Source organism: Salmo trutta, chromosome 26 (genome assembly GCF_901001165.1).
Source record: "Salmo trutta chromosome 26, fSalTru1.1, whole genome shotgun sequence".
NCBI lineage: Eukaryota > Metazoa > Chordata > Actinopteri > Salmoniformes > Salmonidae > Salmo > Salmo trutta.
Genome location: NC_042982.1, coordinates 15,921,348 through 16,043,243, shown reverse-complemented (window position 1 = coordinate 16,043,243; position 121,896 = coordinate 15,921,348). Strand labels below are relative to the sequence as shown.

Below are 121,896 nucleotides of genomic sequence, written 5' to 3'. Positions count from 1 at the left end.
GGTCAGGGGCAGGCAGAGTGGTCAGGCAGGCGAGCTCGGAGTCAGGACAGGCAAGGGTCAAATCCAGGAGGGCGAGAAAAGAGAGACTGGAAAAAGCAGGAGCTGAGAAACAAAATGCTGGTTGACTTCAACAAACAAGACAAACTGGCAACAGACAGAGAACACAGGTATAAATACACAGGGGATAATGGGGAAGATGGGCGATGCCTGGAGGGGGTGGAGACAATCACAAAGACAGGTGAAACAGATCAGGGAGTAACAATAAAAACATTTTAAAAACTTGAATCAATGAGCCCAATCAGTCCTCCATGACAACAGAGTAGGGCTGGCTAATAAGTCCTTAGTTTTGGGGTTATGCTCAGGTAAAACCATTTGGCTAATCTATACTTAAAAGTCCTATTCTTGAAGATCAAGGGGTATAACATTTAATGGAATGACTGGAATTCAGACTTTGGTTTTGAAATGTGAAGATATAATTTAATCGTATTATTATATGTAGTAGAAAGTGATGGTTTGGAAGAAGCCTACATAACCAACCTATAAAGCAAAATGTAACATCCATATATGTCCAGCTATGTAAACTTTATCATTGATTTACCCTGCAAAATATGTCATTCAATTGGTAACATACCTTTTGTCTTCTTCTAATGCCTTGTAAGGGGAAAGTAATCTAAAAGTACCTGAATGTAATCAGATTACGTTACTGAGTTTGGGTAATCCAAATTTGGACAGGTAACTAGTAACTGTAACAGATTACATTTAGAAAGTAACCTACCCAAGCCTGCACATCTGTGTAAATTGCAGTAAATCTCAGCTTTGTTAAAAATACACTCAAGAAAAACTATCATAGTGATTCAGGAATAAGATTGTAACAGAATAATATACCCCACCAACATTAGACAACTATACAGAAAACCCTCCTTTACTGAGTAAAAAAATGCATTATAGGTAAGGGAATGCTAAAGACTTTGTGGTGATACAGAAAGATCAGCGCACCTCACATCGAGGTTGTGTTTTCAATTGCCAGAATGGGTAATATTTTAGTTGAACAGCGTACCACTTACTTTAAAACAACCATAACATTATTTTAATTATAATGGTTTGTGACCATCAGGGACATCAAGTGACGTCCTGACAACTGGTAAAATAAATGTCTTGAGAACATCTTACAAAAATCCTAACATAGTCCTCACCCTTATGGAAAAAACACGACTGCGTGGCCAAACACGACTCCAGCACCATCATTAAGTTTGCTGATGACACAACAGTGGTAGGCCTGATCACCAACAACGATGAGACAGCCTATAGGGAGGAGGTCAGAGCCCTGGCAATGTGGTGCCAGGACAACAACCTCTCCCTCAATGTGAGCAAGACAAAGGAGCTGATTGTGGACAACATCAACGGGGCTGTAGTGGAGCGGGTTTCAAGTTTCAAGTTCTTTGGTGTCCACATCACTAACAAACTATCATGGTCCAAACACACCAAGACAGTCGTGAAGAGGGCACGACAACACCTTTTCCCCCTCAGGAGACTGAAAATATTTGGCATGGGTCCCCAGATCCTCAAAAAGTTCTACAGCCAACACCATCGAGAGCATCCTGACCGGTTGCATCACCGCCTGGTATGGCAGCTGCTCGGCATCTGACCGTAAGGCGCTATAGAGGGTAGTGTGTACGGCCCAGTACATCACTGGGGCCAAGCTACCATCCAGGACTTATATAATAATAGCCCAAAAAACTTGTCAGACTCCAGTCACCCAAGTCATCGACTGTTTTCTCTGCAACTGCATGGCAAGCGGTACCGGAGCGCTAAGTCTAGGACCAAAAGGCTCCTTAACAGACTGCTGAACAATTAATCAAACGGCCACAGGACTATTTACATTGACACACCCCTTCCATTTGTTTTGTACGCTGCTGCTACTCGCTGTTTATTATCTATGCATTATCACTTCACCCCTACCTACATGTACAAATTACCTCGACTAACCTGTACCCCTGCACATTGACTCGTTACTGGTACCCCCTGTATATAGCCTCGTTATTGTTATTTTATTGTGTTACTTCTTATAATTTTTTACTTTAGTTAATTTGGTAAATATTTTCTTAATTCTTCTTAAACTGCGCCGTTGGTTAAGGGCTTTTAAGTAAGCATTTAACTGTAAGGTCTACACTTGTTGTATTCGGGACTTGTGCAAATAAAGTTTGATTTTATTTTTCATTTGTATTCAATGTAAGATGTACTGCTGGGGCTTATTGTTGCCTAGTTTTGTCAATGCTATCTGTATGTGGTAGTATGAATTTCTACTGAAAAGGGCATGCCCATTCCCATAGTATTTTGCTCTTAAAAAAAACCCCATAAAAACTAAACTCAAAGACCTGCTCCTGATTCCGACTCCAGCCATGCCTGCCCCTGCCTCCCACCTATTTCATAACTTATCATTTCACTGGCATGCCTGTGAGAAGTTTACAGTAAGTGTCATGATTCTGTAATACATTAAAATGTTGCTGGTTGAAACCAGCCAATGTTGGATTAGTGTTGTTGTATCATTGCATTATTAAAGTTAATGATTTATTGTGGCCTTACAGTAGTTCACTTTAGTTGGCCTATGAGCTGTTCTTCTCCCCACTTTCATTGTGTTTTCTTTAATAGCTGTAGGACACATAACACAATCTTTAAAAAAAATGGTACTATCTAGAACCTAAAATGGATCTTCGGCTATCCCCATAGGAGGAACCTTTTGGTTCCAGGTAGAACACCTTTGGGTTCCATGAAAAAACCTTTCCACAGAGGGTTCTACGTGGAACCCAAAAGGGTTCTACAGTACCTAAAACCAAAAATGGTTCTACCTGGAACCAAAAAGGGTCAGCCCATGGGGCCAGCCAAAGAACCCTTTTAGAACCCTTTTACCTAAGAGTGTAGTAACGAGAGAGAAAGTCTTCAGATCTCATGTCGCCAAGAAAATGTACCTTTTAGGCAGTTCTCTGATGTCATTGTCGTATTGTGACAAAGGCACCCTAAATAGGCTACTTTGCTTCAGATGTTTATTGGGAGAAAAAAGACAGTTGTGAGTGGTCCATTGACTGACTGCGCACCTGGCTGCATGGCTGGCTGCTTGGTCGTACAGTATGTGCTCTTCAGTGGAAAGCTGTTGTTTAACCAAGATATACTGAGAAAGTCCCTCACAGGGCACCATTTATCATTGTTCAGCCACTGAATGAGGAAGTGAGGAACTGAAGGGTGTCAATCCAACTTGAGCAATAGTTCATTTAGGAAAATTAATTCAGAGCGTGTATGCAACGTTTGTCCATTTGACAGTATGCCAAAATAGCTCAAGTTTAGCAGGTGATGTCTTGTCTTGTTCACAACATAGAAACATATCCATCATAAATGGTACATTGTCCTCCTCACAGAGTTGATATAGAGATAGCTAGAATCATGTAGGGATTTACAAATCTGTGGCAAGGAGGTAAAGCGCGTGCCTAAGTGTTGTCCATGTGCGTTTGAGAACCATGGCTGACGTCTATGAGTGAGAAGATGACAGACAGGATTCTCAGGGAGAGTATATAGTATACTCTGCCATGGGTATTATGGTACTTGGAAACAGGGGAGCGCTTCTTGGTGAAAGCTAGCATAATTCAGTGTTTTTTTAGCTAGCTTTGGGTATTGTCTTCCATTATTTGCTTCAGTGGCAGAGTCCAACGGCAGATACTGCTCAGTTGCATTACAAATAATAGTTTGCTCTGTGAAGGAAATGATCCCCACAGGCATCACACACTTACTCTACATGTATGAAATCCTCCGTGTCATGCAGTACTCTATTTTAGCCTACATTAGCATGTCACTCATACAGTAACTGATTTGCCATAACTTGTTTTTTAAGTAATTTGTCATCCGAGAAGGAGTTCATCTTTCTTGGGGAGGAAGAGGGGATTTCCCAGCTCTAGTTCCTTCTAAACTATCAGTATGAACATCCTCCTCAGTGTCCTCTCGTTGGGCATCATGACCATATCAAACATTACAGAACACCTACTGATTAACTGTTGATCAAAAAGAATGCAGGTCTCAGAGAGCCGCACAGAGATTCAAACTGGTTTATCGAGCAATTAAACAAACCATAAACTCTATGTCTAAAAACAGCTCTCACTTTTAAGTAAGCAAGGCAAAAAGGTAGTGCATTACAGTGAATAACAAAACGTAGTGGGAAACTAGAATTTTTTTGCAGTTAATGTATTTGGCATAATGTGGAGCAATTTATGTAATTCATGTCATTTGGTTAAAGTCCACTGTTACCTGTCTTGTATAGCTACTTGTAGGAATAGTTTTACAGCTGTGTTTCTGTATTATCAGTACAATTTGGTTATCAGGATATGTACTGTATATTGATTGATATCAGCTTACTTCCTGCAGAACCGGTTCCTTTGAACCTTTTTTTCGGTATTTGCAAAGTATTTACTCACTCAGACCGAGTGTATAGCCTTCCCACACAGGGAAGAACCAGGGCAGTTGAAGACCAAAACTCTACAGATCTATTAACATATTGCACCCCAAATCTCCTGTTGCTGACCATTATATGAAGACTAACAGCTGTGCAAGCCTTTTTATCATTCAAAATCTCCAAAGTAACCCAAGTTTTACTCCTGGAGATGGGGCTATATAGTGTCTTATATCCTTACCCGTGTTAGACCCTAGACTTGTTGATCTCGTGGCAGTGGGATTGAGTGGGGAGTAGAAGTGCAAGGGAAGTGCACAGCCACTGGAGCAGGCAGCTCATGTTTGTTTTAGCAGGTCCTGGCCTGCTGCTGTTCTCTGGAAAGGTGGCATGTACACACAGGCCGTAGGAACTAGCACAGCCCTCACTTGGCCTGGCACACACACACACACACACACACACACACACACACACACACACACACACACACACACACACACACACACACACACACACACACACACACACACACACACACACTGCTCCGGGTAATCTCATGATACTGCCCTCACACCTCACAAACATGTGCACAAACACACTCACTCACACTTACACACACACACACACTCCTTCCCATCTAGAACATCTGTTAATATTATCACATTCATTACCTCCTGTCTAGACAGAGGTACTATCTTGATCGGATATGTTCATCGATGTCTGAGGAGAACTTGACTGAATCCTGATGTACACATTGAATCCTGATGCCACTGAATTTGGGAATGTTTCCTCATACAGTATTTAGATACAGTATGATAAGGTAGAGACAGTCAATCATTTTTGTTTCAACGACTGCTTGTCCATTTTGATATTAGCTTTTTGATCTAAGTGAGAGCGTCTGCTGGCTTCTCATGGTGCTTTGGTTGCCTCCTTGTGGTCGTACGGAGAAAATAGATCATACCGATGTTGCTTGACAAATTTAGATTGGCTCAACCACCTGATATTGTATGTTTAAAGCCCCTTATACAATTTACACTTCCACTAATGGCGTTGACTACAACCTTTGGGCTGAAACAGATACATTAGCTTTACCTTGTGGCAGTGGCGGTTCTAGACCATTTCAACTGGGGGGGCCAAGCTGGGGCCAGTTGTACTGTTAGAGGGGACAGTTACATAAGACGTTATTGTTGTCATAACGTTTTCTTCACTGCATTGCAGGCATCAGCAGGCAGAAGATCATGTTCATAATCATTAGTGTTCCGCGTTGCCAGTGTCTAATAACGGATGTAAAAAAAGAACCATAGCAAAAATGTGTTATATAAAAATTATTTCATACTCCACATTTAGGGGGCCCAAAATTGTTGTCACAGGGGCACTGCCCCCCCCAGAACCGCCTCTCCAGCAAGTGTGTGCATGTGACATGGAGACAGGGGCTGAAAGCGGGATTAAGATGGTGGATGAGAGAGAGAGAGAGAGAGAGAGAGAGAGAGAGAGAGAGAGAGAGTGCACACGCACCGACCCGTTCATGTCTGTGTAATTGACATAGTAAATTACGATGTTAAGAGTTACATTTTTCTCACGGTTCGTACTTTTCCCATGTCATCCTCATTTCTGATACCATCACAAAAGAAATCTGTGCTGTCCAAATTTCATTTATATTTCTCTCTCAGAAATTATGTTAATCTGTTGTTCATATATTGAACCATCCGTTCCAGTAAACTCCTCTGCTTTGTTGAGGGTGTAAGGATTTCTAAATAGAGATTTTACATGTGAGAGAGAAATAAAGCACATTGTCCTAGACCTACAGAGTGATTCTAATGAGGTGTCATGTTAAATGGACTTGACATTGACTAGTAGAGATACAGGAAGATAAGTATCACATTCTTTGTTTTTTCCAGAGTCATCAGTATCCCTACACAGGAGCAGTGCCTTCAGAAAGTATTAATCATCCTTAACCTATTCTACATGTTACAGCCTGAATTCAAAATGGATTAAATAGATTTTGTTTTCAACCATCTACACACTATACCCCATAATGACAAAGTGAAAACATGTTTTTATACATTTTAGCAAATTTATTGAAAATGAAATCAATAAATATGTCATTTATATAGGTATTCACATGCCTGAGTCAATTCTTTGTAAAAGCACCGATGACAGCGATTACAGCTGTGAGTCTTTCTGGGTAAGACTCTAAGAGCTTTCCACTCCTGGATTGTGCAATATTTGCCCATTATTATATTTTTTTTTTTATCAAGCTCTGTTAAATTGGTTGTTGATCATTGCCATAGATTTTCAAGCAGATTTAAGTCAAAACTTTAATTCAGCCACTCGGGAACGTTCACTGTCTTCTTGGTAAGCAAGTCCAGTGTAGATTTGGCCTTGTGTTTTAGGTTATTGTCCTGCTGAAAGGTGAATTCATTTACCAGTGTCAGATGGAAAGCAGACTGAACCAGGTTTTCCTCTAGGATTTGCTGTGCTTAGTTCCATTCTATTTATTTTTTATCCTGAAAAACTCCCCAGTCCTTAACTGTTACAAGCATACCCATAACATGACGCAGCCACCACTATGCTTGAAAATATGGAGAGTGGTCCTCAGTAATGTGTTGTATTGGATTTGCCCCAAACATAAAATGTTGTATTCAGGACAAAAAGTGAATTGCTTGCCACATTTAGTTTTTTATTATTTTAGTGCCTTGTTGCAAATAGGATGCATGTTTTCAAATATATTTGTTCTGTACAGGCGTCCTTCTTTTCACTCTGTCAGTTTCTTTATAGTTACTGGGTTCATTGATACACCACCCAAAGTGTAATTAATTTCTTCACCCTGCTCAAAGGGGTATTCCATTTGTTAAATTTTTTTTACCCATCTAGCAATAGGAGCCCTTCTTTGCAAGGTATTGGAAAACCTCCCTTTGTGGTTGAATCTGTGTTTAAAATGCACTGCTCGATGCAGGGACCTTACCACACACTCTGTTCCACACACATACACTCTTTGTGGACAACAGTATCCCACCAATATCACCTGCTGAATGCTTTTCCTTTTTAAAACATAATTCTTGCTTGGGCCTTATTCGTAAAGCTGTGTTCTTAAACGTGTGTGTGCCTGTACATAGTTTTTACCTTATGTGTGTGGAACAGAGATAAGGTAGTCATTAAAAAATGTTATGTTAAACACTATTATTGCACACAGAATGAGTCCATGCAACTTATGTGATTTGTTAAGCACATTTTTACTCCTGAACTTATTTAGGCTTGCCATAACAAAGGGGTTGCATACTTACTGACTCAAGACATTTAAACTTTTTATTTTTATTAATTTGTAAACATTTTGAAAATGTGTGTGTGCATGCGTGTGTGTGTGTGCATGTGTGTGCATCTGTGTGTGCGTGTCTGGGTATGATTGTCCATGTGTCAGTCTAAGAGGCCAATGAGCATCTTCCTTAGTGAAAACAGAAAGCTACTTCTGAGAGACACAACCTCAGTGTTACAATACAGTTATACTCATAATACATAATGGTGAATATAAATGTTCATTGTAATCAAAGCGCCTCATTTTGCTTAAAGCCACAGATCACCTCTGTGATCATTTGAAATCCCCTCTACAATCTAAATGAAGCCATACTTTGCATCAGTCAGTGCACTCATTCAAAAGCCATGGGAAGAAAAGAAAATGAACAGTGATAACTTTTAGACAAGGGCGTAGTAGTAGCTGGAACTACATAATTATCCCACCATGACAATGTAAGTTAAAACGTATTCATTATGTTCTAGTTCTGGTAAAAAATAATAGCTATAGGTAACATATCAGGAAGATTACAATGGATATCTCAAAGCCTGGAAATGTTGATTATATGTGTCTTTTAGACACTATTGCATGTGTAGCCTATTGATCTGTCTGCCTTTGCAGGCAGTAAGGCAAAGTGTTAGTCATAACTTTCTACTACAAATTACAGATAATTGAAAATGTGTTTACTCTGTTGTTTTCATCAGTCTAGCTAGCGATGGAATTTAATTGTATTTAAATAGAAAAAATAAGAACTCCCAGATTAAGGTAATGCTGATGGATGCAGACATTATACGATTGATCATCACATTTTTAAGAGAACAAAGTGCTAAGAAAAGGAACATGAGGTCTCGTACTGCATTAGTGGTCAGTCAACCTCTAAGTATATGTAGGTGTTTCCTATGCATTTCCTGATATATCTAGTAGGCTTGCTTAGTTCGGTTTCAGGGTTGGTTATGAAAGGCCTAATTTAGGAATCAGATTTGTTCAGATTTGCTTTATGCTATTTTGGTGTGATGGCTGCAAAGAAGAAATCTTTACTTGTCAGTGTTCCAAACGGGAAATTATTTGGCTTTTTACCTAAACCTGCAAACACCATCAGATAGAATTCATAACAAGCAGCGCACTGGGTTAGTCAGATTTTATGAAATAGAACAGATTAACTTGAATGACATTCACTCTCATGGGATGGGTTGCCAAAAATAACTAACTGAATGCCACACTCTAATAAGCCACGAGTATGACAAAATGTGTAGAATTGCAGGAAATTAGCTTTTAAACAGCAACAGTTTCTCTCAGCCTCATGACAAAATGTGTAGAATAGCATGAGATTAGCTGTAAAACTGCACATTTTTATCTTTGCCCCATGCATTAACATTTCTACAGGCTTTACGAGGGGAAGAACTGTTTCATGTTCAATATTGTGCAGCAATACTTACTCTGTTGTAATCTTGTTTGAATATAAAGAATGTAAAAAAAAACAGTAACTATTAATAGATACTATTTGAATTGTGTGGATAATAAAACATTTATCGCAAATTCTCATAGTCCTTATGTAGGTACCATTCAAGTAAAATACATCTCATCTAGTGGATCTTGGTGAACACTGACATGTTTAGAGTGTAAAAGAGTGTAGTAATCAAGCTCTCAGTCAATGTCAGTGGAGCGTTGGTGACACTGGGACCACTCAGGGAAACCTGTGGATGGAAGAGATGTGACATCACTTGAGGTTTTGTTGCGGCTGTTATAAAGCAAGTCACTGAAGCCCATCACTCACTATGGTCCTGTTTCAAACTCAGATCCTATTAAGAAAAGTCAAGCAATTCAGCAAATGACTCAGAGCTTGAGATATCTGACAGCCGTAGAGCATGCACAATCTAATTTCCATTTGTACAGTTTCTGGTTGCTCCAGTTACATTGAGAGTTTATATTCACCAATAGGTAGTGCAAGATAATAATGCATTATTGAAAAAAATAATGAAGGTCCTCCAAACGTATCAAATGCAACCTTTTACAGTGCATTCGGAAAGTATTCAGACCCCTTGACTTTTTCCACATTTTGTTTCGTTACAGCCTTATTCTAAAACGGATTAATTAGTTTTTTCCCTCATTAATCTACACACAGTCCAACAATACTGACAAAGCAAAAACAGTTTTTTAGATGTTTTTACAAATGTATATAAAAAAAAAGCAATTGGCAGGGATTACATTCTCGAGTCTTCATGGGTATGACACTACAAGTTTGGCACACCTGTATTTGGGGAGTTTCTCCCATTCTTCTCTGCAGATTCTCTCAAGCTCTGTCAGGTTTGATGGGGAGCGTTCCTGCACAGCTATTTTCAGTTTCTCTCCAGAGATATTCAATCAGGTTCAAGTCCGGGCTCTGGCCGGGCCACTCAAGGACATTCAAAGACTTGTCCCGAAGCCACTCCTCTGGAGCAGGTTTTCATCAAGGGTCTCTCTGTACTTTGCTCCATTCATCTTTCCCTCGATCCTGACTAGTCTCCTAGTCCCTGCCACCACCATGCTTCACCATAGAGATGGTGCTAGGTTTCCTCCAGACGTGGCACTTGGCATTCAGGCCAAAGAGTTCAATCTTGTTTCATCAGACCAGAGAATCGTGTTTCTCATGGACTGAGAGTCCTTTAGGTCCCTTTTGGCTAACTCCAAACGGGCTGTCATGTGCCTTTTACTGCGGAGTTGCTACAGTAAAGGCCTGATTGGTGGAGTGCTGCAGAGATGGTTGTCCTTCTGGAAGGTTTTCCCATCTCCACAGAGGAACTCGGGTTCTTGGTCACCTCCCCGACCCTTCTCCCCTGATTGCTCAGTTTGGCCAGGCGGCCAGCTCTAGGTGGTTCCAAACTTCTTCTATTTAATAATGATGGAGGCCACTGTGTTCTCGGGGACCTTCAATGATTCAGAATTTTTTTTTGTACCCTTCCCTAGATCTGTGCTTCGACACAATCCTGTCTCTGAGTTCTACGGACAATTCCTTCGACCTCATGGCTTGGTTTTTGATCTGACGTGCAATGTCAACTGTGGGACCTTATATAGACAGGTGTGTACCTTTCCAAATCAAGTCCAATCAATTGAATTTACCACAGGTGGACTCCAATCAAGATGTAGAAACAATTCAAGGATGATCAATGGAAACAGGATGCACCTGAGCTCAATTTAGTCTCATAGCAAAGGGTCTGAATACTTATGAAAATAAGGTATTTCTGTTTTCTTTTTTTTAATACAATATACCTGTTTTCGCATTGTCATTATGGGGTATTGTGTGTAGATTGATGAGTGAAAAACATAATTGTATCAATTTTAGAATAATTTTACGAATGCACTGTATTCCGTTTCACAGCTTTAATGCTTAACCTTCTGTTGGTTGGTTCTAACGGTTTGACCACTGAGTAATGCTGCATGCCGTAGCTTCCTTTCCCACTGACAAGCATGCTATACATGTGGTTACTGCTTGTCAGAGCCCACAGCTTTCTCGGGGGCTGCATGAGGGCTGTTTGACTACAGTACAGACACACTTAGTGTAATTGAAGTGATAGTTCACTTTTTAAGTTTATGCTTATCATTTGACTTGCCTAAGGTTTTACTGTAAGTTAATTAGCTGGTTATTTAGTATAGTTTCACTGTTTGGATGAAACAATAACTCCATACTGTAGTTAATGTGGAAAATAATCAACAATTCAGTAATATTAAGTTACTCATTGATCCTACTCCAGGTGAAACAACACATTCAGAATTATCTACTACAATGGGATGTGTTACAGTCTTTTGCACCACAGTAAGTTAAGTGTAAAAAATATAGAATTTAACTAGGCAAGTCAGTTAAGAACAAATTCTTATTTACAATGACAGCCTCCCGGGGAACAATGGTTTAAATGCCCGACAGATTTTTCCCTTGTCAGCTCAGGAATTCGATCCAGCAACCTTTTGATTACTGGGCCAACGCTCTAACCACACTGCTACCTGCCGCCCATTGGTAGATGTAGGAGGACAGTTAGTGCAGGGTTGATGGGCTCATTGAGTGATATGTAGGAATGCGGTAGGGGTAGGGGGGGTGGGGGGGTAGTAATTAGTATTACAGTATTGTCTGCTAGTAATTGGGCCTTATAGAGTTGAATGATAATGTGAATGTAATTTAAAATTGTTATTTGGTTAAAAAGTTAAATCAGCTGACTGCTCCTGGAGTCAGTGTAATTTACTGTGCTGGGGGGTAAATCAATCATGTTTTGATTTAGATTTGGAGAGGAAAGTGGCAGGACTCGATCCAGCTAACAACACGCCAAGTGCTTACAGTATACAGCCAGATCTGAAACCATAGGGCCTTCCTCTCTGCATTATAGATCATCATCAGTCTCTAGACACTTGAAAACAGGAAAAGGGTTCCCACGGTTTCACACACCTTGGTCACACACGTGCACAGACAAACAGTGTCTTATTGTATGTGACAGTGATTTTTAAAGGCACAGTGTAAAAAATATATTCAAACCTGGGGAAATGTATAAGTCAAAGGCAAGGTATGATATTCCTTTCCGGTGTCAACCAAATTTGTATTAAATAAGTTACATTTTTATGGACCAATTTCCTGAGCCTAAAGACCATGATTTTTCATCTGCAGATGCCTTGCCTTAGTTGAGTGATGTCTAACTTTTGAACCTTTGATTAATTATGTCACTGAGAAAGATCAGGGAGTGTGTCTGATAGTGAGTCAAAGTTATCATAAATGTGAATTAAATATCTACTGGTTCATATCATTAAGAGAAGAGTATTCATTAAAAACAAATTCATTAAGTGGGAGTTGATGAAGGGAATAGATGTGAACTGGTAACATTTAAACTTCCAAAATATCCTTTTCAACAATGACAACAGAGCTGCTCACAATTTATGACTCATAAGTATTTTTCATTCACGCTTAGTCCATCAATCAAATTCTGAATAGGTTGTCATTAATGACATGCCTATGGGAAAATGCCTCCCTCTATTTACATTGTCTCAACATTAAATTCTCTATAGAGTAAATTGTTTGTAAAAAGATTACAGTTTATATAGCAAGTGAGTATGTGCTGTTCTCATGTTGTTGAAAATATTTGTTTCACAATAGAAGTGCGTTTCAAATTCCAACTTGGCCTACTTAAAGAGGCCACCACACTCATTTCAAGCTAATACATGTAGAATGTCTGAGGTAGCATGCGTTTCGGTCTGTCTTAGTGCCAACAGACATACGGTTTTCTGGGTGTAGCACACTTGAGCTTCAACTTTTGTTTCTATTATGTTCCTTTCTGTTCACTTACCCAATCAGAACCACTATCAGTGGAGCAAATCACATCTATGACACCTCTTATTAAAGAGTTTTTACATAACGTTTGTTTCTAGGGGTGCTCTCGAGTCAAAAGCTGTCTCCTAAATGGACAAAAATACTGTCTTGAAATTACCTCAGGACAGAAAGGGACACACCTCCCCACCACACCCATGAAGCAAGCAATAAAATATTGAACCTAAATATTGCATTTTTAAAGAGCAATCAAGGAATAATATTTTATTTTTTATTTATAGGGGACAATGCACATTAATCAACATCAATATTACAGTAACGCAACATCCATGTAAATGTGCCGGTGTTAGCTAAAAGCTAATTTACACCCGTAGTACCAGGGCAGCTAACTACAGGTCTGTAGTTGCAGACTCAACCCTTTGCTGCCCTGATGACACACCTGATATAAGCTAACTGCCAGTTTCTCCTTTCTGTGATCGGCTCTATAGCTCCGTCCTCAGGGCTGCCTGATGAAAAAGCCATACCAAGGGGTGCGAGTCTGAGACCCAGTCAAAGAGTTTCTGACGAGGAAACGAGGACTTCATCTCCACAATGCCAAGACAGTGCCCCCTAGAGCGGAGAGGGAAACATAACATAACATGGACTCTGACAGCATATCCCCAGCTAGCCATGTTTCCATGAAACAGAGTATGTTACAATCCCGGATGTCTCTTTGGAAAGCAAAATCAGTTCAAATGCCCTGGGAGGTGCAAGCAAAGGATCCGCTTTGGGAATGTCGTATTCCTGGTCGTAGCGCTGGTTGTGCTGGTAAGTTGACGTCTCTCTGATATCCAATACTTCTTCCCGGTTGTATGTAATAACACTTAAGGTGTTCTGGGCTAACAATGTAATAAATAATACATAAAAAAAACAAAATACTGCACAGTTTCCTAAGGACTAGAAGCGAAGCTGCCATCTCTATCGGCGCCATCTTGTCCAGGTACGACCAAACTAGGGCCTGCAGGACCTGCCTTGTTGATAGTGCTGTTAAGAAGGCAGAGCAATGCTTTATTATGGACAGACTTCTCCCCATCTTAGCTACTATTGTATCAATGTTTTGACCATGACAATTTACAATCTAGGTTTATTCCAAGCTGTTTAGTCACCTCAACTTGCTCAATTTCCACATTATTCATCACAAGATTTAGTTGAGGTTTAGGGTTTAGTGAAGGATTTGTCCCCAATACAATGCTTTAAGTTTTTTTTATATTTAGGACTAATTTATTCCTTGCCACCTGTTTTGAAACTAACTGCAGCTCTTTGTTAAGTGTTGCTGTCATTTCACTAGCTGTAGTAGCTGATGTGTATACTGTTGAGTCATCTGCATACAAAGACACACTGGCTTTACTGAGTGGCATGTCGTTAGTAAAGTTTAAAAAAGTAAGGGTCCTAGACAGCTTCCCTGGGGAATTCCTGATTCTACCTGGAATACGTTGGAGAGGCTTCCATTAAAGAACACCCTCTGTGTTTTGTTGGACAGGTAACTCTTTATCCACAATATAGCTGGGTGTGTAAAACCATAACACATACGTTTTTCCAGCAGCAGACTATGATCGATTATGTCAAAAACCGCACTGAAGTCTAACAAGACAGCCCCCACAATCTTTTTTTCATCAGTTACTCTCAGCTAATCATCGGTCATTTGTGTAAGTGCTGTGCTTGTTAAATTTCCTTCCCTATAAGCGTGCTGAAAGTCTGTTGTCAATTTGTTTACTGTAAAGTAGCGTTGTATCTAGCCAAACATCGTTTTTTCCAAAGGTTTACTAAGGGTTTGTAACAGGATGATTGGTCGGCTATTTGAGCCAGTAAAGTGTTTTTTTTTACTATTCTTAGGTAGCGGAATGATTTTTGCTTCCCTCCATGCCTGAGGGCACACACTTTCTAGTAGGCTTAAATTGAAGATATGGCAAATAGGAGTGGCAATATCATCCGCTATTAACCTAAGTCATTTTCCATCCAAGTTGTCAGACCCCGGTGGCTTGTCATTGTTGATAGATAGTAATAATTGTTTCACGTTTTCCACACTCACTTTACGGATTTCAAAATTACAACGCTTTTGAGCCTGTCATTCTATAATAGAGGCTTGAACAAGACAGAGCAGGAGACAAAAGAGAACAGAGGCCGAGCCACAGGAATGCAATTGGAAACATTTTAGATAAGTGTCAACCTGTCAACCTGAAGCGTCAACCAGAATCTTCAGCATTTCTTCTTATCTTTACAACATGCCCTAAAAACCGGGAGAGATGGCCTTTCGTTTGGCTGGACATGCACAACGTCAACTGAAAGGAGCCTGGAGAAGATCAGATCAGATTCCAGCAGGGTAGAAAAGGGGGATTTTCTCCTTATATAATGCAGGTGTTTTTCCATGACAGTTACTACCTGGCTGCAAGGCTGGGCACAGGGCCTATGCAAATCAGCTCAGCTCAGCCATGCCAACGAGCCCTCTTACCAACCTCTCAACCTATTACAGTTTTTTTCCAACTGCTTACACACAAAATCATTTCATGTCACACGATTTTTGAAACCTCTCACTCAAAGTGCAAAACTTCACACCAAATATCCAAAACCATAAGCTATTTCTCAGCCTTTGACTCAGTTGTCAATTGCATCAAACACTTTTTCAAAACACTACACACAATTCTCTACCTAAAACTCAAAAATCGAACAGGAAGTGACTTGCTTTCCTTTTCCAAACACAACCAATCAAAATGCTACACTTATTCACCAGGTCACACACACACTCCTCACATGTGCAAACACTAATTGCTTAACTGATCACTAACCAATCACTGCTTTACTGTAGTATAGGCATATAAATAGGTCAAAGGTCAGATTACCTGTTTTGAACAATGGATGCCAACAATGGACAGAGAGCAAGAGGAATAGGAGGGAGAGGCAGGGGACAATGACAAGGACAAATTCAAATATGAAGAGTTGGAAGAGGAAGGGTAGGAGGAAGAGGAAGAAGAGGACGAGGGCAAAGAAGAGAAGGAAGGAGAGCCATCTCTGATGAGATTAGGGCAACACTTGTTGATCATGTGATCAACCACGGTTTGACCATGAGAGAGGCTGGACTGAGAGTCAACCTCACCCAAACCAGGCACCGCGGAAGAAATGTAATAGGACAGAGGGCAATTACCAATGTTCCTGGACAGCGTGGGGGTAATATAACTATGTGTGCTGCCATCACTCAAAACGGGGTCCTCCATCACAATGCCACACGTACAACACCGGCCATATGCTCACTTTTCTGGATGCAATTTACACAATGCTTGTCCCTGATCCAGATCAGGAGCCTGCTAGATTTGTGGTTTTATGGGACAATGTTAGTTTTCACCGGGCTGGTCTGGTCCAAAACTGGTTTGCCACCCATCCACAATTTGTAGTTTTGTACTTACCCCCATATTCACCTTTTCTAAATCCCATAGAAGAATTCTTCTCAGCCCGGCGCTGGGAAGTGTATGATCGCCAACCCTATGCCCGCATGCCACTGCTCCAGGCAATGGAGGACGCATGTGGGGACATAGAGGCTGCCTCTGTCCAAGGTTGGATACGCCATGCTAGGAGATACTTCCCTCGATGTTTGGCAAGAAAAAACGTATCTTGTGATGTGGACGAAGTATTGTGGCCAGACCCAGCCCGGAGAAGAGATGAAGCGTAGCTTAGCACTGGTGACTGCCCCCCCACCCACCAATTCCTGGACTGCCCCCCCAGGACCACACACACACAATTGTGTTCTTTACTGTATTCTAAAGAATATACTTTTGGTTTACATATGTTTATGGTTTTGTTGTATGCTACTGTATTCAACAGTAATGTTTGGCCTAATAAATATTTTATGTTCCTACATTGCATTGGTGTTTACAGTGTACTTGTTACCCCTCTCAGCAGATTACTTTCACTGTAGAACATTGTATTGAAATGTAGATATAAGCCTATGAAAGACCAAAGAGCTTTAGAACAGTGTTTACATGGTATATCCAAAAATGTACTATTATGAAAGCAGTGTTTGCTATTTGATGCAAATGCTTCATTCTGACATGTGTTTATGGCATTTTGAATGCAGTGTTACATTTTGAAGGAGATGAGGCATTTTGCATTTTGTGTGTGCAGTTTTGGGAGTTGTGTGTAGAGTTTTGAAAAAAGGAGACAGATTTGAAAGCGTGTGTAAGCAGTTGGAAAAAACTGTAATACATTGTTCTACACACAGTGAACATGCCTATATAAGCCAGTGGATTTGTAGCTACTGTTGAAATTATGTTGGCATTTAAAAGGATTAAAATCACTCACCACCTGGGGTTCACCGTTGATAATGCACATACAGGAGTTTACATTTGAATGTAAACTCCTGAGCTTTAAAGCTCAAATACCATTGTAACTCAGCTTAAATAATAAATACTTTGAGTGAATTTAGATTCCATTCACGTAGATTTCTGAGTACATATTTTTCCACAGGTTGGGATCACAAACAACAACTTGCCTTCATATGCACATCTTGGTAAGTGAATTGGAGTATATATATTCCCATCATTTATTTGGATAAGTTAAAACTTTACATTACTATTGTAACTAGTGCTAACCCAGTATGGTATATCCATAGGGACTTCCAGGTTTGAAGTGGCTAGTAGCCTATCCGATGACTCCTCCACAGTCAATGACGTCGGCCTCTGTGTAGGTTGGATAGCCCAGACTGCAGCTACTGCTCTCCAGCCCATGAACCATTGGTCCACCACCACCCTGCCCCTCACCACTGACATGTACATGGTGGGCCCATCCTTCATGCTCACCTACATTTTACCAACTTTGGGGTCAGTGAAAGAGCAACAAATATTGATGCCAACTGAATTAGTGTCTTAACGACCGTTCCACAGGTGCATTTTTTTTATCTAACCTTTATTTAACCAGGTAGGCAAGTTGAGAACAAGTTCTCATTTACAATTGCGACCTGGCCAAGATAAAGCAAAGCAGTTCGACAACATACAACCACAGAGTTACACATGGAGTAAAACAAATATACAGTCAATAATACAGTAGAAAATAAGTCTATGTACAATGTGAGCAAATGAGGTGAGATAAGGGAGGTAAAGGCAAAAAAAAGTCCATGGTGGCAAAGTAAATACAATATAGCAAGTAAAACACTGAAATGGTAGATTTGTAGTAGAAGAAAGTGCAAAGGAGAAAAATACAATAAATAACAAAATAAATAAAATAAATAAATACAGTAGGGGAAGAGGTAGTTGTTTGGGCTACATTATAGATGGGCTATGTACAGGTGCAGTGATCTGCTCTGACAGCTGGTGCTTAAAGCTAGTGAGGGAGATAAGTGTTTCCAGTTTCAGAGATTTTTGTAGTTCGTTCCAGTCATTGGCAGTAGAGAACTGGAAAGAGAGACGGCCAAAGGAGGAATTGGCTTTGGAGGTGACCAGAGAGATATACCTGCTGGAGCGCGTGCTACAGGTGGGTGCTGCTATGGTGACCAGTGAGCGGAGATAAGGGGGGACTTTACCTAGCAGGGTCTTGTAGATGACCTGGAGCCAGTGGGTTTGGCGACGATTATGAAGCGAAGGCCAGCCAATGAGAGCGTACAGGTCGCAGTGGTGGGTAGTATATGGGGCTTTGGTGACAAAATGGATGGCACTGTGATAGACTGCATCCAGTTTATTGAGCAGGGTATTGGAGGCTATTTTGTAAATGACATCGCCAAAGTCGAGGATCGGTAGGATGGTCAGTTTTACGAGGGTATGTTTGGCAGCATGAGTGAAGGATGCTTTGTTGCGAAATAGGAAGCCAATTCTTGATTTAACTTTGGATTGGAGATGTTTGATGTGAGTCCGGAAGGAGAGTTTACAGTCTATCCAGACACCTAGGTATTTGTAGTTGTCCACATATTCTAAGTCAGAACCGTCCAGAGTAGTGATGCAGGACAGGCAGGCAGGTAGCGATCGGTTGAAGAGCATGCATTTAGTTTTACTTGTATTTAGGAGCAGTTGGAGGCCACGGAAGGAGAGTTGTATGGCATTGAAGCTCGTCTGGAGGGTTGTTAACAGTGTCCAAAGAAGGGCCAGAAGTATACAGAATGGTGTCATCTGCATAGAGGTGGATCAGAGACATGTTCATTAATTGTTTATGGTTCATTGAACAAGCATGGGAAACAGTGTTTAAACCCTTTACAATGAAGATCTGTGAAGTTACTTGGATTTTACGAATTATATTTGAAAGACAGGGTCCTGAAAAAGGGACTTTTCTTTTTTTGCTGAGTTTAGATGTGTGGAAGTTAGTGTAGAAGCTAATGATCCATCATGTATGACATTCCTGAGAGTGTGTAAACTTACTGTAACCACTGTCGGGAGCGAGAGTAGACCAAGGCGCAGCGGAGTTAGTGTTCATCATAGTTATTTAATTAACGTAAGAACACGATACAAGAAAACCGACAGCCAAACCAGTCCTGTCAGGTGCAATACGTAACAAAAACAATCCCCCACAAAACCCAAAGGAAAAACAGGCTCCTTATGTGTGACTCCCAATCAGCAATAACGAATTACAGCTGTGCCTGATTGGGAGCCACACACGGCCCAAAACAAAGAAATACAAAAACATAGAAAAATGAACATAGAACGCCCACCCAATGTAACACCCTGGCCTAACCAAAATAAAGAACAAAAACCCCTCTCTATGGCCAGGGCATTACACTTACATGTTAAATAAAAATGTATAAATTGACCAATTAGGCACATTTGGGCAACCTGTTGGCAGACTTGATACAAAATATTGTGCAGTAATGTAATTCTTCACTTGATCAGTCTGAAACGTTGCACACACACGGCTGGAATCTGTTTACACAATCTTCAAAGTGTTTCCTTTCAAATGGTATCAAGAATATGCATATCCTTGCTTCAGGTCCTGAGCTACAGGCAGTTCGATTTGGGTATGTCATTTCAGGGGAAATTTTAAAAAAAAAGGGTACGATCTTTGAGAGGTTTAAAGCGTAAACTCTGTAAACATTTCATCACATCCACAGAGCATAATAATATACACCTTCACCTGTACAAAATAGTTGTAACACAGCTGGGTTTTGACTACAAACACATCCACTGTTGTCAGTGCAGACCCTAGCATCTATGTCCACAGTCCTACCACAAGTGGACCTCCAGGACTCAGTGCTGACTTATATCCCGTGGACCCAACTGCTAACCACCATCCTTACATCGGGCGTGCAGTTTGCCTCTCACCCTGCCACTCTGGCTGGGTCTTAGCTGCTTCCCATGTCCATGACAGTGACCCCCACCAGCCCCAGCAGGACCCCCAGCCCCTGGAGCAGAGCCCTGCTGGGGCTGAAGAACCCAACCCTCTGGAGAAGCTTCTGGAGGACCAGGATCAGGATGACATATACACATACGTGAACAGTTCCGCAATCTTCATCCCCAGTGTCTAAGATATATCGGTGTTGCAGCCAGTCATAAGCATTATTGAAATGTTTACAGAATGCTTATGAATGTTTTATCTATGGGTTATAAATGAATATATTATGTCGGTAACCCCTGTATTTCTATTGCTCAGAATTCAGGTTAATATACATAGTGTTTGTAGTTATTCTTTCCTTTATGTTGTAATGTACATTGAAGTACTGTGAATTGCTTTTTTTATTACGTAAAAGTAACAGTTTTGTAGTTTGACTAGTTCTGTTATTTACTAAACAAGTGTTTTGCTGAAAGGTAACTGCTGTCATGTATTATAGATGCTGTAACTGAAAGACAGGCCTTGAATGATTTGTCCCGAATCATGCTAGAAGTTTAAATGTATTTTTATTTAAATTTCTTGTAAGAGGTTTATTTGTTATGAAAGAAATACCTCCTTTCTGACAGCCATAATCGAATACAGTTGTTTTAAAAGTAGTTACTCTGAGACGTCATTCAATTGTTAAATGAACCCATATTGATATTTATCCAGGGTCTGCTTTGAAGAGTATTTGATATAGAACATGAAAACCTCATCTGATGCCTTGCATTCTCATCTGTAGCCTTGCATTCTCTTGTCGTTATCTTTTGAAATCAGAAGTGGGAAGTTATGGCTGTCAGTTAACTATGGTCCAGGAGTGGGAAAGGCCATGGTTTGCTGTTTATCTGGCTGTCCCATCTGTGGCTCCCCTGTAGGGTTTTTATGTCAACCCCCCCCCCCCCCCAGGGAAACCATCAGAGAAGGGGCTCTGAAGCACACCTGCCACACCCACCTGAATAAAACCAACTACTACAGGTCTGAAGTCCAGCAAGACTGTGCTCTTGTGTTCTTTCAGTTTATTGGTTTGCGCTTGAAGAAATGTTACGTTACAGTATGTTACATTACAGTATTTAGAGATCCTGAAGACTGTGTGAGGCTTCAAAATGTATTATGTCAAACATATTATGTCAATAATTGTCAAACCTCTACTCTTTCTGTACGTTTTTAATGAAAGTTAACTTATAAATTCATTTTAATGCCATTACTCAATTTAAGACTTTAATAGGATTATAATAAGTCTCAGACTGGACAGAACAGACAGTTCTAAGGCCTCATACGATATGTGCTAAACACAACTATTACAGAAAATGATTTTCAGTTGAGGATAAAACAGAAAATGCTATCTTTATCTTATCAAAATGAAGTATGAAATGAAACACAGCTAACAGTGTGGCATAATAAAAGTGTTTTAAACTCCAAATAAATCATCAAGGGAACCACAATCAGTCTTATCTCTCAAAGAAAACAATTATTTTGCACATCTTGAAAATCTATCACCAATGACAACGTCCTCCAACAGGCCCTCAACCTTTTATTCCTGTTATAACATGTATTAACGCCCTTAGGATGAAGGTCCTGACCTACCTTGTAGCCTCTTTCTGTTTGTGTTTGCATTGCTTGATAGTACTTAAGAAGAAAGATGACAGCTATGTTGAGATGATACAGTGCATTCGGAAAGTATTCAGACCTCTTGATATTTTCCACATTTAGTTACGTTACAGTCTTATTCTAAAATTGATTAAATAGTTTTTTTCCCTCATCAATCTACACACAATAACACCGATTTTTTTTACCGTTTTGCAAAAAATAATTCACATTTACATAAGTGTTCAGAACCTTTACTCAATACTTTGTTGAAGCACCTTTGACAGGGATTACAGCCTCGAATCTTCTTGGATATGATGCTACAAGCTTGAAACACATGTATTTGGGGAGTTTCTCTCATTCTTCTCTGCAGATCCTCGTAATCCTTCTAACCCCCCCCCCCTTAAAAGATTTAGATGCACTATTGTAAAGTGGTTGTTCTACTGGATATTATAGGTGAATGCACCAATTTGTAAGTCGCTCTGGATAAGAGCATCTGCTAAATGACTTAAATGTAAATGTAAATGTCTTAAGCCCTGTCAAGTTGTCGCTGCACAGATATTTTCAGGTCTCTCTAGAGATGTTAGATTGGGAGCAAGTTTCCGTCAAGGATTTCTCTGTACTTTGCTCCATTCATCTTTCCCTCAATCATGACTACTCTCCCAGTCCCTGTCGCTGTTTCTAATATTCTGAGTCCTTTAGGGGCCTTTTGGCAAACTCCAAACGGGCTGTATATGTATTTGTGTTTATTATGGATCCCCATTGGCTACTGCCAAGGCAGCAGCTACTCTTCCAGGGGCCTGGAAAAATCAAGGCAGTTACACAATTTTAAAAACATTACAATACATTCATCACAGAATTCACAACACACTACAGTGAGGTGGAAAAGTATTTGATCCCCTGCTGATTTTGTACATTTGCCCACTTACAAAGAAATGATCAGTCTATCATTTTAATGGTAGGTTTATTTGAACAGTGAGAGACAGAATAACAATGAAAAAATCCAGAAAAACGCATGTCAAAAATGTTATAAAACGATTTGCATTTTAATGAGGGAAATAAGTATTTGACCCCTCTGCAAAACATGACTTAGTACTTGGTGGCAAAACCCTTGTTGGCAATCACAGAAGTCAGACGTTTCTTGTAGTTGGCCACCAGGTTTGCACACATCTCAGGAGGGATTTTGTCCCACTCCTCTTTGCAGATCTTCTCCAAGTCATTAAGGTTTCGAGGCTGACGTTTGGCAACTAAAACCTTCAGCTCCCTCCACAGATTTTCTATGGGATTAAGGTCTGGAGACTGGCTAGGCCACTCCAGGACCTTAATGTGCTTCTTCTTGAGCCACTCCTTTGTTGCCTTGGCCGTGTGTTTTGGGTCATTGTCATGCTGGAATACCCATCCACGACCCATTTTCAATGCCCTGGCTGAGGGAAGGAGGTTCTCACCCAAGATTTGACGGTACATGGCCCCGTCCCTCGTCCCTTTGATGTGGTGAAGTTGTCCTGTCCCCTTAGCAGAAAAACACCCCCAAAGCATGATGTTTCCACCTCCATGTTTGACGGTGGGGATGGTGTTCTTGGGGTCATAGGCAGCATTCCTCCTCCTCCTAACATGGCGAGTTGAGTTGATGCCAAAGAGCTCCATTTTGGTCTCATCTGACCACAACACTTTCACCCAGTTGTCCTCTGAATCATTCAGATGTTCATTGGCAAACTTCCGACGGGCATGTATATGTGCTTTCTTGAGCAGGGGGACCTTGCGGAAGCTGCAGGATTTCAGTCCTTCACGGCGTAGTGTGTTACCAATTGTTTTCTTGGTGACTATGGTCCCAGCTGCCTTGAGATCATTGACAAGATCCTCCCGTGTAGTTCTGGGCTGATTCCTCACCGTTCTCATGATCATTGCAACTCCACGAGGTGAGATCCTGCATGGAGCCCCAGGCCGAGGGAGATTGACAGTTCTTTTGTGTTTCTTCCATTTTCGAATAATCGCACCAACTGTTGTCACCGTCTCACCAAGCTGTTTGGCGATGGTCTTGTAGCCCATTCCAGCCTTGTGTAGGTTTACAATCTTGTCCCTGACATCCTTGGAGAGCTATTTGGTCTTGGCCATGGTGGCGAGTTTGGAATCTGATTGATTGATTGCTTTTGTGGACGGGTGTCTTTTATACAGGTAACAAGCTGAGATTAGGAGCACTCCCTTTAAGAGTGTGCTCCTAATCTCAGCTCGCTACCTGTATAAAAGACACCTGGGAGCCAGAAATCTTTCTGATTGAGAGGAGGTCAAATACTTATTTCCCTCATTAAAATGCAAATCATTTTTTTACATTTTTGACATGTGCTTTTCTGGATTTTTTTGTTGTTATTCTGTCTCTCACTGTTCAAATAAACCTACCATTAAAATGATAGACTGATCATTTCTTTGTCAGTGGGCAAACGTACAAAATCAGCAGGGGATCAAATACTTTTTTCCCTCACTGTAAGTGTGTGCCCTCAGGCCCATACTCCACTACCACATATCTACAACACATAATCCATGTGCACGTGTGTGTCTAGTACATATGTTATCATGTGTGTATGCATGTGTCTGAGCCTATGTTTGTGCTGCTTCACAGTCCCTGCTGTTTTTATCTATTGTTTAAATATAATTCTACTGCTTGCATCAGTTACCTGACGTGGAATATAGTTGCATGAATGGAGTTGCATGGCTCTATTTAGTACTGTGTGCCTCCCATAGTCTGTTCTGGACTTGGGGACTGTGAAGAGACCTCGGGTGGCATGTCTTGTGGAGTATACAAGGGTGACTGAGCTGTGTGCTAGTCATTTAATTAAACAGACCGCTCTGTGCTTTCAACATGTCAATACATCTCACAAATACAAGTAGTGATGAATTCAATCTCTCCTCTACTTTGAGCCAGGAGAGACTGACATACATATTATTAAGTCCCTTTTTGTTGCACCTGACCACACGACTGAACAATGGTCGAGGTGCGACAAAACTAGAGCCTGCAGGACCTGCCTTGTTGATAGTGTTGTTAAGGAGGTAGAGTAGCACTTTATTATGGACAGACTTATCCCCATCTTAGTTACTGTTGCATCAATATGTTTTGACCATGACAGTTTTCAATCCAGGGTTACTCCAAGCAGTTTAGTCACCTCAACTTGCTCAATTTCCACATGATTTGTTTCAATATTTAGTGAATATATAGTGAATGATTTGTCCCAAATACAATGCCTTCAGTTTTTAAAATATTTAGGACTAACTTATTCCTTGCCACCCATTCTGAAACTAACTGCAACTCTTTGTTAACCTGTTAGGGCTAGGGGGCAGTATTTACACGGCCGGATAAAAAACGTACCCGATTTAATCTGGTTACTACTCCTACCCAGTAACTAGAATATGCATATAATTATTGGCTTTGGATAGAAAACACCCTAAAGTTTCTAAAACTGTTTGAATGGTGTCTGTGAGTATAACAGAACTCATATGGCAGGCAAAAACCTGAGAAGATTCCTTACAGGAAGTGCCCTCTCTGACAAGATCTTATTCTTCTTGTCTCTGTTTATTGAAGACTGAGGATCTTTGCTGTAACGTGACACTTCCTACGGCTCCCATAGGCTCTCAGAGCCCGGAAAAAAGCTGAATGATATCGAGGCAGCCCCAGGCTGAAACACATTTGCGCTTTTGGCAAGTGGCCAATCAGAGGACAATGGGCTTAGGCGCGTGCACGAGTCGACCCCGTGCTTTATTTTCTTTCGTCTTTTTACCTAAACGCAGATTCCCGGTCGGAATATTATCGCTTTTTACGAGAACAATTGCATAAAAATTGATTTTAAATAGCGGTTGAAATGCTTCGAAATACGGTAATGGAATATTTGGACATTTTTTGTCACGAAATGTGCCGTGCTCGTAACCCTTATTTACCCTTTCGGATAGTGTCTTGAACGCACAAACAAAATGCCGCTCTTTGGATATAACTATGGATTATTTGGGACCAAACCAACATTTGTTATTGAAGTAGAAGTCCTGGGAGTGCATTCTGACGAAGAACACCAAAGGTAATCAAACTTTTCTAATAGTAAATCGGAGTTTGATGAAGGCTAAACTTGCTGGGTGTCTAAATAGCTAGCCCTGTGATGCCGGGCTATCTGCTTAGAATATTGCAAAATGTGCTTTCACCAAAAAGCTGTTTTAAAATCGGACATATCGAGTGCATAGAGGAGTTCTGTATCTATAATTCTTAAAATAATTGTTATGCTTTTTGTGAACGTTTATCGTGAGTAATTTAGTAAATTGTTAGTAAATTCACCGGAAGTTTGCGGGGGGCATGCTAGTCCTGAACGTCACATGCTAATGTAAAAAGCTGGTTTTTGATATAAATATGAACTTGATTGAACAAAACATGCATGTATTGTATAACATAATGTCCTAGGTGTGTCATCTGATGAAGATCATCAAAGGTTAGTGCTGCATTTAGCTGTCTTCTGGGTTTTTGTGACATTATATGCTAGCTTGAAAAATGGGTATCTGATTATTTCTGGCTGGGTACTCTGCTGACATAATCTAATGTTTTTCTTTCGTGGTAAAGCCTTTTCGGACAGTGTGGTTAGATTAACGAGAGTCTTGTCTTTAAAATGCTGTAAAATAGTCATATGTTTGAGAAATTGAAGTAATAGCATTTCTAAGGTATTTGAATAACGCGCCACAGGATTCCACTGGCTGTTACGTAGGTGGGACGATTTTGTCCCGCCGACCCTAGAGAGGTTAAGTGTTGCAGTCATTCCAGAAGCTGTAGTAGCTGACGTGTATAGTGTTGAGTCATCCGCATACAAAGACACACTTGCTTTACTCAAAGCCATTGGCATGTTGTTAATAAAGATTGAAAAAAGTAAGGGGCCTAGACAGCTGCCCTGGGGAATTCCTGATTCTACCTGGATTATGTTGGAGAGGCTTCCATTAAAGAACACCCTCTGTGATCTCTCAGCCAATCATCAGTCATTTGTATAAGTGCTGTGCTTGTTGAATGTCCTTCCCTATAAACATGCTGAAAGTCTGTTGTCAATTTGTTTACAGTAAAATAGCATTGTATCTGGTCAAACACAATTCTTTCCCAATCTTTGTAACAGGCTGATTGGTTGGCTATTTGAGCCAGTAAAGGGGCCTTTACTATTCTTAGGTAGATTAATACATTTTGACGTGAGGGCACACACTTTCTGGTATGCTTAAATTGAAGATATGGCAAATAGGAGTGGAAATATCACCGGCTATTATCCTCAGTAATTTTGCCATAAGCCTTTTACTGAGGAGGGGCTTCTGTCTGGCCACTCTACCATAAAGGCCTGATTGGTGGAGTGCTGCAGAGATGGTTGTCCTTCTTGAAGGTTGTCCCATCTCCACAGAGTGAAATCTGGAGCTCTGTCAGAGTGACCATCAGGTTCTCGGTCACCTCCCTGACCAAGGCCCTTCTCCCCCGATTTCTCAGTTTGGTCGGGTGGCCAGCTCTGGGAAGAGTCTTGGTGGTTTCAAACTTCATCCATTTAAGAATGATGGAGGCCACTGTGTTCTTGGGGACCTTCAATGCTGAAGAAATGTTTTGGTACCGTTCCCCAGATCTGTGCCTCGACACAATCCTGTCTCGGAGCTCTACAGACAATTCCTTAAACCTCACGGCTTGGTTTTTGCTCTGACATGCATTTACATTTAAGTAATTTAGCAGACGCTCTTATCCTGAGCGACTTACAAATTGGTGCATTCACCTTATGATATCCAGTGGAACAACCACTTTACAATAGTGCATCTAAATCTTTTAAGGGGGGGGGTTAGAAGGATTACTTTATCCTATCCTAGGTATTCCTTAAAGAGGTGGGGTTTCAGGTGTCTCCGGAAGGTGGTGATTGACTCCACTGTCCTGGCGTCGTGAGGAAGTTTGTTCCACCATTGGGGTGCCAGAGCAGCGAACAGTTTTGACTGGGCTGAGCGGGAACTGTACTTCCTCAGAGGTAGGGAGGCGAGCAGGCCAGAGGTGGATGAACGCAGTGCCCTTGTTTGGGTGTAGGGCCTGATCAGAGCCTGAAGGTACGGAGGTGCCGTTCCCCTCACAGCTCCGTAGGCAAGCACCATGTCAACTGTGGGACATTATATAGACAGATGTGTACCTTTCCAAATCATGTCCAGTCAATTGAATTTACCAAAGGTGGACTCCAATCAAGTTGTAAAAACATCTCAAGGATGATAAATGGAAACAGGATGCAATTGATTTCAATTTTGAGTCTAATACCAAAGGTAATGAATAATTTTGAAGTCGGAAGTTTACATACACCTTAGCCAAATACATTTAAATTCAGTTTTTCACAATTCCTGACACTTAATCCGAGTAACAATGTTAGGTCTTAGGTCAGTTAGGATCACCACTTTATTTTAAGAATGTGAAATGTCAGAATAATAGTAGAGAGAATGATTTATTTCAGCTTTTATTTTTTTCATCATATTCCCAGTGGGTCAGACATTTACATACACTAAATTAGTATTTGGTCGCATTGCCTTTAAATTGTTTAACTTGGGTCAAACATTTCGGGTAGACTTCCACAAGCTTCCCACAATAAGTTGGGTGAATTTTGGCCCATTCCTCCTGACAGAGCTGGTGTAACTGTGTCAGGTTTGTAGGCCTCTTTGCTCGCACACACTTTTTCAGTTCTGCCCACACATTTTCTATAGGATTGAGGTCAGGGCTTTGTGATGCCCCCTCCAATACCTTGACTTTGTTGTCCTTAAGCTACTTTGCCACAACTTTGGAAGTATGCTTGGGCTCATTGTCCATTTGGAAGACCCATGTGCGACCAAGCTTTAACTTCCTGACTGATGGCTTGAGATTTTGCATCAATATATACACATAATTCTCCATCCTCATGATGCCCTCTATTTTGTGAAGTGCACCAGTCCCTCCTGCAGCAAAGCACCCCCACAACACGATGCTGCCACCCCCGTGCTTCACGGTTGGGATGGTGTTCTTCGGCTTGCAAGCATCCCTCTTTTTCCTCCAAACATAATGATGGTCATTCTGGCCAAACAGTTCTATTTTTGTTTCATCAGACCAGAGGACATTTCTCCAAAAAGTACGACCTTTGTCCCCATGTGCAGTTGTAAACCGCAGTCTGGCTTTTTATGGCGGTTTTGGAGCAGTGGCTTCTTCCTTGCTGAGCGGCCTTTCAGGTTATGTCGATATAGGACTCGTTTTACTGTGGATATAGATCTTTTGTACCTGTTTCCTCCAGCATCTTCACAAGGTCCTTTGCTGTTGTTCTGAGATTGATTTGCACTTTTCACACCAAAGTACATTCATCTCTAGGAGACAGAATGCGTCTCCTTCCTGAGCGGTATGATGGCTGCGTGGTCCCATGGTGTTTACACTTGCATACTATTGTTTGTATAGATGAACGTGGTACCTTCAGGCGTTTGGAAATTGCTCCCAAGGATGAACCAGACTTGTGGAGGTCTACACATTTTTTCTGAGGTCTTGCCTGATTTCTTTTGAATTTTCCGATGATGTCAAGCAAAGAGGCACTGAGTTTGAAGGTAGGCCTTGAAATACATCCACAGGAACACCTCCAATTGACTCAAATGTTGTCAATTAGCCTATCAGAAGCTTCTAAAGCCATGACGTCATTTTCTGAAATGTTCCAAGCTGTTTAAAACCTCTTACATCTAGATGTTCCGCTAGCGGAACACCTGCTCCAATATCCAATGATGGGCGTGGCGCGAAATACAAACTCCTCTAAAATCCAAAAACTTCCATTTTTCAAACATATGACTATTTTACAGCATTTTAAAGACAAGACTCTCGTTAATCTAACCACACTGTCCGATTTCAAAAAGGCTTTACAGCGAAAGCAAAACATTAGATTATGTCAGCAGAGTACCCAGCCAGAAATAATCAGACACCCATTTTTCAAGCTAGCATATAATGTCACAAAAAACAAAACCACAGCTAAATACAGCACTAACCTTTGATGATCTTCATCAGATGACAACCCTAGGACATTATGTTATACAATGCATGCATGTTTTGTTCAATCAAGTTCATATTTATATCAAAAACCAGCTTTTTTACATTAGCATGTGACGTTCAGAACTAGCATACCCCCCGCAAACCTCCGGTGAATTTACTAAATTACTCACGATAAACGTTCACAGAAAACATAACAATTATTTTAAGAATTATAGATACAGAACTCCTCTATGCACTCGATATGTCCGATTTTAAAATAGCTTTTCGGTGAAAGCACATTTTACAATATTCTCAGTAGATAGCCCGGCATCACAGGGCTAGCTATTTAGACACCCAGCAAGTTTAGCCTTCACCAAACTCCGGTTTACTATTAGAAAAGTTTGATTACCTTTCCTGTTCTTCGTCAGAATGCACTCCCAGGACTTCTACTTCAATAACAAATGTTGGTTTAGTCCAAAATAATCCATAGTTATGTTCCAACAGCGGCGTTTTGTTGGAACACTATCCCAATGGTAAATAAGGGTCATGCGCATGGCGAATTTCATGACAAAAGATTTCTAAATATTTCATTACCGTACTTCGAAGCATTTCAACCGCTGTTTAAAATCTATTTTCTCGTAAAAAAGCGATAATATTCCGACCGGGAGTCGTTGAATCCGTTCAGAGACGATAGAATAAAATCATGGTGTCGTATCGTGCACGAGCATGAATCCCTTTGTCTGCTGATAGACCACTTAGCAAAAGCGCTCGTGTGTTTCAGCCAGGGCTTTGAATTACGTCATTCAGCTTTTTCCCGGGCTCTGAGAGCCCATGGAAGCCGTAGGAAGTGTCACGTAACAGCAGAGATCCTTTGTAATGCATAGAGATAATAAAGAAGGGCAAGAAATGGTCAGACAGGGTACTTCCTGAACAGAATCTTCTCATGTTTTGGCCTGCCAAATGAGTTCTGTTATACTCACAGACACCATTCAAACAGTTTTAGAAACTTTGGAGTGTTTTCTATCCAAAGCTAATAATTATATGCATATTTTAGTTTCTGGGCAGGAGTAATAATCAGATTAAATCGGGTACGTTTTTTATCCAGCCGTGAAAATACTGCCCCCTATCCATAACAGGTTAACGGCACAGTCAATTTAGTGTACTTCTGACCCACTGGAATTGTGATACAGTGAATTATAAGTTAAATAATCTGTCTGTAAACAATTGTGGAAAAATTACTTTTGTCATGCACAAAGTAGATGTCCTAACCGATTTGCCAAAACTATAGTTTGTCAACAAGAAATTTGTGGAGTGGTTGAAAAACAAGTTTTAATTTTTCTAACCTAAGTGTATGCAAATTTCTGACTTCAACTGTATGTAAATAAGGTATTTCGGTTTTTTACTGTTAATAAATTTGCAAAATAATTCTGAAAATCGGTTTTCACTTCGTCGTTATGGGGTATTGTATGTAGATTGATGAGGATTTTTTTTTATTTAAGCAATTTTATAATAAGGCTGTAACGAAATGTGTAAAAAGGCAAAGGACCTGAGTACTTTCCAAATGCACTGTATGTCATGAGCTCTGAAATATGTGATTCTTATCATGGCTCTCAACTAACGCAGCCAGTGTATCTCCTGTATCCTTTTTAGAATACATCACCTTCATTCTGGCTAAGGAGATGCTCCAACATGCCTGCACAGCTGCCCTGAGACTGAGGGCGGGACATGTGCTATGGCTGCCAAGAAGCATCACGGAAAGGCAGCGCTCGGGTGGGCACTCTCCATGATCTAACAGGTTTCAAGAGACAAGGATTAGTTAGGCATTGTGTGAAATCCTTCACATTTCATTCCTGTGATATTGGTTTTGAGTAGCACTTTAAATCAAAGGGGTTCTTTGATGACAGGTATCCCTGTAGCTCAGTTGGTAGAGCATGGTGTTTGCAATGCCAGGGTTGTGGGTTTGATTCCCACGGGGGGGCTCAGTATGAGGAAAAAATAAATAATAATACGTTTAAAAAAATTATGAAATGTATGCATTCACTACTGTAAGTCACTCTGGTTAAGAGCATCTGCTAAATGACTAAAATGTAAATGTAGGTAGGGTTAAAAATGAAACATTTTTCATCTGAAGATGAAAAATCATTCAATGAAAAGGTTCTAACTGGAACCAAAAACGGTTCTGCTACTGGGACAAATCAAAGAACCCTTTATGGCTTCAGTTAACAACTTTTTTCTAAGAGTGTACATTTGCTTGTCTCTAGCTGATGTGACAGATGATCTCTCCATGTTTTAATGGTTGTGATTTCAGATGCTCTTTTTTTTTTAGCACCATTAGATGCAGTTAACCATAGCGCACTACATTTTATTACATATGAAAGGTTCAGTACACACCACTGCATTCTTTACCAGAAAGTAGGCTGGCCCCCTTTGAAATCACATAGGTTGATCCATTGCTCTCTTTTAATCTATATAGCTCTCTTTAAAAAATCTGAACATAATGCTCTCTTTAAAAAATCTGAACATAATGCTCTCTTTAAAAAATCTGAACATAATGAATAACCTTGCGAGTAGGAGTTACCATACCCGGTCTCAGGGATGGTAAATTCTGGAAACCCCTTCGGTCTCCTCAGAGTTAGGTAAATCTGCTTTTAGTTTATTTTCACCCCATATATTGAACAACCAGAGTTCCCTACAACTGCAGGTTCTGGTGCCTCTCGGGCAGTTCAAAATGTTGTTTATGTACCTCCTTGCTGAGGAATGTGATTGTTTTTCTTGAATATTTATATTATATTGTATTTTATTTTACATTATATTTTATTTTATAACTTGTGTATATGCAGGGTTCCCTTGTAAAATATATATTGGTCTCAATGGTGATTCACTGTTAAAAAAATAAAAATAACATTTCTGTAAATGTTATGAACTCAGAAGCTAGACCATATAATTGTGGTGCTGGGAAATGGTACTGTATGCATAAACAAGTATTTTTCTTATCTTAAAGCTTTGAGAGATGGGGGGGAAAACCCAAATCCAATCTCTGCCATGAAAGGTGCCATGGGTGAGATTACTATTGGCCTGATATCAGGTAAATCCATCATCTCCTTCAGTTAGTGTTTGTATTCCAGCACATGCCAGATGCTTCTATAGGCTAGTTTGCCCCTTAGGGCCATCGTACATAGCCTACAGAGTCACATTTTGTGGTTTTACTATAACATTCAACTTGCTGTAAAACCTTGTTTAATAAACTTTTACTGCAGTGGGCTAAATCAAGGTCACACAGAGTGATTCTTGGTAGTCTTAAACAACTCTACTTTGAAACAAAAGTATACACCTCACACACATGCTTATGGTGTAATGAATACTCAGGGAGAAAAAGGTCTAGATTCACGCATAGATCGTGGCAGGTGTTTATTTCACCTTCCCAGAAGGCCACAGGCAATGGTCATACACAGGTAGGCAAACAGACAGGTGAACCGAAACTAGGACTGAAGGCTATAACTGGTTCTCACAAAAGAGCTAGGAAAAGGCTTAGTAGAGTCAAAACGAACAATACCTCACAAAGGCACGAACAGAATGAACTGAACTAAATAAGGAGCTGATGAGACCAGGTGAGTAACTAACACAGGTGAAATCAATGAACAAAAATGAAAGACAGGGCTACGTTCAAGAACACAAAGAAACAGGGCTACGTTCAAGAACACAAAGAAACAGAACACAAGGTTGACTAAGAAAATAAATACAGAACCTTACATATGGGCTTAATTTTTAAAAAAGAAGACAACTGTACCATGTCAGATATAGAGTTGAAATATATTACATTTTGAGTTTGCATCACAATATTGCACTTTATATACAGCACAGAAGACTGAAATATATATATTTTGAAATGTTTGACATAGAAACACCGGATATTTGGAAATAATCTTTATTCATTAAAATTATAACACATATTAATAACATTCCACCCATGAGGCCAGAGGGAGCTTTTGGTCATTGACTGCAGGAAAGCTATCTTACATTCACCACTCTTTTTCAGGAGTAATTCTTTCCCCCCAAGTGATCTTGGAAGTAATAATTATATAATGCAAAGTCTCCAGTGTAGCAATGTAATTCTATGCATTGGATTTCATATGCTTGAAATAAATGAGTTTATAGTTGTGGAGTAATAAATTACAATTTTATACAGGTGTAAAGCATACATTTTGCAGGGTGCGTTGTGCATAATTTAAGTAATTGATGCATTCTGAAACTTATTTGGGCCTAAAAGTTAATTGCATCAACAAGTCTGTTGATTTACAACTTCTTTGACCTGGATTGAAGAGGTCATATTTATGTATATTTTTGTTATTATTTTATATTAATACAATTGCTCAGAGAACGAGAATGGTTGAACAAATAATACAAAAAAAATCGTGAAAATTATTGGCACCCCTGTTTTCAATCCTCTAGCACCCTCCCCCTTGGGTACTTTTCTTCATATGCTTCTGTTTTTCAACGCCAAACCCGCTATTGGTGTGCATGGACAAAGCTCTTTTACATGTCATCTGATCATAGCACCGGTTCCAATCCAAGTGCCAATTCTGTTTATCAAACTTGAACCAGTGCTATGGTCAGATGCCATAAAAATATAGCCTTTTGTCACGCACACCAGTGGTGGGTTTGGAGTTGAAAAACAGAAGCATATGCAGAAAAGTACCTCATACCTATGGTAAAATATGCTGGTGGATCTTTGATGTTACGGAGCTATTTTGCTTCCACTGGTCCTGGGGCCTTTGTTAAAGCGACAATCAGCAGTTGAGACAATAACAAAGCGACCTCCTCACCCCAGTTTTGGTAAAAAGCTTAGGAATAGGGCTGGAGAAATGTAACCACTCTCAAATTCATAGACAGAGCTATGGATGTAAGGACTGACCATCCATTACATAAAAATGATAGTTTTAACCATATTTTGAGGCTATATAGTGTTTGTTCACATTTACTTTGTTTATCAACACTGGATTGAAACAAGCTTATATTTGGGGTTCTGATATAGTATGATGGTTTAACTAAGCTCAGAAGGCATGTATAAGTTATATTCTTCAAGAATCAATACGAATATTTCATTAATTCAGAAGTCCAAAAATTGATGATGCAACTGCACATTGCCCCTTTAAGGTCAACGGCATTATGAACTTTACAAAGTACCAGGTAATCTTTGCCAAAAACCTGGTTCCCTTTGCTTGGAGGCTGACACTTGGCCACAACTGGATCTTCCAGCAAGACAATAACCTCAAGCACTAATCAAAATCCACAATGAAATGGTTAATTGACCACAAAATCAACATTTTCCCAATGGCCATCTCAGTCTCCGGACTTGAACCCCATGGAAAACTTGTGGATTGAAAAGGGCAGTCCATAAGAGCAGATGAAGGATATGAAGGATCTGGAAAGATTTGGTTTGGAGGAATAGTCTAAGATCCCTCCTTAGACTCTGAGTTTTACTATCTCATTAAACATTTTAGAAAAAGGTTTAGTGTCCTTATCCTCATACGGGGAGGGTGCTAGAGTATTGAAAACACGGGAGCCAATCATTTTGACCTGTATCTTTTTGAGTTTTTTGTATTACTTTTTAAACAAAATCTCTTTCTCTCAGCAATTGTATTAGTATAAAATAATAACATTTCCTTATTTTTTGCATACAATATAGCTAAGAACGTGTATTATATATTTTATACAGTATTTTTTGCTCAGCTTTATCAAGGGTGCCAATAATTATGGACCTGACTCTATATTCATGAGGTACAAATGCACAAGCAATCAACCTTTGCTTTGAGATGCATTCAGACAGGTTCAGACCAATCTGAGTTTTCATCTACTGGGAGAAATTCTGTGTGAAAAAATTGCTACATCAACACAGTATATTGGTAATACAATAGCTATGAGCAGAGTTCATGCTCAGACTTGCCCTCTTGCAACACTGGGAATGTAAAAGTTGCCCTCAAACATCCCTTATCTTCAAAGAGCAAAATGTCAGGACACATTTCAACTGGGACTTATATGTACTGTGGGTAATTAGGTCTAATGGCAAATGGAAAAGACCTCTACTGAACCCATGAACATACAGGGGAACACATACAGCGACAAAACATCTCATCATTGCAAAGATCAGACTTAAGATGAGAAAAACCCAAGACCAAAAAACAGGAACAAAAAAGTTCCACACCGCATTCCATAAAACCCAGGAGTAAATTACACATTACATTTGGAAATTTGGACTAGGCCAAAATAAAAATGTCTCAACAATAAATCAGCAGGGATTTAGGAGAAGGAGAAGGGACAAGTCAAATAAAAATCATTGGACAAAGTAGTGAAGATTTGTGGCACTATGACACCTTTTTTTCTGGAGGTCAGGTACTCTCTCCCAAGACCAAGCACGTTATTGGCCTGAAGCTTAGAAGGTCTATAAGGACTAAATAGAACTGGGTAGTAGGTCTGGAACAAAAACAACAGTGTAGGAAAATATCAATTTTTTTACACAATGCAATAACAATAGTAAAAGAGTTTGAAGTTTGCAGCCCCAAAGTGTAGGGGAGCTGTCAAAACAGAATTAGAATTGCAGGTGTCATTGTGGCGTGTATGGTGCAGCACCTCTCTTCTCTCCCTGCTCTGGCTTCCTGGTGCTAGAGGGCACACTTTCTGACAGGTAGAGCATAGGCGTGCTAGTCAGGCCAATTTGTTGGGACAAACATGTATGGCCTTGCTAACCCACACATTTCCCAAAAGGAACAAACACTGTTCGGAACAGACCTGTTTGAAAACATCTAGGAATTCATCTAGGGACAATCATCCCTTTTTATATATATATTTGTACATTCTTAATTACAATGATGACTTGTCAATCCCTAAGGACTGGTCAAAAGGCAAGGCATTGACACTATCCATGCTGAGATGGTCAAGAACGACCCCTGAAATTGCATCGAAATGCACTGATAGACCTGTTTGAAAACATATGGGAGTTCATTTAGGAATAGTCACACTCCTCTCTGGCTTGTTTTTTTTTTACAAAAAAAGGGTGGCTGCATGGACCACACATTCACTATACGCGACATCATACAACGATGCCTGGAATGGAAAGCCGCTTTATACCTCAACTTGATCTAATTCAGAAATGCTTTCGACAGTGTGCTCAGAAACAGCATTTGGAAAGTCCTCTCCTGGCATCCCCCACAAACGTATTACTTGTTAGCTGCCTCTAGAGGGAAGTTGAATTTGCCATCCTTGTTCACAACCCTAAAAGACTGGTTCTCCATCATCTGTGGCATACCCCAAGGATGCATTGTCTCACCCATTCTTTTCATGGTTGCTACTGACTGATTCATCAGGAACACCGTAAAAGACCGACCTAGAGGGCCACATCCAGTGGACTCCCTTCTCAGTGCTTGAGGATCTTGAATTTGCAGAGGACATTGCTCTGCATGCTCTTTTCCTAACAATCCTGCATGCAGATGATCACAACTAGATTGAGCCAGTTTGCTGACCAACTGGGCCTGCAGATAAATGTGATAAAAGACCCAAGAGCTGAGAAACAACACACCATGTGTATTGAATCACATATTGTAGTATGTGAGGATAGACTGACCCTCAATTTTTAGAGGTAGCTAACAATTTTTTTCTGTTTTCAAAAACAGAACTGCTAATATAAAATTCATAATAATATTGCTTTGGCAAACACTGGAAATAAAAAAAACAGTCTATAAATGTGGTACATGTAATTATAGAAAGGAAATCTACATATTAAAATAAAATCTGTAGACATACTGTCTCTCTTTTTGTCAGGAATGGATCTCTCCTTACCCATTGTACATTGTAATCACTTAGCAGAAGACACTCTTATCCAGAGCAATTAGGGTTAAGTGCCTTGCTCATGGGTACATCAACAGATTTTTCACCTAGTCGGCTCCAGGACTCTTAACTGCAAAGCTACCTGCCACCTACCCCAGGCATGGGTGTGAAGGTGTTATCACAGCAATAAATGAATGTGTTCCTCTAGTTGGTCAGTAATAAAAGGCCTTATGGTTCGAACAGAAGGAGCGTGTTTTACAGCTTGTACCGATATCAAACCTTGTGAAATACTTTTATCGGGCCCACCTTCCTTACACACAAGTAAGGACTTGATAGGAAACATCAACACAATCCTTTGAAGTGACATTGTGCCAAGTCAGCAAACATTCCAACCCGAAGACAAATAAGAAAACGCTGTGAATGAGTATGAATCAGTGCCTGTGACTTTCAAATATACACATATGTACACATACTGGAGTATGTTTGATCCTCAAATACCACAAGTTATTTTCTATGAAGTAATATAGCTGTTTGATAAGTGGTACTTCAGGGATTCATATTCCATGCACTCATGTTGGAATGAAATTCACTAATAAAGATCGAATGTAGCAAACAGTTATTTTTCTTTTCAATCCTTCAATGGTGCCCCAGGAGGAATATTACTCATTCATCACAATCACATCCCACTTACCGATCACTTTGTTAAGACACAATGGTTAGCAACTTATTTTCCCACATTTAGTAATCAAATATTGCAGCTGTTTGAAGTTACAGGTACTGCAAGGGCAATTACTGTCAAATGACCAGCTCCAGGGTGTACCGTTACAGTTAAGTTATGTTTTAAATGTCATGCTCAAATCTTCCGAAGGTGTATGTGTAGCTCAATAAATGTAGTTTAGGATGATTTGTAACACATACATTTTGAATGACGTTTCGGCTATGATGACACAGACTCTATATACAAACAACACTTCCACAGAGTAAACAATCTCTTAGCTTCCCATAAATGCCAACAGTGTTAAACAATAGCCTAACCATACTGTACATTTGGCATGGTTAATAGATAAATGATACTAAAAATAAAGGCTCAATAGCAGTGTTCTGTCATTTTGCGGGTGGCTCATGAGTCTTAGCAGGTGAAAGTGCAGATTGATCTAGAGTGGACAAGATTTTCACTACACCCGCAATAACATCTGCTAAATATTGTGTATGTGACCAATACCATTTGATTTGATTTGATTAGACAAGGTGTAACAGGGGATTACCACAGAGGATTGTTAATCAGGCTCTTGGCATGAGAGTAGGGGGACTTTGGAACCCTGAACACACCCTAGTATTTATTTGATTTTGACACATTCCTTTTCAGCACTGAGTGAGTGCTAACTGTCAGTTCATCTGGACAGCTTAAAACCCTTTATTTTTGAAATATTTTTTTTTACATTTAAGTTGAAAAGTTGTATGGAACAAATGGTGTGGTACTTGGTAATTGTTTCCTTATCCTTTTCATTGTGTCTTTATGTTGCACGCTCTTGCAAATCCAGACTGTCTAGACAAAAGAAGAAGGAAAATATTATGCTCAGAATGAAAGACGTGTAAAAAGGGAGCTGTAAGAAGGAGGCAAGGTTGCAATATAATAAAAAATAAATGTTAATCAGGTGCATAACACAGCATAACTCATTTTATAAAATGGAGGATGGTTCCTTATCCCTAAGAGCTCAATATCCCCAATATCATTCTAATGCATGGAGTTCCTCCAGCCCATAGAGACCTAACTAAATAGAAAAGACTGAGAGACCAGACAGACTAATTTCTAAGTATGATTAAGGTAAGGAATTCAATAAGTAAATTTGTCATTTGACTGAACTATCCCTTTTATGTTAGTGGGAACACTTTCAGTTGCTTATGAATGATTTGTGAAGCATTCATAGGTCTTATAAAGGGTTATGAAGGGGGAACACTCACTTTAGGGCTTGAGACAATTAAATGAGCTGAATGTGATAGTCGATGAGGCTGGGGTTCTATATTAGGGACAATGCCTGCTTTGTTTTTGAAAAGCTACACAGTGTTCTTGTTGAGATATTTTTTCATACAATTGATATCCTTTGTTTTTACCCAAAACCCTGCCTTGCCTCCACTCCCACCAATGGTAGAACCCAAAACAGTACCAATCCGCCTTGTCACATTTGTCAATCAAGTTATAAGACAACTAATTTAGGCCATTGAGCACCACAGCTAACTTTTCCAATTGGCTGGAATAGAAACCCAGGAACCTATGAACTGCCAGTAAAAGTTTTAAATATCAGCGATGAAATCTGGGCCCAACATTTAATAGTAGCTCATAATGTAGGCCCTATAGATTTCTTTAATTTCATATGTTCAACATCAACTAGAGGTCAGGAGAAAGGAACATACTTGAAGTCTCCTCTTTCAACTATTGTACTCTCCTTGTGTGCAATTGCATCTCTCCTCCTCCCATTCTTTGCCTTCAGTCTAGTACCTCATAGGTTCTTCTGAGGATCTTCTGATGACACGACAAACACTAGCGTTACCTGCAGCCCTTGGCTTCCTCTCTTCTAGAATCCTCATTATTAATTCCATCCTGATGAATGAGAGCACACCCAGACATGCTTCAGCTCAGATTGTATAAAAAGAGAAAAAGGTGCTCTACTGAGGATTTAGAAATCCAAAAAGAAACATCTTACCCCAGGACCCTTCACAAGATCACTATCCCAGAAAACTGGTTGGTTAATGAGTTGGACATCATAAGAGGTCAAGGATCACAGCAGGTATGTGCTGCATTATGCTTGCAGCCTGCATACATGAGAAGGTTATCATTTTGGATGTGGGTTTATGCTACAATAATCATGGCTGCTACTGCTGCTCCAACATAATGTTCATAATAGAAGACAGGAGAGTGACAGTAAACTACTGGGGTAAAAATTGTCATAGTTATAAGCAGCTGTAACAAATGTACATGAACACATTCTGATTTGCGCGCGCATTTGGCAGGCACTGGATTATGCTTTCCATTACACAAAAGTCGTGCGCGATTATCAAACCCCCTTTGACCTGTTGTGTGTCATAAAAACATGAAATCCTTATCCAAGTAGTTATCTTTTATTGGTGCGTGTTTTTGGTGATATGTAACAATATGATCATTTTGGACAGGCAGGCCTACTTCTATCCCTGCTCAACCCCGCTTTATATCGGTCTCGGAGGAGACTTGGATCCCGAGGCAGAGGATGGTGTGCACGGAGGGTAGAGTGGAGACAGGCGTCTCTTGAGTTGGATGTGACCTGATGCGACGTGCACTTGCGTCTGCCTCCATGGAAGATCATTTTTCCACACCAAGAGCGGTCAATGTTAACCTTATTGTTTTGTTTTTTTTCTTTTGTCAGTGGGTTTTGAGATTATTCTTGCAATGACAAGCACTATAAAAAATTCTAGATCATTACCGTTTGTCTATTGTCATTAATCTTGGTTTATTAGACACTTTTATTTGAATGATTGATCTATTTAAGTTAATGTTTCTAACTAAGCTTCGGTGTGCATCTGCACAGGGAAACTAAATAGTGAGTTGAAGGGGATGATGCTGCTAATGTCCTTTGGGTAGGCTTTTCAATTCATTTACAAAATGAATGCTTCTATAAGAAACAATATACTGTCTTGTAAAAAAGCAGGATGACATCATTAGAATTGTATATATATATTTATAAACTTCAAGCCCTGAATGCTGCTTGGCTGACAGCCGTGGTATATCAGACCCTATACCATTGGTATGACAAAACATTTATTTTTACTGCTCTAATTATGTTGGTAACCAGTTCATAATAGCATGAAGGCACCTAGGGCGTTTGTGGTATATGGCCAATATCCAGGCACTTCGCGTTGCATCGAGTTAGAACAGCCCTTGGCCGTGGTATTTTGACCATAAACCACACCCCCTCGTGCCTTATTGCTTAAATATCAAAGTCAATAACTAAGAAGATAGCACTAAGCCCACACATATCCAACATTTATCCAATCTCAGGAATTCTAAAACCATTATTCCAATCATATCAAAAACAGACACTCGGAGGAAACTTCGACCGCAAACACTGAAATGCAAAGCAGGCCTACATCTCAAAACAAGTGCCACAAGTGTCAACGTTTGACATCGAGTTACAGACATTGTTTTGACTGTACACTATACTGTATTTACACAGACAACAAAGACCGAATAAATATTCAAAGGTAGCACATCTCTGAATTTGACAAATCACGCCTGAAGTAGCTGTCCTCCGCAGGCAAGGCGTATACATAGTCTGATGTGCCATAAGGTGCGTATTCTGGAGTGGAGACGCTCTCCTGGAGGTTGCAGTTCTGGTAGTGGTAGTGCTCTGGAACAAACCCATAACTCAAGTCCAGCCTCGTCGGAGAGTTGTAACACGACGAAGAGTAAGACTCCTGTGGCGAATAACTATTGTAATCGACCGGACTTGACATATTCAGGGAACCTGATGGTGAGCTGGGAGCCTGAAAAACAAGCCAGATGAGATGTGCATTACTATTGTAGTACAGTATAACGAAACCATTTCCTATTCCAAGCCAAATCTCTGAATGAACAAACAGCCTGAGCTTTGACAAATATTTCATATGACCGTGCGTAATTGCAAAGACAGGAGATTGCGCAACTGAATTTGAATAAAGCATACCATGCCATGGCCGTAATAGCCCATATTCGGGGAGTGATTTTCCTGGCGCCAAAGTGTTGTTGAGGTAGCGGGATGCAGAATACCACTGCTGTAGGTCTCGTTGGGGATCATCATGCTTATCAAGTGTTGATTGTCGAAGCTGTCCATCTGGACGTTGCTCTCTGGAATGGACCGCGGCTGAAAGATGCAGTTGGAATTCATCTCTTCAGGGAAATAATCAAAGTAATGGCCTTTAGGAATGAACGAGAAGGATCAGTCAGAGGGTGCATACATAAACACATGCAGGGAGACATGTAAATAAGTGAAGACTCCAGAAGTGATGTCACAGCACCACCAGCCAACAGCTAAAAAACACATTTGAATGCAAGTTTATAAAAAGGTCCCAGTACACTGCACTTTAGGAATGTGGGTCAGTGTCAATTGTATACAAAGATATATGTTCCAACTATTCTGCTGTGGTCGTTGATTCTCCATGTAAGTGTCAATCTAGATATTTTACCTGACCGAATCTGATGTGCAATTCAGACTCTCCGAATATATTTTATAATAGGCTTATGTGATGGATTTTACAGCTATTTTACTATTTGCATGTATGATGCATAATGCATTACCTTCTGTCTTTTGGATCAAAGCTTGTTTATTTGATGATGGTTTACTGCAACGCCCCCACTGGACATTTAAAATTGCATTTACTGCACTTTACTGTAGGCTACATGTATTTTCGTTAGCAGGTTTGGATACAGTCAAGATGAAAAACATTTTTTACGATAGAACATTGATTCTGGACCTTCCATGGTGATGCTTTGTCGTACATCGATTTTGGGATCAAGAGAATGTCAGACAATGGAACGCTGTAGCGAAATTCTGATTTATTTGGACGTATTTGAACTTACCTGACAAGGAGGAGGAGACGCAGACATCCTGACTCACCAAGCTTTGGGATTTCTATTCATTTAGGAAAATAAATAAGAAAGAGAGACAGAGAGAAAATATAAGTCCCCATTCATTTGCAACAGTTCGATTTTTTGGCTGGTTATTTTTCATTCCCTTGAAAGCTACTTGTTACCTTCAAATAACAAGTAGTCTACCACCCACTGTATAGCACAATAATGGCATTTGTTTTTTTGTTTTTTTTCTTCTTCTTCATTTTGGAGGGTTGTGTGTGTGTGTGTGTGTGTGTGTGTGTGTGTGTGTGTGTGTGTGTGTGTGTGTGTGTGTGTGTGTGTGTGTGTGTGTGTGTGTGTGTGTGAGAGAGAGAGAGAGAGAGAGAGAGAGAGAGAGAGAGCGAGATCTATTTCACTTGCTTTGGCAATGTAAACATATGTTTCCCATGCCAATAAAGCCCTTGAATTGAACATTTAGAGCGAGAGAGAACACGATAGTGAGACAGAAAGAGAGAGAGAGGGGAGAGCAAGAGAGAGAGAGACAGAGAGAGAGAGAGAGAGAGAGAGAGAAATAGATAACTACTAGCCTACAGTATGTGTGATCAATTAAGGGAGTGGCTCCAATAATCAGCGTCATCTTTGCCATATGTTCAGCATTATTGTTCTGATTGTAATATTGCCAATGGACATAAGAACATCTTTTCTGAATCTGAATTTGCTGTAAAATATCACATAAAACAGCTGGAACAGTCCCTACATGAAAAAATGTCCCACTGTTACTGTTAAACGATGATTGCTAGGCTACTAGAGAGTAGACCTGGTGGTCAATCATTAATGAGACATGCAACTTCGTGTTTGGGGTAAGGTTGGTGGCTGTTGCGGCAATTGAGGAAGTTATTGCAATGGGGATTTCATGGAGAGAGCAACACTTCCAATTATATTGTGTGTGTGTGTGTGTGTGTGTGTGGTGTGTGTGTGTGTGTGTGTGTGTGGGTGTGTGTGGGTGTGTGTGTGTGTGTGTGTGTGTGTGTGTGTGTGTGTGTGTGTGTGTGTGTGTGTGTGTGTGTGTGTGTGTGTGGAGGGGGGGTAATTACCATTCTAACCGTTTTAGTTGATGTCTGGAGAGCTCTTTTCTGTTGCAGCAACTGTTTAACCGTTGTCTTCACCCGCACGCCCTGGTACACCTTTGGCTTATCTGTCAAAAGAGAAAAACATGGTGTCGATATTTACTGTAAACAAACTTGAATGGTCCTAACCCTGCCATTCTCGAGCACTTTCACTGCCTGCTGCAGACCTTCACGCAACAATTTAATTAGGCCTACTTAATAATTTAAAACATTGGAATATTATTAAAATCACATTTCAATATTACTATAAGATTATTTTGATCAGGGTGTTTAACGCAATGTATTACATCTAGACTTATTTGTGAATTTCAAATGAATTATGCAATATAGTATGAACAAACGGCTGTCCTTATGCATCGCTGAAATGATGCCAAATTTATTGTATCAAAGTTGCCCATGCGAAAGCCAGAAGTGTCCTAATATTGTCCTACATAGGTCTATATCCTCTGTAGCCTGCCTCTGCGAGAACCTCGCACGACAGAGACTGGGTTTCGAATTTCACAGTCAATACAGTGGGCTTGCCTTCACACTCATTTCAAGCACAAAGGAAAGCTGTGCAAAAATTATATTGTAAATGTAACTTTTCGATTTAATCTAGGTAATATGTTTATTTTTATTCTATACATAGGCCTAAAACACAGGTTAAGCGTTGCGATCCATGAAAGGGGGCTGATAGCGGCATATTCCGTGAAAGTAGGGAAGTAATGTTAGGCTACAGATAAAGCGGGCAAACAATAGCCTAGGAAGAGTCAATAACAAAGACCGAAAGGACTCTACAAATCCGGCAAAAAATAAGGTGAAAATGGAAGACTTCGCTTGAGAAATTGTCCGATTATAAAAGTAAGTTACTTTTACGCTCCGTACTTAGCCAACATATCATTGGTAGACTATGGGATAACAATATGAGCTTTAGCCTACCCGACGATAAAATAAAAGTTGTTTTGGTTTTGATGATCATTCCCGTTAGCCTATAGAACCCCCATACCTGACAATTACGCAATAAAACCATTTCGTTTTCTGTCAAATTCATCCATTGAAGCAGGACTGCATTTGAAATGAAATTGAATACTAATTTACGCTATCAAAACAAAGCCTACTGTAAATGATCGGGTAATTGAACTGTAATAGGCAGATAGGTTAGAGCCGTTGCCTATACCCACTCTAAACACATGTTCATTGTTTTAGTGCAGTAGCCTAGCTTTTTGATTTTTATGCTAAAATGAACGGTACTCATATATGTATGCCTTCGATTGTAAGTCATGGCTTCACTTCTAACGATACGGGGGTATAACGTTCTCTCCAATGACTAAAGTCATTACAGAAACGACGCCACACAATGGTAGAAGTCATTAAGGCAGTCAGAGACTGTCTCAGGAGTGGAAAGTTGGCGGTAAAGGTGATTCGATAATAGCAGCTGCCGGCAGAATCTAAAGAGGTGTGCTTGGCTGTCAAACCCATCCTTTTAAATATTCATATACTGAAATGTCAGATCATGATTTGTCTTAAATGTGGCAAATATTAAAGCTACCCAAAAGACACATCCCACTGATTACTGCTTAAAATGGCCATTTGTAAATTTACATATTAAAGTATGATTAGAATGACTACAATTACAGTTGAATCGACAAGAATAATGCAAATAAAACCGCGTTGGAGTTAAGTTATCCTTACGCCCTAACGTGGACGAAGTGGCCAAAAGTAGTGATGTTTAAGAAATAAGCAAAATACTATTTTAAAAACGTTGTTCAATTAAATTGCAAACTATTGCAATAGAAAATAGCATACATCATGCAGGTAATAGGCATTAATCCACGTGAGGCCATTGTTGAAGATTAGTTTCCATTACTCTTTAGTTAAAACACGAGTTACATACTTTATCTCTAAGGTTTTCATCATAACCTCGCAGTTCCCATAGAAGTGAAACATCATGTTGTGCAATGTCAATTATTTCCAATCGTTTTGTTCTAACATTTCTATTTCTTTCTTTCTTTCAGGAGGAACGTAAAAAAGAACCATGATCCGAAGAAAAAAGAATGATAAACTTACCAGACATGTTGTACAAATTAAGAAAGAGTCCTGGAAGAAGAGCAGTTATGAGATTCCACAATGTCCTTTTCTGGCTCAGTTATATGGGCTATAACGAAATATTCATAAAAGTCACACAAATTCTCAACACACAAGTCTTAAAACTGTCTCAGAGCATACAATAATATCCTAATATAGCTAGGGATATATTAGTTTGTGAAATTTTCTCTCCATGCCTACTTTTTAAAACCCCTAGAACTCAATGATTTGACAATGATTTGATTGCGCGTTACTTTCAATTTGAATATTCAAAGGCTACTCAAAAATACAGATTTTTCAGTATAAATCAATACATATGCACTTAAAATAACATTTAATTTAATAGATTTTAATAATATTTTATACACAAACCAAAAAGAAATAGACATTTTAAACATTTTATCCATCTTTTGCCAATCTGCCATCAGGCCCTCTTCATAATGAGGCACAGGAAAGTAACGGTTAGATGTTCTATCTAAACATGACCAACAATTAAACATCGCAGATCATATGTATATCAGGATGGATGAGCACATTAACACGTTATTACCATACATTTTGATTCTTATTTTAAACAATAAACTATTAAATGTCTAGGTTGTGGGCGTGGCATATGGTAGCAGCCATTTCTGCCATCACTGACTCAGTTGCTCCCTCAGCAATTCCATGCTCCCCATCACTGGAACTCACATCACCCACGTCTTACCAATCGTATTATAGTTGTTTTAGCATTATTTAGTTTAGTTACATTAATTATATAATATAAAGACTTAACGTTTTAGCCATTCACATGTCAAACCTGATTTGACATCCCAGGGCTAGGCTATTAGAAACGAATCGAGAAAACTATTTACAAATGAATTACAATGCAAAAAATTGTTTTACAAACGTCTGATATATTTTCAATTCAATGACAAGACTCCCGGATTAGTCTACTTGTGTAGCCTTGGTCTACTTAGATGTGGGCAAAGTCATTTCAATTGATTATTGGAATAGGGTTACTGTCCATACCTGTTTAAATGTATAAGAGTTCACAACTTAATACATATGATGTGAGAAAACAGCACATTGCTTTAGAGAAAACCATTTCCTATAAATGTTCTTCCATTGCCATTGTGAGCCTACATTACATTTGAATAACATATCAAACAATGAACTCGAACTTTTTTTTACATAATTGGTTTATTTTACCTTTATTTAACCAGGTAGACAAGTTGAGAACAAGTTCTCATTTACAACTGCGACCTGGCCAAGATAAAGCAAAGCAGTTCGACACATACAACAACACAGAGTTACACATGGAGTAAAACAAACATACAGTCAATAATACAGTAGAAAAATACGTCTATATATAATGTGAGCAAATGAGGTGAGATAAGGGAGGGAAGGGCAATAGTTTTAATTAAAATAGCTTAGATTTCAGTTTTGGGGTATAGATCTATCATTATCCTCCCTCATATATTGAGAAAATGCACGTACAGTATCTGCCCAACACAATCTATGGCCTTTCCTGATTTGTACTGGTAGGGGCCTATACAATGATCCCTATTATGTAGGCCTAAATCCCATCATCTCCACTGGGTAGTTGTATTGACAAACTTCCATAAAGTAGGACCTGGGTCCATTATCCTAACTACCAAGAATATTATGCTAGTGCTCTCATAGAATATCTAACGTTTGGCTTTTTTTATTGATTTATTACTGCCGTTGCAATTCCCCCCATGAATTACGCTGATAGCATAAGAGAAGAGGTAAGATGAAACAACCGCGCCATCTAGTGTAGGATATACGTTAGTAGGTTCTCCCTCAATCTTAATTCGATGTAGTGGTGACAGAACAAAATATAACTCAACAAACGGAAAAGTCATGCTTTTTTCATGTGTCATTTTAGCAAAAAATATGTTTCATTTTCATGCATTTATTGCAGTGTCTTTTATTATAATGGATTTATAATAAATAATTATACTGCCCTATACATTATCTATGTTTTTTATTTCTTGAAATGTATAAATGAAACGCCAAACACAGGAAGCATTGATTAATCAGGGAAACTGGGAGTATGGTAAATCACATGCACCCATTGACCAATTCAGATCCCTGCATTGTCTTTGAAAGTAAAATATTCAGGTGTAGATTCCCATTCACTTCTTGAAGTATTCTGTGGATGGTCATCTCTGATTGTCTTTCATTATATTCAAGACTTTTCATTGAGGTGTCACCTCTGCCTATTACTACTAATGAATGTTTTGCAACAAAATCCTAAAAGATACGAAAGATTTTTAAAAAAATTTAAAAAAAAAAAGATATTCATTACCACAGCGTCATCGAGTAAAGGCTAACATGAAGCAGATACAGTTTGACAAACTCTGATTTGGCTATTAAAGCAGACAGCAAGATGATATTAAGTAAAGAAGAACGCTAAAGTAAAACAACCTTTAGCAAAAATAAAGATCGTTGTCACATGTTCATCGTAATTGTCGCCATGGCAGTATATAAATAAAAATGTTTTACTAATATAATGACTGTATAGAAACACATCTATTTCAAACACTTGAACACAGTCAAAGTCATTCTAGGTCTAACCACTGAATCATAAATGTCAATTCAATGTCTATTCCATGTTGGCTCAAGGTAATTTAATTGAAATGCCGTGTAAACAAAGTTGATGCAACCAGTGTGCGCCCAGATCTTACTGTATGTCACCAGGGGACTTAGAAGGGTCAAATAAGTAAAAGTTCCACTTTGTACTTCTATAAAGTGATAAGCAAAGTCTACAAAGTCAAATATTTGGATCAAAAGGAGCTGAATCGCTTGCATCAGCATTGTTTCGGTTTTCTGTGAAGGACAGGTCGTTTCCAAATTGACTTAATAAGTCCTCCGAATCTCATATGGTGACCAAGAGCTTCCGACATCTTCTTTCACCCATGAGTGACTGTCACTATGTGTGGTGAGGGTACTGTCAGAGTCCTCATTAGCTAGAGGGGCCTTGGAGGCTAGGTCGTTGGAGACAGTCATATAGGAAGGACATGTGAAAGTGGAGGCAGCAGGGTAAGAGGTGTGATAGTGTACTTCTTCCAGAGGGTGAAGGGCATAGGGCTGTGCTGAGGCCATGGAGGAGCTGCGGGTGGAGCAGCGGTACTGTGAGGGGCTCCCAGGAGGGTCGGGGCTGGGCAGGGAGACTGGAACAGAGTTCAGGCTGTCTGCACACAAGCCCTCTCCCTGGGTCACTGGGTCTGCCACTGACTGCTCCCATGAATCTCTCTGCAGGAGAAACAGACAGAGGAAAGGATAGAGATGTGTTAGAGAGGATGGAAAAATGTGTCTTGTTTGTTGGCTTTGCGGATTGCGGAATGCCCAAAGATGTATGTGTAATGGAGTTGGGTTGGAACCACGCTCGTGTGATGATCGGCTCCCGAGTGGCACAGTGGTCTAAGGCAGTGCATCTCAGTGCTAGAGGCATTACTACAGACACCCTGGTTTGAATCCAGGCTGTATCACAACCAGCTGTGATTGGGAGTCCCATTCGCGACACACAATTGGCCCAGCGTCGTCTGGGTTTGGCCGGTGTAGGCCATCATTGTAAATAAGAATTTGTTGTTAACTGACTTGCCTAGATAAATAAAGGTTAAATATAAAATACAATTAACCTTGCTGAAGACGTGTTGGCTCCCTGAGCTAATGTCTAGGCTTTATCTCAGTGGGCTAACAAAGCCTTGTGTAGCTCACAGATCTGGGTTCGAACCGCAATCAGTAACATAGGAAAACACTTTCACTTGTGGAATTTGATTTATTTTTTCCTTCATGCTTGTGTGAAATATGTGCTCATTTGGATGTACCATACCCGCTCCAGCCTCCAGCGCTATTTACATGCTTTGCACCTTTTCACATCACATAAAACACAAATACACATACGGCCTGTTTCCTGCATTTAGCCTAGCCTTGAACTCACTTCTTAGTCCAGGACTAGAATTGAAACCATATTTAAGAAACGGGCCCATAATGTAAAGCCGTATCTCAACAGTCCCATTCTACTACCAGCAGTAACCACTGACAGAGTGCCTTACCAGGAGGAAGTGGGGGGACTCTCCGGAGAAAGGTGGTAGCAGACTGGACAGGGCGGAGCTGGGGAAGATGGAGCTCCCTCCGGTGGTGAAGGCTGCACTGCGGTAGTCTCCGAACGTTTCCTGGTAGTAGCTGTCTATGAAGGAGGAGTATCCCGACATGGCCGATGAGTCACAACCCAGAGGCTTGACCCCAAGGGATGAGGAGTAGACATCGGCAGAAAACTGCTTGGGGGAGAAGTCCGAGTCAGAGATGAAGGGTCGCCTCATGCTGTAGTAGCCAGGGATCATGTGAGACCCTGTTGTAAAGGGAACCAGGTAGAAAACATTAGTAACAAGTGGCCTTGTGTGGCTCGGTTGGTAGAGCATGGAGCTTGCAACGTCAGGATCGTGGGGTGCGATTTTGGCTGGGGCCACCCAAAATGTATGCACACACTACTGTAAGTTGCTTTGGATAAAAGTGTCTGCTAAATGGGAAATATATATACACTACCGGTGACATTTTTTAGAACACCTACTCATTCAAGGGTTTTTCTTTATTTTTACTATTTTTTACATTGTAGAATAATAGTGAAGACATCAAAACTATGAAATAACACATATAACACACATTCTTCAAATAGCCACCCTTTCCCTTGATGACAACTTTGCACACTTTTGGCATTCTCTCAACCAGCTTCAACTGTAATGCTTTTCCAACAGTCTTGAAGGAGTTTCCACATATGCTGAGCACCTGTTGGCTGCTTTTCCTTCATTCTGCGGTTCGACTCATCCCAAACCATCTCAATTTGTTTGAGGTCGGGGGATTGTGGAGGCAAGGTCATCTGATGCAACACTCCATCACTCTCCTTCTTGGTCAAATGACCCTTACACAGCCTGGAGGTGTGTTGGGTCATTGTCCTGTTGAAAAACAGATGATAGTCCCACTAAGCGCAAACCAGATGGGATGGCGTATCGCTGCAGAATGCTGCAGTAGCCATGCTGGTTAAGTGTGCCTTGAATTCTAAATAAATCACAGACAGTGTCACCAGCAAAGCACCCCCACACCATAACACCTCCTTCTCCATGCTTTACGGTGGGAAATACACATGCGGAGATAATCCGTTCACCTACTCTGCGTCTCACAAAGACACGGCAGCTGGAACCAAAAATCTCAAATTTGGACTCCAGACCAAAGGACAAATTTCCACTGGTCTAATGCCCATTGCTTGTGTTTCTTGGCCCAAGCAAGTCTCTTCTTATTATTGGTGTCCTTTGGTAATGGTTTCTTTGCAGCAATTCAACCATGAAGGCCTGATTCACGCAGTGTCCTCTGAATAGTTGATGTTGAGATGTGTCTGTTACTTGAACTCTGTGAAGCATTTATTTGGGCTGCAATTTCTGAGGTTGGTAACTGTAATGAATTTATCCTCTGCAGCAGAGGTAACTCTGGGTCTTCCATTCCTGTGGCGGTCCTCATGAGAGCCAGTTTCATCATAGCACTTGATTGTTTTTGCGACTGCACTTGAAGAAACTTTCAAAGTTCTTGAAATTTTCCGTATTGACTGACCTTCATCTCTTAAAGTAATGATGGACTGTTGTTTCTCTTTGCTTATTTGAGCGGTCCTTGCCATAATATGGACTTGGTCTTTTACCAAATAGGGCTATCTTCTGTATACCCCCCCTACCTTGTCACAACACAACTGATTGCCTCAAACGCATTAAGAAGGAAATAAATTCCACAAATTAACTTTTAACATGGCACACCTGTTAATTGAAATGCATTTCAGGTGACTACCTCATGAAGCTGGTTGAGAGAATGCCAAGAGTGTGCAAAGCTGTCATCAATGCAAAGGGTGGCTATTTGAAGAATCTCAATATAAAATATATTTTGATTTGTTTAAAACTTTTTTGGTAACTACATGATTCCATATGTGTTATTTCATAGTTTTGATTTCTTCACTATTATAGTGAAAATAAAGAAAAACCCTTGAATGAGTAGGTGTTCTAAAACTTTTGACCGGTAGTGTATATAAATGGTTTGTACGCTTTACTTACAGCCTGCAGGTAGATGGATACCTACTCAGTTGCTCAACTGAATGCATTCAATGGAAATGTGTCTTCTGCATTTAGCCCAACCCCTCAGTATCAGAGAGGTGCTGGGGGCTGCCTTAATTAAAATGTTCAGCCCCAGGGGAACAGTTGTGGGGGTTAACTACCTTGCTCAAGGGCAGAACATCAGATTTTTTCACCTTGCCAGGTCGGGAATTAGAACAAGCAAACTTTCAGTTATTGTCCCAACGCTTTAACCACTAGGCGACCTGCTGTCCCATCTGGCAGGTCCCGTCGAGGCGACCCGCCGCCCCATCTAGGCGACCCGCCGCCTCATCTATGCGATCCGTCGCCCCATCTAGGTGACCTGCCGCCCCATCTATGCTACCCGTCGTCCCATCTAGGCGACCCGCCGCCCAGGTACAATGCATTATGGTGTTTTAAATCATTGTAAGATTTATCCTAAATATATATGACGCCCTTATATTGTGATTTTATAATCTCATAAAATCCTGACTAAATAATAACAATTTTGAGTCAGTAAAACATGTCCTACATAGAGAGACATAACATATTAGAAATCTTATGAAGGCTCATAAATGCTTAGAACTAATAAGTAATACAGCCTTATACCTGCAGGAAAACATGTCTAGTGGGCAGTAGCTATCAGAACAAAGCATATAGTATAAGTGTGGAGTGCACGTTCAAAGCTCTGGTGGTTACTTGAAAATCTTGTGCCTTGAGTTTTATTCTACTTTTTCAGAACTTTGCTAGTGAATGTGACATTTGAAAGTTTTTGTCTATAATACTGTTCTTCCCTTACCTCAAACACTATTAGCAGAGTTGATAGGTCAGTGGGACTCATCAATAATTACTTAATTTACCCAGAGATTTTTCTCACCTGGCATTTGGACAAATGACGATTGACTGGATGTTCCTCCCTAGAAATAAAAGAACAGACAAACATTAAAGCCTGGATCCATGGCATTATAAAAACAGGTCTGATTCTGGTAACACATAACATGCCCCCACACATGCGCTGAGGAAGGCACAAGCTGATATATAAAGAAAATTCAAACAAAGCTTCAAGAAATGCTACTCACATCCAAGTGAGGGTAACACTTTATTTGGATAGTTCATCTGTAGATGCACTTACAGACTACCTACACTTAGGAAAAAAGGTGCTAAGTAGAACTATATAGGGTTCTTTGGTTTGTCCTCGTAGACGTAGGGGAACCCTATGAATGGGTATGCTGACTACAGGAATGTCCACCAGAGCTGTTTCCAGAAAATATTATGTTAATTTCTCTACCATAAGCCGCCTCCAACGTCATTTTAGAGAATTTGGAAGTATGTCCAACCGTCCTCACAACCACAGACCACATGTATGACATCTTGTGGGTGAACTGTTTGCTGATGTCAACGTTGTGAACAGAGTACCCAATGGGGTTATGGTATTGGCAGGCATAAGCTATGGGCAACGAATACAATTGAATGTATCGATGGCAATTAGAATACACAGCGATACCATGACGAGATCATTGTCGTGCCATTCATCCGCCACCATCCCCTCATGTTTCAGAATGATAATGCACAGCCCCATGTCGCAAGGATCTGTACACAATTCATGGAAGATGAAAATGTCCCAGTTCTTCCATATCCTGCATACTCACAAGACATGTTTCCCATTGAGCACGTTTGGGATGCTCTGGATCGACATGTACGAAAGCGTGTTCCCGCCAATATCCAGCAACTTCACACAGCCATTGAAGAGGAGTGGGATAACAATCCACAGGCCACAATCAACAGCCTGATCAACTCTATGCAAAGGAGATGTATCACTCTGCATGAGGCAAATGGTGGTCACACCAGACAGTGACTGTTTTTTTATCCATGCCCCTACCTTTTTCTTAAGGGTATCTGTGACCAACAGATTGATATCTGTATTCCCAGTCATGTGAAATCCATAGATTAGGGCCTAATTTATTTATTTCAATTTACTGATTTCCTTATATGAACTGTAACTCAGTCAAATCAGTGCTTAATTTGTGCTGGATCCTGCCGGAACAGGATCTGGCACCTCTCATTTGTAGACTGTTTCGTTCTGGGACCTATTTGGCCAGATCCGACACCTCTCATAGCATTCAAAATCATTTTTACTTTTTGCAATGTAAACATTTGAATAAAATCTACCTCGAGTTGATTCTTTTTTAGTTATCCAACCCCCCCCCCCCCCCCTCCCCCAGCCCGGGCCTGATATTTTAGGAGCTGTTTCAGGTTGGACCGGCCCGGGTTTATGGTTTATGCAACATTGCAACCTATGTTTGAGACCAACGCGTGACTGTGGCTTTATGAGAAGCATGCCTGTGTCTCTCACAGAACTGGAACGAGATTTACTTTCTATGATCTCTCTCCCTCTCTCTGCTCTGATAGACATGAATGCTACTCTCATCTCTCCAGCGTTGCACTTCATCATTTATTTCCTTAAAGAATCATAGCCGTGCGAAGGGTTCTGGAGGATCTGCAGTACCCCAGATATGTTGAAATACATTTGCTAAAGTTACTACTGTCTGTTCAGAAATAAGTGAAATACTTCAGAATAGCCTACTACACCATGAGAAAGAATATAATTTAGCCACAGAGGATCAACAGCTTCTTTAAAAAAAAAATTCCTAGCTGTGGAGTGTAGCCCAATAACAAGGCCAAGCATACAGTCAGGAACGTGCTGCAAATCTGTCATTGAACAAACAGCGTGCAGACAAAACAGGGCTTTCGCAATACTTAAAATACAATTGCTGGAAAACACAGGTTGGAAAGCAAATGTCTCCTGCTGAAAAGAGAATTCTCTAATCTGTCTGCTGTTTGCTACCAAAATACACTGCTCAAAAAAATAAAGGGAACACTTAAACAACACAATGTAACTCCAAGTCAATCACACTTCTGTGAAATCAAACTGTCCACTTATGAAGCAACACTGATTGACAATAAATTTCACATGCTGTTGTGCAAATGGAATAGACAACAGGTGGAAATTATAGGCAATTAGCAAGACACCCCCAATAAAGGAGTGGTTCTGCAGGTGGGGACCACAGACCCCTTCTCAGTTCCTATGCTTCCTGGCTGATGTTTTGGTCACTTTTGAATGCTGGCGGTGTTTTCACTCTAGTGGTAGCATGAGACGGAGTCTACAACCCACACAAGTGGCTCAGGTAGTGCAGCTCATCCAGGATGGCACATCAATGCGAGCTGTGGCAAGAAGGTTTGCTGTGTCTGTCAGCGTAGTGTCCAGAGCATGGAGGCACTACCAGGAGACAGGCCAGTACATCAGGAGACGTGGAGGAGGCCGTAGGAGGGCAACAACCCAGCAGCAGGACCGCTACCTCCGTCTTTGTGCAAGGAGGAGCAGGAGAAGCACTGCCAGAGCCCTGCAAAATGACCTCCAGCAGGCCAGAAATGTGCATGTGTCTGCTCAAACGGTCAGAAACAGACTCCATGAGGGTGGTATGAGGGCCCGACGTCCACAGGTGGGGGTTGTGCTTACAGCCCAACACCATGCAGGACGTTTGGCATTTGCCAGAGAACACCAAGATTGGCAAATTCGCCACTGGCGCCCTGTGCTCTTCACAGATGAAAGCAGGTTCACACTGAGCACGTGACAGACGTGACAGAGTCTGGAGATGCCGTGGAGAACGTTCTGCTGCCTGCAACATCCTCCAGCATGACCGGTTTGGCGGTGGGTCAGTCATGGTGTGGGGTGGCATTTCTTTGGGGGGCCGCACAGCCCTCCATGTGCTCGCCAGAGGTAGCCTGACTGCCATTAGGTACCGAGATGAGATCCTCAGACCCCTTGTGAGAACATATGCTGGTGCGGTTGGCCCTGGGTTCCTCCTAATGCAAGACAATGCTAGACCTCATGTGGCTGGAGTGTGTCAGCAGTTCCTGCAAGAGGAAGGCATTGATGCTATGGACTGGCCCGCCTGTTCCCCAGACCTGAATCCAATTGAGCACATCTGGGACATCATGTCTCGCTCCATCCACCAACGCACCACAGACTGTCCAGGAGTTGGCGGATGCTTTAGTCCAGGTCTGGGAGGAGATCCCTCAGGAGACCATCCGCCACCTCATCAGGAGCATGCCCAGGCGTTGTTGGGAGGTCATACAGGCACGTGGAGGCCACACACACTACTGAGCCTCATTTTGACTTGTTTTAAGGACATTACATCAAAGTTGGATCAGCCTGTAGTGTGGTTTTCCACTTCAATTTTGAGTGTGACTCCAAATCCAGACCTCCATGGGTTGATAAATTGGATTTCCATTGATTCTTTTTGTGGGATTTTGTTGTCAGCACATTGAACTATGTAAAGAAAAAAGTATTTAATAAGATTATTTATTTCATTCAGATCTAGGATGTGTTGTTTAAGTGTTCCCTTTATTTTTTTGAGCAGTATATTTGTTCAACTTCCTAATAGGCCTATTGTTTTACAAAGTAAAACAAGAGAGAGAGGCTTTTGGCACGAGCGCATTGGCCATCACCAGCAAGTGAGCTGCAGCATCATTGGGTGACACTGTAATCTCCTCATAATTTCCTCATATTGCAGTCTACAATATGTGTCTCCAGACCTAGGCCTAGGCTATTGATGGATTCAAGACAAGTTCGTTTATATTGATCTCAAATTCTCAGTTTGTCAGTGTCAAAGTAGTGCTTTCATGACAACTGGGAACTGGAAAAAAACAAGGTTGAATCATCACGTAAGTGATCTTCAGGTCAGAATGTCAGAGCTCTATAAAGAGGCCTGAGTTCCTGACTTGGAATTCCAAGTTTGATGACCGTTCAAAACTAACTAGTTTTTTCCCGACTTCCCAGACTTTTTTGAACGCACTGAAGTCGGAAGTCTGAGATTTCCCAGTTCCGTGCTCCCATGCATTTAAAAAAAATATGCCAAAGTCTTCAGTCATGTAAAATGATGTAGAATTGCGTGAAATCCGTTTATAAAAGGCCACATTTTTCCCGGACCTTAGGCCACTAAAAATGTTCTCCATGTGTTCAACTTCTGTTAGTGCATCTAGTCTACTGCTCTATGCCACTACGCAAATGCAATTATATGCATGCAATGCTTAGGGGAGAGCGAGGTAAGTTGTCACACGGGTAAGATGTCAAACTGTTCATACCTCCAACACTAGAGGCGCTATCTCAAAAATCAAATAGCTACTTTGTGTGACTACATGTTATATGGTCCACTTCCTGTTCAGATGTGGTCAAGGCCATTCTAATCTGAGGTGAGCACAAGTTTCTTATTTTTCCACTTAAAAAAAAAATTATTGGCACCTTACATTTTATGCAATAAAACTTTGTTAGTTATGAATGTTCAAAATGATAATTTTCCACTGAGTAGAGGAGACAATAATGTGTATTTTGATACTTTAGCTACAGTCCTATGTTGAGCTAACCTTGAGATTTAGCCAACATTAGCACACATGTCAGTTTGGGGCAAGTTGTCTCAATGACGTTGGGGCAAGTCTTCACATGTGACAACTTTCCCCAGTATACATAGACACATGAAACATGCTCAAAAAACATTGTGATACTGTGTAATCAGCTCTGATAATAGTATTAAATGTTACTGTAAATGGATTATTATATATGTATAGTTTAAAGCAGTAGACATATCCCTGGACTACACAAGACAGGCTCTGGCTTGTGTGTGTGTGTGTCTACTAACACACTACATGTCTACTGTATGAGACAGTATATCCATACACACACACTACTTCATACAGTGTCATGCATTTAGGATAGTAGACAGGGAGGTGGGCATAATAAGCCTGTAATGAATATGTAATTGCAATGAGGAAATTTGTTTTTGAAAGAAAGAAGAAAGGAAGGAAGGAAGGAAGGAAGGAAGAAAGAAAGATGGTTAGAAATGATAAAAGAAAGACAGAGAATGGCAGCACACCACCTGCCATAATGTTAAAGGCAGTGAGGCAGGTGAAGTTGCAGAACAAATCAATCATGAGTACAGCAAAGGATTTTGACATAAATTACCGTACTCTGACTCGGTATTGTCAAAAGGTTTCCAGAGAAGAAGTTGAAATTCAGACAGCCATACCAACAACAGTGGTTGGCTATACAAAGCCACGGCAGGTTTTTTCTCCTGATTTGGAGATGCAGCTTGTTCAGTATATTACTAGGTTAGCTGACATTTGTTTTGGTATGTCGCCAAGTGAGGTCAGAAGACTTGCCTACCAGTTTGCTGTGGCACACCAGCTGAAGTTTGCGCCAATATGGGCAGAAAAAGAAAAGGCCAGCTCGGAGTGGTTTACAGGCTTCTTAAAGCGGTACCCAACGCTGTCGCTGAGGAAGCCAGAGGCAACTAGCCTTGCCAGGGCAAGTAGCTTCAACAGAGAAAATGTTCATTATTTCTTTGACAATGTAGCAGAAGTGCTACAGAGATATCAATTTAGACCAGGAGACACATGGAATGTCGATGGAACTGGGCTGACCACTGTACATAAACCTGACAAAGTGGTGTGCAGACATGGATTCAAACAAGTAGGGTCACTGACCTCCGCTGAAAGGAGAACCCTTGTCACGCTGGCTTGTCCTGTCTCAGCCACAGGGAATACTATACCTCCATATTTTATATTCCCCCGTGTCAAATTCCGCAATCAATACCTGCCAGGCCCCAGCACCATTCCAGCCCTGCCTAGCATGAGCTAAGACACAGACCTGCCCAGTTCTTATGCTAGCAACAGCTCACCCTTGCCCAGCAATGCCATTGCTGACAGCGGATTACCAACTTTAGAGGACAACTGGCCATATTAAAAAGCTGGCCCCCAAAAACCAGCTTGCAATGAAGAAAACAGCGCAAAACAGCATCCCTAGCCGCGTCCTCAGAGCATGCGCAGACCAGCTGGCTGGTGTGTTTACGGACATATTCAATCAATCCTTATCCCAGTCTGCTGTTCCCACATGCTTCAAGAGGGCCACCATTGTTCCTGCTCCCAAGAAAGCTAAGGTAACTGAGTTAAATGACTACCGCCCAGTAGCACTCACTTCTATCATCATGAAGTGCTTTGAGAGACTAGTCAAGGACCATATCACCTCCACCCTACCTGACACCCTAGACCCACTTTGCTTACCGCCCCAATAGGTCCACAGACGACGCAATCGCAATCACACTGCACACTGCCCTAACCCATCTGGACAAGAGGAATACGAGGTCAGTACAGGTGCATCAAAGCTGGGACCGAGAGACTGAAAAACAACTTCTATCGCACGGCCATCAGACTGTTAAACAGCCATCACTAACATTGAGTGGCTGCTGCCAACATACTGACTCATCTCTAGCCACTTTAATAATTAAAAATTGGATGTAATAAATGTATCACCAGCCACTTTAAACAATGCCACTTTATATAATGTTTACACACCCTACATTACTCATCTCATATGTATATACTGTACTCTATATCATCTACTGCATCTTGCCTACGCCGTTCGGCCATCGCTCATCCATATATTTTTATGTACATATTCTTATTCATTCCTTTACACTTGAGTGTATAAGGTAGTTATTGTGAAATTGTTAGATTACTTGTTAGATATTACTGCATGGTCGGAACTAGGAGCACAAGCATTTTTGCTACACTTGCATTAACATCTGCTAACCATGTGTATGTGACCAAAAAACGATCTACTAACCCTAACCCTTATCCTAACCCTAACCCTAACCCTAACCTTAACTCTTAGCCTTATTCTAAGCCTTACCTTAACCCTAACCCTAACCCTAACCTTAACCCTTACCCGTATTCTAAACCTTACCTTAACCCTAACCTTAACCCTTACACTTATTCTAAACCTTACCCTAACCCTAACTTTAACCCTTACCCTTATTCTAACCTTACCCTAACTCTAACCCTAACCCTAACCCTAACCCTCTAAACCTTACCCTAACCCTAAACCTAACCCTAACCTTAACCGTTATCCTAACCCTAACCCTAATCTTAACCCTTACCCTTATTCTAAACCTTACCCTAACCCTAACCCTTATTCTAAACCTTACCCTAACCCTAACCCTAACCCTAACCTTAACCGTTATCCTAACCCTAACCCTAATCTTAACCCTTACCCTTATTCTAAACCTTACCCTAACCCTAACCCTAACCCTAACCCTAATCTTAACCCTTACCCTTATTCTAAACCTTACCCTAACCCTAACCCTTATTCTAAACCTTACCCTAACCCTAACCCTAACCCTAACCTTAACCGTTATCCTAACCCTAACCCTAATCTTAACCCTAACCCTTATTCTAAACCTTACCCTAACCCTAACCCTAACCCTAACCTTAACCGTTATCCTAACCCTAACCCTAACCCTAACCCTTACCCTTATTCTAAACCTTACCCTAACCCTAACCTTAACCCTTACCCTTATTCTAAACCTTACCCTAACCCTAACCCTAACCCTAACCTTAACCGTTATCCTAACCCTAACCCTAACCTTAACCCTTACCCTTATTCTAAACCTTACCCTAACCCTAAACCTAACCCTAACCTTAACCGTTATCCTAACCCTAACCCTAATCTTAACCCTTACCCTTATTCTAAACCTTACTCTAACCCTAACCTTAACCCTTACCCTACCCTAACCCTAACCTTAACCCTTACCCTTATTTTAAACCTTACCCTTAACCTAACCCTAACCTTAACCCTCACCCTTACCCTAACCCTAACCTTAACACTTATTTTAAACCTTACCCTAAACCTAACCTTAACCCTAACCTTAACCCCCAGCCTTATTCTAAACTTTACCCTAACCTAAACCCTAACCTTAACCCTTACCCTTATTCTAAACCTTACCCTAACCCTAACGGTAACCTTGACTCTTAACCTTATTCTAAACCTTACCCTTATTCTAAACCTTACCCTAACCCTAAACCTAAGCCTAACCTTTACCTTAACCCTTACCCTTACCCTTATCCTAACCCCTAACCCTAATCTTAACTCTTACCCTTATTCGAAACCTTACTCTAACCCTAACCTTAACCCTTACCCTTATTCTATACCTTACCCTAACCCTAACCCTAACCTTAACCCCTACCCTAACCTCAACCCTTACCCTTATTTTAAATCTTACCCTTAACCTAACCCTAACCCTTACCATAATTTTAAGCCTTACCCTAACCCTAACCTTAACCCTAACCTTAACCCTTAGCCTTATTCTAAACCTTACACCTAAACCTAACTGCAACCTTAGCACACAGTTGCTTATCAGTAGATAGTGTGTTGATAGTATTGCAATGCGTAGAGCAGCTACAGATGGACTATCCAAAAAAAGTATGACCCAAGTGAGTGCTGGCCTTTTTTCATGTTTGATGTGAACATAACATGGACAGTAACAAAGCATACAGTGACATTCTGTGAAATAAAAAAAACAGATCAGTTCATGATCATTATCATTATAGACTGAAAAACATTAACCGCCATGAACTTTTATAGCAGGCATTGTGTCACGTTTATGATAGCATTACGAAGAGCTTATAATGCAGAAGTCAGTTAAATTATTAATTATGGGGTTTAATACACTTCTTAATGGCTTTATTATCCTCTTGGGTGCCGTGGAGTCTGAAGTAAAATATAGAAATGACAAGTCTCCATTCTGTCTATGGTTATTGAAGACACTTTTTGCATTACATTTATAGCAAGCTTATTATAATGTATAGTGAAAATGTTTGTATGTGGGTTAGAAAGGGAGATATACTGTACACTTACAGGGATAAAAAAAGAGAGACACATATACACACACACAGCGAGGGTTAAAAAGGAGGACAAGCTCTCTTTTGTTTGCATATAAGCTGTGTTGGCTGGAAGGCAAGCAAATTTTGAGGGTTGGATTTGAATGCAATTTGCCCATACCAAGACTTCCCTATGTGGACCAGGTCTATGCCTCAGTGCTTCTCTGAAGGCTGCGTATGGAAATCATGTTGTTAAAGCGTCATGGTCTCCCAGTTCACAGCAAAGCACCTGATGGAGAGACACAATAAAGCTGCATGGGGAGGCTAACAACTACCCAGGGCTGTTTCTAGCATTTTGGGGGCTCTATGCTAGATTTTCCTGCAGGACACCACATAAGAGGAAAACTGCTGATGCACTAGCAAAAAAATACAATTGGAGTGTCGCTAATGCCTTGAAACGGTACTGCAACTACCAACCAACATCACCAGCCACAGGTCTTCATAAAGAGCTGATCTGTGAAGAATGTTGGGCTGCAATGTGTTGTATGACAGTTGCTAAAGAAATGGTCTCTACAAGGATGCTGAAAATAATGTTTGCATTCTTTAAGTTTTTATATGCAGGCGTATTTGGTGAAAAGGCTGTCCTAAAGGAAAAGCAGTTACCAGTCAAAATGTTGTCCATATATGACCGAGCATTTGGGAGCATACTAGTGTGCACATATTTTAGTTCTACATGACTATTTACTCTGATTCATTATTTGAAGTATGTGTGGATACCCAAGTGTTTACAAATAAACAAAAACAGACCCTTGAAAAGTACTCTTTCCTCCACAATAACACAACAGTGAAGATACACTGAATGGCCAGCTGGCCCTAATAATGTCCAAACCTCAGTCAGTTCTGCATATAGTATAGGCTACTGTAATTGAGTAAGGAAGAGCTGGCTAATGCCATTTCTCTCTCAGCATTCTTTGATGCTGAAAGTCAGAGGTCTTACTTGTGTCACGAGTCTTATAATGCACAAATGAATAGAGCAGTGTATCTATAGTTATATCTCTTTAATATTCTTCTTTATAAAACTTGAAGTTTGTTATTACTTGAGATTATGTAAGACGGTCTATGTCCTATCATTGAGGCAGCATGACTGTTGTCAAATACATTTCCCTTTGATTTCTATGGGTCCATGTTGCAACTTGAATTAAATCACTTTGTGGCTAAAGTTTGCCAACGTCTATCAATAGCCTTTCTTTCTAGGATAAAAGACTGCAAACTAGAATGAGAGAGAGAGAGCATCAGAGAAAGTCTAGGCAACCTTTAGATAGTGTGGCCCATTACCCTGTTATCTGTATGTGTCTTTAGTCTGTATTGTTCACCCCATGAACCTGGGAACACATCTCTCATGTTTACAAAGACAGAGAATCTACTAGTGTCACATCCTGACCATAGTAAGTCGTTTTTTTCTATGGTAGAGTAGGTCAGGGCGTGACGGGGGGGGTTGTCTACGAGCCACACGGTCCCGTGTGGCGCAGTTGGTAGAGCATGGTGTTTGCAATGCCAGGGTTGTCGGTCCGATTCCCACGGGGGACCAGTACGGAGAAAAGTGTATGAAATGTATGCATTCACTACTGTAAGTCGCTCTGGATAAGAGCGTCTGCTAAATGACGTAAATGTTTATGTTTTGTATTTCTATGTTCAGTTTCTAGTTTTGTATTTCTATGTTGGTTTTGTTTGGTATTATCTCCAATTAGAGGCAGCTGGTTGTCGTTGTCTCTAATTGGAGGTTATATTTAAGCTGATGTTTGTCCCACCTGTTTTTGTGGGTGATTATCTTTTGTGTAGTGTTTGTTTCTCTCTGCGTCACGGTTTGTTGTTTTTTGTAAATTCAGTTATTTTGTGTATTGCAAAAGTTTCACGGATTTAATAAAATGTGGAACTACAACCACGCTGCACTTTGGTCCGATCCTTTGAACAGCCGTGACAACTAGAATAAAACATAAACACACAGTATCATTGGATATTGAGTATAATCCAATCTAATTTAGCGTTAAGTCAAAAACTGTTGATGGCTTGGTAAAACTGGGGTCTTACCAATCCATCCACAAGATGATATCTGTAACTCTGAGTTAATAGTATTCCCTTAATACTGTGAATTAAGAATGACAGAGCCCAAGTATATTACATGTTCGCTTTCAAGCAGAGGTTTCGGTGGTGGCGTTGACAACATCAATCTAGTTTTGTTTAGGAAAATAGTGACTCAAATCAGTATTAAGCAATAAGAGCAGTACTTCCTGGTGTTGTGATCTTTGCTGCTGTTTGTTTTGGACCCATTGACCTCTGAGAGAAGTAATTTGGCAAATCTCTGACATTTTTGCATAACATTATTATGAATTTATCATTCAAGTGTTTTTTGGGCACAAATGAAATATCACTTATAACCCAATCTTCCGATTCAACATCACATTTCGTTTTGTTCTGCCACAAAGGTTGTTTCTTTATATTCAAAACAAATTGTAGTCTGTGGAGATTCAACATGAATTTAACTGTTTGTTATTTCTGCATAGATATTGATGTTTCAAAAGTACCATACAGTCCAGGCATAAGAGTTTGGTCACAGAGTGTGAAAGCATGTCTTATGGTTTACGATGTTGAAACTAATGGCATCTACCTCACAGTTTGTTCATCCCTCATCAGGATCTCTCCATGAAGAGTGTAGTTAGTGTCTAGCGAGTGGACATGCCAATGGTAACAGAAAACAAATGTCCTGTAAAGGGCATTGACAGGCAGCTTGGGAGATGAAAAGCTTTTCCTGTTTGCTCAGGCAGATGTCTCGTAGGCCGATTTCGCTATGTCTGAGGAAACAATGACGGGCTTGTCTGTGGCCTGCATGGAGAACATTATCGGTCGGCAGGTGTGCGAGAATCTGACTTTGCATAGACCAACCTGGCAGACCAAAAAGGGTTTGTGTTAGCTATCCTCCTCACAACTTCTAGAGGTCATGACCATTAGCCATTGTGTCTTATTGTTGTCCTGCTCATGGAGGGGTTTTCATGCGTCTGCTTGACTTTGTTTTTCTCTCTTAAACCCTGTGTTCTGTTATTTACCCATAGGCTTATCTTTCACTCATGGCTGAGAAGTGGAGAAATAAAGGCACACTGCCGAGGGACTTAGGCATTATGGTCATGAAAAGAAATTAATCATTCATTAAAAAAAAAATAATAATGCAAAAGCGAGTCACACAAGATTTACTTTGAGTACTCACACTATATCTTGGTCCATTTGTTTGTCTTTGTCGTTTCTCTGCCAGTAAATCTTTCACTGTGTGCTTGACCCTAACCCCTTGATAGGCCCTTTTAGAATACTCTGGAGGAGAAAAAGAGAGAAATATTTTGCACACATACACACACACACACACAAACACACACACACACACACACACACACGCACACACACACACAGATAGAATTTACACATTATTCAAGATAAATCATTTTCTAGAGAAATATTTTGCACACATATACACACACACAGAGATATAATTTACTCATTATTTCGAGTGTGAAGTAATACAAGCTAATACATTATTCTACACTCATTACTCTGCGGTGGTTATTGAAAATTATCTCCATACACACCTAACACAACGATAGCCTCAAATTTTTGTTATTTTGATACAAGGTTTAACATTTTGTATGCTTCAAGTGCATTGCTAGAACAAATTCTATGAACCTCTTGAAGTACAGTTGAAGTTGGAAGTTTACATACACCTTAGCCAAATACATTTAAACTCAGTTTTTCACAATTCCTGACATTTAATCCTAGTAACAATTCCCTGTCTTAGGTCAGTTAGGATCACCACTTTATTTTAAGAATGTGAAATGTCAGAATAATAGTAGAGAGAATTATTTATTTCAGCTTTTATTTCTTTCATCACATTCCCAGTGGGTCAGAAGCTTCATACACTAAATTAGTATTTGGTAGCATTGCCTTTAAATTGTTTAACTTTGGTCAAACATTTCGGGTAGCCTTCCACAAGCATCCCACAATAAGTTGGATGAATTTTGGTCCATTCCTCCTGACAGAGCTGGTGTAACTGAGTCAGGTTTGTAGGCCTCCTTGCTCACACACGCTTTTTCAGTTCTGCCCACAGATTTTTTATAAAATTGAGGTCATGGCTTTGTGATGGCCACTCCAATACCTTGACTTTGTTGTCCTTAAGCCATTTTGCCACAACTTTGGAAGTATGCTTGGGGTCATTGTCCATTTGGAAGACCCATTTGCGACCAAGCTTTAACTTCCTGACTGATGTCTTGAGATGTTGCTTCAATATATCCACATAGTTTTCGATCCTGATGATGCCATCTATTTTATGAAGTGCACCGGTCCCTCCTGCAGCAAGCACCCCCACAATATGATGCTGCCAACCCCGCGCTTCATGGTTGGGATGGTGTTCTTCGGCTTGCAAGACTCCCCCTTTTTCCTCCAAACATAACGATGGTCATTATGGCCAAACAGTTCTATTTTTGTTTCATCAGACCAGAGGACATTTCTCCAAAAAGTACGATCTTTGTCCCCATGTGCAGTTGCAAACCGTAATCTGTCTTTTTTATGGCGGTTTTGGAGCAGTGGCTTCTTCCTTGCTGAGCGGCCTTTCAGGTTATGTCGATATAGGACTCGTTTTACTGTGGATATAGATCTTTTGTACCTGTTTCCTCCAGCATCTTCACAAGGTCCTTTGCTGTTGTTCTGAGATTGATTTGCACTTTTCACACCAAAGTACATTCATCTCTATGAGACAGAGCGCGTCTTCATCCTGAGCGCTATGATGGCTGCATGGTCCCATGGTGTTTATACCTTCAGGCATCTGGAAATTGCTCCCAAGGATGAACCAGACTTGTGGAGGTCTACAATTTCTTTTCTGAGGTCTTGGCTGATTTCTTTTGATTTTCCCATGATGTCAAGCATGGAGGCATTGAGTTTGAAGGTAGACCTTGAAATACATCCACAGGTACACCTCCAATTGACTCAAATTATGTTAATTAGCCTATCAGAAGCTTCTAAAGCTGTGATATCATTTTCTGGAATTTTCCAAGCTGTTTAAAGGCACTGGAATTGTGATACAGTGAATTATAAGTTAAATAATCTGTCTGTAAACAATTGTTGGAAAAATGACTTGTGTCATGCACAAAGTAGATGTCCTAACTGACTTGCCAAAACTATAGTTTATTAACAAGAAATTTGTGGAGTGGTTGAAAAACAAGTTTTAATGACTCCAACCTATGTGTGTGTAAACTTCAACTGTATATGAAAAACTATTATTTTCAGGAGGCCTACATTAAACATACTATGCGCTTATTGTATTCTGTTTTTGCTCTCTTATATTTTAAGTATTTTAGAAATTAGCTTGAAGTAAGTATTTTCAAATTGTACCTACTCAAAGTAAAATACAAATATAACACAAGTACAATATATTGCTGGTTATGTATTTTACAGATAATCTGCTGCTCCTGCTTAGTGCCTGTCCTCATTCATTCCTTCAAACATGTATTCATTTGAATTTTCACAGTTTTATGCATAGCTGAATTTCCTTTTGGGATACATGTGTAAATGGAATGGAAATTGTCTTTGGGTTTTGTCATTGCAAATTTCCTGTTCAAAAAAGTAATTTTGTACAAACATGCATCATTGTCTAACAGTGATGGCATTTTCATACACTGGATAGCCCCCCACACATTTTAAGTAGTTGAAATAGGCCAAGTGATAGAAGTATCAAAAGTGTCAATATTTATTCTTATATACGTCATAAATCTCAACAGCAAATATGTCTCCAGCCTGATTTGTAGGCAAACCACCCCCCCCCCGAACATATTCCTAGTGAGCATACTATAGACTATATTTGCACTTTAACATGCAAAAGGAAATCACATGCAAAAAAAACAGTACAGTATGTAAAAGATCTAAGCTTTATGAATGGAGTCGTAAGATAGGTTCCTATTTTACTATAGCCATGTTGATCATCATATGGCAAAACAGTTTTGAAATTCAGAAATTGATGTTGGAATCGGATGACTATGACATCGTTTTCTAGGTGTTAATATATTTGATATCCAAATGAATTATTTATTCATTGAAAAGAGGGTTGGGTACCGGACACCCAAGACCAAAACAATATCTGCATTCTATTCAGCATCATCATGTCCTTTATGCTTTGCACTAGTCGCAACTAACTATTGCCATCTTTAGATATAATTAATGAACAATCATATGTATGTTCAAATGACAAACTGTTACCATATTTCCCAATGCAATACTCTACAGTACTATACTTTCAGTTTTAGTATGAAACATACAATCCAATACACCAATCCAATACCTTACAAAGCACAATGTTAGCTTTACAGGTAATTTAATTCATAAACTTTTTAATATTGAAGGATACTAGTAATTTCCAAAAATGACAATGGCATAAATCAGATTGTTATGCTAGTTAAGTATGTCATTATCACCCCCTTAAGGAAATGGCATTCGCTTTTTATGGATGATGATAGTTTTGACAAAACTATATACTATGGAAGTATCTCATAAATTATTATGAATCAGTGTTATGGTTGCATTTTGCCTTACCGGGTTCCATGATGCAGCAGTTTCAGGTCTGGTACTACAAAGATTGAGGAAGCCAGTCCTCTATTCCAATGAAATGGTATATGTACCTATGATCAAAATCATACTAAAGACAAGCCTTTTCCACCTCTGGAAACTTTTATGGAATCCTTCACACACTCCACTGATGGAGAGTGTACGGAGCTTTTCAAATGACCTTTTTCCATGCAAATGATTGGTAGGACGTTTATAGACTATTTGCATCTACAGTCTAGATTAGAGGAGAGCACAAGCATCTAAGAGACTCATCGGAAGGCATTCTATTTTGTTACATTGAAACATGTTTTCATAATTCTTTAGGCCCATTTGGGCTCCAAGTATTTTTTTACACTGTCAAATTTCCCCTCAAGCTATTAACGTAAAAGCTTGAAATTATATATCGAAAAAGTTTCAGTCACACTAAGTAAAGGCAACAGGTGTAATGCTTTAGTAGCCTATTTTGTTATGAGCATGTTTGAGCCTTTATGAAGTGTCATAATAATACGTTATGTAATAATACATTATATCTGTCAGCTTTAAGTCAAGTGTTACAGGTTTGTCTGTACTTGCAGGATAGTATCACCTAGAAAGTCAGAGGAGAAACAATGTCTAATCAAATCAAATTTTATTGGTCACATACACATGGTTAGCAGATGTTAATTAATGCGAGTGTAGCAAAATGCTTGTGCTTCTAGTTCCGACAGTGCAGTAATATCTAACAAGTAATCTAACAAATTCACAACAACTACCTTATACACACAAATGTAAAGGGATGAATTAGAATATGTACATATAAATATATGGATGAGTGATGGCCGTGCGGCATAGGCAAGATGCAGTAGATGGTATAGAATACAGTATATACATATGAGATGAGTAATGTAGGATATGTAGACATTATTGAAGTGAACGTTATTTAGTGACTAGTGATACCTTTATTAAATCCATTTATAAAATGTACTAAATTGGCCAGAGATTTGAGTCTGTATGTTGGCAGCAGTCACTCTATGTTAGTGATTGCTGTTTAACAGTCTGATGGTCTTGAGATAGAAGCTGTTTTTCACTACAGCTTTGATGCACCTGTACTGACCTCGCCTTCTGGATGATAGCAGGGTGAACAGGCAGTGGCTCGGGTGGTTGTTGTCCTTGATGATCTTTTTGGCCTTCCTGCGACATCGGGTGCTGTAGGTGTCCTGGAGGGCAGGTAGATTGCCCCCGGTGTTGCGATGTGCAGACCGCACTACCCTCTGCAGAGCCTTGCGGTTGTGGGTGGAGCAGTTGCTTTACCAAACGGTGATACAGCCCGACAGGATGCTCTCGATTGTTCATCTGTAAATGTTTGTGAGTGTTTAGGTGACATGCCAAATTTCTTCAGCCTCCTGAGGTTGAAGAGGTGCTGTTGTGCCTTCTTCACCACACTGTCTGTGTGGGTGGACCATTTCAGTTTGTCTGTGATGTGTATGCCGAGGAACTTAAAACTTTCCTCCTTCACCACTACTGTCCCAATGATGTGGATGGGGGGATGCACCCTCTGCAGTTTCCTGAAGTCCACGATCATCTCCTTTGTTTTGTTGACGTTGAGTGTGAGGTTATATTCCTGACACCACACTCCGGGGGTCCTCACCTCCTCCTTGTAGGCTGTCTCGTCGTTGTTGGTAATCAAGCCTACCACTGTAGTGTCGTCTGCAAACGTGATGATTGAGTTGGAGGCGTGCATGGCCACACAGTCATGGGTGAACAAGGAGTACAGGAAAGAGCTGAGAAGGCACACTTGTGGGGCCCCAGTGTTGAGGATCAGCGGGGTGGATATGTTTTTTCCTACCTTCACCACCTGGGGCGGCCCGTCAGAAAGACCAGGACCCAGTTACACATGGCGGGCCGAGACCCAGGGTCTCGAGCTTAATGACGAGTTTGGAGGGTACTGTGGTGTTGAATGCTGAGCTGTAGTCAATGAACAGCATTCTTACATAGCTATTCCTCTTGTCCAGATGGGATAGGGCAGTGTGCAGTGTGATGGCGATTGCGTCGTCTGTGGACCTATTGGGGTGGTAAGCAAATTGGAGGGGGTCTAGTGTATCAGGTAGGGTGGAGGTGATAAGATCCTTGACTCTTCTCTCAAAGTACTTCATGATGACAGAAGTGAGTGCTACGGGGGGAAAGTCACTTAGTTTAGTTACATTAGCTTTCTTAGGAACAGGAACAATGGTGGCCATCTTGAAGCGTGTGGTTACAGCAGACTGGGATAGGGATTGATTGAATATGTCTGTAAACACACCGGCCAGCTGGTCTGCGCATGCTCTGAGGACACGGCTAGAGATGCTGTCTGGGCCGGCAGCCTTCCGAGGGTTAACATGTTGAAATGCTTTACTCACTTTGGCCATGGTGAAGGAGAGCCCACAGGCTTTGGTAGCGGGCCGTGTCAGTGGCACTGTATTGTCGTCAAAGCGAGCAAAGAAGTTGTTTAATTTGTCTGGTAGCAAGACGTCGATGTCCGTGACGGGGCTGGTTTTCTTTTTATAATCTGTAATTGACTGTAGACCCTGTCATATACGTCTCATGTTTGAGTCGTGGAATTGCGACTCTACTTTGTCCCTATCCTGACGCTTTGCTTGTTTGATTGCCTTGCGGAGGGAATAGCTACGCTGTTTGTATTCGGTCATGTTTCCAGTCGCCTTGCTGTCACGTATACTCCCTCTCCGGCCTCTAAGTCATCAGGCTGCTGATTATCCCGCACACCTGTCACCATCGTCTCGCGCACCTGCACCTCATGACACTCACCTGGACTAAATCACCTCCTTGATTATCTTCCCTATATCTGTCACTCCCCTTGGTTCTTTCCTCAGGTGTTATTGACTTTGTTTTCATGTCGGTTCATTGTTTCTTTTATTTATTAAAACACTCACTCCGTGAACTTGCTTCCCGACTCTCAGCACACTTGTTACACTTGCCATGATTAAAAGCGGTGGTTTGCGCTTTCAGTTTTGCGCAAATGCTGCCATCAATCCACGGTTTCTGGTTATGGAAGGTTTTAATAGTCAGTTAGAGTAGCAATGGTCCAGAATGCTACCAGCTCATGTCGCGCATTCGACATGAAGATAGAATTTAGGAAGCCTTGTTCTCAGATTAGCTTTGTTAAAATCCCCTTCTACAATAAATGTAGCCTCAGGATATATGGTTTCCAGTTTATATGGAGTCCAGTGAAGGTCTTTCAGGGCCGTCAAGGTATCTGCTTGGGGGGGGGGGGGGATATACACAGCTGTGACTATAATCAAAGAGAATTCTCTTGGTAGATAATGCGGTCGGCATTTGATTGTAAGGAATTCTAGGTCAAGTGAACAAAAGGACTTGGGTTCCTGTATGTTATTATGATTACACCATGAGTCGTTAATCATAAGGCATACACCCTCACCTTTCTTCTTACCAGAGAGATGTTTGTTTCTGTCGGCGCAATGCATGAAGAAACCGGGTGGCTGTACCGACTCTGACAACATATTCCGATGGAGCCATGTTTCCGTGAAACAGAGAATGTTACAATCTCTGATGTCTCTCTGGAAGGCAACTCGTGCCCTAACTTCATCCACCTTGTTGTCTAGAGATTGGACATTGGCAAGTAATATGCTCGCAAGTGGTGGAAGGTGTGCTGGCCTTCTGAGTCTTACACAGCTGTGACTATAATCAAAGAGAATTCTCTTGGTAGATAATGCGGTCGGCATTTGATTGTAAGGAATTCTAGGTCAAGTGAACAAAAGGACTTGGGTTCCTGTATGTTGTTATGATTACACCATGAGTCGTTAATCATAAGGCATACACCCTCACCTTTCTTCTTACCAGAGAGATGTTTGTTTCTGTCGGCGCAATGCGTGAAGAAACCGGGTGGCTGTACCGACTCTGACAACATATTCCGATGGAGCCATGTTTCCGTGAAACAGAGAATGTTACAATCTCTGATGTCTCTCTGGAAGGCAACTCGTGCCCTAACTTCATCCACCTTGTTGTCTAGAGATTGGACATTGGCAAGTAATATGCTCGCAAGTGGTGGAAGGTGTGCTGGCCTTCTGAGTCTTACCAGTAGGCCGCTCCGTCTTCCTCTCCTGCGGCGACCGCGTTGTTTTGGGTCAGCCTCTGGGATAAGATCCCATGTCCAGGGTGGAGGTCCGAACAAAGGATCCGCTTCGGGAAAGTTGTATTCCTGGTCGTAATGTTGGTAAGTTGATGTCGCTTTTATATCCAGTAGTTCTTCCCGGCTGTATGTAATAACATTTGAGATTTTCCTGGCTAACAATGTAAGAAATAATTAATAAAAAAATTCATTACTGCATAGTTTCCTAAGGACCTGAAGCGAGGCAACCATCTCTGTTGGCGCCATTGTAGATGTCTGCACAAGCTGCATGATCAGTATAACACGCTACATTCAGGAGGTTGCATATCCTCCACATGGAGGTTGCATATCCTCCACAGGAGGTTGCATATCCTCCAAAAATTATGCAAATAATGAGTTATATTGCAGGCGGCCCAAAAAATTGGTAAATTGTATTATTTTATACAATTGCTCAGAGAAAGACAAATTATTTGCGCCCCTATTTTCAATACTCTTGCACACTCCCCTTACAAGGATAACGACACAGCCTTTTTCTAAAATGTTTTATGAGATTGGAGAACACATTAGGAGGGATCTTACACCATTCCTCCATGAAGAATCTTTCCAGATCCTTGATATCCTTCGTCTGCTCTTATGGACTGCCCTCTTCAATTAAAACCACAAGTTTTCAATGGGGTTCAAGTCTGGAGACCGAAATGGCCATTGCAAAATTTCAATTAACCATTTCTTTGTTTATTTTGATTAGTGTTATTTTCTTGCTGGAAGATCCACTTGCAGCCAAGTGTCAGCCTCCTGGCAGAGGCAACTAGGTTTTTGGCTAAAATGTCCTGGTACATGATAAAGTTAATGATGCTGTTGACCTTAACAAGGGCCCCAGGATTAATAAAAGCGAATAACATCAAAGTACAGGAAAAGTACTTTTCTGCATTTGATTCTGTTTTTCCAACACCAAATCCACCACTTGTGTGCCCATAGAGCTCTATTTTCATGTAATCTGACAATAGCACCGGTTCCAATCCAAGTGCTAATGCCGTTTATCAAACTCCAGACGGTGCTATGCTGTACTCTATGGACACAGGGCCTGCATAGCTGCGTAGGGGAAACAAGTTGAGTTGCACAAAATGGAATATACCGTTGTGGATGAAGTTCAGAATTACACAATTTCATGTGTAGACCTACAACATCTAAAGACCTGCACTATATTGAGAGCTTTGCCATTTCTAAAAATATGTATTTTGGTGTCAGAGGAGGCTGGTGGGAGGCACTATAGGAGTACATGCTCATTGTAATGGCTGAAAAGGAATACAGTCGAGGCCAAAAGTTTTGAGAATGACACAAATATTAATTTCCACAAAGTTTGCTGCTTCAGTGTCTTTAGATATTTTTGTCAATGTTACTATGGAATACTGAAGTATAATTACAAGCATTTCATAAGTGTCAAAGGCTTTTATTGACAATTACATGAAGTTGATGCAAAGAGTCAACATTTGCAGTGTTGACCCTTCTTTTTCAAGATCTCTGCAATCCGCCCTGGCATGCTGTCAATTAACTTCTGGGCCACATCCTGACTGATGGCAGCCCATTCTTGCATAATCAATGCTTGGAGTTTGTCAGAATTTGTGTGTTTTTGTTTGTTCACCCGCCTCTTGAGGATTGACCACAAGTTCTCAATGGGATTAAGGTCTGGGGAGTTTCCTGGCAATGGACCCAAAGTATCAATGTTTTGTTCCCTGAGCCACTTAGTTATCACTTTTGCCTTATGGCAAGGTGCTCCATCATGCTGGAAAAGGCATTGTTCGTCACCAAACTGTTCCTGGATGGTTGGGAGAAGTTGCTCTTGGAGGATGTGTTGGTACCATTCTTTATTCATGGCTGTGTTCTTAGGCAAAATTGTGAGTGAGCCCACTCCCTTGGCTGAGAAGCAACCCCACACATGAATGGTCTCAGGATACTTTACTGTTGGCATGACACAGGACTGATGGTAGCGCTCACCTTGTCTTCTACGGACAAGCTTTTTTCTGGATGCCCCAAAAAATCAGAAAGGGGATTCATCAGAGAAAATGACTTTACCCCAGTCCTCAGCAGTCCAATCCCTGTACCTTTTGCAGAATATCAGTCTGTCCCTGATGTTTTTCCTGGAGAGAAGTGGCTTCTTTGCTGCCATTCTTGACACCAGGCCATCCTCCAAAAGTCTTTGCCTCATTGTGCAAGCAGATGCACTCACACCTGCCTGCTGCCATTCCTGACCAAGCTCTGTACTGGTGGTGCCCCAATCCCGCAGCTGAATCAAATTTAGGAGACGGTCCTGGTGCTTGCTGGACTTTCTTGGGCGCCCTGAAGCCTTCTTCACAACAATTGAACCGCTCTCCTTGAAGTTCTTGATGGTCCGATAAATGGTTGATTTAGGTGCAGTCTTACTGGCAGCAATATCCTTGCCTGTGAAGCTCTTTTTGTGCAAAGCAATGATGACGGCATGTGTTTCCTAGCAGGTAACCATGGTTGACTGAGGAAGAACAATAATTCCAAGCACCACCCTCCTTTTTAAGCTTCCAGTCTGTTATTCGAACTATATCAGCATGACAGAGTGATCTCCAGCCTTGTCCTCGTCAACACTCCCACCTGTGTTAACGAGAGAATCACTGACATGATGTCAGCTGGTCCTTTTGTGGCAGGGCTGAAATGCAGTGGAAATGAGGGACTTTGCCATGCAAATGATTACTCTGATCACTCTTTATAACATTCTGGAGTATATGCAAATTGCCATCATACAAACTGAGGCAGCAGACTTTGTGAAAATTAATATTTGTGTCATTCTCAAAACTTTTTGCCACGACTGTACATAGAACAGAGTCAAACATGGTTTCCAAATGTTTGATTTGTTTGATACCGTAAAAATAATTCCATTCCAGCCATTTCAAATGAGCCCATCCTCCTATAGCTCCTCCCACCAGCCTCCTCTGTAGGGTGTTTTTGGAGCCTTTGTTTTTTTCATGTCCCCATACTGCACAATGAGGATGAGGAAGGGATTCGCTGTTTGGGGTAAGTTTATCAAAACAAGTGAAATCACAAAAAAGATGTCTGCACCTGTCTATAACATGACGTTTACATGAAAAAAAGAGATTTGGTTGTGAAAAAGAAAACTTATCCTTTAACTACCTTGCTGGCTGTCTCCAAATCCACACAGACAACAACTAAAAAGTTATACCTACACTTTGGCACAACATAGAGACTGGTTAAAGGATTTGTCAACCGTGAATGAACATTGGTTTGACTGCTAGGTGTGGTGTGGGAAATCAGCAGCTCTGTCGCTGTCTTTCCCTCTGTCTGGCTAGAAAATGAACCACCATGAACCACCATCTGGAAGGAAATAGATAGAAGTGCATTCCCTATAGCAGAGAGGAAGAGGCGAAGCGAGAGGATTACTCCGCCCAAAATCTGTCCGAGTGAGATCCGCCCTGATACATGTGGATGCACGTGGCATTCTGGCAACTTTGAGAGAAAACAACGACTTAGTTGTGCATGTTGTTCACACACACACACACACACACACACACACACACACACACACACACACACACACACACACACACACACACACACACACACACACATCTGCACTCTCATTGGCTAGAATGGTTCCACTTGATCCCGCCTGCCTTCAATCGTTGAGGACATGTATTTCCATTGTTAGAGCAGTGACTTGGCTATCTTGTCAATATAATATACAATCTTTGCCTATAGTCACAGCTGCAACCAGTCAGGGAAGACAAACAATTAATTAAAACGGACCAATTAGCTCACACTTCACAATCACATGGCTACCATAATTCACAGAATAGAGGCACCTCCACCCTGTAGGTGGAAACTGGAACATATTCTTATAGAGATGTGAAAAAGCATATTGTGGACATTCTGTCGCTGAATGGATTCAGAAGTTCTTCAGTAAAGCTTTACATCACAATTAGCGTATTACTTAATTACTGTAAGCCTAGATACCTGTTACCTGTGTGAGGGTCTGTTACTCTGTTGGACTACAGTGAAGTGATGATAGGCTATGGCTATGATTCGGTCCTGGTGTCTTTTCAGACCATGAGACCTTAGCAGGAAAAACCACTCTGGGTGATAGATAGGTATCGTACAGTCTTGCTAACCAGTCTGTCTGTAACGAGATAATGCTATGTACCATCACATGGCTATGGTGAGACTGTGTTAGCTCAGCTGGTCTTGCTGTGTTGGGATGATGTTATGCTAGTTGACAGTTGTGTGGCGTTATCAGTGACTCATTGCTCCCAGAGAGATAAGCCGTTGGCCTAGTGTACGTCTCTTCTTTGAACACCCAACACCTAATAGGCAACAGGAAGGGATGTGGAATTCCTGCCAGGAATAAGTACTGGCTGACTCATACTCTACTGGGCTCTGGGGTATTAAAGCAAACCCAAAGTAACACAAATCCAGCCTCTCCTTCCTGTACACAATTTTCTTTTTTTTACACGCTCAAGAAGCACAGGAAATCTGAAGCAGCCAATAGCAACCAATATAGTTTTATTACTTGGTCTTCTTATTATTTGTACACATATCATATTTTCACCTATGTGCGCAAATAAAGTATAACATTTGTCTCTTGAGTCACATTGTTGTATGGTATGTCTACTAAAGTGTGAAGATTGTCAAATCTGACCTCCAGTGGAAACCTTTGGAAATTACACCTGGAAAGGTCCAGCTCCTCAAAGTGGATTTCTGCCAGAGGAGGCTGGTGGAAGGAGCTATAGGAGGATGGGTTCATTGTAATGGCCTGAATTTTATAAATGGAACAGAGTCAAACATGTGGTTTCCAAATGTTTGATTTGTTTGATACAGTAAAATGTATTTCATTCCAGCCATTACAATGAGCCCATCCTCCTATAGCTCTTCCCACCAGCCTCCTCTGATTTCTGCAATATAATCTTTAAATCAGATAGATTGGGTCTGCATTGATGTGATAGACAGCCATAAATTGTGAAATGCAAGTAGGTTTATTTATAATACAGTACAGATATGCCAGTTGGTCATCGTTTTTTGGGGATACACCAGAGGGCAGTAAAAGTCTACTCAGCCACTGTGTTGCCAAATTCAATCTTGAGTCTTTTACACTCAAACGATAAGAGAAAAATCTTTGTCCCTGACTGACAATCTTTGTTCCTGTTCTCAGAAGAGATTATTGAAGGTTTGTGTGAGTTCCCTAGTGAGACAGGAAACAGAGAAAGAAAGAAAAGAAAGAAAGAAAGAAAGAAAGAAAGAAAGAAAGAAAGAAAGAAAGAAAGAAAGAAAGAGGGAGAGAGAAAGAGAGAGGAGAATACTTTCCCTCCATCCCCTGGTTCCCTTCAGTCTTCAGTGACAGCTCCATTAATGATGCCGTTGAATATTTCATTATCCCATGCCGTGGCTCTGATCCTCCATGTTTTCCCTGTTTCCTCCTCTTGTCAACAGGGAACAGCCTGTCCACATTCCGCTTTCTCCTCTCATCAGTTTATAGAGGGGGAGAGATGCTCCTCTGGCAAAAAGCTTGACATACTCCCCCTTCTCCACTGTTACGTAAGGCCTGGATGCGAGGACTAGGAGATACCTCGGCCCAAGTTCATCGTCAGACTCGGAACTGACTGAGGCTGCCTCCCAAATGGCACCTTATTCCTTATATAGAGCCTGGGTTCTGGTCAAAAGTAGTGCACTATACAGTATAAGGAATGGGGTGCCATAATGGATGGATGCTGAGTCTGACTCTCTGAGCATGTCGGACTCTCTCTCTTTCTCTGCCAGACCTTTTGCTTGTCTCCATTGGCTAATGTTCCAAGGCCAAACTCAAAGCAGGTGCCTTGGAATGTTTGCCAATAACATTTATAATGTGTTAGGTTTAGGGTTAACTCGGGAGAGAGGTGTGTAATTGTGAATGAATGATAGGCCTATATCTTCAACTGAATACTTTGATATTCAATGGTTGTGCTTGTCCTTGTTCATGACTTTCAAATGAAATTATAAACAGTTCTTTTTTTTCTCAGTTGTCATCAAAAATAAGACATCTCTTATCACAGGACATTCTTTTGGCATCATATAGTGGAATCTTCCAGCAGGCTAAGTGTTATGTATTCTGGGGAGCTCTGTATTGGAATTATAGTCTGTGGTCATGTACAGATAGGGATTCTTCTCGTAAATTCCACCTTGTAAAGATTGGTATTTCTCAAATGACTCTCAGTTGAATAACTTATTTTTTTATATTCTGGGTTATATTGCTCGTCACACTTGAGTGAATACTTCAGATTCTTGAGGAGGTCTGTATGATGTATTATGCTGAACAGGGAAGTCTAAATGTTTATCCATGTGTTGTGCTGCATGAGCAACAATTCAAGTATATTGCAACATAACGTTGGAGTAGAGTAGCTGTGTTACCCTGGGCCAATTCATTTTCATTGCAGTAGAAAGTCATAAATACATGCAGATGACTTTTAGACAAATACAGTAAAAAGAAAGTATAAAAAAATACAGCTAATATTAATACACAACACAGCTGCAAAGCCATTTGATAAGATAATGATGAACTTCTTAATCAAAGCTTACTAATTCTATTAATCATACTGTTACATTTAATAATGGATAGTACCGTACAGAAATTACAGATTTGTTTTGCATAGCACAATTTGACAAAAATGGTACACATATGAAATGACATCTAGTTGGTCGACCTGGTGAATGTAGCGGCTGAACACGTCAATGTGAACACGACTTCTGTGAATACAACTGATAGGTAAAGGCTATCAGTTCCAGGTATAGTGCCACTCATTGACTGTAAAAAATATTGTGCTAGTTCCACTTAAAAAAAATTAGGCAACTATTTGCATCAGATTTTTGAGTATTTCCAACATTATGTATTTTTAAGTATAATATACTGTACTTAACTTTTAGTGTTTCACAAACACTAATATATTCAGTCCAGTATATAAAAAAATGGCTAAGATCCAACTTCATTTGATCAAATCCGGAAATGTTATTGTATATTAGATCTACTTAATCTTTCTGTTTAGTTAATATCATTAATCGTATCTTTGTTAAACATGGCTTTATGCTTGACATTTTATAAATTCTAGCAGGAATTATTGAGCACAGTGCTCATTCTACTAGCACTAACTGGAGGTAAAGCTGCAAGCATTGTAGCTTGATGTATTTGACCCTGTCACGAGTGGCACACATGATCTTACGAACGGTCGAGAATGGGTGGTCTCAATTTGCCCGACAATTTTGATATCCATTTATCATGATCCATTGCAACTCATGGCATAACAAACTGTTTGATTCTAATATAGAAATGTGATTTTCGTTCTTCAAACATGTATACAACATTGAGTAAAAATATTGCAAAGTTAAAACAAACACAATTACCCATAATCCTCTGAAAACAGAGCCACATGGCAAGATGTTGGAAGAACTTCAAATTCTTAAGTTGAAAGAAAATATTATGAAAACTGAGCAAGTTAAGGACAGTATTCCTTGTCGTTGTTTTTACACACAAATGCTTGGTTAGATTATGCATTCATCTTATGTTTATTTTTTATATATTGGTTGAACAAGTGAAGTAAAGTACTAATTATATTCTTAATTAAGATGACAACAATTTTTATTTATGTCAAAATAATTATATTTTCAAGTATAATTTACTAAACCACCTGAATCATTTCTTACAGTGTAGCTTTCATCTCTCAATGGAGGACAAAACGGTTGGGTTGTTTAATTGTAGAAGAGAAAAAAAGATTGCCTTGGCAGTAGACACTTCTCCTTGGGTTATTAAGATGCTGGCAGGACGGAGCACCATGGAAACCAAACACCTCCAAGACAATAAGGTGATTGTCCGAGTAGAAAGCTCCCGATGTCTCGAACAAATGTGAAAATTGGGCACACATTTCCTTCCATGTCCACTTTCCCTATTCTATTCTTCCAGTTTAAGTGAGGTCTCTGTGGTTGGTGGAAAGAGCGCCCCCCCCCAAACACACACACACCATACTCATAACCACACACACACACACACACACACACACACACACACACACACACACACTAAAGAAGACGATGAAGAAGGGGGTAGGAGCCATTTGAATTCAGTCTTAGTGTCCTCTGAACAGTATGTGATAACGTTACACAGACTCAGTAGCTAACGCTTGGCAAAAGACACAAAAACAAATGAAGGAAAGGGAACCCAGTACAGCTCTTCGGGACTTTATTAACAATCTCTGCTTTATTCCTCTGTAGAGATAAGAATCAGGCCACTTAAATTAATCCTGTTTAGCAGGGATCTCTCTCTGTCTTTGTATGACCTGCGGCTATAGTGTCACAGGGGCACAACGAGTTCCAGGAGAGGCGGCATAGGAACCTTCAATCATCTCTTCTGAGAACAGGGTGTCAGTCAGGGACAAAGATGCCTTTGATGAGGCTGTTCTTCTATATGTGGCAGCCGTGAATGAAGGCTGTCGGCACTGGTAATTAGAGAGAGGAACTATGGGTAACCAGAGGTCACATCCCGCTGCTCCCTATATTAACTGGGCTATTTGGCCATCTCCCTCAGCTCAGAACTCATTCACTCAGGCCCTATAGACGTAAACTCAGGCTGCTCAATGAACCTGCTAGCTAAAAGTAAATAAATCATTGTGATATGGGAAAGGGCAAGGAAAGGGAATATCTTGTCAGTTGCACAACTGAATGCATTCAACTGAAGTGCGTCTTTCGCATTTAACACAACCCCTCTGAATCAGAGATGTGCGGCGGGCTTTTCTTACCACTGAAACACACAATTTGTAGTTGTTGTTATAAATTAAAACAGCAAGTTTATCACTGAAAAATACAATGTTCATTACATGGCAGAAAAGCTAAAGAGACATTTATTTTGCATCTGTTTTCCATGTTATTCTTAAGAATTGTCTCTAGGTCATTACCCCAACCCCCTGTATCCAAAAGACGGAACCCCCCACCTGATTCCTTACAAAGAGAGGGATCCAATAGTAAGCCTTGCGGCCCCAGTCTCCTTTTCACATCAGCTGTCAATGTGACAGACAGGCTTAACGTGGGAACCACCACACCAACACCAGCCAGCTTGGCCCACACTGTGGGAATGTCAGCCACCCACAGCAGCCAGCAGTCCCTCCAGCCACCCCTGGCACTGGTCCTTTAAGGCCATAGCACCCAGGCTCCTCCAGGGCTGGTCTAATTAGTGGATTAGGGTGGGGTGTCTACATGCGCTTAGCCCGAATCCCCCTCAAAGTCATGATCATGATCAAATCAGGCATGAACTTGCCTTCAGTTCACAGAGGGGGTAAAAGCCTATTTGGTCAAGTTGAGGTAATAGCTTGAGTTGCCCACGTCAGTCAAGCTTAGAGATTTCGGTTATGGAGAGGCATGATAACTTAAAGTGTAACTTTAAACATGATACGTTAGTAAGAAGTAACTATAATCAACTAGATTTACTGTAATACAAAATCTAGTTATCTTTTATGTCAGTAAAGATGTTATAAGTTTATTTCAGGGATCCTTACTTTCATTTCTCCAGCAACCCCCTGTATGAGGAACACTCAATGTGACAGGTTGGATTCCCATTCATTTGATGGTATTATTCCATCAAAGGCCCTTTGAAGTCTTCTTCATGCATTCATTCACAATTGTGATGATTCAAGATGGATAATTGCGTGAAAGAGTGGGTGAATTAATCCATTCTGGCCACCTAGTGGCCACCGTTTGATGGGCTCTGAACAGGCAAGACATATCCTCCAGATACTGTATAGTTTCTTCATAGTAATAAGAGGTGGAAAAAGCACAGACGGTTCAAGGGCATTTCCTATCAGGTTATTACCCTGTTTTCCGTTTTCTCTATACTTCTTTGTCCATAAAATAGCTTTGAAGACCAACTGAAATGTTGAAAGAAAAAAAAATCCCTCAGGACTGGAGTCCATGTAGGCCTATCTGGCTGTTTGGTGACATGATACAGTGCATTCAGGTATTCAGACCCCTTCGCTTTTTCCACATTTTGTTACGTCACAGACTTATTCTTAAATGAAGAAGAAAAGAAAATCCTTCACACAATACCCAATAATGATAACGTGAAAACAGCTTTTATGACATTTTTGGAAATGTCTTAAAAATAAAAAACAGATACCTTATTTACATAAGTATTCAGACCCTTTGATATGAGACTCAAACTTGAGCTCAGGTGCATCCTGTTTCCATTGATCATCCTTGGGATGTTTCTACAACTTGATTGAAATCCACCTGTGGTAAATTCAATTGATTGGTCATGATCTGCAAAGGCACACCTGTCTATATAAGGTCCCACAGTTGACAGTGCATGTCAGAGCAAAAACCAAGCCATGAGGATGAAGGAATTGTCTGTAGAGCTCCAAAACAGGATTGTGTCAAGGCACAGATCTGGGGAAGGGTACCAAAAAAATATGGCATCATTGAAGGTCCCCAAGAACACAGTGGCCTCCATCATTCTTAAATGGAAGAAGTTTGGAGCACCAATACTCTTCCTAGAGCTGGCCGCCCAACCAAACTGAGCAATCAGGGGAGAAGGGCCTTGGTCAGGGAGGTGACCAAGAACCCGATAGTCACTCTGACAGGGTTCCTCTGTGGAGATGGGAAACAACCATCTCTGCAGCACTCCACCAATCAGGCCTTTATGGTAGAGTGGCTAGACAGAAGCCAATCCTCAGTAAAAGGCACATGACAGCCCGCTTAGAGTTTACCAAAAGGCACTTAAAGGACTCTTAGGCCATTAAAAACAAGATTCTCTGGTGTGATGAAACAAAAATTGAACTCTTTGGCCTGAATACCAAGCATCACGTCTGGAGGAAACCTGGCACCATCCCTACGGTGAAGCATGGTGGTGGCAGCATCATGCTGTGGGGATGTTTTTCAGCGGCAGGAACTGGGAGACTAGTCAGGATCGAGGGAAAGATGAACGGAGCAAAGTGCAGAGAGATCCTTGATGAAAACCTGCTCCAGAGCGCTCAGGACCTCAGACTGAACCAAAGGTTCTTCTTCACACAGGACAACGACCCTATATACACTTCCAGGATTGGCTTCGGGACAAATCTCTGAATGTTCTTGAGTGGCCCGGCCAGAGCCCAGACTTGAACCCGATCCAACATCTCCGAAGAGACCTGAAAATAGCTGTGCAGCGATGCTCCCCATCTAACCTGACAGAGCTTGAGAGGATCAGCAGAGCAGAATGGGAGAAACTCCCCAAATACAGGTTTGCCAAGCTTGTAGCGTCATATCCAAGAAGACTCGAGGCTGTAATCGCTGCCAAAGGTGCTTCAACAAAGTACTGTGTAAATGGTCTGAATACTTACGTAAATGTAATATCATTTTTTTTTCAATAAAAACCTATTTTTGCTTTGTCATTATGGGGTATTTTGTATAGATTGATGAGGGGGAAAAACCTATTTAATCCAGTTTAGAATAAAGCTGTAATGTAACAAAATGTGTAAAAAGTCAACGAGGTCTGAATACTTTCCCAATGCACAGTAAATGGTAGCTTTTGTATGTCTCCAACTTTATTAATTAGCCAATAACATAGGCAGTGTGATGCCATTGAAAATAACATTAAAAACGTTGTTTCACTCCCCTGTTCCTCTAATTGTATTAAGCATAGCCCTTGTAGCTTTACTACTGTCAGAATTTCCATTAAACTGATTAAGTAGATATTCCCTTAACGGGGTATATAAATCTTAACTTAATCAGGAATATGTTTTAATAAGGTACAGTAATGACCATGTGTGATCTGTCACAACAAAGGCTCTGGTATTCTTCCCTCAAATGATTGATTACAGGAATGGCCACACGCATGAGCTTGTTTTTGCAATGGTAAAACAGTTTTATTCTGCTCTGCCAGGCTTCAAAATACATTCCTTAGAATCCTCAACCTGAGTTGAAATCAGGACATCCAGAAACAAAGACAAATCTTTTGCACATGACATTTCCAGCATGGTGGGCATGTCCCACATAACAAATCGATACATTCTTCTTTCTGTCATCTCTGTTGTATATTTATTTGATTGGATTTGGTTGGATTTTGAAGGGTTGTGAATTGCACAGAACAATGTGTTTGGGGCTATTTGTGAGGCCTGCCTGTTCACAGAGAAGCAGCTGCTTCTCGAACTACTGGCACCGTCCCAATCTTGAAGTAGTTGATTTCCAGATGTTTCTTGGCGCTCTGACTTATGTAAGTAAAGAACACTTCACAGTGGGAGAAAGCATTTTCGAAGGTTGATCCAGTCTCAGTGCACCATTTGCAAAGTTATCCTTATAGTACATACAGCCTATTGTGGATCAACTCATTGCCCTCCCACCAACACTGCAATTTCTCAAGTATGGTGTTTATCTACCCACCACTCGCTGTATGTTTACACTTTCCAACACTGACCTCATAACCTCAAAATAAGTCGACATACTGTACAATGTCATGCCTTTTGCCTGGTGAAGACCCTCACCAATAGCAACTCAAATGAATTTGCTGCGTGAGTACGCTCTTATAGGTGGGCCAGTCAATCTATGTTTTCTTGACGCATTTTGACAAGACTGAAAGAAAAATAACAACGCTTGCCAAAATCACTTGTACCTTGTCTGCTAAGACACAGCTGTGTAGGTTTGGTTGACACACCTGTCTAGACCTTATACTAGACTTGCAACTGCCCTGAACAGGTGTTGTCGCTTGACTTGGCTAAATGGCCACAGCTGTTTACTCTAACAACACCAGCCTGGGAGGAGCCCAGCCACGGATGATATCACTGGCTATATGTCTCTTCACACTTATTCACTACTTTCCTTCACTACAGACCTTAGAACAGAGCTGCCATGGAACAGCTTTTGCAATATAGAACTAAAATACTTATTCAGGGTTATGGGTTAATTTACTTCATTGATGAAAAGAAGTGCTCTAATTTAAAGAAATGAACAATTGTATGGTATTAATGGGATGAATTAACTCTGTTATAGAAACACCACCCAGGTATGGATGGTTCATGTTTGATTGTTCTGCCATGTAATAATGGTAAATAGCCCACTAGAGGGCAATGGACATTGTATAACTATGCATAGACCAAAATGAAAGTAATTTAGACTGAAAGGTTGTTACCAGTGAGCAGTCCAGTCCACTATTTTCAAGTAATTGCATGTAACATACATTTTTTTCTCGTAATTTTCAGCGTTACCACATTCTTGTATGCGTATTTTTAAAGGCCAAAAGCATCAACGAAATTGGTTTTACAATCTTACAAATGATCAAATGATACAAAACAACATGTCAGATCATCCTGGCTTCTTTATTTACATTTGTGCAAGGCCACGTCTGACGTCAGTCTCTTGGGAGAGGGACCCACATTCTTGCTAGGAGGATTCCAGCCACTTCCGACCACAGCAGAGCAGACATCACCCTCAACTAGCAGAGCTCTCCACTGTCACCCCTGGCCCTCTCTGCACTCTATTATCAGACAAACCTGGGTTCAGATAGGATTTGTTTCCTTCAAAATACTTTAGCTGTACTATAATGAGCTTGTCTGGTGCAGTGTAACCAATTGATTAATACAAAAAGTGCAAACCCTGTCCATCCGGCAACCCAGGCAGGCTCAAGCCAACATTGAAAGTATTTGAAGGGTTTCAAATACTATTTGAACCCAGGTATGTTACCAGCGCACATTAGAATAGCCATTGGTGGCCCGGTTTAGTCAAGCAAGAGGACTTTCACTGACGTCCGTTATAGAAAGGAACTCTGGTTGTTTAACTGCAGAGAGAACAGCAACAACATACACATTCTAAACATCATGTCATTTTAAATCTTTATAAACACCACAAATCTTTCGAAACACCATAATCATGCACTTTCATTTGCTCCTGGTAATATGTACACTACCGGTCACAAGTTTTAGAACACCTACTCATTCAAGGGTTTTTCTTTATTTTCACTATTTGCTACATTGTAGAATAATAGTGAAGACATCAAAACTATGAAATAACACATATGGAATCATGTAGTAACCAAAGAAATGTTAAATAAATCAAAATATATTTGACATTTTAGATTCTTCAAAGTAGCAACCCTTTGCCTTAATGACAGCTTTGCACACTCTTGGCATTCTCTCAACCAGCTTCATGAGGTAGTCACCTGGAATGCATTTAATTTATCAGGTGTGCCTTCTTAAAAGTTAATTTGTGTAATTTCTTTCCTTCTTAATGCGTTTGAGTCAATCAGTTGTGTTGTGACAAGGTAGAGGGGGTATACAGAAGATAGCCCTATTTGGTAAAAGACCAAGTCCATATTATGGCAAGGACAGCTCAAATAAGCAAAGAGAAACAACAGTCCATCGTACTTTAAGACATGAAGGTCAGTCAATATAAAAACCATCAAGTGCTATGATGAAACTGGCTCTCATGAGAACCGCCACAGGAATGGAAGACCCAGAGTTACCTCTGCTGCAGAGTTACTAGCCTCAGAAATTGCAGCCCAAATAAATGCTTCACAGAGTTCAAGTAACAGACACATCTCAATATCAACTGTTCAGGGGAGACTGTGTGAATCAGGCCTTCATGGTCAAAATGCTGCAAAGAAGCCACTACTAAAGGACACCAAGAAGAAGAGACTTGCTTGGGCCAAGAAACACAAGCAATGGACATTATGGAAAAAAAATTTAACAGGACAATGACCCAGCACCTCCAGAATGTGTGAGAGCTATTTGACCAAGATGGAGAGTGATGGAGGGCTGCATCAGATGACCTGTCCTCCACAATCCCCCGACCTAAACCAAATTGAGATGGTTTGGGATGAGTTGGACCGCAGAGTGAAGGAAAAGCAGCCAACAAGTGCTTAGCATATGTGGGAACTCCTTCAAGACTGTTAGAAAAGTATTCCAGGTGAAGCTGGTTGAGAGAATGCCAAGAGTGTGCAAAGTTGTCATCAAGGCAAAGGGTGGCTATTTGAACAATCTCAAATATAAAATATATTTTGATTTGTTTAACACTTTTTGGTTACTACGTGATTCTATGTGTGTTATTTAATGGTTTAATTGTCTTCAATATTATTCTACAATGTAGAAAATATTTTTAAAAAAATATTTAAAAAATTAAATGAGTAAGTCTTCTAAAACTTCTGACCAGTAGTGTATATCATGAGCACTTCCTTGCAAATAGTTGTAAATCTCTCAGTTTAATAACTACATTGCTATGCAGTTATTTTGGGCTCCCGAGTAGCGCAGCAGTCTAAGGCACTACAGACCCTAGTTTGATTCCAGGCTGTATCACAACCAGCCATGATTGGGAGTCTCATAGGGCGGCGCACAATTGCCCCAGCGTTGTCCGGGTTAGGGTTTGGCCGGGGTAGGCCGTCATTGTAAAATAAGAATTTGTTCTTAACGGACTTGCCTAGTTAAAGAAAGGTTAAATAATAAATAAATGTAGTACTTTTGGAGAAACGCAACAGTCTGTGATTAAATAAAGCAGATGTTGGGTAAACAAAAACCGATACAGTAGTGATGTAACATGTTACTCTGTCTAAACACACAACTGGGTGGAATGTCTGTTTTGGCAGATATACATATTGAGGTATAACATATGCTTTTGGTTAACACTTTATTGGTATATTGCTTTATTACTGGTTGTAAGCATTTATTACCCTTTATAATGTGTTACTGGATGTGTTATGTCTCTTTGGTTAGAAGTGGAAGTGTGCTGAATACTTAGGTAATTTTCTTTCTTTTTTTAAATTCCAGAGAAGGCAATATCTGAAGTCTGATAAGCTATGATGTAATTCAGGAAATACCAAAGGGCAAGCCATTTGCACGTCATCTTGACTTGTATTCAACTATCATTCACAAAAAGGGGGGACACTTGCACAATTGCCATACTCCCCATAATTCATCTTGTTTTGAGTTATGCACAATAGAACTATGTTGGTGATTTTCTGCCAAGTGGAGATTGACCCCATCTTGCATGATAAGGATTATCAGGTTTCATTCAATTTATTAGGTTTAGACAGAAATCCATGATTAGTAGACCCTACTGTCAGTCTGCTACTTAGTGGTGAATTATTATTACTGGATCATGGAATATCCATAGTGATGCATCGCTCTCTAACAATTTAAGTGATAATGCCCTCGAAGCCGGTGTTTGGAGGATATATTGGCCAACATATCCTCCAAACACCGGCTTCGAGGGCATTATCACTTTTATACAACTGGTTACCAACATATTCAAATAATTATTTGCATATTTTTTAATTTTTTTAATTTTGATACCTTTTTTCATACTATTTCATCCTTCCACAAGATATAGTCCCAACACAAATCTAGGGTTGCTACTCAAGTCGGCTGGTCGTTTGTTCTATCGATTCGGTTGCTAAAGACACGACCCTGTCGTTTTGTCTTTTTGCTCTGTATCTATGGACGTGACCCAGTAGTTTGTTTTAAATGTTCCTTTGCAATACTTTTTTGCTAGCTAGCAAACTACGGCTAACTCTCAGTCACGTCAAAAGGTGTAGCCAGAATAACAGCAAAGTAGCTGCATTTGAATTTGTTTAAGCTGTTTTCTATTGACATTTATTTGGATACATCCATAACAATGAGCTAATGAGAGCACCAACTGATCCGGACGACTGTGATCACGTTCTCCGTAGCCGATGAACAGGTCAACATTTACAAGGCTGCGGGGCCAATTAGTAAGTGTCTTCACTGACATTTTCAACCTCTCCCTGACCAAGTCTGTAATACCTACATGTTTCATGCAGACCACCATAGTCCTTGTGCCCAAGAAAGCAAAGGTAACCTGCCTAAATCACTACCACCTCATAGCACTCAAGTTTGTAGCCATAAAGTGCTTTGAAAGGCTGGTCATGGCTCACATCAACACCATCATCCCTGAAACCCCAGACCCACTCAATTCAAATTCCACCCTAACAGATCCACAGATGACGCAATATCAATCCTACTCCACACTGCCCTTTCCAACCTGGACAAAAGGAACACCTATTTAAGAATGCTGTTCATTGACTACAGCTCAGCATTCAACACCATAGTGCCCACAAAGCTCATTACTAAGCTAAGACCCTGGCACTAAACATCTCTCTCTGCAACTGGATCCTGGACTTCCTGACGGGCCGCCTCCAGGTGGTAAGTGTAGGCAAGAACACATCTGCCACGCCAATCCTCAACACGGGGGCCCCTCAGGGGTGCGTGCTTACTCTCCTCATGTACTTCCTGTTCACCCACAACTGCGTGACCAAGCACGACTCCAACACAATCATTAAGTTTGCTGACGTCACAATGGTGGTAGGCCTGATCATCGACAATGATGAGAGAGCCTATGGGGAGGAGGTCAGAAACCTGGCAGTGTGGTGCCAGGACAACAACCTCTCCCTCAACCCTTCAACGTCAGCAAGACAAAAGAGATGATCGTGGACTACAGGAAAAGGAGGGCCAAACACGCCCCCATTCACATCAACGGTATTGTAGTGGAGCGGGTCGAGAGTTTCAAGTTCCTTGGTGTCCACATCACCAACAAACTATCATGGTACAAACACACCAAGAATGTCATGAAGAGGGCATGACAATGCCTTTTCCCCCTCAGGAGACTGAAATGACTTGGCATGGGTCCCAGATCCTCAAAAAGTTATACAGCTGCAGCATCGAGAGCATCCTGACTGGTTACAACACTGCCTGGCAACTGCTCGGCAACCGACCATAAGGCCCTACAGTACATCACTGGGGCCAAGCTTCCTGCCATCCAGAACCTACAGCGGTAAGAAAAAGTGAACCCTTTAGAATTACCTGAATTTCTGCATAAATGTGTCATAAAATTTGATCTGATCTTCATCTTAGTCACAACAATAGACAAACACAGTGTGCTTAAACTAATAATACACAAATTATTGTATTTTTCTTGTCTATATTGAATACATAATGTAAACATTCACAGTGTAGGTTGAAAAAAGTATGTGAGCCCCTAGGCTAATGGCTTTTCCAAAAGCTAATTGGAGTCAGGAGTCAGCTAACCTGGAGTCCAATCGATGAGGTGAGATTGGAGATGTTGGTTAGAGCTTCCCTGCCCTATAAAAAAAGACTCACAAAATGTTTGTTTGCTATTCACAGAAGCATTGCCTGATGTGAACCATGCCTCGAACAAAAGAGATCTCAGAAGACCTAAGATTAAGATTTTTTGACTTGCATAAAGCTGGAAAGGGTTGCAAAAGTATCTCTAAAAGCTTTGATGTTCATCAGTCCACGGTAAGACACACTGTCTATAAATGGAGAAAGTTCAGCACTGTTGCTACTCTCCCTAGGAGTGGCCGTCCTGCAAAGATGACTGCAAGAGCACAGTGCAGAATGCTCAATGAGGTTAAGAATAATCCTAAAGTGTCAGCTAAAGATTTAGAGAAATCTCTGGAATATGCTAACATCTCTGTTGGCGAGTCTATGATACATAAAACACTAAACAAGATTGGTGTTCATGGGAGGACACCACAGAAGAAGACACTGATGTCCAAAAGAAACATTGCTGCATGTCTGAAGTTCACAAAAGAGCAGCTGGATGTTTCACAGCACTTCTGGCAAAATATTCTGTGGAGATATTAACCTAAAGTTGAGTTGTTTGGAAGGAACACACAACACTATGTGTGGAGATGTTACGTTCCCCAGTTTCTGTGTTGTTGTGGGTTTGTACGTGTGTGTATTTCAGAAAATGGAATCCTGGATTCTAAGCAGCTGATTGGTCGGCCCCATCGATGATTGGAGCTATGAACTCTCCCTCTCGTCAGGGGAAACAACTGTCTTCAATTACCAACTCCATCTCCAGCTGGATAAAAGCCAGCGTTACTTTGTTAAAGGAGAGAGCTTCTTTGATGTCCTGTGTTGGTTGTTGCCCAATGACAGTTTTGTTGAAAGTATTTTGTAGCCACTACGTCTGAGGTATGTGTATAACAATAGGACTTAGTGGTTTTGATTATTGAAGTTGTTCACTTTAAGTTAGTAATAATTCAGTTTTATTTGTTCCCGGGGGAAGGGGAATGCACCATGGGAGTGTTTAGGCAAGAGGCCTGCGGGCATACATAACCTGTAGTATTTACTCTGTCTATGCACACTAGGTAAGACCTGGGCGGACCACCCCCTGTATTTTGGTTAGCGCACCAGGAGGTGCTAAAAGATTAGCTAAGGTAGGAGAGGGGACTATAACTTCTACATTCTTTGCTTTGGTTCTGTCCAGACCCTTTTCCCCACATTACCGTGTTACGAATAGGCATACGTAACATGATGGGGGCTCATCCGGGATTATTATATCCACAGGACCCTGCTGCTCTGAGCTCTCGGTGATTGTTGCGTGGTGGTAAGGTTGTGAGTTTGGATGACTTGTTTAGTTTATGTGTGTTCAGTAGGCTGCTGTGTACAAAATGGCTGCCTCAGCTGTCCAAGTTTATTGAAGCGCCCTCTGTTGATTGGTTGTGTAAAGTTGACCATTACGGACTCTTCGTCCCTGAGACAACCCTAAAGGGTGAGCTTTTGGTGCTAGTCGGGGTGGATTTAATGAGAAAACAAACTTTCTCGTTGAAAGATGAGGGAGGCTTCAGGAGACGGGTAGACCTTCCGATGCCAAGTCGGAGGACGGTGCAGAGGAAGGGGTTGCTCGTACCCCCTTTACATTGCCCCGATTTTACCCTTTATTTTCTGCTTCAGGTCGTTCAGACGGGACTGCTAGGCTAAAGGTGAGGCTGGCCCATTTGGAAATGGAGCAAAAAAAATAAAGAACGTTAGACAGCTGGAGTTTGATTCAGATATTAGGAAGATGGAAATAGAAGCCGACAAGGAGGTGAGGATCCGACAATTGGAACTAGACGCTGGCTCCAGTGCGACTCCACAACCTACCTGTCATCAAGCCCACTTCGAAGTGAGTAAAAATATTGCCTTAGTCCCTCCATTTCGGGAGTCGGAAGTTGATTCCTATTTCTCTGCTTGGAGCGTGTGGCCACTGCGCTGCATTGGCCACTCGATTTGGCCGCTCCTGTTGCAATGGAAATGTAAGTTGCAACAGCAGTGTGAACGCTTATGTAATTCGGATATGCTGAAAGTTACCCTCTCAAATGGAACAGTTAGATAACGATCAAACAAATGATCTTATCCTATGATAAATCGTTTTCTCAATGTGTTTCAGGATGTTCCAAGTGGCACGTCTATCTTGGAACATGCCGTGGGTGTGGGGAACGCTGCTCCTATACGTCAGCATCCGTACCGGCTTAACGCTAAGAAAAGGGAGGTAATGAAAAGTGAGGTAGCTTATTTATTACAGAATGACATGGCAAAACCCAGTAACAGTTCCTGGAGTTCCCCGTGTATTCTCGTTCCTAAGCCTGATGGTACGTCCCGCTTATGTATGGACTATTGTCGCCTAAACTCCGTTACAAAATCTGATTATTTTCCTCCACCTCGCTTAGATGACTGCATTGATAGAATTGGCTCTGCTGCTGACGTTAGATTTGCTAAAAGGTTATTGGCAGGTGCCTCAGACCTCTCGAGCTTCTGACATCTCGGCTTTCATTACACCTGATAACTTCGTACAATATACTGTGATGCCCTTTGGCATGTGTAATGCACCTGCTACTTTTCAGCGCCTTGTTAACATTGTGTTCAGATGTGCCAAATTGTACTGCTTACCTTGATGTGGTGATTCATTTGTCTACTTGGTCTGATCATATCGCCACCTTGAAGGGTGTTTCAGCGGTTGGAGAATGCTTCTTTAACCCTCAATTTGGCCACGTGTGAGTTTGGGAAGGCTACTGTGACTGACTTGGGGAAGCAGGTGGGTCGAGGTCAAGTGCACCCAATAACTGGCAGCAATTGTTGCTTTTCCTGTTCCCACAATTCGCCGCCCGTTGCACAGATTCCTGGGGATGGTAGGGTACTATTGTACGTTCTGTAAGAATCTTTCAACGGTAGTAGTTCCCCTTACATCTCTGCTTAGTCCCAAAGTACCATTTAAGTGGTCCCAGGAATGTAACTACTCTTTTGAGTCCGCCAAAGCGCTACTCTGTAGTGCTCCAGTGCTTGTCGCTCCCAACTTTGACAAACCTTTTAAGTTGGATGTAGACGCTAGTATAGTGGGAGGGGGGTGCGGTTCTCTTGCAGGAAGATGAGGAGGGAGTGGATCGGCCTGTCAGTTTCTTCTCCCTTAAGTTCAACTTGTCAGTCAAGGTACTCCACCATTGAACAAGAGACACTGGATTTATTGCTAGCCTTACAGTTTTGAGATATATGTGGGCTCCAGTGCCTTGCCTGTTCTGGTCTTCACGGACCATAATCCTTTAGTGTTTCTTAGGCAAATGTACAATCAGAACAGCAGCCTTATGCAGTGGGCTCTGATTGTACAGGGATACAATTTACAGATTCACTATGTGAAGGGTTTGGTGAACGTGGTCGCCGATGCGCTATCACGGGTTTAGTAGCTGGGGGTGCGTGTTGGTTTTTGTTGCAAACTGGGAGATTGCACATTTTGGGGTGGGCGTGTTACATTCTCCAGTTTCTGTGTTGTGGGTTTGTATGTGTGTATTTCAGAAAATGGAATCCTGGATTCTAAGCAGCTGATTGGTCGGCCCCATTGATGATTGGAGCTCTGAACTCTCCCTCTCGTCAGGGGGAAACGGCTGTCTTCAATTACCAACTCCTTCTCCAGCTGGATAAAAGCCAGTGTTCCTTTGTTAGGAGGAGAGATCTTTTTTGATGTCCTGTGTTGGTTGTTGCCCAATGACAGTTTTGTTGAAAGTATTTTGTAGCCGCTACGTCTGCGGTATGTGTATGCCAATAGGACTTAGTGGTTTTGATTATTGAAATTGTAAACTCAAATCTTTTTTAATTTCACCTTTATTTGACCAGGAAGGCCAGTTGAGAACAAGTTCTCATTTACAACTGTGACCTGGCCAAGACAAAGCAAAGCAGTGTGCCAAAAACAGCACAGAGTTACATGGGATAAACAAACGTACAGTCAATAACACAATAGGAAAAAAACACAATAGAAAATCTATATACAAATGTAGTAAGATTAGGGCGGTAAGGCAATAAATAGGCCATAGTTGCAAAAGAATTACAATTTAGCATTAACACTGGATTGATAGATGTGCAGATGATGTGCAAGTAGAAATACTGGGGTGCAAAATAAATAACAATTTGGGGAATGAGGTAGTTGGATGGGCTGTGTACAGGTGCAGTGATCGGTAAGCTGCTCTGACAGCTGATGCTTAAAGTTATTGAGGGAGCTATAAGTCTCCAGCTTCAGTGCTTTTTGCAATTCGTTCCAGTCATTGGCAGCAGAGAACTGGAAGGAAAGGCAGCCAAAGAGGCGTTGGCTTTGGGGATGACCAGTGAAATATACCTGCTGGAGCCTGTGCTACGGGTGGGTGTTGCTATGGTGACCAGTGAGCTGAGATAAGGTGGGGCTTTACCTAGCAAAAACTTATAGATGACCTGGAGCCAGTGGGTTTGGTGACGAATATGAAGCGAGGGCCAGCCAACGAGAGCATACAGGTTGCAGTGGTGGGTAGTATATGGGGCTTTGGTGACAAAACGGATGGCACTGTGATAGACTACATCCAATTTTCTGAGTAGAGTGTTGGCGGCTATTTTGTAAATGACATCGCCGAAGTCAAGGATCGGTAGGATAGTTCGTTTTACGAGGATATGTTTAACCGCATGAGTGAAGGAGGCTTTGTTGCAAAATAGGAAGCCGCTTTTAATTTTGGATTGGAGACGCTTAATGTGAGTCTGGAAGGAGAGTTTACAGTCTAACCTGACACCTAGAATATGTGGACAAATACCGAAGTCAGAACCGTCCAGAGAAGTGATGCTAGTCGGGCGGGTGGGTGCGGGCAGCGATCGGTTGAAAAGCATGCATTTAGTTTTACTAACATTTTTAAGAGCAGTTGGAGGCCACGGAAGGAGTGTTTACTCTGTCTATGCACACTAGGTAAGACCTGGGCGGACCACCCCCTGTATTTTGGTTAGTGCGCCAGGAGGCGCTAAAAGACTAGATAAGTAGTGGGTAGGTAGGAGAGGGGACTCTAACTTTTACTTTCTTTGCTTTAGTTCCGTCCAGTCCCTTTTCCCCACATTACCGTGTTAAGGAAGAATAAATTCCCTGTAAACGCTATTTTTCTCTGCCTCTGTCATCCTTCCCCGCACCTACGATCACATATTGTTTTTCACTCCACAGGGAGTTGCGATGTAGCATTCCCTCCAAGAGGCGTACGTAACAGGAGAAAGAAAAAGCACACCAACATCAAAACCTCATCCCAACTGTAACGTATGGTGGAGGGAGCATCATGGTTTGGGGCTGCCTCAGGGCCTGGCCACTTTGGTATCATCGCTGGAAAAATTATTTCCCAAGTTTATGAAGACATTTTGCAGGAGAATGTAAGGCTTTCTGTCCGCCAATTGAAGATAAACAGAAGTTGGGTGACGCAACAGGACAATGACCCAAAACACAGAAATAAATCAACAGAATGGCTTCAACAGAAGAACGATGCTGTCACGTCCTGGCCAGTATAAGGGTTAATTAGTATTGTAGTTTGGTCAGGACGTGGCAGAGGGTATTTGTTTTATGTGGTTCAGGGTGGTGTGTTTGGTTAAAGGGTGTTTGAGTTAGTAATTCCGGGTGTTGGTTTAGGTATTTCTATGTGGAGTCTAGTGAGTGTATGTCTATGTTTGGTTAATTGGGGTTGGGACTCTCAGTTGAAGGCAGGTGTTGTCTATCTGCCTTTGATTGAGAGTCCCATATAGTAGGGTGTGTTTGTGTTTGGTATTTGTGGGTGATTGTTCTGTGTTGAGCCTATGCTTTGCAGACTGTCAGTTTATCGTTCGTTTTCTTGTTTTGTTGTTCGTGGTTTCGTTTGTTTGTTATTTTTGTACGTTCATTTTTGAAGTTAATAAATTCTCAAAATGAGCATACACGTACCTGCTGCGTTTTGGTCCTCCTTCACCGACGACAATCGTGACAGATGCCTTCTGGAGTGGCCCAGTCAGAGTCCTAACCTCAACCTGATTTAAAATGCTGTGGCATGACCTCAAGCGGTTCACACCAGACATCCTAAGAATATTGCTGAACCGGTTGAGTTTATTGCTGCCAAAGGAGGATCAACCAGTTATTAAATCCAATTCACATACTTTTTCCACCCCACACTGTGAATGTTTACAGTGTGTTCAATAAAGACATAAACATATAATTGTTTCTGCGTTGTGACTTAAATGAAGATCAAATATTTGGAGCAATTTATGCAGAAATCAACTTAATGCCATACTTTTTCTTGCCACTGTATATACTAGGCGGTATCAGAGAAAGGGTCAAAGACTCCAGTCACCCAAGTCATATACTGTTCTCTCTGCTACCACACGGCAAGCAGTACATGAGCGCCAAGTCTAGGTCCAAAAGCTCCTTAACAGCTTCTACATCCAAGCCATAAGATTGCTGAACAATTAAAGTGCCACCAGGACTATTTGCATTTTTTTTAACACTGTTTTCTTAACTGCATTGTTGGTTAAGGGCTTGTAAGTAAGCATTTCATACGATTTGTTTTAGAAAATGTGCTTACTTGTCAGGACACTGTTGTTCAGAGCAGTTAGCCAGCAACACAGCTAACACAATCACTTCAAACTGAAGCTGGAAAGACGGCAAACTAGTTGCGCTTTGTTTTGTTCTACCTTTTTTCAATTGACATTTCTTTGTATATATCCATTAAAATGATGCCAGCAGGTTCATGATTTCGACTGGCTGAGAAACGCTGCCTGTCCAGTCCCGACTCCCGACACATTCATTACAGTTGGAGATCCAATTTGAATATTGAAACAATGTTGCAAATGTCGGAGAGACAGACGGCAAGGTTAATACAAATCTCTGCTGTTAAACTAAATGTTAGTCTAAAAGAAATGTCTAGATCCTTTTTATAGTTGAAATCAAGGTTCTAAAGTGCCTCGCTATGGGGTTGATGACCGTGGATTGCGCAGTCAGATGAAACGGAGTAAATAGGCATTTTAAGTCATAGATTTAGCCGGTGGTAACTTGTGGAATAGACACCGGCTGGAATGGGGTTTTAACCATTCAGGATTAGACCCACTTGTTGTATAATCCTATATAGCTGTTTGATGAATACAAACACCAGGCCTTAGTTTGGAATGGGCAATATGTGTTCATCTATTATTGTTAACACTTTCTTAGGTTGAATCCTTTCTATGATTACCCTATTCATATTGAAGTACTTGTTACACATGGCTCATAAGGTGTTAAATGTAATTCTGATGCATTATGAAGATGGTATTCATATGTGTTACTGTAAAATTCAGCATACAATTTGAGGTTTGTTTATTGCTAATCTGTCAGATATAATCTTTTTCCATCATCTCCGCCTAAATCATTGTAAGAAGGTGTTGGACATTGCGGTCGCTACTTAGGAAAATAAAAGTGCTGTTCCACATTGGATTTAGGGAACAAACTTTAATTGCATTCATTACAAGAACAGTAAATCTACTTGTACACACTTTCTTAAACCCCTTGAAAACATCTTCAATATATCACTGAGCAGAATGTGTGTGGTTTAATGACGGGTCGCCACCGGCTACACAATATCAAAGTCAATATCAGCATGTGAAGTAGCTAGCTAGCTGTAAAATCGCCTAAACAAACTGCACTAGAAATGTAGGAGTCTATCTCACCAAGTTCAATTTGCAGTTTGTCTCTGCTCAGAGTGAGTGCAGAATACGTTGCTATAGCAAGAACAGCCCTTTCCCATGTTTCCCACAGAGATACAGGGTGCATTACGAGATGGTATTTGAGGGAGAAACTAAGTTCAATAATTTGGTACAATGTTTAGATTGAGCACATCTAACCAAAATACATATTTTGTCATGAAGATATAAACAGATGGATGTGTTCTTGACAAGTATGCCAATACCATCCTTTGACCGATCTGGAGTGCAGGTAATTGTTTCAAAAGCATTAAGAAATGAGTGTGTTATGCCCCATTTCCAATGACGAAAAACCGTCTGGTATTGTATCTGCACTGTGCACATACTTGGCAGAGGTACTGTACATTTCAATCGTCTGCCAAGATGAAAAGAGCACCCCATGATTCCTGTAAATTATATGCAGCTGAGGGTGTACTGTTGACCATACAGTATATGCTTGCTGACATGAAGACTACTGGAAACTGTCACAGGTGTCCTAGGTTTTTTTTTTTACTGATTACTGGTGTCAGGTTTAGTTTTCCATCACTTCCCAAAAATGCTATGGAAAGAGTCTGCCGTGAAATAATGGAAAAAAATACAGACTTATAGAACTTTGAACTTCCAATACTTTCTTATGTCGGCTTGCTTTATCATATAAACTCTAAAAAAGAAACGTCCTCTCACTGTCAACTGTGTTTTATTTTCAGCAAACTTAACATGTGTAAATATTTGTATGAACATAAGATTCAATAACTGAGACACAAACTGAGTTCCACAGACATGTGACTAACAGAAATAGAATAATGTGTCCCTGAACAAAGGGGGGTTAAAAGTAACAGTCTGTATCTGGTGTGGCCACCAGCTGCATTAAGTTCTGCAGTGCATCTCCTCCTCATGGAGTGCACCAGATTTGCCAGTTCTTGCTTTGATATGTTACCCCACTCTTCCACCAAGGCACCTGCAAGTTCCCTGACATTTCTGGGGGGAATGGCCCTAGCCCTCACCCTCCAATCCAACAGGTCCCAGACGTGCTCAATGGGATTGAGATCCAGACTCTTCGCTGGCCATGGCAGAACACTGACATTCCTGTCTTGCAGGAAATTAAGCACAGAACGAACAGTATGGCTGGTGGCATTGTCATGCTGGAGGGTCATGTCAGGATGAGCCTGCAGGAAGGGTACCACATGAGGAAGGAGGATGTCTTCCTTGTAACGCACAGCGTTGAGATTGAGCTTGATGTCATTGCAGGCAGTCTTATGACGCTGTGACACATCGCCCCAGACCATGACGGACCCTCCACCTCCAAATCATTCCCGCTCCAGAGTACAGGCCTCGTTGTAACGCTCATTCCTTCGATGATAAACGCGAATCCGACCATCACCCCTGGTGAGACAAAACCACGACTCGTCAGTGAAGAGCACTTTTTGCCAGTCCTGTCTGGTCCAGCGACGCTGGGTTTGTGCCCATAAGCAACGTTGTTGCCGGTGATGTCTGGTGAGGACCTGCCTTACAACAGGCCTACAAGCCCTCAGTCCAGCATTTCTCAGCCAGTTTACAGACAGTCTGAGCACTGATGGAGGGATTGTGAATTCCTGGTGTAACTCGGGCAGTTGTTGTTACAATCCTGTACCTGTCCCACAGGTGTGATGTTCGGATGTACCGATCCTGTGCAGGTGTTGTTACACGTGGTCTGCCACTGCGAGGACGATCACCTGTCCATCCTGTCTCCCTGTAACACTGTCTTAGCCGTCTCACAGTACAGACATTGCAATGTATTGCCCTGGCCACATCTGCAGTCCTCATGCCTCCTTGCAGCATGCCTAAGGCACGTTCGCGCAGATGAGCAGGGACCCTGGGCATCTTTCTTTTGGTGTTTGTCAGAGTCAGTAGAAAGGCCTCGTTAGTGTCCTAAGTTTTCATAACTGTGACCTTAATTGCCTTCCGTCTGTAAGCTGTTAGTGTCTTAACGACCGTTCCACAGGTGCATGTTCATTAATTGTTTATGGTTCATTGAACAAGCATGGGAAGCCGTGTTTAAACCCTTTACAATGAAGATCTGTGAAGTTATTTGGATTTTTACAAATTATCTTTGAAAGACAGGGTCCTGAAAAAGGGCCGTTTCTTTTTTTTGCTGAATTTAGCTGTGATACTAATTTCACAAATCGAGTCATCCAGAATATTTAAGAAATGCAGTGTTTTCTTTACTGTATGACTAACACACATTTTGAAATGGGTATTGGCAAGATGTTTTATCATTATTCTAAAAATAATGATGCTGGGTATGACTATATCAAGCCACTGAGTGCCCAATCACAGTGAGGTAAAGTACTTAACTAAAAATACTTTTAAGTACTACTTAAGTTGTTTGTATGTGTCAGGGGACTCAAGCAGCAGGAGGGGTGAAGTCAGGCGCAGGAGACCAAGGTCCGTGAACACACGTTTAATAGGCAATAGTCCAAAAACTGCCAACAACATGTAGGCAGGGCAAAAATACAAATACAGAAAGAGCCCGAAAACAGCGTAGGGGCGCAGCCCAAAACACGCAGCCTTACATACACAAAAGGCAGAGGAAAATGCCTTAACCCTAACCAAACCAGACAAAAAACAATCACGCACAATACCCAAACCTAAACAGAGAGACTAAATACCCCCCACTAACGAACTAACATAATACAGGTGCACACAAAACCAGACCTAACCAAAAGAAAATGAAAAGAGGATCGGTGGCAGCTAGTAGGCCGGCGACGACGACCGCTGAGCGCCACCCGAACGAGCAGAGGCGCCACCTTCAGTCGACGTTGTGACAGTATGGGTATTTGTACTTTACTTTACTATTCATATTTTTGACAACTTTTACTTTTACTTCACTACATTCTTAAAGAAAATAATGTACTTTTTACTCCATACATTTTCCCTGTATGTAGTATGTATGTATGTATGTATGTATGTATGTATGTATGTATGTAGTACATTTTGAAGGTTTATTAGCATGACATGAAAATGGTCCAATTCACGCACTTATCAAGAGAGCATCCCTGGTCGTCCCTACTGCCTCTGATCTGACGGACTCACTAAACACACATGCTTCATTTGTAAATAATGTCTTAGTGTTGGAGTGCGCCCCTGGCTATTTGTAACACAATAGTCCCGTCTGGTTTGCTTAATATAAGGAATTTGAAATTATTTTTACTTTTGATACTTAAGTATATTTTTGAAATTACATTTACTTTTTAAACTTAACCCTTGTGTTGTCTTAAGGGTCAAAAATGACCCAGCACTATGTTTAACAGCAGAGAAAACCCCTTAAATTATATTTTTTCAACTTGAAATTTGATTACTTTTCCTAGTGGCCCCAACATTACAAAAAGTGAAACATTGCCTTTGTTCATATTTCCATGAAAGCAGTACACCACCAGGGTACAAAGATTGTCTTAGGGTCATTATGACCCGGCAGTTATAAAATAATTTACACCCCACAAAACCCACACACACACACTCACACACGAGAAATTGAGATTGTGTGCTACTGATTGAACTCAGACAAAACTAAAACTTTCTTGTGCATGTGCAGCATCTCCCCTCCACGACCCCACACATGACTCAAGTTCACAGACAAAACATTTAAAAATTCTGACAAAATAGACATTTCTTGAAAGCATTGTTTACTAATGGGGAATGCAGTCAGAGGCTATAAAGTGCTATAAAGTGCCCAACAGGTCGTATATCAGATTTTTTTCAGATGTCCACGAGCAACAAGAGAACAATGATTTAGAAGAGGAGGTATCTGACGAAAATGGGGAATAATACAACCCAGAGCACAATGCATCATCTTCAGATGAAGAAGAAATCCCCCAAGCTGAAAGAGAGACATTTTCGGCAAAGAACAGCAAAATAACATGGTCATTGTCACCATATGACAACCAAATCAAATCAAATGTATTTATATAGCCCTTCTTACATCAGCTGATATCTCAAAGTGCTGTACAGAAACCCAGCCTAAAACCCCAAACAGCAAGCAATGCAGGTGTAGAAGCACGGTGGCTAGGAAAAACTCCCTAGAAAGGCCAAAACCTAGGAAGAAACCTAGAGAGGAACCAGGCTATGAGGGGTGGCCAGTCCTCTTCTGGCTGTGCCGGGTGGAGATTATAACAGCACATGGCCTACATGTTCAAATGTTCATAAATGACCAGCATTGTCAAATAATAATAATCATAGTAGTTGTTGAGGGTGCAACAAGTCAGTAACACGAGTAAGTGTCAGTTGGCTTTTTCATAGCCGATCTTTGAGAGTATCTCTACCGCTCCTGCTGTCTCTAGAGAGTTGAAAACAGCAGGTCTGGGACAGGTAGCATGTCCGGTGAATAGGTAAGGGTTCTAGCAGGTCTGGGACAACAGGTCTGGGACAGGTAGCACGTCCGGTGAACAGGTCAGGGTTCCATAGCTGCAGGCAGAACAGTTGGAACTGGAGCAGCAGCACGGCCAGGTGAACTGGGGACAGCAAGGAGTCATCAAGCCAGGTAGTCCTGAGGCATGGTCCTAGGGCTCAGGTCTTCCGAGAGAGAGAAAGAAAGAAAGAGAAAGAGAGAATTAGAGAGAGCATATTTAAATTCACACAGGACACCGGAAAAGACAAGAGAAATACTCCAGATGTGACAGACTGACCCTAGCCCCCAACACATAAACTACTGCAGCATAAATACTGGAGGCTGAGACAGGAGGGGTCAGGAGACACTGTGGCCCCATCCGATGAAACCCACGGACAGGGCCAAACAGGTAGGATATAACCCCACCCACTTTGCCAAAGCACAGCCTCCACACCACTGGAGGGATATCTCCAACCACCAACATACCATCCCGGGACAAGGCCGAGTATAGCCCACAAAGATCTCCGCCACGGCACAGCCCAAGGGGGGGCGTCAACCCAGACAGGAAGACCACGTCAGTGACTCAACCCACTCAAGTGACGCACCCCTCCCAGGGACGGCATGGAAGAACACCAGTAAGCCAGTGACTTAGTCCACAACATTTATTCCATGGTACAAAACTAGATCCAGAGTATGACTGTGGCATTGAGTAGGTCCAGAGACATGTTGGACAAAACCCACTGAGTCGATGATGGCTCCGAAAGCCTTTTGGAGTGGGTCTGTGGACTTTTCCATGTAAATATTAAAGTCACCAAAAATTTGAATATTATCTGCGATGACTACAAGGTCCGATAGGAATTCAGGGATCTCAGTGAGGAACGCTGCATATGGCCCAGGAGGCCTGTAAACAGTAGCTATAAAAAGTGATTGAGTAGGCTGCATAGATTTCATGACTAGAAGCTCAAAAGACAAACGTCGTTGTTTTTTTTTTTGTTGGTCAATTTAAATTTGCTATCATAAATGTTAGCAACACCTCCGCCTTTGCGGGATGCGCGGGGGATATGGTCACTAGTGTAACCAGGGGGTGAGGCCTCATTTAACACAGTAAATTAATCAGGCTTAAGCCATGTTTCAGTCAGGCCAATCACATCAAGATTATGACCAGTGATTAGTTCATTGACTATAACTGCCTTTGAAGTGAGGGATCTAACATTAAGTAGCCCTATTTTGAGATGTGAGGTATCACAATCTCTTTCAATAATAGCAGGGATGGAGGAGGTCTTTATACTAGTGAAATTGCTAAAGCGAACACCGCCATCTTTAATTTTGCCCAACCTAGATCGAGGCACAGACACGGTCTCAATGGGGATAGCTGAGCCTACTACACTGACTGTGCTAGTGGCAGACTCCACTAAGCTGGCAGGCTGGCTAACAGCCTGCTGCCTGGCCTGCACCCTATTTCATTGTGGAGCTAGGGGAGTTAGAGCCCTGTCTATATTCGTAGATAAGATGAGAGCACCCCTCCAGCTAGGATGGAGTCCGTCACTCCTCAACAGGTCAGGCTTGGTCCTGTTTGTGGGTGAGTCCCAGAAAGTGGGCCAATTATCTACAAATTCTATCTTTTGGGAGGGGCAGAAAACAGTTTTCAACCAGCGATTGAGTTGTGAGACTGCTGTAGAGCTCATCACTCCTCCTAACTGGGAGGGGGCCAGAGACAATTAATCGATGCCGACACATCTTTCTAGCTGATTTACACGCTGAAGCTATGTTGCGCTTGGTGACCTCTGACTGTTTCATCCTAACATCGTTGGTGCCGACGTGGATAACAATATCTCTATACTCTCTTCACTCGCCAGTTTTAGCTTTAGCCAGCACCGTCTTTAGATTAGCCTTAACGTCGGTAGCCCTGCCCCCTGGTAAACAGTGTATGATCGCTGGATGATTCATTTTTAGTCTAATACTGCGGGTAATGGAGTTGCCAATGACTAGGGTTTTCAATTTGTCAGAGCTAATGGTGAGAGGCTTCGGCGTCTCAGACCCCACAACGGGAGGAGCAGAGACCAGAGAAGTTTCGGCCTCCGACTCCGACTTGCTTAATGGGGAGTACCGGTTGAAAGTTTCTGTCGGCTGAATAAGCGACACTGGTTGAGCATTCCTACAGCATTTCCCTCCAGAAGCCATGAGAAAGTTGTCCGGCTGCGGGGACCGTGCGAGGGGGTTTATACTAACGTTACTATCTGTACTTACTGGTGGCACAGACACTGTTTCATCCTTTCCTACACTGAAATTACCCTTGCCTAACGATTGCGTCTGAAGCTGGGCTTGCAGCACAGCTATCCTCGCCATAAGGCGATCGTTCTCCTGTATATTATAAGTACAACGACTGCAATTAGAAGGCATCGTGTTAATGTTACTTAGCTTCGGCTGTTTGAAGTCCTGACGAACCATGTCCAGATAAAACCTCCGGGGTGTAAAAGTTGAACGAAAAAAGTTGAGTGAGGGAAAAACTAAAAATATACGGTAATGAAAAAGTAAAAACCGTGAAGTAGTCAGGTAGCAAAGTAAGAACGGCAACAAAACGCACAGCAGCATGTAAACAAGTCTGCAAGTTGTGACCGGAAACAGGGCAGGATGGCAGCACAAAATTTCATAAGGATGACCCCAGGGCCCACAAGACATGCAGTTGCCCATGCCCAGGACATCGCCTCAACATTCCACATGTTCATTACACCAGCCATTGAAAAAATCATCCTGGAGATGACAAATTTGGAGGGTTTCCGTAAATACGGAGACAACTCGAAAAGGATGGAGGAGATTGACCTGCGTGCCTACATAGGGCTGCTGCTGTATAGTTCCCGAGGCCACATGTAGTCTCTGGGATGCAGAGTGGAAGGGCGATTTTTCTGTGCCACGATGCCACTGAAAGTCTTTCACACTTTCTCAAGAATGCTATGATTTGATAACCGTGAGTCAAGACCTGCAGCTGGGGCAGGCAAGAGGAGGAGATGCCAATTCTGCCTCCAAAAGAAGGACTGTAAAACAAATACTATGTACTGCACATGTGAGAAATACATCTGCAAAGTCCATCCACACCCACTTGTATACTGTCCTACATGTGCTAATTAGAGTTGATTGATTTATGTTCTTCACGTTTTAGTTTTTTATCTATTATCTTATTTTATTCTTATTTATAGTTGTTGTTTATACACCTTGTGGGTGGGGGCAATGGTTAAAAAAATGGGAGAAGACTAGTATTTTGTAGTTGAATTCCTCATTGTACAGTATATAAGAATATATCACTATGTTGCCAAAAAAAGTTTGACTTTTGTTTCCCTTCAATAAAATGCATTCAAAACTACTTTCTGCACATTTCTGCTACTTAATTAGGCTATACAAGTGCTATCTCTTGCTAAAAAAATTGTTTACACCTATGCAGTACCTTTAGCAATAATAATAATAAACCTCTACTTTAGTAAATATAACAATTATGACAGGTGTGTTGTAATAAAAATGAGTGGTGTCCACTGATTAAATGCAGTCTTTCTGCGTTGTGAAGAGGGATAACCAAGATATTCACAAAGTTTGTGATGAATGACAGGTTGTTTCTTCATGCTAAATAGATTTGGGGTTTAGAATTCAATGAAGCTGCTTTATTTTAGGGGTTTAGTGAAGGCGGGTAATTTTTTACCCTTAGGACAAGGGGAGTATACAGAATGTTAAGACTACACAAGGGTTAAGTATGTCTGAATCCAAATACTTTTAGACTTTTACTCAAGTAGTATTTTACTGGGTGACTTTCATTTTTACTTGAGTCATTTTCTATGAAGGTACGTATCTTTACTTTTACTCAAGTATGACAATTGGCTACTTTTTTCACCAATGTCCAATCCTGACTTGGCCATTTACAGGTGCATTTTAGTGAATCTCACTACGCAAATTTGACTTCTTCATTTCCTGAATTGACCTAAGCAGGTCATAAGAAACCATCACTGTTGGTTTCCGATCAGACGTACTACCAGCTCCTGCAATGTGTAAAAACTGAGGAATGGCTAAAACAGTTTGAAAGTTGCAGAATCCCTCTTTAAAAAGCAATTTAAAGAATGTCAGACCGCTTATACCAGAGAGCACAAAATGGGATTGAGAATGAGAGACCACCTTCAATATTCTTACCTCATATCTATTCCCCTTGACAATGTCTGTCTGCTTCATGTCTGTGTTAACTTAACATTTAACCCAGAAGATACATATCCACGGTATCCATTTAAACACCATAACCACAGAAGACACACTCCAGAAAGAATCTGTAAATGGAGACTATGTCAAATCATTTGAGGAAAATGTTATTAACATGCGGATTAATAGCAAAGACCTCTCGGTGACCCATAATGAAAATGGATTCCTCTTCACCTTTGAAGATTAGGTTCTAATAGGACATGATCCCGCTGGCTGACGTCAAAATCAAACTCCAGTCCAATTGTGTGGATAGTGTCCCTAGCAACGGTGATCAACAACAGAATCACAATAGGAGTAAAGCTAGTACAGTCAAAGATGGAGCCAACAACTTGATCCCAATAGTGTTACAAAAATAACACATTCTTGGAAACACTTGGGAATAGTTGAGAGGTGAGTCATGCTTTTATCGCATATCACTTTTCACTGGAAATGTCCTCTGGTCTGGCAAACAAATGCTAACTCCCTCCTCTATTACTACCACATGTACTTGATCAATGTGAGGATTCATTATAGCATGGAAACTGGCTAACTGGAAGGGCCTAAGTGCTATCACATTATTTAATTGACCATGTATGATCAGTGTTCAATTTAATTTAACAACACAAAAATAACAGAGAACTTTACATTTGATATTTAAACTATACATAATTATTCAATGGAATTAGCTTTTCTGTATCCCACCCGGGGGTTAATCAGTTTAGTCAGGTAGAACGCGTGAGTGACAACCGTGTCAGTAACATTGACAGTGCTCATTGGTTTTAAAGTTACAATGACACTGTGATGGCAGAGACGAAATGGGATTCATAACAGATTCATAACAGCTCCAGTAAGAGCTGTTATGATCTTCCTTATAAACTAGATGCTGTTTACAAAGATAATGACAACACCCACTGGAGGCGAGCCTGACTTGTTTCATTTGATCATATTGTAAACTGGTCTCAACTTCTGTCACAGGTATCATATTCAGATAGTGTTTCTAGGATTATCATCAGTCCCCCCCTGACAGTACAGCTCAATAAGATGACAGGTGGTGAAACATGGTTAGACCCTATTTTTGAGTCAGTGCTGATTTCTATCAAAATGCTTCAAACATTTTCTGTGATATTATACAACATTCTGTGTATTTTTTTCAGTATAAGTTAGCGTTTATATGCAGTTAAGTTTCTTTTTTGAGTCAATTGGCATTCAAGAGCCCAAAGGGAGTTACAGTATGTTGTTTTTACATAAATCGTCAAATCTTATTAGAGGTTTTGATTGAATAGGGCCCTTGGTATTTTCTGTGTAGGTTTCTCGGTCTGTCTCTGACGGGTTGTTAAGTGGGAGCTCTTAGAAACCAGGACCTGCTTCTCAGAAAGGGTTTCACTGGACACAACACAGACAATTGGCTGTATTGAGGCTCACAGTGCCACGATTGAGAGTGCTAAGCCTATTTCTCAGACACTGCTCCTATTTACACGAGTCCTGCATGTGCCCGATAAACCCATTAATTTCCCATAAAGCACATGCACCACAATTTATACTCAGTCATTAACATGATGTCCATATAAACATCCAGGAAACTCTGTTCAGGAACCTGTGTTGAGACACTGACTCAACTGAAGTCTAAAAAAGCTCTAATGTTCTACAGCATTTTATTGAATTTACATTCCATTTGGCAGACTTATAGTTTGTATTTTATTTACAAATCACAGATTTTATAAGCCACAATATTCATATTTGTTTGAATAAACCTCCTTGATTGCAGAGACTGTGTGGTTTGGATGAGAAGCATCTGTTTGATCACTATGACGCAGAAACACATGAACCCCGAAATCCTGATGTGTCTCCTGCAGCCTTATATACCCTGACTCCCAGCAGAAGCCAATGGGACTGCACATTAGTCTGGTACAATGCATTAGCACTAATGGGATAGCTGGGCTAGGGAGTGTGGCTTTAAAACAGCTCTTTATAAATGTCAGCTCTGTTCTTTAATGTGAAGTATCATTCAGGGGTGGGGGGGCTCCCATTACTGCCACTGAATAACAGGACTCCTGCTGGTTTAATGGGGCTAGCCTTTCATTAGCGTAGCATTCAAGATACTGTTCACATGGAATCCAAGCAAACAGGCATCTTTTTGATGGCGTCAACAGAAAGAAACTGAAACTTTGCTAACCAGTTTTAAGACTAGTGTTGTTGGTAAATAATCCATAATGAGTCCATGTTTACAACCAATCAGAGAGCTAAAGTTGTTTTGTTGTTTTTACACACGGTATACTCAGAGGACCTATATTCAGACTCATAAGTGGCAAGCAGGGCTCAGTGGTAGTCTTGGTAAAGTCATTATTATCAATCTTTACCCTTCTCTCAGATGTACTGTACAAGACCCCTGGTAGAAAGTACTACGGCGTTGGGGTTGATATTTTCATTTCAATGTATTATCTAGATGCTGAGATGACGTTGTCATCAAGTCTATTACTATTGTGTTTATTATTCATAATATCAATATTATATTCACACTTTTACAGTTGAATCAGAGTATTCTATTCATTTTAAAAGCTTTTTGAACGCTAATGTGGGTATATTGCACTGATAAAAGGTTTACCTCCCTTTCGCTTTTCTGCTTTTTATTTGAGTTCTTTCCACTTTTTGTTTAGTAAACCAGTCCACTGTATATTTTTAGGAACTATCTTCCATTTCAATGACATTTCAAGATGGGCATATCTAGCTGGTCCACATTAAATACTTACCCATCCAGGTTACTGCCACTTTTTTCACGCTTTTAATCTGCATATTTTATATTATTTTACAAGCATTTCGCTACACCCACAATAACATATACTAAACACGTGTATGTGTCCAATAAAAATATGATTTGATTTGATATGCACTGAATTAACTTCTCAACCAGACCATCCTAGACAGCTTCTATCTCAGAGTTGATGATGTTTCCACATTGTAAGCTTTGCTCATAAATGACGTTTTATGAGTTTCAAAATCAGGAACAAGTTTATAGGCATCAATATGAAGTTTGGTATCCTCTTTTTATTTCATCAGATGGCCTGCTGGGCTAATACTTAGGGAGAGGTAGGCAGTAGGCAGGCCAGCCACTTGGTCTTAGTTGACTGCCTTGTTTTTTTTACTTCTTTATAGTAGTTTGTATTTATGAACATCAAGACATCTCTAAACATTGTTGAGTAAGTGCAGAGCACCTCAATGAAACACACAAACTGTATTTGATCATGTATAACTTATTTTACATTATGGTAATTGAAACCTACTGACATGAGGATGGTCATTGAAACCTACTGACATGAGGATGGTCATTGAAACCTACTGACTTGAGGATGGTCATTGAAACCTACTGACATGAGGATGGTCATTGAAACCTACTGACTTGAGGATGGTCATTGAAACCTACTGACATGAGGATGGTCATTGAAATCTACTGACATGAGGATGGTCATTGAAACCTACTGACATGAGGAGGGTCATTGAAACCTACTGACATGAGGAGGGTCATTGAAACCTACTGACATGAGGAGGGTCATTAAAACCTACTGACATGAGGAGGGTCATTGAAATCTACTGACATGAGGATGGTCATTGAAACCTGCTGACATGAGGAGGGTCATTGAAACCTACTGACATGAGGATGGTCATTGAAATCTACTGACATGAGGAGGGTCATTGAAACCTGCTGACATGAGGAGGGTCATTGAAACCTGCTGACATGAGGAGGGTCATTGAAACCTGCTGACATGAGGAGGGTCATTGAAACCTACTGACTTGAGGATGGTCATTGAAACCTACTGACATGAGGATGGTCATTGAAACGTGCTGACATGAGGATGGTCATTGAAACCTGCTGACATGAGGATGGTCATTGAAACCTACTGACTTGAGGATGGTCATTGAAACCTGCTGACATGAGGATGGTCATTGAAACCTACTGACATGAGGAGGGTCATTGAAACCTACTGACTTGAGGATGGTCACTGAAACCTGCTGACATGAGGAGGGTCATTGAAACCTGCTGACATGAGGAGGGTCATTGAAACGTACTGACATGAGGATGGTCACTGAAACCTGCTGACATGAGGAGGGTCATTGAAACCTACTGACATGAGGAGGGTCATTGAAACCTACTGACATGAGGAGGGTCATTGAAACCTACTGACATGAGGAGGGTCATTGAAACCTACTGACTTGAGGATGGTCATTGAAATCTACTGACATGAGGAGGGTCATTGAAACCTGCTGACATGAGGAGGGTCATTGAAACCTGCTGACATGAGGATGGTCATTGAAACCTACTGACTTGAGGATGGTCATTGAAACCTACTGACATGAGGATGGTCATTGAAACCTGCTGACATGAGGATGGTCATTGAAACCTGCTGACATGAGGATGGTCATTGAAACCTACTGACTTGAGGATGGTCATTGAAACCTGCTGACATGAGGATGGTCATTGAAACCTACTGACATGAGGAGGGTCATTGAAACCTACTGACTTGAGGATGGTCACTGAAACCTGCTGACATGAGGAGGGTCATTGAAACCTGCTGACATGAGGAGGGTCATTGAAACCTACTGACATGAGGATGGTCACTGAAACCTGCTGACATGAGGAGGGTCATTGAAACCTACTGACTTGAGGATGGTCATTGAAACCTACTGACATGAGGATGGTCATTGAAACCTGCTGACATGAGGATGGTCATTGAAACCTGCTGACATGAGGATGGTCATTGAAACCTACTGACTTGAGGATGGTCATTGAAACCTGCTGACATGAGGATGGTCATTGAAACCTACTGACTTGAGGATGGTCATTGAAACCTGCTGACATGAGGATGGTCATTGAAACCTACTGACATGAGGATGGTCATTGAAACCTGCTGACATGAGGATGGTCATTGAAACCTACTGACTTGAGGATGGTCATTGAAACCTGCTGACATGAGGATGGTCATTGAAACCTACTGACTTGAGGATGGTCATTGAAACCTGCTGACATGAGGATGGTCATTGAAACCTGCTGACATGAGGAGGGTCATTGAAACCTACTGACATGAGGATGGTCATTGAAATCTACTGACATGAGGAGGGTCATTGAAACCTGCTGACATGAGGAGGGTCATTGAAACCTGCTGACATGAGGAGGGTCATTGAAACCTGCTGACATGAGGAGGGTCATTGAAACCTACTGACTTGAGGATGGTCATTGAAACCTACTGACATGAGGATGGTCATTGAAACCTGCTGACATGAGGATGGTCATTGAAACCTGCTGACATGAGGATGGTCATTGAAACCTACTGACTTGAGGATGGTCATTGAAACCTGCTGACATGAGGATGGTCATTGAAACCTACTGACATGAGGAGGGTCATTGAAACCTACTGACTTGAGGATGGTCACTGAAACCTGCTGACATGAGGAGGGTCATTGAAACCTGCTGACATGAGGAGGGTCATTGAAACGTACTGACATGAGGATGGTCACTGAAACCTGCTGACATGAGGAGGGTCATTGAAACCTACTGACATGAGGAGGGTCATTGAAACCTACTGACATGAGGAGGGTCATTGAAACCTACTGACATGAGGAGGGTCATTGAAACCTACTGACTTGAGGATGGTCATTGAAATCTACTGACATGAGGAGGGTCATTGAAACCTGCTGACATGAGGAGGGTCATTGAAACCTGCTGACATGAGGATGGTCATTGAAACCTACTGACTTGAGGATGGTCATTGAAACCTACTGACATGAGGATGGTCATTGAAACCTGCTGACATGAGGATGGTCATTGAAACCTGCTGACATGAGGATGGTCATTGAAACCTACTGACTTGAGGATGGTCATTGAAACCTGCTGACATGAGGATGGTCATTGAAACCTACTGACATGAGGAGGGTCATTGAAACCTACTGACTTGAGGATGGTCACTGAAACCTGCTGACATGAGGAGGGTCATTGAAACCTGCTGACATGAGGAGGGTCATTGAAACCTACTGACATGAGGATGGTCACTGAAACCTGCTGACATGAGGAGGGTCATTGAAACCTACTGACTTGAGGATGGTCATTGAAACCTACTGACATGAGGATGGTCATTGAAACCTGCTGACATGAGGATGGTCATTGAAACCTGCTGACATGAGGATGGTCATTGAAACCTACTGACTTGAGGATGGTCATTGAAACCTGCTGACATGAGGATGGTCATTGAAACCTACTGACTTGAGGATGGTCATTGAAACCTGCTGACATGAGGATGGTCATTGAAACCTACTGACATGAGGATGGTCATTGAAACCTGCTGACATGAGGATGGTCATTGAAACCTACTGACTTGAGGATGGTCATTGAAACCTGCTGACATGAGGATGGTCATTGAAACCTACTGACTTGAGGATGGTCATTGAAACCTGCTGACATGAGGATGGTCATTGAAACCTACTGACAAAATTAGTCAAATAAGAATCAATGTGGCTTATAATGAGATATGTATTTAAGATTCCCTTGAGCTCCTTAGGTCTGTAAACGTTAACCACTGACTTATTTATTGTTAATTTGTTAAAGCAAAAAAACAAATGTTGCTCTCAGAATACAAGTACAAGGTAATGCAGTTTACCCTTTCCATGCCCTGTAGTAAAAACAGACAACGAACGGTCATCTTCAGGAGTACAGGCCTGGGAACAAATCATTTGGTTTGTTTTTAGTTCATATTTCTGAGTCCCATTAGATTCAATTAAATCAAAATAAGTGGAAAATGTATTAGATCAATGATGGACAGCAACAATTTGATACATACTGTATCTCAAATACTTTTGCCTTTCTGATACACATTTTGTTAACTGTAAATAGCATAGAATATGTTTGTGATTCCTATAAGTGCTCATTTCCACCACCTCCAGTGTGGCAGTCTACCCGTCCTAGTTCATTTTTATTTGCGCAATGCAATCTGAGCCTGTGTGATATGCAACATATGTTTGATGTGCAAGCTTTGCCTTCTGTTGTTAACCATGAGACTGTTTTCCTTCCCCAAACCGCATGTCTGAAACATAATTATTTTACCACAGTCAGCATAACCCTAACCATACAATAACCTTTGTGAATGGATCTTATTTTACTAGTTTTGCATATCACTCCCAGTTCAGTCATAAGCACTGGACCTGTTTCTGTGATTCTACAGTAGAACACAGTCTGTCGAAGTAAAAAATTGTCTTGCTAATTAAAGCCAACAAACACAAGCCAGACATGGGCACTTGACCTAGGTCCAGTTATATAACAAGAAAGTCTCTAACATTTTGCACAGACAGAATCACTCTCCCTATAGTCACAATAACAATATATAGTCCCATAACTAATGTACGTTACAGCGCTCAATTGCAAAGCACTTTGTGTACTCGTATAACCACAGCTTTAAATGAACAAGTGGTTCATCAGACAATGTGACTATAAAAACCCTGGAGTGCAGTGATAGGAAACCATATTAGGCAGTGATTTGGAAGAATCCATATGGAGACTCCTGCCAGCTGGGGAGAGAGAAGAGGCTACTTGGAGAGAGCAAAGCTCTTTTACAGTCACACTCATATCAAGTTTTGCCTATACTGTATGTTCTGCTGACATATACCTAGAAAGCAGCAATAGAGTACACTCAGAAAAAAGGTGCTATCTAGAACCTCCTGTCCCCATAGGAGAACCCTTTGAAGAACCATCATTATTTCAAGGTAAAACCTTTTTGGGTTCCATGTAGAACCCTTTCCACAGAGGGTTCTACATGGAACCCAAAAGGGTTCTACCTAAAACCAAAAAGGGTTCTCCTACGTGGACAGTTGAATAAACCTTTTGGAACCTTTTTTTCTAAGAGTGTTGCATTGAAATGTATGTATCTGACCCTGTGTTGAAGTCGGGGTTGCCTGTGTAACTCCAGACTGTGCTAGCCCATCTAGCTAAAGCCGACAATAACGGATTGATTTGTAGGGTCAATATTAGTCTCCAAACCCCTTGAAAAACAAAACAATCCATACGCCCTCAGGAACGTAATTCTTCAGGCTTATAAAGGTGTGTTTAAGAGTTGTATTGGCCAGCCTCATAAAACATGTTATATGACTGAACATCAACCTTTTCCCAATATGTCTGAAAGGCAGAAGATGGGTGCATATCAACCCAAACATATGGCTTAGTAGCTGGAGAACAAAAAAAGGGTCTGCACCCAGGTTTACAAAATGATTATGGAAGTCCAAAACTATAAAATGGCTGCCAATGCCTACCATGCATTACCCAGATGTCCCGGGTAGGTGCCACACACGAGTAGTGAATTTATTCCCAACCTAAAGGTATGCTACAGTATGTAAGTTTAGTTGTGTATTCAATGCATAATGAATATAAAGAATCCTGTGAAGTGTGGGAGTGGACGGATTTCCTCCTACTTCTCGCCAGTTGTGATTTTGGGCAGCTCCATGGTAAGAAGTGCAAAAACACTGTGCTATCCCAGAGCTCGAATAAATGACATTACTCAGCTGCTCCCGAATGTACTACGCCAGGACATGGACATCGATTCTATCGTAGTCCATGTGGGTTTTAATGACATTATGAAGGGCAGCTCTGAACAGTTGAAACTGGATTTTAAAGAGCTGACTGATTCTCTGCTAGACACTAATAAAAGACCCATCATATCTGGCACGCTTATAGGGAAGGACATTCAACAAGCACAGCACTTACTTTTTTCAATCTTGTCACTGGCTTTGAGTAAAGCCAGTGTGCTCAAAGCCAGTGTGTCTTTGTACGCGGATGACTCAACACTATACACGTCAGCTACTACAGCGGGTGAAATGACTGCAACACTTAACAAAGAACTGCAGTTAGTTTCAAAATGGGTGGCACGGAATAAATTAGTCCTAAATATTTCAAAAACTAAAAGCATTGTATTTGGGACAAATCATTCACTAAACCCTAAACCTCAATTAAATCTTGTAATGAATAATGTGGAAATTGAGCAAGTTGAGGTGACTAAACTGCTTGGAGCAACCCTGGATTGTAAACTGTAATGGTCAAAACATGTTGATACAACAGTAGCTAAGATGGGGAGAAGTCTGTCCATAATAAAGTGTTTCCCTGTCTTCTTAACAACACTATCAACAAGGCAGGTCCTACAGGCCCTAGTTTTGTCGGACCTGGACTACTGTTCAGTCGTGTGGTCAGGTGTCACAAAGAGGGACCTCGGAGAATTACAACTGGCTCAGAACAGGGCATGTCACGTATCTCAAGGAGCAGGAAACAGGTGAGTCAGGCGCAGGAGACAACATGTCCGTAGAATATATATTTAATAATGTCCAGAGTGAATACAACGACTAGGCAGGGTGCAAACCACAACCAAGAGGGAGAACAGCTCCAAACTCAAAAAATACACTGGGCGCAGCCTGGCAACCCTATAGCCTATCAAAAATGTGTAAATAAAACACATAGGAAAAATCATCCAGCCCTTAACCTCAACGTAACACAGAACAATCCCGCACAAATCCCTAACAAGAAACAGACAAACTAAATACTCTCCCACTAATTACAAACAAGGAACAGGTGCGTACTAAACAGACATAACCAACAGACATATGAAACATGGATCGGTGGCAGCTAGTAGGCCGGCGACGACGACCGCCGAGCGCCGCCCGACCGGGGAGTGGCGCCACCTTCTGTGGACGTTGTGACAGGGCAGCACGGCTGGCCCTTAAATGTACACGGTGAGCTAACATTAATAATATGCATGTAAATCTCTCATGGCTCAAAGTGGAGAAGAGATTGACTTCATCACTACTTGTTTTTGTAAGAAATGTTGACATGCTGAATGCACCGAGGTGTCTGTTTAAACTACTAGCACACAGCTCGGAAATCCATTCATACCCCACAAGACATGTCACCAGAGGTTTCTTCACAATCCCCAAGTCAAGAACAGACTATGAGAGGCACACAGTACTATATAGATCCATGACTACATGGAACTCTATTCCACATCAGGTAACTGATGCAAGAAGTAGAAGCAGCTTTAAAAAACAGAGAAAATACACCTTATGGAACAGCGGAGACTGTGAAGAGATACACACACACACACACACACACACACACACACACACACACACACACACACACACACACACACGCACACAGAGACAGGAATAGACACACGCTAGCACACACACTACATTGTAATATTGTTGTATGGTGGTATTATACATTGTTTATTGTAGATATGTAGTGGTGTGATAATGTTATATATGATGTACTGTTATATATTTTGTTTTATGTGTGATGCAAGTGCCTTAATGTGTTTGGACCCCAGGAAGAGTAGCTGCTGCCTTGGCAGCAGCTAAGGGGGATCCCTTATAAATACAAATACAAAGATTCAATTTTCTAAACACAGGTTTATCATACAATATGAGTAGGGACATCCTCTGAAGAATACTACCCCACCTGAAAATAATAATTTATAATAGCACAATGACAGGATGGACACTAAAATACATCAACTTCGGCATGAGCGACGTTGGCCCATTTACAACAAAGCATAACAGTTTACAATTGATTGTTCATAGACAATACATCTGTGTCACAATGTAAAATAAAAAATGTCTGGCATGCTTGGCAGGAGGCCAATTACATACACACCAGGAGTGATGGTGAGTTCAGACAAACGCTTCAGTTCCACCACGGTGTTGACTGCTTTGAAGGTCCAGCGCTGAGCCACTGTGAAAGAACTCATAGCTCTTCTCATTGAATACACATGTAACCACTGGAGCCACGTTATGGCTTGATGAAAGGTATAGCTTCCTATACCTATTGCCCTGATTGGAAAGGTCACGGCAGGCATTGATGACATTATATGGTTTTGCACAATAAGTCGATTTATCAGTAATATTTAAAACAGGCTGAACCTGAGCTTACAGAGGTAACATCTAATTTTGAATCGGTCTCTGGAAAAGATGTACCAAGCTGTCAGATGTTGTCACTTGTTAATTATTATGCAACTAATAGACAATCCACTCACATGTTTACCCCTGCTTCCTTCTCCTATCTCCGGGGGTCACATGTGTATCCAATGGAATTCCAAATGGAATGAAGGCTCTATTTTCCATGTCTGGCTGAAGGGAAGGTTTTCCAAAAGGGGAGAGGATTAAATTCGGAGCCATAGTGGAAAGAATTAAATTGCAAATACAATTATGAGGGCTTCCAAAAATTGCTGGAAAGAGGCTTAAGTGCATGTATCCACTTAATACCCAATGTTTAGTACTGTCAGATTAAATGACTCGGGCCATGCTTTTGAGATGAAACACATTGTTCTGAAATGATCTATTGTTTGTTATTCCATTTGCAGTCTAACTTCCAGGTATTACTAAAGTATTTACATTTTTGGTTGGACAAACTACTAGACTAGATAGACTAGAAAATAAGCTTATAGGCATATTAACAATGACACAGTTGAAGTCGGAAGTTTACATACACTTACGTTGGAGTCATTAAAACTCGTTTTTCAACCACTCCACAAATGTCTTGTTAACAAACTATAGTTTTGGCAAGTCGGTTAGGACATCTACTTTGTGCATGACACAAGTAATTCTTCCAACAATTGTTTACAGACAGATTATTTCACTTATAATAATTCACTGTATGACAATTCCAGTGGGTCAGAAGTTTACATACACTAAATTGACTGTGGCTTTAAACAGCTTGGAAAATTACAGAAAATTATGCCATGGCTTTAGAAGCTTCTGATAGGCTAATTGACATCAGTTGAGTCAATTGGAGCTGTACCTGTGGATGGATTTCAAGGCCTACCTTCAAACTCAGTGCCTCTTTGCTTGACATCATGGGAAAATCAAAAGAAATCAGCCAAGACCTCAGAAAAAAACTGTAGACCTCCACAAGTCTGGTTCATCCTTGGGAGCAATTTCCAAATGCCTGAAGGTACCACGTTCATCTGTACAAAAAATAGTACGCAAGTATAAACACCATGGGACAACACAGCCGTCATACCGCTCAGGAAGGAGACGCATTCTGTCCCCTAGAGATGAACGTACTGTGGTGCGAAAAGTGCAAATCAATCCCAGAACAACAGCAAAGGACCTTGTGAAGAAGCTGTAGGAAACAGGTACAAAAGTATCTATATCCACAGTAAAACGAGTCCTATATCGACATAACCTGAAAGGCCGCTCAGCAAGGAAGAAGCCACTGCTCCAAAACCACCATAAAAAAGCCAGACTACGGTTTGCAACTGCACATGGGGACAAAGGTCGTACTTTTTGGAGAAATGTCCTCTGGTCTGATGAAACAAAAATAGAACTGTTTGGCCATAATGACCATCGTTAGGCTTGGAGGAAAAAGGGGGAGGCTTGCAAGCCGAAGAACACCATCCCAACCGTGAAGCACGGGGGTCGGCAGCATCATGTTGTGGTGGTGCTTTGGTGCAGGAGGGACTGGTGCACTTCACAAAAAAGATAGCATCATGAGGATGGAAAATTATGTGGATATATTGAAGCAACATCTCAAGACATCAGTCAGGAAGTTAAAGCTTGGTAGCAAATGGGTCTTCCAAATGGACAATGACCCCAAGCATACTTCCAAAGTTGTGGCAAAATAGCTTAATGACAACAAAGTCAAGGTATTGGAGTAGCCATCACAAAGCCCTGACCTCAATCCTATGAAAAATTTGTGTGCAGAACAGAAAAAGCGTGTGCGAGCAAGGAGGCCTACAAACCTGACTCAGTTACACCAGCTCTGTCAGGAGGAATGGGCCAAAATTCACCCAACTGGGAAGCTTGTTGAAGGCTACCCGAAACGTTTGACCCAAGTTAAACAATTTAAAGGCAATGCTACCAAATACTAATTGAGTGCATGTAAACTTCTGACCCACTGGGAATGTGATGAAAGAAATACAAGTTTAAATAAATCATTCTCTCTACTATTATTCTGACATTTTACATTCTTAAAATAAAGTGGTGATCCTAACTGACCTAAGACAGGGAATTGTTACTTGGATTAAATGTCAGGAAATGTGAAAAAATGAGTTTAAATGTATTTGGCTAAGGTGTATGTAAACTTCCGACTTCAATTGTATATGAGGTTTGAGTGGAGACAGAACCAGAGAGAGTTGCATTGCTGAGTAGCTTGTGATTCTGAAATGATATTAACAATATGTTTCATTAAACAAGAAAGGTCCACAAAATAGTTGTATTTTATTGTAAGAAAACCCCAATGAGACAAGGGTTGATTTAGACATTTAAATTGAGAGAAGTTTGAAGTCGAGTCAAATCATTGTCTCGTCATTCTGGGGTCACCCACATAGACGTCAGCAGGATTATCAAAAGGACAGAGGGAAAGTATAGTTGAGGGAAGCTTATAGAGATGATTAGCAGCCACATGCCACCAACAGAGTGGTTGACGAGAGCAGACCACATCAGGCATCACGCCTGGGCTCCCCTTTCTACTATCCAAACACATTTGATAAAGCTGGCATTGTGGTCACCAAATCATTGAACCAGGGCGGTCAATGCAACATTTAAATGTCTCTTTTGTATTTCAAATGACAACTTTCATAAATAAGCCATTATAAATGCTTATAAATGTTTATTCATGACAGTTATTGTAAAGTGTTAACAAAATCTGAACATCCTTATATGCAGCATTGAAATCACTGTAGAGATTTTTTTAAAGGCACTTTAAGTTTGCATCTGATACAATTATTAAAGTTATAGTCAAATTAATGGATTAGACATTGGGGAATTGATTGGAAATGCATAACAGCTGTGTTCAACACTGTATGTTGTTTTCCTGGCAATGCAGTTTGGCTCTATCCCATCGAAGCCCCTCTGGGATTGCATGTCTACAGATAAGTCAAGAATGTAAACAAGTCATAAATGCATCTACAAACACATTCCAGGCTCTCCAGTAAAACTTTACAAGTAACGAAGCGACAGCCCAGTCTTACGTAACATTTTAATGAGGCCCACAGCAGGGGATAATACTATGGGTTTCACTAAGTAATTCACCTTTATATTCCCACACTTCTGTAGGATTTTTTTCACAACAGGGCATTTGGATAAACCCATAGCCTAGTTTTTCCAGAACATTTTAATCCAGATCAAAATTATCTGTTGTTCATTATCTGAGTTCATTACATTTACATCATATCCAGAGCGACTTACAGTGAGTGCATTCATCTTCAGATAGCTAGGTGGGACAACCACATATCACAGTCATTGTAAGTACATTTTTCTTCAATAAAGTAGCTGTCAGCAAAGTCAGAGCTAGTAAGTGCGAGTGTTAGTTCACGAAATACTTATTCTTTACCTTTTTTTTAACAGGAGAAATATGTTTCTAATAAAGACAGTATTTGTTATATTGGATCTCCGATTCAGAGTTTTCCTTTCCTTTAGTCTAAAAGGTAAAAAAAAAAGGCCTAACACTTAAAGCTAGTTTATAGGGTAATACATCCACAGTAATGACTTTGATAACATAAGCTTCACTGATACTG

The 121,896-nt window shown here is 41.0% G+C and overlaps 2 protein-coding genes and 3 long non-coding RNA genes across 8 annotated transcripts; 3 read left to right on the top strand and 2 right to left on the bottom strand.

The window, feature by feature from the left end:
- The first annotated feature begins 13,768 nt into the window (after window positions 1–13,768).
- Window positions 13,769–33,147, top strand: LOC115163259 (uncharacterized). Of its 2 annotated transcripts, none has more exons than XR_003869718.1 (2): window positions 13,769–13,806; window positions 31,532–33,147. It is a non-coding gene; the product is annotated as an uncharacterized LOC115163259 (long non-coding RNA). The 2 variants fall into 2 exon arrangements; XR_003869717.1 differs by lacking the exon at window positions 13,769–13,806 and adding an exon at window positions 17,661–17,846.
- Window positions 33,148–40,176: 7,029 nt separating this feature from the next.
- Window positions 40,177–41,156, top strand: LOC115163257 (uncharacterized). Its single transcript, XR_003869715.1, has 2 exons — window positions 40,177–40,488; window positions 40,871–41,156. It is a non-coding gene; the product is annotated as an uncharacterized LOC115163257 (long non-coding RNA).
- LOC115163255 (uncharacterized) lies at window positions 40,804–46,526 on the bottom strand. Of its 3 annotated transcripts, none has more exons than XM_029714984.1 (5): window positions 46,454–46,526; window positions 44,375–44,475; window positions 43,290–43,341; window positions 42,397–42,626; window positions 40,804–42,217 (listed from the first exon to the last, which is right to left on the bottom strand). In XM_029714984.1, the coding sequence occupies exons 1-5, from the start codon at window positions 46,458–46,460 to the stop codon at window positions 41,930–41,932; spliced, it is 678 nt and encodes a 225-aa protein (XP_029570844.1). In that variant the 5' UTR covers window positions 46,461–46,526; the 3' UTR covers window positions 40,804–41,929. The 3 variants fall into 3 exon arrangements, 2 of the variants coding, with proteins under 2 accessions (XP_029570844.1, XP_029570845.1); XM_029714985.1 differs by lacking the exon at window positions 46,454–46,526 and adding an exon at window positions 45,393–45,819; XR_003869714.1 differs by lacking the exons at window positions 44,375–44,475; window positions 46,454–46,526 and adding an exon at window positions 43,463–43,585.
- LOC115163258 (uncharacterized) lies at window positions 42,624–46,441 on the top strand. The gene is made up of 2 exons (XR_003869716.1): window positions 42,624–42,870; window positions 46,402–46,441. It is a non-coding gene; the product is annotated as an uncharacterized LOC115163258 (long non-coding RNA).
- Window positions 46,527–48,153: 1,627 nt separating the features above from the next.
- LOC115163254 (uncharacterized protein C11orf53 homolog) lies at window positions 48,154–69,092 on the bottom strand. Its single transcript, XM_029714983.1, has 5 exons — window positions 68,920–69,092; window positions 65,558–65,658; window positions 53,465–53,504; window positions 50,536–50,831; window positions 48,154–49,732 (listed from the first exon to the last, which is right to left on the bottom strand). The coding sequence occupies exons 1-5, from the start codon at window positions 68,927–68,929 to the stop codon at window positions 49,337–49,339; spliced, it is 843 nt and encodes a 280-aa protein (XP_029570843.1). The 5' UTR covers window positions 68,930–69,092; the 3' UTR covers window positions 48,154–49,336.
- Window positions 69,093–121,896: the final 52,804 nt, after the last annotated feature.

What these genes read in the sequence shown, in the direction of transcription:
- LOC115163254 (XM_029714983.1), bottom strand. An exon ending in CAAATGGACCAAGATATAGT is followed by an intron (nt 53,505 to 65,557) that starts GTGAGTACTCAA and finishes TTTTATTTCTAG; the next exon opens with GGAGGAACATCCAGTCAATC. An exon ending in AGTCCCCCCACTTCCTCCTG is followed by an intron (nt 49,733 to 50,535) that starts GTAAGGCACTCT and finishes TTTCTCCTGCAG; the next exon opens with AGAGATTCATGGGAGCAGTC.
- LOC115163255 (XM_029714984.1), bottom strand. An exon ending in CAACTAAAACGGTTAGAATG is followed by an intron (nt 43,342 to 44,374) that starts GTAATTACCCCC and finishes CTAAATGAATAG; the next exon opens with AAATCCCAAAGCTTGGTGAG. An exon ending in GCTATTACGGCCATGGCATG is followed by an intron (nt 42,218 to 42,396) that starts GTATGCTTTATT and finishes CTTGTTTTTCAG; the next exon opens with GCTCCCAGCTCACCATCAGG.